Consider the following 141,625-nt stretch of genomic DNA (forward strand, 5'->3'; position numbering starts at 1 on the left):
CACACAAATCCTAAATGACCTTCTGACTCTTGGCTTCTCCTAACCCACCCCGCCAGTCCCTTCACCAACAGGAGTACAAGAGTGTCCTCGCCTAAACTTGTCTGGCGAAGGGCTCCCAGCTGCACGGGAGGGCAGGTCTCGATGCTCCCCCGACTTCCTCTACCCTAAATACCCGCTCAAGTTCCACCCTCCAATCTGCTCCTCTTCCAGCTCATACACTCAGCCTTGCCAAGAGATGCCTGCTGCTTTAAAAACGGCTTTCCCGGAGCAAGGGGTCTAAGCAGTTTCTAAGCAGCTTTGCCACATGGTTCCCCCCTCCCCGCCCCCCCCCCCCCCCCCGCCCCGCTACTATTTCTATCTACGAAATGCCAGGAAAGAAGCTAGTCTTAAAATCACACGAATATGACGATTTGGGGCCTTCTTGGGTGTTTGGCACAGACATACATCTGTACTGACTTAAAAAAAAAAAAACCTGAGGGGAGACTGGTTGGCTCATTTGGCTAAGCGACCATCTTTGGCTCGGGTCAGGAGTGGTGGCTCATGAGTTCAGGCTCGCTTTGGGCTCTCTGCTGTTGGCATAGAGCCCACTTCCGGTCCCCACTTCCGATCCTCAGTCTCCCTCTCTCTGCCCTTCCCATGCTCGCGCGCTCTCTCTCAAAAATAAATATTAAAACTTTGTTAAGTACAGATACTTCATCTGTAACCCACATCCTCAAATAAACCTATTTCTAATTTTAAGGTCCCTTCTAGTTTTTTTTTTTTTTTAATGTTTATTTATTTTTGAGAGAGAGAGACAGACAGAATGTGAGCGGGGGACGGGCAGAGAGCGAGAGCTGAGGCAGGCTACAGGCTCTGAGCTGCCAGCACAGAGCCTGACAGGGGGCTCAAACTCAGGAACCGTGAGATCGTGACCTGAGCCGGTCGCTTAACTGACTGAACCACCCAGGCGCCCCGAGATCCCTTCTAATGTTTATCAATGTTTAATATCTGTGCTTTCACGTATACTCCTGTCACATGTGCATGTTCCCTTAAAAACCCATTCACAGAGCTGTAAGACCACCTCACTTTCTAGTTGGTTCTCTAGGCTTATTTTGCCAGTTCCTGGGAACAGACACTCCTTTTCCGCTGTTAAATCTTGCCCACTTGGCTCAGTATGGGGTCCACTGGAAAGACAGCCTTCACAGGTGAGCTCTGGGACCCTCAAAGGCAGGTAGTGAGTTCTCTGCTTCTAATGCAGCAACTTCCAGGGCAGTGTCTCTCGGGTCACTCTTCATCCGTTCGGGAGGACAGTATTCTTGTGGGGGCCAGAAGCACAGGAAGGGTTCTAACCTGCACCTGCCACCTGCCGGTCCCTGAGGCTACATATGAGCTACATACACACAATTCTGTATTTGCCTGTTTACCAGTCATTGACCTATCTTTCAAAGACATAATGTTTCTAAAGCTATTGGCTGCTTCTCCTAGTACCAGAATGTGTGTGTGTGTGTGTGTGTGTGTGTGTTAAACTCCTTCTTTTTTGATTCTCTGCTTTCAAATTCCCTAGGGTCCTCTTTTCCCCAAATCCATTTGCTTCTTTTCCTAATCTAGTCAGATCATAGATGTGGCACATAACACATAAAAATTTATTAAAATGTGGAAACTCTTTGACTCTTAAGCCACCTCAAATATAATTTGCCTGGATGGTGTGAACCTTAATATCCTTTTTGAGGTTTTCTTTCTTTCTCTTTCTCCCCCTCTCTCTCTCTTTTTGGTAAAACTGCCATAGCTGACTTTTGATATTTAAAGCAAATTCTATCTGCACATTTAAGTATTCCACTGGGAGATTTATGTCACTGACTTCAATCGCAAAGCACACATCCTTTTTGGAATCTCCCTCATGTATATGACCCATCACTGGGGTTTACACTACAAAGGACTCAATTTCTCTGTGAAATTCCGCCTAAACAAATCTAGTGTCCTTGTTAACTCCAAAATGGCTATTGCTCTGGAAATCACTCCTCCCGGATCAAATCCCAGAGAATGGTCTGGATTTTTCCATTGTGCTGTAATGAAATTAGACTGAGGTGAACATAGCTTAATATATGCATTCCGGGCCACATGGACTGTTACTCATATTGTTGGCACGGTATACGCCTGAAGCAGAAATGTGATAATGTGTGGAGGATGCTCTGAAAATTTTAAGGAGCAACATAAATGTAAGGTTGACATTTCCCCCCAAAATGCCAAGAAGCGTTTCCTTACTTAGGCCAGGCCTTGGTGAATACCAGGCACATAGTGATCAGAGAGGAGATCCGGGACAATACTTCCTGGCACTCTCACGTGTCCCTTTATCTTCTGACAAGGCCAGAATAGCCGGGAGGCGCCTGGCCAGTTGCTGGAACCAAGCTGGGGACCCTACCCGGACACCCTACCGCCTCTTGGAGCCTCACAGAGAGGACACTTCCGGATTGTGATAAAGGGTAGAGGAATAGTAAATGCTCAGCAGATGGGAACATAGTAAGTAGGTGCTCAGCACATGGGAACTATTGTTGATTTTGTCATCCTGCTCATCCCCACGGGTCACTACTGCCAAGACGGGATGGGCACCCTCATTCCCAGCTTCTGCCAAGGACCTCCAAGGGCCCCGAAAAGGCAGGCTGCTGCGTGCGGAGACCAGTGCTCACGTCTGGAGAAGCCTTGAAGGGCAAGGCCGACGGGCTCCGCCCAGTCAACTGCTTAAAAACCTTTTGATGGTAGTGGCTTCCGGAGGTGCGCGAAGACCCGTCAAGCGGGGGCGGAGCCGGAGGCGAGGCGCTCCGGAGGCCGGGGTCATGCAAATGAGATATGAATATGCTAATATAGCCGGGCTCCCGGCGAATGGGAGGGCGTCGGCATCGACCGGCAGAGCCCGCGAGGAAACCGGAGAAGAAACGCCCAGGAGGAAGCGGAGGCGCCGCCGGGCTGCTGGACGCCACCGGCCCCAGACCGCCCGGCGCTGGGCATCTCGCTGTCCCCCACGCGCCGCCAGCCGGTCCCTCCGGCTCCTTACCGAGGGTGATGAAGAGGTGGGAGTGTGGGCAGCCGTGAGGGGCTCCCTCCGAATTAAGAAGCCAAAAAGGTTCTCGGCAGCGTAGCACCTTGTTTTACAGATGGGGAAACTGAGTCCAAAACATTAAGCCCCTTCTCCAAGGTCTCAGTGCTAGCGGCGGCAGCGCTCCGTGGACCAGGTTCCTGTCTACTTTTGTTTTCACTCCGGCACGTGGTCACCACTCTGTAGGTGAAAAAGCAGCAGCCCCAAATGCAGCAGAACTTGGTGCATTACCAAGCATGTCCCGGACTGCCCACCAGGCTGGAGGATTTAACATAGAATACTTCCTGGGGAAAGATGAAAGGAGTTGGGGTGGCAGCCAGCAGCAGCAGCAGGCAAGGACCAATTACCATAGGCTGGTCTGGAACGTGTTGCTGTGGGAAAGGTGAGGAAGTGTTCCAGCTTCCCTGAGAACCAGCTCAGAGGAAATGAAAGGGGAACAGAAGGGCTATGGTTAGATTTAAGGCAGCACTTACTCCCAGGGATGATAATGGAGCCCCTTATTCAGTGACAGAGGAAGGCTATGGACCCACCCTCCCCTTCCCTCTCTTTTGAGGGCTTCTGGAACCCAACTCCCGCTAGGCCCCAATGGCCCAGCATGGAAGACAGGAATGAACGACTGACTTTGAAAAGTCCCCGCTATTCAGGTAGGAGATCCTTTCCCCGGATGGGCCCCCTGGGCTCTTTGCTGAGGATGAGGACAGCAGACACGTTGGCTCTGGGGCCCTGAGGGGAAAGCAGCAGTCATGGCATCTCTTGCAGCACGCTCACTGCCAAATTGATTCAAATTGGCTTGGATATGAACATATGATTAAAGGAGCGGCGCGATTCATTTATCAGGAGAGATTAAAGAGCGGCATCTGCGCAGCCTAGCTGGGGGACAATTAAGGAGCAAATCGCTAAGTGTCTGTGCCACCAGGCATGGGGGCGGGGCATGGGGGGGAACAACTGGGATAATCTGCCAAGAGGACACAGGGCAAAAGGAGGTAGTTCAAGAGTCGCTGTAGACCGCTGTTGTCTCTGGGCATTGACTGGGCACCGTGGGGAGCCTCACAGGACTTTGGGCCCTGCCCATGCCTCTTACTAGACAGGTGACTCTATGGAGACAGCTTTGAGCTTGGCAGGGCTCAGATTTGCTGCCTGTTTTTGGAGAATCATTTACATTTTAGGGACCAGAGGTGCCCTGAATGCCCAGGTGAGCCCGGGAGCTTACAGAACTCTGAAGGCACACCCAAAATGAAGGTGGCCTTTGTCGGCCCTACGATCTCCTGGACTCCCCTGGGGAGTTGGTGCTGAAGGAATTGCCTCCTTTTCTTCCTGGAGCCCAGCACCCTGGCCAAGGGGCTTTGCTGCAACTTGAAGGGTTGGTCAGGTGAGGCGATGTCCTGCTTCCTTAGACAGCCTGTGCAGATCCCTTCCACCACCTATCTTTCCCTACCTCAGGGCCTTTGCTTAAGCTCTTTTTTTGTCCAGTACACCTGGAGAAGTGCTAGTCTTTCTTCAAGCCCCAGTTCAAAATACCAGCTCCTTTTAGAGGCCTTCCCATCCTCCACCCTCCACCCCCAACATATTCCCGAAGCAACTTATTTGTCCTTCTGTTATGTCTCATGTAATTACTTCCACACGGGTCTGCCCCAACCCATAAGCCCCTAGACGACAAACACTATAACTTACTCCTCTCTACTCCCCCAAAGCTTGCACATATTAGTAGGTGTAATACCTGTTTTGTACGTCTAACTCCTCCCCTAGATATCTGCCGTATGAAGGAGGAAAACTCATCTGTCCCCAGCACGCAGAACAGTGCCTAGGCCATAGCAGGCAGTTATGAAATATTTGACTTTTGAGAGAATGAATAAATTGATAATAAAAGCTTTCTGACTTGCACAAAGCCCTCTGCCCTAGGTCAGACAACTGGATATTGATGTTGGGCTTTGTAGCTAACCAGAGGCCTGAGTCAGGGTAGGTCAACAGAGTTGGGATCTCGTCTGCAGATGGGAGGCACTTTGTCACTAGTTCCTGGGAGAAACAGAAGATGCACCCATCTATTTGAGAGGATGAGTAAAAGATAAACATGAGGGGCCAGCAGTTTAAAAAAAAAAGTTACTTTTACTACCGTTTCTATTCAAACTTGCAGGGACAGTGGAGAGGCGTAGTCTTTTTCTTTCAGGATGGATCTATATTATACTTCTCTCCCACTCATTCTGGGGGACTTTCTTCCCTCCTTCCCTTTCTTGACAGTTTCTGGGTGGCTGACATCACCAGAGCCCTGGCATGAGGGCTGTCTGACACCCTTTCCTGCCTCCCTGTACAAACCAAGGGAGCCTGATTGACCAGCTGTAAAAGAAACTTTCTGTGTGCAGGGATTATTACTGGTCACATTACAGAAGGTAGAGGAGGAGGAGGAGGAGGAGTTATTTGTTGTTTACTCTTCTGCAAGAGCTGCCTCTTAGTTGTCAGTGAGCAGACCAAACATGGACTGAGGCATGAAGGCAGTGACTGGGCAGGGCAGAGAAGCCAGAACTCCCAGCCTACTCAAGTTGCCCTGTGGCCAGTAGGGTTGGAGGCCAGAGAGAGTTCTGGCAAGTTTTGATCCAAAAGTCATACTTGGAATAACTAAAATTAAACTTAAAATTTTCTTCTAGAAGGACTTAGAGAAAGAGAGAGAGAGAGAGAGAGAGAGAGAGAGAGAGAGAGAGAAGCTAGATCTCTGTAATTGGCGAGATTTAGCAATTGGAGGGCCTCAGCATTTATGAGTGGAGGCCAGTGTAGGATGAGGCATGGATGGCTCTGCCTGATTACAATCCACCAGCTCCTGAAATGAAAGGTGGGGTTTGTCTTCCTTGACCAATTTTCTCATCCTACCTTTGCCTGCCCCCAGGTGACCTGCCAGAGCTTTCTTTGTGGCACTGATCTGGCGTGGGAGTAGGCGAGAGACCCGGACGCTTCCCCGGGTCCTTGCCGAACCCTGACTCTGCTCCCCAGTGACCGTCTAGGACTTTACCTGAGCCTGAAGGAACAGGCAGGGAAGTGGGCGGAGCCAGGAGGAGGATGTTTATTTCCATACATCAGGTAAACAAGGAAGAGCGAGCACAGCCCAGTGAGTACGAACCAATTGCAGAAGAGAAGGGGGTGGGGAGCTGCCCCGGGCACTGCCCTTGGGCCCCCGAGTCTGATATTGTTGGTGGGATGACCTTTAGGGTGGGGCCGGGACTGTCTGGCCACGTGTTGTCTTGTCTAGGGGAAGTGTGTGGGGGCAGGGCAATTGGAAGAAGAAAAATGACTCGGGCTCAGGACACAGGGTGAGGACTCGTGTCTAATACACATCGGTACTGACCCAAACCCCCATCTTCAGTTTTCCTGATCACAAGCCCTCCCTGCAAGGCCTTCCCTCTCCAGGTGGGCCCATGGTCCGGGCAACTTGGACAGAGGGGCGGGGAGGCAGTGCTTGGATAAGCCCCGGACTGGCGTAGGTGAGATGGGTTTAGTCTTAAATAGGTCATTGCACTTAACACACTGATGAGACGAAGGGGGTGGGGGCTGAAAGTGCCGGCTGGTACGTAGGCACCCCTGTCTGTGCAGGCTTGCTCAAGCCAAACCCAGAAGCACCTGAGAGCCCCTCCCCATGCTGACTTAAGAATCCGGACCCAGCTCCGCTCACCGGTCTCTCCAGCTGCACAGAGAAAGGGCTGCTCTCTGAGGAGCTAAGTGGGCGATGAGATTCCCCTAGTCATTCCCGCAAACCCCAGCTGCCACCACAGCCCCCTCCCACTCTCAGGGACGCAGCTGCGATGGAGAGGTTGGGTATTTAAATTAAAAGTAAAAAGACAGCAGGCACTGAGAAGAGAAAGCCCTCACCCCAAGCCTGGGGGCAGGGAAGGAATTGCTGTTCCTGCCCCCAATTCCTCCCCATGGACCCAGCAACCTAGAGTGTCCCAGCAGGCCATCTGTCCACCGTCCCTGAGCAGGGGGCTGAGCTGGAGGTCAGCTTGCTGGCTCCATGCAGTGCCAAGCCACCTGCCACTGCCCACAGTGTGGCCCAAGGTCGAAACCAAAAGCGTGGCATTTTGGAGGCAGAAGGAGCCTTAAGTTCTCTTTTCAGAAACTCCTCTTCCCCCCACCTCTTCCACGTGGAGGCGTCAGACACCCACAGCTTGGAAAGCCCCCCAACCCCCTTGGGTCAGGGGTTTCCCATGCAGATCGGCAGTCAGGTGGGGGAGACCTGCGCCCCGTCATTTCCTGGGAGAGGCGCCGTGGCGGTAGCCTTTGGGTGCCAGAGGTGCAGCCCACTCCCCTGGGCTATGCGTTGGTCTCTGTCGGCTTGGCCTCTGTGTCGCTGTCACTCAGATAGTTATGGGAGTATCTTGGCCTGGAGGTGCTGTCCAGAGAGTCGTGTTCATCATCTGACCGGTCAGGGGCAAGGGACTTCCAGTAACTGGTGGGGCTGCAGGGAGAGAGGGACAAGGTCACAGACGAACAAGGCTCTTAACTTGCAGCACCAAAGCCTTTGGGTCTGGGGGGCGTCCCCAAACCCTGTCACAGCATTCCCCAAAAGCCACAAAGTGAGAAGTAAATTCAGTCCAATCTTGCTGGAGAAGAAATCCAATCTCCCCCAGAAGATCCCATAGTAGTAAGAGAAAGGAGCGCGTTGTTTTGATTCTGAAACCTTTGGAACTCCCTGGAAAGCAAAGCAGTAGGTGTCAAACTCCAGTGCGCAGAAGAACGGGCTACAGACCCCTGCATCCTTCCCTGGAGAAATTGCGCTTTGCCCGCTGTTGGGTGGAACCGGGGAATTCTGTATTTTCCACTCCTTCCCAGAAGGTTCTGATGTAGGTGGTCCACGGACCAGGCTGACTTGGAGAGTGGCAGTCTTGTGATTATATGGCTACCACCTAAGGTAGCCTCATTCCTGAACACGATTCCTTGTAAGGAGGGGCTTTCCCCACGCAATACTACCAGACCTTAACCCTTTCTCCTTAAGGCTTTCCTAAGGCCTGTGAGAATTTCTGCCCTTGACCGTGGCGTCATCTATTCACCACAAGGATAGAAGACTCAGGATGTAGGAACTGGCAAGACCTCTGTCCTAGGGTGGCATAGTTATCCCTTTCCTGGTACCCTAACCCAGCCCTGCAGAGTTTTCAGCAGGCCACTGGGAGCCCCCAGCTTCCTCCCACCAGGATGTGAAGAAACATCATCCCCTGGATAGAGCCAGTCCTGCCATTGAGCAAGGATGGAACCTTCCTGCTCCAGTCACCATTTTTCTCTCTCTTTCCCAGAGCCTCGGAGCCACCTTCCCCTGCCCCTCCCACCTCTGCTGCCTCTGCTGCCTCAAGTGCACCATAGTCTCGACACTCTTGAACAGAATGCAGCGCAGGGAAGTTCCACCCCTCCCAGTGCCCAACACTCAGAGAGCCCCCGTCCTTCCTGTACTCCTGAGGACACAGCTCTGCTTCCGGATCCTAGAGAGCTTCCACTGGGATGAACAGGAATTCGGTGATCCCTCCGCCCACAGTTCTGCTTAGGAATCTGAGTCTGGGAACCTTGCTGACTAGCCCCTTTGACGTTCTTCTACCCCAAACCCAAAGAGGAGGAAATAGGCTTCTGCGGGAAAGAACCACATCCTCCTCTTTTCCAACTGTGTTGTGAAGAAAGGGTTTGGCTATTGAGTACTTCTGTGTGTCAGACACCGTCCTAGGCACTCTGGATATGCATCTTATTCTTCACAAGAACCCTATGAAAGGTCACAAGGAAGCTGGTTCAAAGAGATGAAGCATCTTGCTCAAGGTCATATAGCCAGTATGTAAATTTGAACTTGGACTCTTACACCTCAAAGCTTTTGCTGACTCCACCCTGCCGCCGGATTGGGTGACCCAAAGAGGAAACAAGACCAGACCTGCATGCTCCCCACAGGCCCATGGTGAAAGCCCGGGGAGGGGTGTAAAGACAGGTCTTTCCCTCCTTTTCTCTCTCTCTCTCTCTCTCTCTCTCTCTCTCTCTCTCTCCCCCTCCCTCCCTGGGGAGAAGGAAGAGCCTGATAGAATACGTGTTCAATTATGCAAAATGGTTCAGGAATGGGGCAGTCTGGTTAATAGTTATCATATTTCTCATGAATGAATTACCATTTTTAAAGGAATCAGAATAGCACAAAACACATTTAATACAAACTAGACTGAACATAAATGAGTCTTACTTTGATGGGCCAAAGGCACTTAAGGACTCTAGGGTGTCTCAGGGACAAAATTATAAAGCTCAATGATGACTGTGCACCATAGAAAAAATTGGGGTTATTTTAGCTTTCGGGTTGTTTGAATTCTAAATTAGTGGGAGCCTGGTTTTATTTTCATTTTTGAGACAGAATTTCTGGGCTCCCAGTGCTAAGGTCTGCTATTGGGCAAAGGAAGGACTTTGTGGAAAGACAGTGGGGTGAATTTGGGGGGCAGATGGGGGGCACGGCAGATGCCGGGACCGGGACCCAGACGTTAAACGGGGTGGCCTGAGCTCCTTTTGATTCTCGCGCCTCTTTTTAGAGTAGGGTCGTGGCCCCCATCGCCACGTCCCTGTGCCTGCTAGGTTCCAACACTGCGAAGCGGTGCAGGTAGCCAGGGTCAGCTCCACGGAGCCACGGGACACCCTTGCCGCTGGCTCAGTGTTCTTCAGCCAGTCTCCTTCATGGCTTCTATCGCCACAGCTGTGAGCTAACAGCAGGCAGCTAGCCCCCTCCCCAGGGCAAGCGTCCGGGCTGGCAATTTGAACATCTTAACCAAATTGTTCAAAAAGCTTTCCTCCCTACAAGCCAGTGTCTCCTGCGCAACGCTGTCACAAACAATTTGGTGTGTAAGCGGATTCCTGCTGGGTGAGCCCAGGGTGGCAATCCCCCCCACCACCCCCAGCCTCGCCTCTGCTATGGATGCATTCACGTTCTCAGTTCTCACCGGTCCCCATCACCAGATGGGAGGCTAAGCCATCACTCTGCCCCTGCCCCCGTTCAACCCAAAGCCAGGTCGTGCTGTGTCCAACTAGGTCCTCCCCTCCCTGGCCCTTCTCCTGCTGGCTCTGAGTTGTTCGGCAAGCTTCTGGCTCGGTGCCCACTCTCCCCGCAGTGAATATAGTCCTCCCCCGTGGTGGTGTATAGGCTTTCAGGGTGACTCGTGTCTTCCTGGTGGACAAGGACTGTGCCGGTGGCTGGGGGGGAGAAACAGGCTTTATGTGGTTTTGTTCTTGCTGCTCCTGGGGTCGAGGGTGATGATTGGCTCAAGGCATGGGGTCTGAAGTACATCAGTTGTGGGGCCGTATTGTCACAGTATTGTGACTCCAGTCGTTTCTCACTGTGGGCCTGACAACAGCTCCCTAGTGCAACGGAGAAGCTTCCTGCTCCTCCCAGAGCACCCTGCAACCGCGGGGGGAAGCGGCGGAACAGTGCTGAGCCCAGGGGCTTGGTCTCAGAGCGGCGCAGGGCCCGAGGCTGGGCTTAAATTCCCCCCATCCCCACGGCCCCCCTAATTCCATCCCGTTGCCCATCTCCAAATAGCTGCAGGCAGTTTTCACTTCCACTTGCTCCATTCCTTCAAACGTAACTGGTCCCTTTGGGTATAACCCAGCCAAGTCAGTGCATGTGCTCAGCCACTCCACGGCACAAGAGGCCCACAGACATGCGACAGGTGTGTGTTAGTTCATGCATCAGGGGAAGCAAGGCCCCTGCCCCGGGGGGGCTGCGCTCTGGGGTCACACCTCCTGGGAAGCAACAAGCTTGCCCCGGGAGGGCACCAGGCACCAGGCCGAAAAGAGCTTCACAGAACTAGGGTGATCCAAATGTCACCGCCCACCAGGGAAACCGGGAACAATGGGATTTTAGTGAGTCAGTCTCTGCCTTCTTCGGAGGTGGGGGTGTGGGCATAAAGGGCCTAACTGCTAGATCTCCCTTCCCACCGAGAGAAGGCTGGGGGAGGCAGGAGAGCCAGGAGGGGGCTGTCACTCAGCAGCTGCTAATTTCTATTCATTAGAACTTTTTAAGATGAGCTGAGCTGAGGTGACGCCCATGTGTGGGCTTCAGGTGGGAGGCTTGGGGAGGGAGTCAGGCATCTCCGGGTTTGATGGAGGGTGTGGCGCGGCCCCCGTGAGCCTTGCTGAGGCCTGACGCGTGTGCCAGGGAGGAAGGTGGCATTGCAGGGCAGGGTGGAGAGCCGAGCCAAAGGTCCCGTCAGATATGGCGGCCACTGGCGCACCAGCTCACGCTTGGGGGTGGGGGGCGGCTAGAGCCCTTTCCCAAGTCTGGCCAGCCCGTTGACAAAAGCTCCAGGCACACACGGTAGACACTTCACCAGGGTGCTCTGCCTCCGGCCGTGCGGAGGGAGGGGGGGGCTGCAGAGCAAGCTGAATCGACTCCCTGCAGGTCCCAGCATGTCACTTGCCAACTGTGTGACCCTGGCAGGCGACTTAACTCCCCTGAGCCTCAGCTTCCTCTTCTATAAAATGGGGCTAATCAAGCCTCTGTTATGGAGTTAGTGTGAGGATGAAGGGAACAAAATGTGGCAAATGTCTAGGAGGTCCCCCGGCACAGCGCCCACAGTGAGGACTTAATAAGTGGGAGCTGTGACCGAGCCTCCTCGGCAAGGTCGGCTGACTGGGCTCCGGGCTCCGAAGGACTAACTAGCTTTGCGGGCCCCACTCTCCAAGGTAGCCAGAAAGCTCTGTGAGGCCGGGGCCGCCTCAGGAACGCAGGCGAGACCTGGGTGGTGGCGGGTGGGGTCGGGCGCGTTAGTTCACACCGAGCGGCACACTCCATGCTGCACCCCACGCCGGGGGCCACCTACTGCACTAGTCGCTCTCAGGGCGGTACAGGTACCGCATCATCAGGCTGTCCACCTCCTTCTTGCGTTTCTTCTCCTCCTTCCGAGACCGCCGGTGCTCCTGCCCGGCCTCCTCCCCTTCTGCAGCAGGGCCTTTCTTCACGCTTGAGCGGCTGTGGCCTGACACCGTAGAGCCACTGGATGTGGACTCGGACTCGGACTCTGTCTCTGCTCTCTTTCTTCTCGACTTAGACTTCTTCTTGCTCTTCCGAGAGCGCCCCTTCTTCCGCCGCTTGTGCTCCGAGGAATCCTCGGAGCTGGAGCTGGAGCTGGAGCTGGAGCTGGAGCTGGAGCGGCTCCGTCTCCTGCTCCGGCTCTTCCGGCCGCTGCGGGAGCGGGAGACGTCAGCGGCAGAGGCCGAGCGGCGGATGCTGGTGGCCCGCGCTGGGAGGTCCAGGCGGGCGCTGCGGGCACTTTGGATGCTCTTCCGGTCGTCCTCGTCGGAGTCAGGCTCCAGGCTGCTCCTCTGGAACGGGACGGGTTTGTAGCTCAAGACCTCATTGATGGCGGCTTCCAGGTCTGGGTCCAGGTAGGAGTGACGGCTGACCCGGCGGGCGCCGGAGCCGAGAGGCTCATCCGCGGCGGAGGGCGAGGCGCGGGGCCGCGGCGGCACCGAAAGGCTGCGGGCCAGCGACGGGTGGCTGTACTGGGAGTGGGCCTCGCTCGAGGCCACGCTCGCTCCGTCATCCCACGCATCCAGGCAGCTCTGGCCCAAGGACAGGCGGGTATCAGGGCTGTCCCGGCCCAGGCCCGAGGCCCGGCTCAAGGAAGGACTGAGGGTCCTGGACAGGGTATCAAGGCGGGAGGTGCTGCGCCGGGAACTGGGGGAGCCTGAGAGCGAGAAGCTCATGGAGGAGCGGGCCCGGTCCTCACCGGAGCCGCGCCGTGTGGCCGACGAGGCCCGGCTGGTGGGGGCAGAGACGGTGGAGGCCCGGTCGAAGTCGGAGCCCCACCGCTTCTCCAGCGCCCGGCCCACGCGGGCCTCTGAGAAGGTGGAGCCGCATTCATCTGGCTCTTCCCTGGGGCCCGTGTGGGTCTTCCTGGGGGGCCTTTCTGGGGAGGCTGCCCGCTCACTCAGGGTGGTGAAGAGCGAGTCCTGGTCCCCGGTGCCCCCGATGGAGTCCTTCAGGGTGAGCCGTTTCCGGTAGCTCAGGGAGCTCAGCGCAGAGGCCGGCCTCTCCTCCACCCCCTTGCCCTCCTTCCCAGCAGTATTGAGGGCCATTCTAGGGGAAGGAGAGGAGGTCAGGAAGAGAGAATCGGTAGTGGATTAGAGGCAGCCCAGAGAGAATGGGGGGGGGGGGGGGGGGGGGGGAGGGAGGGGGAGAGAGAGAGAGAGAGAGAGAGAGAGGGAGAGAGGCAGACACCGGCATTAAACGCAGAGAATAAAGACACAGAGGGAGGGAGCAAAAGGAGCCAGCGGCAGCACCCTGGCAAAGTGGCAGCGAGAGCATCGGAGGAAATGAAGCAAAATAATTTGCGTCAGTGAAAATAGCTTCATGGAGAATGTCATGTAAATTAGACCATTGTTCTATTTCATCACTTTTCCCCCTCTAAAACGTTTAGTTCAATTTATTTCATTGTCAACTACCTGGAGCCTTGTGCCATGCCGTGGTGAACGGCGGCGGGGCGGGGAAGGCGGCATTATCTGCAATAACAAAATGTTGTTTGGCTGAATAAATTAAGCCAATTAGAGGGGGCCGCTAGGTGCTCATGGTGAGGGGCTGGACTTGGGAAGGGGCCTCAGGGGAGCTGGAGAAGGAGGGGGATTGCTTTTTTGAAGCAGCCTGCCGCCTGGGTCTGGGAGGGGTTAGAGAAGGGTGTGTGCCCTGGCGGGCATCGGGGTGGCTCTGAGCTGGGGAGAAAGCGGGAGGTGGAGGGAACCAGCGTCAAGGAGGCGTTGGGGCAGAGGACAGAGGCTCTTCCTCCCCGCTGCCACGCTGGCCGGGAAGTGAGGGACGAGGGACGTGGAGCCCTGGATTCCAGGGGTAGCTGTCTGTGTGATCAGAAGACTGTGGACTTGGCTGGACAGCAGGGAATGAGCTCCCCCAGTGGATGGGTGTGAGCAGGAAGCAGGGGGGGAGGTGGTGAGGGGACACAGGGAAAAGATCAGAGGAGGGAAAGAGCGGGCGGGGAGAGACGGAAATGGAGCTCTGATGGGGAGAGTCAGGGCGCCAGCGTCTTTGCTGCTTCCCAGTAAGACGTCAGAGGCCCAAGGCAGCCCTGTCCAGGGCCTTCGGATCGAGGATCTCCTTATGCCACGCTCCAGTCCTGATTCCAGGGCCCAAACTTTCGGGGAGTTCAACCAACATTTGTCAAATGAGTAAGTGGGGATGAAGTTAAACCCACAGCAAACCAAAGCCCCCAGCCTGGTAGGAGAACACCGCTTGGGATAAACAAGGGTGCCACAGACCCTCACTAAGAAGATGCTGAGCATCCTGGCTCGTCGCACACGGTGGGGGCATGCCTGGGCCCCTCAGAGGCACGCCGGGCAAGAGATGCCGGTCGCAGGAGCCCTGGCCTCTTTGGGATCAAGGGTACCGCTCAGCTATCCCTGGGGCACGAGCTGGCTTCTCCCAGCTCAAGGCCGCACGCTCACCTGGAACTTTTCAAGCTGCCGTCGTCGGAAGCTGCCTTGGAAGGCCCCTTGTTTTTCGACAACCATGACTTGACCCCGTCGACCCGGTCCTCCAGCTCGGAGTCCACGTCTGAGTCTCCCTCACTGTGGGATGAGGAGCAAACAGGTAGGCAAGGCCAGGGGGAGGGAGTGATCACCCACTGCCCAGTGGGGAGCACTGGCATGGCGGCGGGTTTGTCTCAGGCAGGGTGGGATGTGGGGTGACATGCACATCAGTGAGTCAGGGAGGGGAATGGGAGAGGTTAGACGGGGCACACCATTCACAAGGACCCTGCCCCACTCAGCAGGCCACACTGTAGGACGGCCACCAGGAAGACCCGAGGGGCACGGAGGCACCTCCTGTTCTACTTTCTGTGACAGGCTGCTATTCAGCCAAATAAATCCAATGGGGATGACAGGGAACCCATCCATTGGTCAGTTACAGCTAAATGGCTCTTGGTTAAGAAGAGAGGATTCATAGGCTCTATGGCCACTCCCGGAGGCCCGTTCTGTTTCTTGTCTGCGCACTCCCATAAATGTGGCTACGGCTGCTGCCCTTTTCTGTGCCTTCGCTCTGAGAGCTGGGCCGCTGGCCGTGGGTCAGAGAAGACAGGGCATTGTTAGGCCTTCGGGTTAGCTTGAACCAGAGGCCCCTCGGCTGATGGCTGCGCTGACTGAGCACCACAGGCCGGATCCCAGCCCCACCCTGTGGCTTCCCTGGCCCTTAAGAAACCAAGGAGGACAAGGAGGGGGCATCAGCACTTCCTGAGGTGCCGGCACAGCTTCGGGATTCAGACTGCATGCTGGAGATCCACTTGAGCCCCAAGAGTCCCAGACAACGGCTCTGTCTCCTCTCCCCTCCTCCCCAGCTCCTGCTCCCTAGTTCTGCTTTCTGGCCAAGCCGGTCTGAGCCTTCTCTACTGGCAGAAAAGTCCAAAGGAGTCAGATTCTGAGGCCGGAGTCATGGTGACTCCTTCCCAAAGCAGTGGGGGCTTAGAGACCGCTTCTGAGTGAGAATGCTTCTAGAATTCTGCAAAATGTCTGCTCACCACCTTCCCCTGCTATGGATATGCTAGGATTTCTCCTTGATATAAATTTCCTTTCATCTGTGTCAACAGGGGCGGCCCCATTCCTGAATTATGTTCTTGAATAAATAGCCACACAGGCGTGTGTGGGCGAGCATGTGTGTACACACACACACACACACACACACACACACCCCAGAAACCACCAGGTTCTGTTCTGGGGACCATGAGAGAGCATGATCCATTGAGAAGGGAACAAAGAGGCATATTTTATGGACTTCCGTCAAATACAGAATTATAACAAAGACGAGGCCGGCTGATGCCCTGGGTAAACAGGAGTTTAGCAGACAGCCCCAAAACCACTAATGCAAGCCTCGTGCCTGTCCGAGCCTGGCAGATTTACTATGGTGCACGGGGCCCACGGAACGCCAATACCACCTGATTTATACACCCGTGCAAAAAACCTCCTTCTCTAGCTTCAGAGCCTGTAATTTATCACCACCGTTCATAACCATATTGATTGCCTTTAGAAAGGAGGCGCTGTATGCATCGCAAAATCTATGTCTACATGTTAAAAGTGTTTCTGTATAAATCTCCCTTAATACCGCACTGTTTACTGCTTTCATTAAGGTTATGGCAATAACAACTGTATCTCTAAGTATATCGAAACATTATTTTTCTGCCCGCCTTAGCACACTCACTCGCTCACCCGCTCGATAACTTGGAGCCGGGGCCCAGAGCTGCCGAGGACGGAGCCACACTGCCTCTGCCATTGGCGAGACTGTGGCTAGGACTGCACACCCCAGTGCGCCTGCGTGAGTGCACACCGGGGCGTGTGCGTGTGTGTGCGCACGCGCGTGCGTGCACACGTGCCCATGCCTGGAAACGGTTTAGAATGTGATCTTAAATGCGCATTTTATCAGCCCTGAAGCCCCTGCAAGCTCAAGGATGGCAGGGCTGGAACACACAGGGGACAGACGGTCGTGGACCCAGAATACGAATTTCCCTCCTCACATTCAGAGCAGCAAACGGGTTGAGAAGCTGGCCCGGCTGCCCTCACCTTCCCCTTTGTCTCAAGCACATAGATGATGCTTAGGTTCTTTTTCTTAAATAATCAGGCCCGTAAACAAACTCCAGGGGCAGGCGGGCTCAGGGGGCAGTTGAAATTTTAAATGGTCGGAATTAAACCTCGAGTCAAATACAATTTATGTCCAGGCTCACGTGCTATTAGTTAACTGGGAGCCGAATCGCGGGGGAACAAACAAACGGAGACAGAACGGCGGGGGATATTAATTGTGTGTGACAACCGGGCTCCAGCGGCCCTCTATCACTGTTACACACTATTACATTTATCATTAGCTCTCACGGAGTCCTTTGCGCTGCCGCCAGCCCATCCTGGCCAGGGGAGGAGGCCTGCCAGGCAAGAGGGAGTAGGGGGAGGAAATCCAATGCCACGCTAAAAAAACAACCTCCAAACAAACAGCCCTGACGAACTTGACCGGGGATCAGTCTGATCCGCCCGAAGGCCTGCGCATCTCACCCCCGCCGTCCAGCTCCCACCCAGAAAGGAGGAATGGAGGACAGGGTGGATATACTGGGCTCCCTGCCACCTCCCAGCGCAAATGCCTGGGGCCTCCCTGTGCCCGAGGCGCCCGCAAGGAGTAAAGTAAACACATCTGGCTGCGTTCCCTCCCCCTGCCACGGCGGAGTGCCCGTGATTAACTGCCTGGATGCCTTCTCCCAAGGAGTAACTGCTAGATGCCCCTGACCTTGTACCTTTGTCTGCCACAAGTAGGTGGTTGGGCCTTTCCAAATGAAACATACCCGCTTCTTTTGGGCAGCTCAGGCTCCAAAGGAGCCCCAGGATATGGAAAAACCCAGCCCAAACAGACTTCTCCCTGGAGAAATAGGCCAGGAGGCTTGGTTTCGGAGGAAGGAGAGGGCTGATGCTCAGGAAGGCAGACTGGGCATCACCGAATGAGGCTGAGCTCTCTTTTCTGACGGGGCCCCCATCCTGCGCACCAAGGGCACGAGGGCCTGCCTGCACCTTCCCGGGGCAGCGTGCCTCATCGCCTGCCCTCCACCTCGGATGCAGGGCCCAGCCCCTCGCCCTGCCTCCCCTTCGGACAGAGTCAGCGGTGTTAGCGTGAGACTAGCTTGGAAAGTGTGCGAGAGGCTGTGTCCGCGTGCTGCATGCAGTGGGGACCCTGGGGGGAAGCCAGTGTTAGGGGCAGTTAGACACCACAGAGGGAGAGGCAGAGAGCGCCTGCGCTCCAGTCCTCACGGTTTATTCTTTCTTTTCTGATACTTTGTCACCATGTCCTGCAAACTAGAAACAGAAAGAAAATGGTGGGCATGGGGGACAGAAGAAGAAGAAGATTGAAAAACCAGTGGGCAAACCAAGGTGGACCTCTCAGCCAAGGGGGACGTCCCTGGCAAGAGATGGCTCTGATTGGCTGAGACCAGCTGGGGGCTGGGTGAGGGACAGCGTGTCCTCAGAGGGAGGTCTAGGCCACTCTGGGGCACTTCTTCTCTGCCCCCAAGGAGCAGGCTCCCCATGTGGGCCCAACCTACTTGCAGGATGGGACAGCAGTGCTCAAGCGGGAAGGGGGCAGGTCTGGGGATGAGGGTGGGGTCTGCCCAAGGCAGCCTTTGGGGCTTCTCCAGGGCCTGACCCTCCCCCCCCCCCCCAATGGCCGGTCTACCTGCCTTGTGACTTCCTCCTCAGCCTAGGACTATAAATCTCTCTCTCCTAAACCATTCCCTGGGTGGGTTTTACGAGAGAAAATCTCTGGCATGGTAACAAGGCACCATGGGCCTTAAATCTCTGCTTTCCCCAGAGTAGGGCAGGCACCATCGGAAATGCAGCTAAACAGGGGAATAACTCATTGTGAACAGGCAGAGCTGCAGAGCCAGGTTCCCGGGAGGCCCAAGGAGGAAGGATAGGGAAGAAGAGGGAGGGCATCTCACCCAGGCAGCACCGGCCCTGCCCTCAATCATGACAGGACAGGGTCCATGCCGGGGTCTGGCGACCGGGGAAAGGGGGGCTGGTGGCTCAGGGGCAGGGAGACAGAGACTGCCGCCGTTCTACCTCATGGCCTGCTCCCGGGGTGGTCAGAGGGCCTCAGCGCGGGCCGCCGCTGCCACGGAGGCCCCCTCACCTGGTGATGAGGTCCTCATTCTCGTCGCTCTCCATCTCATCCTCGATGGCAGCCTGCAGGTCCCCAATGCGCTTGAATGCCAGCTTGAGATCGGCCTGCAGGCTCTGGTTAGCAGCCTCCAGGCTCTCCAGATCCATCTCCTAGGAGGGAGAGTGGGTGGTTGACCTCACAGGAGGGCCAGTCTCTCACTCGGCTGCTCACGAAGCCCGCTCCAATTCCCTCCCAGCGGGGCAGGAGGCCCCTGCGAGCCTTGGCCAGCCTGAGGGAGGCCTGGGCACCACCCCTCGGCCTCTGGCCTGGCTTCCGCACCTGTTCCTCTTCCTTGCGACAATCTACACTTCCGGTTTCTTTGTGGCCGACCCCCACCCCCCGCCTAGGGGAGGTGTGCACCCAGTGGCTACCCAGAGCCCTGCCTGCTCGGGGCCCTGTGGGTTGGGCCACGTTACCAGTTCGTGCTTCTTGCGGCTCGCCTCGGCCTCCTTCCTGGCCAGCTCGCCCATCTCCTCCTTGGTGTCCCGCAGCTGCCGCTGGAGCCTCTTGTTCTGCTCCTTCTCCCGGTTCTCGGCTGCGGCGCGCTGATCCCGCTCCTCGGTCAGCTTTTCCATGTTCTCTTTGAGCCGGCTGGCCAGGCTCTGGACAGGGGGGTGGGGAAGAGAGGCCCACCAGCTAGTCAGAGACAGGGGTGCAGCTTGCACGGGACTCCAGAGTCAGGAGGTCTGGGGTCCGGCTCTGGCACCACCACTCATGGCTAGGTCTGCTAGGTGGGCAAGAATTAAAGCCTTCTGAAGAGGCTTCCTTTATCTTTTTAAAAATTAATTAATTAATTAATTAATTAAGAGAGAAAGTAGGGAAGGAGCCAAAAGAAAGAGAGACAGAATCCCTAGCAGGTTCCGCACTGTCAGCTCAGAGCCCAACATGGGGCTGGATCCCACGAATCGTGAGATAACCTGAGCCGAAGTTGGATGCTTAACTGACTAAGCCACTGAGGTATGCCTCCCGCCCCTCCCCTGCCCCGGGTCTTTTCAAGATTAAATAAGGTAAAGTATGTGAAGGGACTGGGGACGTAAAAGGTGCTATCATCATCATCATCATCATCATGACCAATGTCAGAGGAGCCCTCCGGCTACAGCCTGGGCCTGTCCACACTGACCATGTGTGGGGCCTCCGCAGTCAGCAGGGCTTCCCCTCAGAGACTCTGAACCCAGCAGCTCCAAAAACTAGATCCTGTGCTTGGAGGTAAATGGTTTATCGAGAGTTCCTGGATTAGGAGACTAAAGAGTCATCAGATTCTAAGCACAAAGCCATCCCTCTAAGCCTGATGAATCTCTTCCTCCAGAAACTTGAATACACCGTTCCCTCCCGGGCCATAGGATGTTGCGCAAGGAATGGCCTGGAAGTTGCCGCAGAGTATGAGGGAAGAACCTTCTCCTCCTTCTGGTTCTACTGCTGACTGGCCGTGGGGCCTCCACCTCTGGGCCCCCAGCCTCTGTGTCTCTACAATAACAGCACTAGACTATATGACTTCTAATTTTTTCAAAGTGTTTATTTGTTTTTGAGAGAGGGAGAGAGAGAGAGAGACAGCGTGAGAGCGAGCAGGGGAGGGGCAGAAGAGAGGGAGACACAAAACCGGAAGCTGACTCCAGGCTCTGAGCTGTCAGCACAGAGCCTGACGCAGGGCTCGAACCCATGAACTGTGAGATCATGACCCGAGCCAAAGTCGGACGCTTAACTGACTGAGCCACCCAGGCGCCCCTAGACTATGTGATTCCTAAAGGCCTTTTGTGTTTAACATTCTGTGTGTCTAAACTACAAGACTGCCTTTCTGAGCAGAAGGGAAACAGAGAGAGAGCTGAGGAAAGGGGCTGAGGAGACAAGTACACAGATCTGCCCCAGAGCCACTGGATGGCTTCTTCTGCTCCTTGATAGCTTTGTGGCCTTAGGCAACCTACTTAGCCCTTCCTGTATGCAAAATGGGGGTCAAAATATTACCAACTGTCCTGAGGTTGGGGTGTGTGGAAGAGGGACATTCCTGAGTCTCCCCTAACTCTCCCTAGCTCTCCTGAGGACCGTGACTTTGTCTTGGGAGCTTCGGCCATATTCCCTTCCCGGGTCAAGGGTACTAACGCCCTCTCAGTGCTCACTGCCAGCTCCGGAGTCACCCGTTTCCAGCCCTCCCCCGGTGCCCGCTTCACCGACTGAGGCGGCAGGGACGCTCCGCTGCACACACACCCATGAACACAGTTCTCACGGAGAACGGCGGGTGCTTCAACACGTCTACAAGCTGGAGCGGGAGGAGGAGAACTTAAAAATAGGGCAAGAGGAGTGTTCACCCGGAGACAAGTCTGCCTGATTCTTCCTACCTGCCCTACTGGGGAGGGTGGGGCTGGGCACGCTGGCTTCTGGAGCCCGGAGCAGAGAGGCCTGGATGCGGAGTGTGGAGGCTATTGGGGGGGGGGGGGGGGGGGGGAGTCACAAGGCAGGGCAGGAGAGGGGCGAACAGGAACACGACGGGGGCTGAAGGCAGGGACGAGGAGCAGAGGGACAGGAGGCATGGGATGGGGAGGAGGAGACAAGCAAAGGAAGGGGGCAGACATGGAGAGAAGCAGAGAGAGGAGAGAGAGCAGAGACCGGAAGGGTGGGAAGAAGTGAAGAAAAAAGGCAATAAAAAAAGGGAAGGGGGAGAGAGAGAGAGAGAGAGCAAGAGCGAACGCGGTGAGATGAGAGAACAGACTTCAGCCCTCACAGAAGTGGCGCCGTCCGCTGCATATTTATGACCCTGCCGGAGAGCGAGTGAGGGGACCGGCGGCGGCGGGGGGAGCTCATGGTGGAGGAAAATATGAAGACAAAAAGCTAAGCTGCTCTGGTCCCTTGGCAGAAAGCAAGCACGGAAGCAGAATGTAAAGCAGGCTGGCTCCACGGTGCCCAGAGAGCAGGCGGGGCGGGCGGGGGGGGGGGAAGGCCCCCGCCCCGTCAGCTGGCCTGGCAGCTTGGCAGGGGCCCCTGAGGAGCGTCGGCGGCCTGCCCGGCCTGCTGAGCATGCGTGGCTCCCGCCACGGGGGCAGCTCGGCCCTGCTCTGGCTGCGGACCCGGGCCCAGCGCGCACCCACCTCCAGCCGCTTCACTTGGGTCCTTTCGAACTCCAGGCGGGTCTCCAGCTCCCGGATCTTAGCTTCCTGCCTGCTCACCAGGGACTTGTCCACCATGGACTGCTCCAGGAACTCCACTTGGCTCTGGAGGGCTTGTAGCTGGGGGTGGGGGCAGGAGGAGAAGAGCTGAGCCCAGGAGGGAGGGGCAGAGGCTGGGCAAGATCACCATGGTGACCAGAGGGCAGGGGGAGGGAGGGAAGAAGGGAGGGAGGGATGCACTGGGGAGGTGGGAGGATGGGGCCCGAGCCAGAGGCATCCCCCACCTGGCCCACCGCTGGCACAGCTTTTGCCCTTTGGAGAGAAAGGAGAAAGCCAAGGACCAGAGAGGGAATAGAAATGTGAAATGAGGCAGTAGAAGCCAAAATGTCTACTATGGCGATATGGCTCCAAGCCTAGCCCTTTGCACGCGTCGATGCTGCTTTCTGGATTACTAATGACCTAGAGGAGAGCTTGCTATCCAGAGAGCTCGGGGCTTTGCCCCCACATACAGGGACCCTGCACCCTCTTTCTACCAAGGGAGAAAGCCCCCACCTGCTCCTGGTGCCCACCTTCTCCTGAAGCTCCTGCTTCTCCTTGTTGGCTTCTTCTAGCTGAGCCTGGAGATCATTCATCTGCGCCAAGTCCCGCGAGGCCTGGGAAAGGAGTATCCCCGTGAAGCAGGATCCCCGTGAACCAAGCCCCAGCCCCTAGCTCCGCACACCGGGTGCAGCCCTGCAGTCCCAAAGGGGGTGGCGTGCGGTGGGGGGAGGGAGGGTGGCTATGAAGAGGACCAGAGGGCCAGCGTCGGTCGTGCGGGGTGTGGTGCGGCACCTGAGCCACGGCTGCCTTGTGCTTCTTCATCAGCTCATTCATGTCCTCCTGGTCCTCTTCCAGCCGGCTCTGGATCTCATTCTTCTCACGTTGAAGGCGGCTCAGCTGCTCCTCCAGCTGGACGGAGGCAAGACCGATCAGAGGGCATCAGGCCTTGAGTGCCTGATGGCACCAGGTGGCAAATCTGAACTCCCCCACGCCGCCTCCAACAGGAAGGGGGGTGATGACGGGCCCGGTCCGTGCCCCAGAGCAGGGTCCGGACCCGTGGTGCTCGGGGAGCTGAGTGAAAGGCTGTCTTTGCAGCTTAGACAGACCCTGGGCTAAATGACAGCTGCTTTCTGGCAGCTCTTTGAAGGCTAATGAGAAGGCAGAAAAGGTCTGCCCAGAACAAATGACCCATCATCCTGGCACCAGCAATCCAGGCCCTAACCTGAATGTACTCTGCCCCCTTCAGGCCTCACGCAAGGACCCCTGGAGTCTGTGAGGCTCTCCTGCCTTGGATTCTCATATCCCCTGGGATGGCCTGCTCCCAGGCTATCCAGCCCCTACAGCCGGTCCACTCCTGGGGGTGGGAGGGGAGCAGACAGCCAACAGCAGCTTCAGGAAATGAATGAATCTATTAGCCTGTAATTCCAAACCAAAATGACTGCGTTGGCTCCTTCTCTGCCCCATCCATCTTGTTACCGGGCTGTGGGGAGCTGGGGAAGCCTCCGCCAAGAAATTTATTAACTCGGATTTAAATAAAATGGTAATTTTATAACAGCCTTTTTTAACACAATTAAAGAATTTGAATTACTCACCTGAAAACTGCTGAGGAGCACAAATGTCACAGGGATAAATCAGGCCCGAGAGATTGGCATCTCACGGCACATGGGTGACCAGCTGGGGGGCCGCGGAACCCAGAGCCCAGCCCAGCCTCCCCGCCGCCCCATTCCCTGCCCAAGGAGGTACCGGTGGCCGCATCCCGGTAATGAATTCCCGGCCGATGGATGGGCCGTGGGAGAGGTAGGGAATTAAAAAGGAAGCATTAAATAAGAGCTCTAATTAGCTGCCGCTTGGGCTTGTCAGTGGGCTGGCCAGGGGAAGGGGAGGGAAACGGAGCCATCCCATCCTCTTATCGGTGCTTCCGCTAATCTCGAGGTACCTGTTTACATCCCTCAGCCACATTAGCTGCCTTTATTTATGGTGTCGGGGCCTGCGGCCAAGCTCCCACAGGCAGGTGGTTAAACAAGGAGATGGGCCCTTGCTGGCTCCCTCTTCCCCCTCGTCCCCCTCCCGGGCCTCTGCTCTGAGTGCCGAGAGGCGAAGGAGGGGAGGCCCCCTCTCCCTGCAGAAGGCCCTGGCGTGAAGGGAGTGGGCTGGGGCAGGGCCCCTGTCTGGGGGCGGGAAGGGAGCCACAGTTACAGCTCCCTTCTCCTTCGGTCCCCCCACCCCAGCCTGGCCTGCACACGCCAGTTCCTCACCGCGGTCTTGGCTTTGGCGATGTCATCAATCTGCAGGTGCAGGTCTTCGATCTCCACCTCCATTGCTTTCCGCGCTTTCACGGCCGCCGCACAGGTGAACTCAGACTCCTCCAGCTGGACACAGAGCCGCCCCAGCCCCAGGGAGAGACGTCAGCCACTCCCTGGGAGCAGGAGGGCTGTACAGGGTGCCCATGAGGGAGAAGGAGCCCAGGCGCTCTGTTTGCTTCGGACCCCAGGGCTGTGGCGTGCCGTGGTGCACGCACAGCCATCTCCTGTGGCGGGGGTGGGGGGGGGTGCGGGGCCGTCCTCACCATCCTGGGGCTTGGTGGTCACGCTGTATGGCATACACAGATCCTAGGAGCCTGGCCGCTACCAGTGGCTTCTCCCCATTCCCTGTTACCTTCCTTCTCAAGGACTCAAGAATCCCTGAGAGGAGCAGCAGCGGGAGAAAGAACTCGCCCCTTGGAGCTGCGAACTTCCTCTCTGTAAAGGTACCTGGTTCTTCAGCTGGGCAATCTCCCTCTTGCTGGGTGCGTTGTTCTTCAGGTGGTCCAGCATGATCTGGGCATCCGCCAGCAGGGCCTTGGTGCGCTTCAGGTCTTTCCGGAGCCGCTTCTCTGACTCCAGGTCCCGCTGGTTCACCTGGGTGGACACCGGAAGCCGGGGCTCTGGGCTCCACCTCAGAGCCTCTTCCTGCCTTCCCCAAGCCCCTGGTGCACTCCTGCCCTCATTCTCGGAGTCCCCTTAACAAGCAACAACGGAGGAAGTGCCAGGGCCGTGCCAGCCGGTGAGAAGAGCCTGGGGGTGCAGTGTATGGTGACGACCCCAGTTCTACACGCGATGACGGTGGGCTTCACAGAGCCCGGTCCCCCTCCCCACTCCCGGTTTTGTATCCCTGAGATGGCCTCTCTAAGGCAGGACGGGGCAGGCCGTTGGCCGGGCCGCCAGCAGGCCGCACTTACCTGGTCACTGAGTGTGGCAAGCTTGCTCTCCAGCTCCCGCTTCTCTCGAAGCACCTTCTGCTTGTCCTCATACTCCTCCTCAAGCTGCGCTTCCATTTGTTTCAACTGCAGGGCCGGGGACAGAGGCCCGTCGGGCTCTTCAGTGTCTGCTGCCAGCCAGTCCCCTTCCCCTCTGCATCCCCCCCACCCTTAGGAAAACTGTGGGGTGGGCTGAGCACGGATGACCCCAAGGGGTCAGACCCCGAATTCAAAGTTCGTAGAGTTTCAGAGCAGCCTGGGAGGGAGAGGAGGGATGGAGGGCCATGCACAGCAGCCCCACGCAGAGCGGGAGGCCTCGTTCCGGAGTGGGCAGGCCCTGCTGGGCCAGGCTAGCTGACTGCACAGAGGGGTACAGAGTGGGCTGTTGCTTGGCACAGAAAGCGGGGAACATTTGTTCCTCAAAGGACTGAGGACCATCTATCGACCCTGAGGGCACACATCCCAGCCAATGTCATGGTCTGCAGCAGAGGTTCGGGTCCAGAATGGCAATGGATGACTAAGTGGCTAAGGTATAAAAACAGAAAACCCCTTACATTTTTTAAAATGTTTATTTATTTATTTATTGAGAGAGAGAGAGAGCGAGAGTAAGCCAGAGAGCACACATGCAAGTGAGTGGTGGAGGAGCAGAGACAGAGAGACAGAGAATCGCAATCAGGCTCTGCACTGTTGGTGGAAAGCCCAATTTGGAGCTCGATCCCATGAACCGTGAGACCGTGACCTGAGCCAAAACCAAGAGTTGGATGCTCAACTGACTGAGCTATTCCGATGCCCCAAAAACCCCTTCCTTTAAGGAAGTGGTGGGGGAACCAGGGCTTGTAGCAGACAGGTTACGTGCCCGTTACCTTACCTTCTTCTGACATGACTGCCGGGCCTCCTCCACCTCCTCATCCCGACTTTCCACCTCCTTGGAATGGGTCTGTCTCATCCGCTCCATCTCCATCTCTAGGCGTAGCTTGGCCTGGGGGCGGTTGGGAGTAGGGACCAGGTTCCTTTCCCAGCAGCACCCTGACCCCTGTGATGGGCAGCCCTCTCTGGGTTAGCTGGGGGGATGCCGGCGCCTCCCTCGGCCAAACCCTGCAGCACCTGCTCCAACATCTGGATGGTCCCCGCCTGCTCATCCAGCTCCTCTTCCTGATCCTTGACCTTGGCCTCCAGGTCCCGGAGCTGTTTCTTGACCTTGGCCAGAGAGGCCTCATCCTTAGACTCTTGGGAAGAAATGTCCTGGAGCTCAGCCTCCAGGGAGACGACCTTCTGGGTAAATCCCGCAATGTCCATGTCTTTTTCCTGGAGCAAAAGAGAAGGTGACGCTGGCCCAGGACGGCCGGCGCCTGTGACGTGGGGGTCGGGCGTGGATGGCGGGTGGCCCACGCACCTCCAGTTGCTGCTTCAGGCTGAAAGCTTCGGCGAGGAGCGCATCCTTCTCTCGCTGCAGCTTCTCCCGCTGCAGCTTCTCCCTCTGGGTCTCCTCGTGCGCCTGCGACAGCTCGCTGTCAAACCTGTGAGGGAGCGTGCATGGCCAAGGTGTCTCCACCTGAGCAGGGAAGCATCTAGATCTCCAGCACCCGCCAGAGGCCACCAGGAAGCAGGACCACGATGGGACAGGGTGCAAGCGGAGGTGGACTCGCACAGCCCGAAAGCAGGGGTTGGGACAGGGGTGAAGCAACATCCAGGATACAGGTCAGGCCACCTCGCCCTAATGAGCAGCCTGGTCTGGGATGGGGGCATTTTGCTGAGCCGGTCTAAGGGGCCCTTGTTTTAGGGGGGCCTAGGAAGGACCCACAGACTGTTTCCGGGGAAGAGGTGGACAGACTCTGCTTAGTGGTGGTCTTGACCTTTTCCTTTTCAATAGATCAAAGAATGAGGGGGGCCAGGCGGGCACTGGAATGGGCAGAAATGGACGTCCTGCCTCATCTCACTCGCTTTCCACAGTTCAGCTCGGCAACTCTAGCAACTGGCTCCAGCCCCCACCCGTGGGTGCCAGCCTCTGGCCAGGCCATGTGCTGCAGCAGAACCCGTGTCCCCACCGGGACACCCCGCCCCGGGCTGGAAGCCAGCAGTCCCACTGTGCCCAGCCGGCAGTGTGCCTCGATGGGTGCACAGGCCTCTTTCTCTGCTCCTCTACCTCCTAGCTTCCTATTCCCGCCCAGTGACTCTAAACAAGGAGCAAATTGCTGAAATTCCTCTTAACACCTTCCCTGAATAGCTAATAAGGCTCCTGTTGAAAATGGAATGGCTCCCCCCAACCCAACCCCACATCAGAAAAAAAAAAGGTAAGGAAACTCAGGGCCGCTGAAATGAAATGAAACTCCCCAGCAGGGAGTGCAGCAAGAGAGGTAAGTAGGCCGGGCTGGCACTCGGGGTGCTCGGGGTGCTCGGGAGAGGGGTCCCGCTAAGGGTGCCCGCCTCTATGGGAAAGGGAGGGCGGGGTAAAGAGGAGAACTAGAGAAGCGGAGAGGCGCGGCGCTGGGAGGGAGGGATAAGATCTGCCAGCTCTCCTCTCTCACTCTCCGCAAGCAGCGCCAGCTGGGAGGACGGTAGAGCGCCCAGGAGGCCGAGGGTGACCCGGGGTCACTGGAAGGACTCGCCTCTGCCCTGCTCACCCCCGGCGTCGTGGGTGTGCTGCTGTCCCCTCACGAAGGCACCCGGGGCCTCTGTGGAGAGGCCCTCCCTGCAGAGGGGAACTAGGCGCTGCTGTTCCCGCTCCCCGGGGCACCCTGCTGCTCCCAGGGTGTGTGGTTCCCGGTGTTGCTAATAAAGGCGTCCCATTCCCATCCCCAGCCAGGGAAATTAATTTAGATTGGATTTTATTCTGTGAGGGCTGCCCCCCTCCTCTGTGTCATTACCATAATGAGATGGAAGTGGCACGGGGGTTTAACAACATTAGCCAGGAGAGTGTGTCTGTGTGGCTGAGGCGAGCAAGGGATGGGGAGCGGGGTGGGGGCCGGGGATAGGGCCTCGGGTGCTCTCTGCAGGGGGCCAGGGAAGCTTGTCCTGCCGAGTCCAGGCAGGGTGATGGGCACACACACAGCGAAAGCCCGGGCGGGCCTCTCGCCTGGATGCGGCCTGAGCGCTCCTCAGAGGTCAGGGCTGAGACCTGTTGACGTTCCGACCAGGGACCATGCAAGCAAGGCCCCTGGCCCGATTCAGGCCCGCTTTCCTTCTCTCCTCCCTGGAGGCGGAGGCGGGGAGCCCTGTTGGGGCGGCTCTGTGTCCAGGGCCGGGGAGGCACCCACCTCCTCTGCTTCTTCTCCAGCTCGTGGTTGCGGACCTGCTGGCCCTCCAGGTGCAGCTTGGTGTCCTGCAGCTCAGCTGTCAGCCGCTGGCACTTCTTCTTGAGCTGCTGCAGAGCCCGCTGGCTCTCGTCACTGTCTGCCTGCAGGTCTCCGAGCTAGGGCCGGGGTGGGGCGCGGGGTCAGTGGCCAGCCAGACACCCGGAAGTACGGGCGGAGAAGGGGAGGAGGGTGAGGGGGCTGAGGGAGGGAGGGACCCAGGGATGAAGTTGGGGACGTCCAAGGAACCGAAGACACTCAACTGTTTGCCCTTGGGTGTCCCCAGCCCCAGAGTCCGACGGGTGGCCCCTGGGGGCTCGTCTGGCTCCAAGAAGCCCCAAGCCCCTCCCAGGCGCAGGCCTGCGCTCCCTCCACCGGCCTCACCCGCCTCTCCAGCTGCCTCTTGTTCTGCTGCTCCACCTCCAGCTTGTCCTCAAACTCCTGCTGGAGCCGCTTCTTGGTGAAGTCCACTTCCCGCATGGCTCGCTCGTACTTTAGGCGCCACTCACCACCTGTGGGGTTGGGGGCGGGGGACAGACAAGGGAGGACTGAGCTGCTGAGAGTCCCTGAGAAGGGGCAGAAGGGACCAGACAGGTGGAGTCAGCCAGAGGGACTCAGAGAGATCTCCGGAACGACAGCTTCCTCATAAGCCAGGAAAAGACCAGAGGGTGTGGGGCTATGGGAACTGCCCTCTCCCGAGGGACCCTGACCATGACCCTCAGACGCTGTCACGATCACGGCTGTACAGCTCTGCACGATAATCCCCTGGTTCACTGGCACCTCTACCTTCTCGTCTATTTCTTTCACTGGAGCCTTGCACCCGCCCTAACGGACAGACAGACAGGAGATAGGCCCGGGCCAGGGCCGGGGGCTGCCCAGGGGTGGGTATCAAGCTTGCCCCTCAGGCCGCTGCTGAGCTCCTCTGGCCTCACACCCACCTGCGTCATCATCATCCACCTCCCCGTTGATCTCGGCTGCCCGGATGAGACGGGCCTCCATCACCTCCATTTCCATCACTTCCATTTGCTTCTTCAGCGCATCATACTGGGTCTGTAGAAGGGAGGCTGATGAGGCTGCCGTCCTGTTCCCTCATTCGGTACCAGCCACGGCCCTCAGCCACGCAGACCACGGTCATGTGCTTACCCAGGGCAGACAGGGGTGTCGGGCCACCTGTCCCCGGGGGGGGGGAGCGGATGGACACCAGAGCGTGGTGGTCACTGGCACGGCTGTCTTCACCCCGGCCCTGCCCTCACCTGCAGCTCCTTCATCTCCTTCTCGGCTCGGAGCCTCTCTGCGGTCTCCGCGTCCAGCAGCTGGGAGGCGGACTCTCCTGTGTTTCGTTCATCAGTCAGCTCCGATGTCAGCTCTGAGATCTGGGGTTGGGGGGAGGGCATCGCCGCCAGTTGAAATGCCTGCCTCGCTCAGCTGGAACCCCTGGGGGAGGGGAATCCCCCACCCCCCCCAGCACCCCCCGCCCCACCTGGGCCTGGTGCCCCGGCACAGGTGGGCCAGGCGGCCTGGTGTTGGGAGTCACTCACCCGGGTTTCCAGCCGGTCGCTGTTGAGCCGAAGCTCGTTCCGCTCCTTCTCCACCTTCTCAAGCTTGTTCCGCAGCTGCTGGATCTCCTCCTAGGATGCAGTAAAGAGGGCAAAGAGAGCCAGAGGTGCTGCGGGAGGGCTGAGGCCTGGAATCCGCACCCCTGGGGTGAAGGCAGCTGGGGAAGCTGGACCAGGACACAGGGACTAGGAAGCCACTGCCTCCCAGGGGTTCCTATCCCTATGCCCCTCCCCAGATGCTAAGGATGCCTGAGATTCTATACCAAGAGGCTACCCGGCAGCTTAGCCAACACCCCAGAGGGACACCTTCTGTTTGATGGGTGTAGTTCAAGGACATCGGCTCTCTGGACCAAATAAAGAACACTTGGGAGCCCGAGACAAGCTGGCAAGGCTTTTGCCCACATGGACGAACTTGTCCTTTCCCACTGGCTTGGCCCTTCCGGGGCTGTTACGTACGTCTTTGTTCCGGATCTGCTCCTCGGACAGCTGTACCTCGATGAGGGGCCTCACGGTAGTAAAGAGTTTCCACCAGGGCCAGTCCTTCACCCCTTTGTTTTTCTTGATGTTCTTCTGCACACAGCGGATGGCCAGGTCCTGGATCTGAGTTGGGGTGAAGGTGGCACACAGCAGGGATCTCAGTCCCTGGCGGAGCCAGGATCCTCACCACTGCCACCGCCACCAGCGCGGCGGCCAGGCTGCTCCCTCTTGCCACCTGGTTCAAACACTGCCTCCACCACCCCTGGCTCCCAGCATCTCCCCATCCCTCAGAGAGCAGGCAGCAGAGGGCCTGGCCCTGGGAGCACCACACTGGGCACTAACCGCTCTGGCGTCATTAGGAATAATTTCATCTGCTTTATTTGCTGCCTGATTATTTCCAGCACCCTGGCCTAGATGTGCTATAAAACCTAATCTTGCTGAAACACAAGAGGCGGCGGTGCTGGCTGTTTTATGGACTTGCTAATAAGAAAAGGAGTCGCTGACACAGCTCCTTAATCTTCATGGAGCAGCCTATGATCCAGAGCCCACCTCTGCCCAGGCCCTGCCCCCCACCCCCGCCCCGGGGACCAGGCAGCACGGCCCCGGCCCCAGCGCTGGGAGTACCAGCCTGCTCGCTGCCCCCAGGGAGCTGCCCCTTCCTCGCCCCGGCCCAGGGCATGGTGGCCCTGGGAGGTTCCTGCCTCTTCTCCCCCAGCTCACAGTAACTCACAGTGCTTGCAAGACCAGCCTCCTGCCCCAGCATGCCCCCTTGAACTTCCGCCCCCACCCCAGGAACTCAGCTCTGCCACCTAGGCCGGGGAGTGGGACGGAGATGTCCCCAGAGCAGCACCTTTTTCTTCTTGAAGTGCTGGCGGGCCAGGTAGCCCCTGCAGGCCGCCTGGAACAGGGTTAGGTTCCTGCTGGTTTGCTCGTCCCGCTGTTCCTCCAGCCGAGCCAACGTGCCAGCCCTGAAGAACACCTGCAGGGAAGCGGGCCAGATGAAGGCGGGAGACGGGCTCCAGGCAGCCCTGCGCGGGAGCAGGCAGCTGGCGCAGGAACCCGGCAGGCCTGGGAGGTGGCCCTTGGCCAGGGAAGAACCTGAAAGTCCAAAGGAACGAGACAGGAGGGAAGGAGCAAGGAGAGGCCCCGGGAAGGCTGGAGGGAGGAGGGCCAGGCTGGGGCGGGGTTTTGGAAGGAGAGGAATAGGGTGAGAAATCTAACTTCAAAGAGAGATAAAAGGAGAGGGAAGTCAAAGGGAAGAGATCTGGGACAAGAAGGAAATGAAGCAGCCACTGCCAAATGGGGACAGGACACCCCTCAGTGACATCCATGGTGACTTCTTCCCCCCAGACTGCCAGCGACACTGTCCATGGCCCCTGGACCCACAGCCCAGCGGAGGGCCCACCGCAAGCTCCAGCTGCCTGGGATCAGGTGAAGTGGATGGTGGGGAATGTGTGTGGGAAGAGAAAGGTCCAGAAGCCATGCACAGAGAAAGGGTGGGGCAAGGGGCAGGGGGCGCCCTCCCTGCACCCTCCACGCTCAGTTTCATTGTAGACAGTCTCCTCTTTCATGTGCCAACATCCCACCTACACACACACACACACACACACACACACACACACCCCCAGGTTTCGTCTCATGAAAAAGCCAGTGGAGTGGGCGGGGGTTGGCCCCATCAAGAGACCTGTCATACAGGTTTTGGGGGCTGGAGGGCAGACGTGTGAGGAACCAGCTGGGCGCCCCCACATCCAGCATTTCCTGTCACTGTTTGGTGCTCTGAGCTGGGGCTGGGGAACATTCTCCCTGCTAAGAGGAGAAGAGGGGGAAATACACAGGTGAGAAGACTCTAGGATCCTCACAGAGGGCAAAGGGACATCTGGGTATATGCCCACCTCCACCTTGCCCAGAACACAGAAAATTCCCTCTTGGGGGGCCAAGAGAAGATGTGAACTTCACAGGACACACTCAGAACCAATATGTACGGGATCCCCAGGCCTCCCTTTCAGCGAAGAAGTGGGGAGAGGGCCTACACTTTCTGCTGAGAAAGCTTTGCCTCTGGCGACTCCACAGAAACTCAGTCCCCTGGGGCTGGCCTGGGAGAAAGTCAGCTCAGTCCTCTGCAATGCTTCCCCAAATCCCACTCTGGGGCTGAGTGCCTGGGGTCTCCCATGGGCCTGAAGCCCTACCTGAGCCTTCATTTCCCACCGTGTGTGAGCCTGAGACCCCACCAGGGGGTGGGGAATATCCAAGCCCCCCCAGAGGTGGGCGTAGGTGCTAGTGGTCAGCGCACACATCTGACCAGGGCAGAAGCAGGGAGGTGGTGGGTACAGGATGGAAAGTGGCCCCCGTTTGCAGAGTGTCACAACGAGAAGAGAAAGGCTGATCTAGGCACTGGGGCAGGCAACCTCAGACCTCTCCTGAGTGGCTGTACATTAGTAGGGTTAAGAGTCCTTTTGAGGGGCGCCTGGGTGGCTCAGTCAGTTAAGCGTCCGACTTTGGCTCAGGTCATGATCTCACAGTTTGTGGGTTCGAGCCCCGTGTTGGGATCCGTGCTCACAGCTCAGAGCCTGGAGCCTGCTTTGGATTCTGTATCTCCCTCTCTCTCTGATCCTCCCCTATTCATGCTTCCTCTCTCTCTCTCTCTCAGAAATAAATAAAACATTAAAAAAAATTGGAAAAAAAAAAAAAGAGTCCTTTTGAGTATTAGATGGAAAGCTCAGGGTCCTGTCCCCTCTACACACACCCATCCATAGAAATTTTGCAACTATCAAGAGACTCTCAGATCCCTGCCTGAACCCTCAGGGTCCTGTGGGCTCAGATCGAGACCTCCTCCTCTGAAACAAGGCGACAAACGTGCGGGATCTTTGCTCACCAGCCAGTCCAACCATAGCCTAGAGGCCCTGGAATTTCTCTTCCAGATTAGATGTGAGCAAACACCCAGCCTCGCCCCCAGCTCCTCTCTGAGCAGGAGGGTGCCGTGGAGTGGGCCCCCGCCTCGGCCGGGCACCTGGGATGCAGCAGAGGGTCTGAGAGGGTAGCCGGGAAGAGGACTGGCCTGTACAGGCCCTGTCCTGCCCGAGACGTGCCTTGGAGGAGGTGGCGGCCCAATGCCAGCCAGCAGCAGCGCAGCCTGCCAGAGGGGCCGGGAGCCTGCCCACGAGAGCAAGATGCTGAAGGGAAACCTTGCACTACAGGCTTTCCAGGGAGGAAACTCAGCTGCTAGCCTCTGAGCTCACAGATAGTTGGGGACGGAGAGGGCTTGAGTCAGACACAGGGAGACCTAACCAGAGAAATGACGCAGGAAGAGTGGGACCACAGAAGACCCAGAGAACAAGGAAAGACACAGAAAATGATGAGCCAGAAACCAAGCAATAGAGACCCGCAGGGACCGCCAGGGCCCAAAGGAAAAGGGAAAACCAGCAGAGACAGTTGCCGCCAGGGGACGGGGAAGGGAAGGGCAGGACTGTGACTTGGAACACAGAGCAGAGACAACAGGGCGGACAAGCAACCCCAAGCCTTTTCTGCAGGCACGTCTTCCACCTCACGCTCCCCATGAAACCCTGGGACCCGGAGCTCCTGCCCTCCCTGCTGACGGGTGGAAGGTTCAGAACCCTCTCCGTGGCTCCCAAATGCTTTCCCTCTCACCATAGCCCTCGGGGCACGTACATGGACACCGCCTGTCAAGCCGCCAAGTCTCAGGAGAGAGGGGCGCACGGGGCGCTGCCTGCGGGAGGGACGCTCGCCCGTCCGACCCTGGGGTGTGGAGCGCGATGCGGCGGATGGGTACCCGGGGCCGCGGATGGGTACCCGGGGCCGGGCGTGCCTGCCTGTTTATACGCCACGTTCCATTCAGATGAGGAACCGGGCTTGTGGGCAGGTGGTGCCGGCACAGCCTCACTGTGAGAAAGTGCTTGCTCTTCTGGGGCCCGGGTGGCCCCAGAGGACTCACCAAAGGGGGCCCCTGGAGCCCTCCTGCCTTCCTTTGTCCTGCTTTCCTCCCCTCTGTCTCCCCGACTCCCCACAGCAGGACTCAGGCCAAGTTCAGGGTCACCTTCCAATCTACTCCCTCCTGACATCACAGGGGCGTTCACAGCACCGAACAAGCCAGTTATTCAGAGGGAGGGAAAGTCAAGTTTGCTGCGGAAGGGGAGGGCCAGTTGTCTGGACAGGGCAGCTGGAGCATGAGGGCCCGGCTGGCTTCCCGTACGGACAACTCACCCGGCTCAGGCCCATGCAGCAGCTGCTCTTCTCCAGGTCCAAGGACTCCAGCAGCTCCTCCACCGCCTGTAGAGAGAGACCCCTGTCAGGGAGGCCGGGGGCCACCCCTGTCTCCACGCAGGACCCTTCCCCATCCTCCACTGAGCCAGTCCGTTACTTATTCCACAAGCACCCTCCATGGGCGTCTGCACTGTCAGGCACTGTGTCAGATTCTGGGGACGTAAAGATGACGACGAGAGGGACAAGTTTTCTTGCTGGGGAATGACACCAGTGAATTAGTTAAGTACACTGAGGAGAGGCACCTAAGTCCGATGAGGGAACCACGGAAGGCATCCTGGAGGAGGTGTTGCTTGTGCGGACTCTTTAGATAGGGGAGAGGGCATTCAGGTAGAGGGATGGGCATGAGCAAAGGCATGGGGGCCAAGACTATAGAATGTGCTGAGGAAACCAGGTAGTTCAGTATATCAGGAGTGGAGGGGGTAGGGCAGCTAAGGTGCAACCAGAGAGGTGGGCAGTAGCCAAAGGGTGAGGCGCCTGTCTGCTTTGAGAGCCACTGGAAGGTTCTCTCAAGGAGGGACGTGATCAGATTTGCATTTTACAGCCATCCTGCTGGCGCATGGTGGGAGAATGGACAGAGATTCCTTAGGCAGCTTCTGTAGTAATTCACAGGGGAGGAGGCTAGAGCCTGACTCCCAGCGAAGAAAGAGGTGGAAATGCAGGGGCTGTGAAGAAGACAGAGCCTTGCCACACGGGAGGGGGTGGAGTAGACGATGGAGGTTTCTGACTTCTGTAGCTAAACAGTTAATGGCGCCATTCTCCAAGGTGGGAAACGGAAGAGCAAGAGTAGGTGTGCGAGGGGCTGGGATCAGTTCGGTCTGAACACGCTGAGTTTGAGGTGTCATAAAGCTTGCAGGTAGAGAAGTCCAGAGAGCAGCTAGATAGAAAATGCATGTCTGAAGTTCAGGAGAGAGGCCTGGGCTACAGGTATTGATTTGAGAGTCGTCAATACATAGGCGGTAATTGAAGTGATGGGTGTGAATGAGGTTGCCCAGGAAGAGGCTGTAGGACAGAAAGCACAGACGTCCAATGAGGGAGTCTTAAAGGAAGAGAGAGACCTCTACTGCAGGGGCAGGTAGAAGAAGGGAAGCTCAGGGGGGACAAAGAGAGAAAGAATAGAAAGACTGAAGCGAAGCCAGGAGTGGCAACAAAGATGCAGAGGAGAGAATGTTTCCAACAGAACAGAGATGTCACAAGAGACCCGTGTGCCACGAAGCACAGCGAGGTGCCCGTTAGCGCTGGCAACATGGAGGCCATGGGGTCACAGGAGACCAGTCTCGGGGTGTCAGGGCCGGGACCCCGGTGGCTGAAGGTGGAAGGGTGGATGGTGGCGGGACAGGGGCAGGCCAGTGACAGACGACAAGAGTCTGGTGTGAGAGAGGGTTGATGGAAGACTCTTTTCCGGGCACAGTATCTACAGCAAGTTCCTCTGAGAGAGAAGAGCCAGCAGAGGTGAGGCTGAGGGAATGGGAGAGAGAGAGCAGTTACTTCCAATGGAGCAGGCCTCCGGGGAGCCGCTGGGAATGGATTCCAAAGCTCAGGAGGAAGGGACTGGGAGAGGGGAGGGCCACCTCTCCACCCAGACAGGAGGGCCGAGGAAGAAGGCACCTGAAGAGAGGTGTACAGAAGGCAGAGGTGGAAGTTGGAACCTCAGTTCTCTTAGCGTTTAGAGGCAAGGTCAATTGCTGGGCAGATGGCGTGGGAAGGCGTGGGGCGGGGGGTTGTGAGGAGAAAGACGGAGAATGGAGCAGCGGGGAAGGAGCGTGGAATCGGGGCCAGGGAAGGAGGGGGCATATGAAAAACTCGCTGGGCCGTGTCAAGGGCCCCATTGAGGCTGGAGGCCATGAGGCTGTAGGACTTCAAGTTCAACCCAGTTGTATAATTTTCTCCCACAGCCCTTGGGAGCCCCAAACGGAGGAGCACAGATGCCTGAAGGCTGGCCCTTCAGTGTCGGGGGGCGGGTGGTGGTGGCGGGTGCCGTGGGAGGCTCAGGAGAGCTGCTGGACCGCGGCACTGAGGCTGAGCGGAGAAGGCAGGAAAGTTAGAAGGGAACAGAGTGGGGCCCAGAAACGACAGGTCTCAACAGGGTCAAAGAGCAGGTGGGAGGAGGACAGAAGTGAGGTGCACAGGTAGGGGGCTGTGGTCAGAGAGGGCCACGTTCGGATTTAAGATTGCTGAAGTGAAGCATTTCCAGGCGTGACAAGGGGCTGGCTGCAGCCATGAGGGGGAGGTTGGAGTAAAAAGGTCAGGGGTCAGAGAGAAGGGGGCTGGGTCATCTCCATCCACAGCAAGTTCCCCCAGGACATGGCAGATCCTGATGAAGTTTTAGAGGCCTCTGTGAACATGGGTCTGTGACTCAGGGGGCAAGGGGAGGGGTGCTTTCTGGCCCAGTCTGCCCCATTCTCCCTCTTGGGGAAGCTAAGGTCTGAGATGCCTTCAGAGTCAGGCTGGGAGCCTGAGGCCAGAGCACAGTGAACGAGGGGTCGTCTGCTCAAGGAGCCCTCTGGCTCTCTGCAGGGCTGCCTCTGGGGGTCACAGCCTAGGTGACAGCCCAGAATGGCAGAGAGGGATCCCTTTCTGCAGCCATGAGGTCACCACCCCGTGCTGACAAGGGGCTCAGGAGCCTCTGGCTTACCGTGGCCCAGGAGGCCTTACCATGCCAATCTTCCCCCGGAGAGGGATGCTTGCCCCACCCCTGGACAGCTCCCTGCTGCCGGAACCAGTCCCTGACGTGCAAGTTGAGGCTGAAGGGCCCAGGCGCTCCCGATGGTACACCCAAAACATCAGTTCTAATCTGCCACCGGGGAGGCTCTAGGCGACCGGCTCACCAGAGAGCAGACACCCCCCACTCTGGCCTCCAGAGAGGGTGCTCTTCTCTGATTCCTCCAGCCCATGCCCCAGGCTGCCCTCTCCCCATGGCCACAGCTTGGCGGCCAGGTGCCCCTGTCCCAGGCTCGGTCGGCCCAAACCAGGAGCCTGAGCAAGGCCAGCCTGGCTCTCTCTAGGGCAGGAAAGGGAGCTGCTCAGAGTGGGGTCTGAGTAGGGCTCTGGGGCCCAGACCTACCCGCCTTTCATCCACCACGATGTAGTTGCGCCCGTGTTTCTTGGACAGGTGTGGTGCCAGGACGTCAAAGCGGCGGCGGAACTCGGAAAATACCATGTGGTCAGGGTAACCTAAAGAGAGGGCGGCCCAGAGCCGGGTCTGTCAGCACCTCGCCTGCTCCCGGCACGCCTGATGGCCACGGGTGCCGGGCAGCACGCAGGGACGTCACTGGAAGGTGAAGAAGCTGAAGGGGAGGAGTGCCTGGGCAGCGTAGGCCTGGGGAGGAGGGTGGAGAGGGAAGAGGCGTGGAGAGGGAAGAGGCGTGGAGAGGGAAGAGGCAGGTGTGAGGGACAGGAGGCTGCCCTCGGGCGGGATTTCAAGGTTACAAAGGGAGCAGGCTCCCTTAGAAGGAAGCAAGAGGTGGGCGAACGGGATGGCTGACCACCTGGAAGGGATGGTATGGAGAGGAAAGCTGGGATGACCCCGAAGATGCTTTCTAGGCTCCCAGGCTATGACTCTGGTAGAGCCCAGAGAGAACACGGTCTTCGGGGCCTGGTAAGGAAACAGAAAATAGGGCGGCAGAGAGACGCTGAGGGGAAAAGCGCACAGGCTTGGGGTTGGAATCCCGACCCTGGCTCTTAGCGTCATGTGACCTTGAGTGAGTCATGCAGTATCTCTGACTCTCAGTTTCCTCATCTTTAAATGGTGGACCTACCACTAATCTTGCATGGTAGTCACGGGGCTTGAATGAGGAAATATGTAGAAAGCACAACATGCCTCCCGTGGTGGGTGTTCAATAAAATGCTTCCTTCCTTTCCTCAGTCCCCTGAAGCAGGATACAGAAAGGGCACCCTTCCTGCTCCCATCCTGACCTTGAGCCCTAGGCCGAGTGACCAAAAGACTCATAGATTCTCTTTCCCTGAAGAGTGTTACTTCGAGCAGAGATCTCCCTAGGCTTGAGGTGAGAGCAAGGGTCAGGTGGCTTCTGGCCTGGACCAGGTCTGGACGGTGGCCAGGAAGACGTTACCCTGAGCCACTCAAGGGCACCAGAGCTCATGGCAGAGGACCAAGAGAGCCACTCCTACAGATTCGCAGAATTCAAACTGAAAAGGGATCTTAGACCAGATACAACTCATCTTCCAGGCATGGAAACTGAGGCCGAGGAGGTGGACCAACTGGCTTGCTCAAGGTCACCGAGGCTGCAGCTAGAGGCAGAACTGGACTCCAAACCCGGGCTCTTGACAGCTAGCCGGGGGCTCGCTCCACTACACCGGCCTAGCTAGCTCTGGGAAACCCTCCAACTGGGAGATGAGGCTGATGCATGTGCCCGATAATTGAAACAGGAGGCGGGGGCCGCTGAGGGGCCAAGACAAAGTGAGCTATTGATTGTATCTGAATTGCAATTAAATTGATGGGCCAGGATAGCAGGTCCGGACGCCTGGCATCTTAATTAATCATCAGCGCTATCGATGGTGGCTGGGGGCTGGGCAAGGGGAAGGGGGCCTGCCGCTGCTGGCCTCATCGATCTGCTTGTTTGAGTAAAGCACATTGATTTTGGTTCAGAGCGGTAACAATCTGGTTTTGAAATAATAAACACCAACTCCATATCAAGACGTGGGGACAGATCGATGATTTATTTAGAGCAGGGCAGGGAGCCTGTTCTGTGGCTTTGGCTGCTAAGGAAAAGTGATGATGTCCGTGGGGATGCCTCAAGGGGACCTGGCTATGGGCGCGTGGGACCCTGCCAGTTCTTTGATCAGAAGGAAAAAGGGCAAAAATCTGGCAACCCTTAATTCTCAGGCCCTACTCGAGAGGCATGGACTTGGGAGCTGGTCAGCTGTACCACTCATGAGCTGTGTGACCCTGGGCAAGCTCCTTAAGCTCTCTGAGCCTCTATCTCCTCATCTGGGGATGGTAAGAGGACCTACATTTCATGAGATTGTGAGAATTAGTGAGTTAATGTCTACGACGAGTTTAGAATAGTGCTTGGTGTACCGTAAATACTCTAAAGATGTGAACTACAGTTGGTCCTCGAATAACGTGAGAGTTCAGGGCGCTGACCCCCTGTACAGTCAAAAATCCAAGTATGACTTTTAACTCTCTCCCCCAGGACTTAGCTACTAATAACCTACTATTGACTGGAAGCCTTACCAATAACAGAAACAGTCCATTAGCACATTGTCGTGTGCTATTGTCGTGTGCTATGTGTAGCATATACTGTACTCTTACAATAAAGAAAGCTAGAAGAAAGCAAATGTCGTTAGGGAAGTCACAAGGGAGCGAAAAGACAGGCATAGTACCATACTACAAAAAGTCCGCGTATAAGTGGACCCGCGCAGTTCAAACCCAGTTGGGTCAAGGTCAACTGTGCTATTACTCTCGCCCTTTCCATCCCCTCCTCCAGATGGGTCCATAAAAGGGGTCTGTCTGACCTTTCTTGGGAATTTTAGGTACTTCAGAAAAATTTGGCACCTCATTTCTCATCGGGGGTGCGGCCCGGCCACCGGCCTGCTCTCGGAGGTGGAGGTCGTTAGCACCACTGAGCAGACGGCTTACAATGGCTTACGGCTCTGCTGTGGGCAGCGCAGGAGGGAAGAGGGAGCTATTAACAGGGCATGTGGGGCAGGAGGGGAGGGGGTGAGGAGGACTGGAATATAGAAGCGAGAGGAGGAAGAAGGGGGTCAGTCAGCCAGGTGGAAGGAGAAGAGAAAGGAACAGACTGGGCTGGAGAGACCCCCACCGAGCAGGCACCAGAGCAGAGAAGAGATCTAGGGCCGGGAGGGGGAAGCAACACCCCTCTAGCCCCTTGGGTCCCATGTGGGGGGTGAGGGGGGGCAGGAGCCGGTTCTAGAAAAGAGAAGCAGGAGCCGAGAGGGAAGGAGGCCCCACCTTGGCGGTACATGCGCATGGCGTCGAGCAGGCGGGAGCCGCGGAGCTGGGCACGGAGCAGGGGCACGTCCAGCTGCAGGAGCCCAGCCTCGCAGTGGTCCCCCGAGGGCAGGTCCAGCTCGCTGCTGCTGCTGACGCGGCGGGAGGAGGCGGAGCGGGGCTCCCCGGCCCAGCCCTCTGCCACCGGCAGGAAGCAGTGCACGAAATGTAGCTTTGACTTCTTGATGGTGTCTATGAGGGCGTCCTGCCGAAGGGAAAGGGACAGGCCTCAGAGGGTTCTGATGGCCCGGCCCGTGCCCAGGACAGCCGGGACTGGCATCAGCATCCCCGCTCCCCATGGGATGGCAGGTGTCCCACCAAGGGCCAAGACGTGCCAAGCCTGGGCGGCTCGGCCCTCACTAGGCCTGAGTGGCCACTTGGGCAGCCGTACCGAAAAGAGGACTAGCAAAGGGCACAGTCAAGTCAGAGTGGGACGCTGAGTGGGCACCAGGTAAGCTGAGCGTGCCCAGCATGGCCAGAGAAGCCCCGAGGGGGCCTCGGAGCCGGGGTGGGCACACTCACCACCTGCAGCTTAATCTGGATACACAGAGACTTCTTCTTGACAGCCGCCATGCCCGTGGTGAAGGTCTTCCGCATGCTGGTGGCCCGGCGCAGCGCCAGCTGCGAGCCGCCCTCCAAGCCTGCGATGGAGCCCGACAGCACTGTGGCGCTGCCCGCGCGGCCCAGAAACAGATTGCTGATGATTTTCCTGCCAGGGGTGGAAGGGCGAAGGGGGGAAAGAAGTCACACTGAGCACGTAGGCAAGGCCGTTCCTTCTCCCAGTTCCTAGGACACCCCTAAAACCCCCATATCACTGTGACCAGGGGCCTGGGTTATCTGGCCTAAGGCTGCATGACCCGCACCCTCGAGAGAAATCATAGAGAAATCTCTGAAGAGGAAGAAGAGACAGCTGCCTGGGGGGAGGGGGACAGAACCCAGGAGTGGGCAGGCATTGAGCAGAGTGAAGTGATCTGTTCTCGTCCATCGCCAGGGAGGGCAGAGGTCCAGTGTGGCAGGAAAGATTAGAGCCCGGCACCCTCGCCGTACCATAGAATCTGCATGTGACATTTACGGGTTGTTATCTGAGCCCCACCCTGCCCCCCAACTGGGCAGGGAGTTTTGTGTTATTTATTGCTACCCGCCAGGCTCCCGGAAGAATCTGTCATGGAGCAGATGCCCAATAATTATCTGCTAAATGAACGGATGGAAGACAGGCCTTAAATGACAGGGGTTTCTAAGGCTATTCCTGCCTTCTTCTTTTTTTTTATTAAAAATTTTTTAATATGTTTTATTTATTTTTGAGGAGGGGAGGGGCAGAAAGAGATGGAGACACGGAATCCGAAGCAGGCTCCAGGCACAGAGCCTGACGTGGGGCTTGAACCCACAAACCATGAGCTCATGACCTGAGCTGAAGTCGGACGCCTAACTGACTGAGCCACCCAGGTGCCCCTATTCCTGCCTTCTTTGAAAGGTTTTTTACTCTCAGTTTGTTTTAAATAATCACTACACCCAACGTGGGGCTTGAACTCACAACCCTGAGATCAAGAGGTACATGCTTTTCTGACTAAGCCAGGTGCTCCATTTTAAAGGTCTGTGTGTGTGTGTGCGTGTGTGTGTTTGTTTTTTCCTACTCCTGCCTTCTATGAAGAATGTGGAGGCGCTATCCAAATTTCAAACTATAGGTCCCTCCAACCATGTCGATCCCTCCTCTACTCCAGGAGGCCACCCCCAGGCCTTCAAGACCAATTGGCCTTGGCCATCACCTCTTAGGAAGTAGAGTCTATCAACCCTGCCGGTGAGGCGACCTGCCTTTGAGACCGAGGGGCCCCAAACCAGCCCTGGGGATGGGACGTGGCGGGGTGAGCGGCGTTCTTACTTCTGGGAGTCCTGCAGGAGCCGGGGGGCGTTCTGGGTGGCCGGGTTCTGTTTGGTGTAGCTCAGCCAGCCTGCTACATTGTACTCGACCCAGTTGGTGCCATGACTGTGGCCCAGGAGAAAATGGTGTGGTTTGCTGCTGCGCAGGAGAGGGCTTTGGCCTGTGGACGGGAGAAGGGAGGTTCAGATGATCAGGGCCAGGCCCACAAAAGCCCAGGGACTCGGCGGGCCCTTCTGGACAGTACCACCTAGACCCATAGAATAGTGGGTCCTCCCAAGGGAGAGCCCTCCCTCTAGGGGCACCACCTACCTTTCTTGTCCCCTTCCTGGGGGCCATAGTAGGAGAAAAGGCGCGCCAGGAGGGTGTCCTCAGTGGCCCCTGGCACCAGTGCTTCCTCTTCCAGCAGCCACAGCAGGCCCCTCGCCTCGTCGGTGCGTGCCAGTGAGCGGACCTACGGAGAAGTGAAGAGACACCCGCGTCACACAGAGCCCCTGGCCCGACCGCACGCTATAAACACACTACACACACGCACACACATCGCAGCTCCTGCCACTCATGGCTGACCCCTTGTGGAGCAGCTGTGCAGCAAGGAGGAAGAGGGAGCCGGAGGTTAGAGAGGGAAGCCTGCAGCAAAACACAGTTCCGTGGGGTTGCGTCCAAAGTCACCAAAGTCTGAAAGCTTCTTTTTAAAACAAATTTTTTAAATGTTTATTTATTATTTTGAGAGAGAGAAAAACCGAGTGTGAGTGGGGGAGGGGCAGAGAGAGAGGGAGACACAGAATCAGAAGCAGGTTCCAGGCTCTGAGCTGTCAGCCCAGAGCCCGACGTGGGACTTGAACTCACAGACCGTGAGATCATGACCTGAGCTGAAGTCGGATGTTTAACCGACTGAGCCACCCAGGCGCCCCTAAAAAGTTTTTAAAAAATTTTGTTTTAAATGTTTTATTTATTTCTGAGAGAGAGAGACAGGGTGAGCAGGGGAGGGTCAGAGAGAGAGGGAGACAGAATCCGAAGCAGGCTCCAGGCTCTGAGCTAGCTGTCAGCACAGAGCCCGACGCGGGGCTCAAACCCACGAACCGTGAGATCATGACCTGAGCCGAAGTTGGACGCTTAACCGACTGAGCCACCCAGGCACCCCTAAAAGTTTTTTTTTAATGTTTACTTATTTTTGAGAGAGAGAGACAGAGCACAAGCGGGGAAGGGGCAGAAAGAGGGGGAGACATGGACCTGAAACAGGCTCTGGGCTCCAAGCTGTCAGCACAGAGTCTGTCTGATGTGGGTCTCAAACTCACGAGCTGTGAGATCATGACTGGAACTGAAGTCCCGGATACTTAACTGACTGAGCCCCCCAGGCGCCCCCTTTTATAATTATTATTTTTTTAATGTTTATTTACTGAAGGCTTCTTATTAACCATCCCCACCCTCCTGGAAGTGAGCCGGTGTGGCGCTCGCTTCCTGGGCATCACCTCCAGGGCAGACTAAACAAGATGAAGTCCGGAATGTCCCCTGGCAGAGGGCATGGCCCAAAGGAAGCTGTCACTCGGTGACGGTGGTGGGGTTACCCCGGGCGCGCTGGCAGGGGGGGATTCCTACAGGGTCATAAACTCAAGTGCCCAGATCGTAAGAAAGGGACTCAATAGATACAACACACAAAATTGGGTGGAGTTGGGGTAACCGCCTAGCAGGGGTCCCCGTCTGAGGGAAACAGCCACCAATCAGCTGCAGCCAACTTGTGGCCAGGAGGAACACTGGCCTAGTGCGGGCAAACCCTCCAGCTTTTCAAGAGAAGGTGGAAATACTGAATTCTGGTTCCTAACACCCTACGCAGGCCACACACCTGGTCTGATGGTGTCTTTTCCATGACATTTCCAAGTCTTCCCTGAGCAAGAAGACGGAACCGCCCCCACACCCCATGCTTGCCAGGTCTTTAGGGACTGGGGGACAAGAGAAATACGGAAAGCACCATTTTCCCTTTCTTTGAACCCAGCTGCCCGCATCCCCGCCCCCCCCCCCCCCCCCCCCCCCCCCCCCCCCCCGGCAGCCCAAGGAAGTGCGTGTGATTCCCAAGAGGAAGCAGAATGTGGCCAAGGACCGACAGACAGGCAGCTGAGGTCCCAGCGTGGCTGGAGGACCATGGCAGGGCTGGGCCACGAAGGACAGAGTGCAGCAGGCTCGGCACCGAGGGGCCCCTGTGCCCAGAGGCGCTGCCCAGAGGCGCTGCGGCCCATCAGACAGGGAGAGCAAAGGTGGGAAAGAATCCTAAGTCCCATCCAAACACAGTCTGAACGCTGCCACTGCTAAGCCTCGAGGACTGACTTGCCCACATCTCCTGGGAGTGGCAAAGGCTCTCACGGAGGCCAGCACCGGAACCCAGGTGCCAGGAAAAGAAAAGCCAGCTTTCCCGCGGGAGGCACGGAACTAGGGGACTTTAAGTACTTGCCCCGGGGGGTGGGAGGCACTCACTCTCCCTGGGGCCCCAGCTCCTTGCTAGCACAGCAGGGCCTTCCGAGGAGGAAGAGGGAGAGGGAGGCAGGGCTCAAAGCCTAGGAGGGGAGCAGCAGCCTAGCAAAAATGCCAGTTCTCTAGTCAAGTGCCTTATGAAACTTCTCGAACTAAGACAATCAGCAAATGCCAAGTGTTCATCAGGCCAGCCGGTCCCCCAGGCAGCAAAGTGCCCAAGATACTAGTCCAAAGGGTGACCAAGCCCGTCCCTGAGGTTGAGGGGTGAGGGCTCACATGTACAGCGAGGCACAGACATCCTGTCTGCACGGACTCCTCACCCGTTCTGCTTGGCTGCCCCAGGCTCTTGGGGACAGTGGGGGGGGGGGGTGGTGACGATGTCCTCTGGGTCCAGCCAAGCCCTCACCACCGAGGAGGAGATACCAGGGCGCCTGGCTCAGCCAGTCACAGGACAGGGCCTGAGCCTGAGGTGGTAGGTGAGGGGGTCGTACCTTCCCAGCTGGCTCGGACGCCTGGGGCTAAAAAGGGCTGTCACTGCCCCAGGGCAGAAGGAAGTGCCGCTTCCCGGCCAGACCAGCTGAGCAGCAGCAGGTTGGTTACAAGAGCGAGGGCTCGACAGAGGCTGAGGAACAGACAAGGGGAGAAAAGGCCAGCCCAGGCCCTGGCTGGGGTTCCTACCAGGGACTGACGGGAGGCTTGGTCCACAGCTGCCACAGAATCATCCGTGGCTGGCTCCAGGTCGTCAAATGCCAGCTCAATGTTCTCCTAGGAAGGAAGGGAGAGGGGTTGTGAGCACAGGCCGTGGGAGGGGTGCAGCGCTGCGTGCCGGCCAGGAGGGGGCACTGGGGTCGGCAAGTCTAACTTTCCATCCCTCTCCCGAGCTCCCCTCTAGCAGCCCGGCTGATGAGAGCTACCACCTCCCAAGGCACCACATGGCAGTCGGGAACAGCTAAAATTCTCTTAACCTTCAATGCTGAGCTAAAGTCGCATATTCCTGTTATTGGCACCAGTTGATTAGACTACGCAGAATACGCCTACTCTCGATTTCACACAATCATCCCTGAAACACTTGAAGGCAGCTGCCGTTTGCCTTCTGAATCTTCTCTCATCCAAGATAAATATGCTCCCCAGTTCATTCATCTCACCTCCACACGAGGTGGGATGTCTAGATCATGTCCCATGCGGGGCACCCTTTCGTGAAGGGGGCCCTAAATGATCACCATCTTAACAGACTGGGGGACAGAGAGACAGGGAAGGTCAGACCTGACACACGCGGAGGCAGGAATTCATGGGCCGAGTGGGTGCCTTGAGGGTGGGCAAGGTGGGGGGGGGGGTCTCAGGGACCCCGGATGCATGTGCAGCTTCTTGGAGAGCAAACTCGCCACAAAGTAAGAATGCAGTCTGGGACAGGACAAGTTTGTCACTCCAGAGAGCACAGAGAGACAGAAATGACAGAGCAAAAGCGAGGAAGGGAGCCACCAGTGGGGAAGGTGGTGCCTTCTCTCTCCACGGATGCCCTCCCTGTGGGTGCCAGGGAGGTGAGGCTGGGGGCCGGGGTGGGGACAGGCAGAGGCAAGGTCAAGTGCTACCTCCTTGTATCTTTCTAACTCCTGCACAAAGGTGCGCTCGTGGAAGAGTCTCTGCAGCCGATCCTGGGCGTAGTTGTGGCACAGCTCCTCAAAGGAGGCTCCACGGGCTGACCCACCCTGCTCAGGGTTCTGGAAGCCTGGAGTGTCCACAATCATCATGGAGCAGAGTGAGTGCTGGCTGGACTTGAGAGCCCTTCACAGGGAGAGCCTGGGTCAGAGCTGGCTGGGGCAGTGCCACCGAGCACGCCCCGCTGGTCTGCCTGGGGCGCCCAGGCAGCCCTGTTCTGCCCCAAGCCAGATCTCCAACCCTACCCAGGTGCCCAGGACCCCAGTGGGGAGGATGGGCCTCTCCTTGCCAGCGAGGACAATGAGCCCCCTGGTGGCGGAGAACGGCTCTGCAGGAAGCTGGTCAGCTCATGGGCCCTGCCTGGCACTCACCTGTTCACCAGGGAGACGAGAAGGGTGAAGAGCTCACTGTAGAGGCCAGACGCCATGCCCTCTAAGCACTCCAGTGCACTCAGTTTGGGGCCTGCGGGGCAAGGGCATCAGCTCTACCTCCCGCCCCCTGGGCATCCCCACGGGGTACGCACAGGGTCAAGTCAGCATGGGGCCTCGGGGCTGGGCCTCTCCCTCTGACCGAAGCCTCTATTCACCCCAGCAGCCTCCCCACGCCAGAGACGAGAGCAGTGAGCCCTGCATGAGGCCTCCCAATCATATCCACCAGCCAGGGGGCTCAGGGTACCTGTGCCATCTCCCAGGCTGCTCTCCTCAGGGCCCTGGCGGAAGGAGGTGGAACGCTGCAGGGTGCCACCCTTGAGCTGGTGCTTGAAGATGGCTGAGGAGAGCTCTTCCAGGCTGCAGCCCAACAGGTACGCGGCCTTCTGGGCCCACTCGTGGCGGGCAAACTGCTTGCGCCCAGCTGTGGGGTAGAAAAAAGGATCTGGCCATCTCGGGTCTTTCTCCTTAGTCCACTTGACGACCACCGTGCCCTTTGGCTCACATAGCTAAGAACTGGGGAGTGAACATCTTCTGGAGGAAAAACCAGCCCTGATGACACCAGAAGGGCTTTAGGCAAAACAGGGACGGCCAGCAGCTGCCTGCAAGCACTTCCTGTGTCCCTTGCCCGTAAGGAGAAGGAGCGGGTCCTAAAAGAGGTAACTCCATGCTGCTGCCGCCAGAGGGCGCCATGAAGCTTTGACCATCGCTTTTAGAGGGCTTGGCCTTAGGGGTACGAACTTGCGGTGCGGCAGTCTGAGGATGAGCCAGCCCACCTATAATGAGCACAAGAACTACTTGTGCCTGTGGGGGACACATCATGGGGGAGTACCAGTGCCTTGCCCTTACCTCCAGGGGTCTGCCGGGGGAGACCATAGACACCCACCCGTGCCTACCAGTGGGGAAGTGGAAAGAGCTGCCAAGGAAAGGGAACAGCCCACGCAGACGGACGCGCCTCAGCCTACATGTGTCTAATAACAGCAATTAGGGAAAGCTAACAAGAAACGAGGTTTTACCTTCAGCAGCTTCTGTAAGGGAAAGGACCAGCATGCAGCATGCAAAGAAAAACAGCGTGTTAGCAGTCATCAACTGAGCCCGCCAGGCCCCTGGGAAGGGACCGTGGGGGGCAGGGGGTTGTGAGGATGAGCAGGCGAGAAAACACAACTGCATTCAGCCTCAGAAACACAAAAATACACACATGTGCACGCACACCATCTCAAAGGAGCGTGTTCGTGGATGTAACCACGCTGTCAGAGACACATACAGACACTACACACACACACACACACACACACACACACACACACACACACACACCCCTGGGAAATACTGGGAGCTCTGAGGAGGTAACAGACCCTGCTCAGCAAGGTCCGTGTGCTGACACACCTGGGGCCTTCGGCTTGCAGTCGGTGCCAAGCACAGGGTTATAGGACACCTGGGCTTGTCACCACCTCAGCAAGAAAGAACTTCCACCAGACACAGCCACAGGCCTACCCGCCTGCCCACCTACGCAGTCTGGAGACAACTTCTTTAACTAAGAGCCTGCTTCCTTTTTGGCAGGGATGCCACCTGCTGGGATCATAAGGAACCTAACGCCTAAACACCTGGTCCTCCATGCACCCACCCAGCCACCCTCCTGTGCTCTCTTGCTCCACAGCCTGGGGCTCGTCACATCCCAGAGGAACATGAAGCCAAAGCCCGAGCCGCTGTTCCGAGGCAGCATCCCTCTGAGAAAGGGGAGAAAGGGGCGAAGAGGTGCTCAGAGTGTCCAGCCATCAAGGTAAGCTCAGAAGGAGGCAGTGGAGCGCTTCCAAGCCAGACCAAGCTCTAGCCATTCCCAAGCTCCCAAATTCAAGTGCGGAAGCCACAGCCGACTCATTTCCATGGTGCCTGCTGCCCCCTAGTGGCCCCCACCTGGACATGCAAGAGGAAGAGACGCCTTCCACCAAATCAGTGAAGAAAAGGAAAGACTCAGGGAAAACTGGCCTGGGAAAGCTCCAAGAAGCGAGCCCACCCTACCATATCTAAGCCCAATGGAGGGCAGCCTGAGAGGTCCCAGGGTCTTGAGGCAAAACAAGTAGAAGCAGCTATGCCTGGGACCCTGAGAAGCTTCACAGCCAGCAGGCACCTTCTCCCCTTCAACCTGGGGGTTCTCCCAGGCCAGTCCCCTCCATTGTGACAGAACAAGCCCTGCCACCAGAGAGAGCCCAGGGCAAGCACCAAGACGGGACACGGTGGCCCCTACACCCCAGGGAGGGGCCAAGGTCAGTTACCCTCTTGCTCCTCGGGGGCCTCTGTCAGGAAGGGAACAAGAAGAAGAGTTATTCCAAGGGGACTGCTCGGAGTTAGGGCCCTTCTCGGTCCCCTTGGCCTCCGGATCCCGCCCCCCTCTCCCCCCACCCTTCACACTGCTCTGCATTACTGCCATCCAAGTCCAGGGGCAGAGATCCTTCTCTGGGCATCAGAGCCTCCTGCTCTGACATGGGAGACTGGGAAGAGGCACGTGCAACAGAGGGTGATAGCAGACACGTCTGTGCCGGGTGAGGACAAGCCGCGAGTGGCGGGCCCTCCGCAAGCTCTCCCGGGCAACGAGCCAGGCTGTCGGGACCCACTGCGGGTTACCTTTGGTGGCGCCTGCAGCCCCCAGGTGGTAGATGGCAGCCAGGATGAGCCAGCAGGCTTTCTGCTCATCTGGAGAGATGCCCAGCACCTTCATGGCGGTCTGCAGCTTACTGAACTGCTGAGCCGCCTTCTGCTTCTCCTCAGGCTGCAGGGACAGACGGGCACACTGGCAGGGCACCTCGGAGGGGCCGTCCCTCCCGCCACACCCCACGCTTCTGGACCCCCCAGGGAGGGCAAGGCTGGGGAGAGCCGCCCGGCTGCGGCCAGGCTCCTGCTACTCCCATGGGGTCCTCCAGGCCACTCGAGGCTTCCCCTACTCCCGAGGCCCGGAACTGCCAACCCCGTCCCCGTAGGCCCCTCACCTTGGCCAGTGGCACAATCCCAAACACATTGTTCTCTGCCAAGTGGTTCAAGTGGAGCTCTGTCCTAGGGGTGCAAATGAGGCATCAGCACAGGGCTTGGTCCCCATGCCAAGGCCATCTCCCTCCCAGGGTGGAGACAGACAGATCCAACCTCCAGACTCCCAGTCCGGTCTGCCCGTCACGCCCTATCCTACTGTCAGGCCAGCCCGGTCAGTAATTGGCCTGGATGCCCGGTCAGAGCACTGGCCTCCCTAGGACAGGCCATCAGAGATGCTCTGGTGAGTTGTCCAGACGGACCCCTGAAAGAGAGCAAGGAACCCGCCTGAAGCGCGAGTCCGGCCAGGACAGACACCAGGCTCTCAGGCACAAGAAGAGTTACAGAGGATAATGTCCTGGGGTTGCTTGCTCAGCCTGATCATGTATCCTTTTTGTCAAAGAACAAAGACAGCAAGTCTGAAGGTCTAAAGGGAAGAGCCTGGTTAGAGGAGCCAACGTGGGGCGGCAGGGAGGGCCAGCTTGGAGGGCGCAGGAAAAGGCCCAGGCTTTGGGCTCCAGTATGAACTCAAATAACGGCTCAGCCCCATGCTAGCTGTGTGACTACAGGTAAGGCCCCGACCACCTGCAGCCTGGAGTGCTTTCCTCTGCAGACCTGGGGCGGCAGAGGTCGCAGCTCGACCCGGGGAACACGGGGGCATCAACGGTATGGAATGCAATCAAGAGACAAGGTCCAGGAGCCATCAGGGAGCTAGAATCCAGATTGCCTTTGTCCCATCTCACCTGAGGGTGCCATCCCCACAGGCCAGCAGGTAGTAGAAGACATTGAATGTGGCCTCACCGGCTGGGCGTCGGGCCACACGCAGCTTCTCCAGAAGCATCGTCTATGGCACAGCATGGAGGGTATGGGTGAGGGGGGCGGTGCGAGGCCAAGCTTTTCCCACCCCACACCGGAAAGAGCAAGGCCCATGGGAGCAAGCAGGTGCAGCCTCCTCTCAACCAGAGGCCAGATCACCTCAGGGTCAAACGTGGGGCAGAAACGAGGGAAAGGGGGAAGGAGACAGGCCCAGCTCGTGGAGGGGCCCTGATACCTTGCCCAGCCCCAGGCACAGTCTTCTCAGGAAGCCGGGCACTTTGTGGAGAGATCTTTCATTTAGCACGGGAGGGGGTCCGCTTCGGCTGGAACTTACTTTACTGACGAGCAAGTCTTAATTTAGGGTGAATTAGCCTGAGAGAAGCCCCTGAACGCAGGGCTAGGGCCCCAGAAGTAGGGTACAGCCAACTCCAGGGTTGGGCAGGAAGCGGAGCCATGGCCCACCCGGGGCAAGAGGCATGGGGGGCAGAAGACATGGGGCGCAGAATGGTGAAAGCTCAGGGCGGAGCAAAGCATCCCGGCCGGAGCCAGGGTCCATTCTGTCGAGGTAGAATCCCAGGAAAATGAGGCGCAGGAGAGAGGCTGAAACCAGGCAGCCAGTTTCTTAACGGCCCTGAGTGTCCCCTCACCTGGATTGAGGCTGAGGCCACCTGGCCAGCTTGGTCAAAGTCCAGGGAGAGGATCTGGGAGAAGCGAGTGGCATTGCCGTTCATGACGGTGGGGCTGTTCCCGAAGGCCTCCAGGAGGCTGGATAGAGCCTGCCACTTCTCCACTGTAGAACACAGGCCCAGCGGCCGTCAGGAAAGCTCCAGAGGCCCAGCCCAGGCCTGTTCCCCCAGCGCCCAAAGGCTCAGAATTACTCAGGCCGGGCTGCCCGGGGACAGGGGTTTTGAGGGCACAGAGAAGCCAGGGAGAAAAAAGCTGACACCATGAGGCGCTTCCATCCCCACCTCCCTCGGTGTTTCCAGGTGGCCCGTCTCACCAGAAAACACCTTGTTCCCGCTGATGCCTGCGACGGCGGCCAGGTACTGCACCAGATGCTGGCAGCTGGTGGTCTTCCCACTGCCGCTGCCGCCCAGGAGGAGGATAGACTGGTCCTGGCGGCTCATCAGCATTGCCCTGTACGCAGTCTGGGCCACGGCATAGATGTGGGGCGCCATGTCCTCCCGCCGACACCCTTTGAACATGTGCATCACCTTGGGTGGGAGGGAGGGAAGGGGTAGGCTCTTAGCGGGTCCCACTTGGACGGCCCTCACCCCCAAGGTCCGTATCTTTCTGGGCCTTTCAGTGTAGGGGGGTGTGAGGGATGCGCAGGCTAAAGCCTCACACAGAAATGCAGCTACTAGCCCACTCCAGGCCTCTGTTAGAGCCCTTGAAATGGCTCCAAGTTCAACGGTGAGAGTGGACAAGAGCCCGGGGGATGTCAAAGGGAAGGGGCAAAGCCAGGGGAGGCAGCGTAGGTAGTGCGTGTGTGGGTCCCCAGGGGGCAGCATGGTCGCCTAGTGGGTGCCACACCTTCTCGGAGTACACGGCGGGGGCCCCCCGGGGGCTGAGGACGAGCAGGCTGGGGCCGGCGTACGTGTGCAGCAGACTAGCCCCATAGCGCTGGCGCAGCGTGTGCAGGACGCTGGACTCATTGAGGTACACCAGCGAGGCCAAATCTTCTAGACGGTCGCAGGAGGGAGCATTAGCCTGTGTGACAGGACAGGCAGGCAGGCACTGAAGAAGCAGAACCTGTCTGCGCTGCCAGTGGGCAAGCCTGCCCTGCGCAGCCCACTTCCAGCGCCCTCTGCCTGCAAACCTTCTCCACATCATCCTCGTCCACATCCAAGATGGCGCCATCGTGGTCTAGCTTCACGCGCACCTTGCCTTCCGGCAAGCTGAGCTCCTCAGATTTGAGCTGACTGCCTACAGAGCGGGGACAGACAGTCAGCCACGGGCCCGGGAAGCCTCCGCCACCCTCTCCTGGCCCTTTGTGGTCCTGCTTCTTCCCTACTATATCACTAGCCTCTCCTCACTCACCACCCAGGCCTCGCCAGACCCAGAAGGCACACCCAGCCCTGAAACCTGAGAGGCCCAGGCATCTGCACCCTGGGCCTCCCCAGACTCACCCAGAGAGAAGCCATCCTTATGGACCAGCCACACCTTCTCTGTCTCATACCAGGCCTCCTCGGCTGCAATCTGCTCTTCTGTCTTCACCTATCAGAGGGAGGGGGATAATGAATAGTCAGACCTCGCTCTGGAAAACAGAGTCAGGACAGAAGAGAGGAGACACGTGAGGGGAAGTGCTTCCAGATGAGCCACCTGGGAAGGGGGACAGTTGGGTGGCAGACACAGAACAGGGGACATTGGAGGTGTCAGAAGAAGAAGGTGGGGAAGCCAGGGGATGGTGATGGTACTGAGGACAAGAACATGGATTTAGGGACCACGCCAGCCTTGAGGGTCTGGAAGGATGGGGACACTCAGAACTCGAGCCCTGAGAAGAACAGACCGTAGGAAGGCAAACCACCAGGTTCTACCTTCAGCCACCCTTTTCCCCACCTCCCTGTGAAGCCTGTAGGGTTGGTGTGCTGAGCCCACACGCCTCCCTCTGGGCCAACGCACACTGCTGCCGTGACCTCTCATGCCCAGCTTCTGCCTCCGGCTGGGAAAAGGAGCTTCCTCAAGACCCGAGGAGAGAAGTGTCTACTGCAGACTTCGCACTGCAAAATGATATCGGGGTCCTAAATCCTAGTCTTGGTCTAGCCTTCCCTCCAGAGGACGCTCGACTGGGCAAGGGGCAGTGCACACATGCACACGCCAGCCTTCCCGCTCTCCCTCCATGCCTCCTCAGAAGGACAGGCTAAGGCCTTAAAATAGCATGGCCAGACATGTGAGGGCGGCATGGAAGGGCAGCAGTGTTCTGTCAAACACAGGGAGACACACCATTGGGCCCTGGAGCAGGTATGAGCCACCATCAGGCTCTGAGAGCCCCCCTACTCCCAGACCTGAGACCAAGGTACAGACTCCGCTCTGTGATACTGCCCCCCTGGGTGAGGGATCGGAAAGGTTAAGAAACATAATAAATATTGTCTTTGTCACATTTCTTGGGGCTGAAAGAAAAAGAGATCTGGGTTCTACTCCCAGGTTGAATTCTGGCTTCAGATAACTCCCTCTTCCTCGCTGACTGCCCTTCCCTGTTGGAGAGAGAAGGGTGGACTATATGTGGCCCCCAGGCTCTGGGACTCACGACCAGGGAGATCACCCTTTCAACAGGAGAACCACTATGGGGTTGGCAACATTTAAAATTGTTAAGTGAAGACATTAAAAAAAAAAAAAAAAAAAAGGCTAGTTCTTTATATTTGATGTAACTTTTATAAAAAAAAAATCAATGTTTTATTTTTTCCAAATCACATGATACAGGTGAAACATTCGTCTCGACTGGACACATTCTATGGGTCAGATGCTTGGAACTTGATGAAGAAGGGGACATCAAAGGGTCCTGGCCTAGAACTAATGCTTTAGGGCTAATTCAAATATAGGTTCCCACACTGGCCAGTAGGTGGAGCCAAAGAATGCCACATCTTCTGGTTTGGGAAGGTGGGTGGGAGGTGGGAGGGGCTCAGCCTTTCAGCTTTTCTCTACCCAGAGTAAGCAGAATTGAAACACCCGGAAACTAAAACTTTTGCCAGGCCCTTGGGCGCCAGTGGTTAAAACCCATGTGCCGCGAGGGCAAAGTCAAGTGGTGGCACTCAGGCTAGACACCTCCCAAGGGCCTGACACAGAGCAGCCCCATCTCACACTTCTGGCACCGCCTCCCCCAAGGATTGCCCCCCCAGATACAGGGTGGGAGCTGGACGGGGAAAGAGGCCTTACACTCCAGCACGAGGCCCGAGCACAGACGCCAGCCCAGGTGCAGGCCAGGGGTGGAAGGTGGTCCCTGGAGGAAGCGGAGGGCTCCTGAAGGGGGCAGGAGCACCCTACCTGGCTGTGGGCGGGAGAGGCGGCCTCAGGCTCCAGCTGCCAGCAGCAAGCAAAGAAGAGAGAGAGAGAAAGAGGGGTGAAGATGAGTCTATCACTGGCATGAACCCTTCAGCAAGCACTCTGGGCCAAGCGGGCAGGCACTCTCCGGCTGCCCAAGGTACAGGGTGGAGGCTGGAGGAGCTCAGGGCCAGGATGGGAAGCTGGCCTGGGCGGGCAAACTGTGTCCAGTCAAGGAGAGGCCGGACCAGGGAGGTGGGGCCCAGCTTGGTGAAGAGACACTTGTTATCAGCAGACTTCTCCGAGAAGATGCTCTCACCTCACCCAGGGCCTGGGCCCCTTGGGTGGCTCTGGCTTTTTCTCCAGGGCACTGGCTCCCCTGTAGCCAGCAGACCCCAGAACAGGGGTGTCCCTGGCCTCCAAACACTTCAGAGCTGTCACCCCTGCGCAGAACAGGACCATAGAGCAAGTCTCATGGAACAAGACCACTAGCAGCCCCACGTCTGGGACCCCTTCCTCGTACCCCCACTGCCCCCCTGCGCTGCTCCCAAATGGGCACAGCACAAGCAAAGGCACCACTCCATCTGTCACCTGCCCAAGAACCAAGGGACTGTGGGTAGATCCTGTGGCCAGACTTGGCCTCTCTTTATCTGGCTACTTGATTGACTGATTGCTTGACTGAGCAAGAGAGATAGAATCGAGCTGGGGAGGGGCAGAAAGAGGGAGATACAGAATCCGAAGCAGGCTCCAGGCTCTGAGCGGTCAGCACAGAGCCCAACATGGAGCTCGAACTCACGAACCACGAGATCATGACCTGAGCCAAAGTTGGATGCTTAATGGACTGAGCCACCCAGGTGCCCCCCTGTCTAATTACTTAAAGACCTTTCTGCAGAGGAAGGGGACCCAGCCAAGCCTTGGACCTTGCCTATAAAGAATAAACAAGGTGTTAACAGGCCCCACCCGGGTCTGAAAAGCCAATGCATCAGAAAAGGGGAGAGTCAGCTCCCTGCCTCACTGTCCACCAGGCCCTGGCACCAATGCATGTCCTCCAGGACAAGAGAATGGGGCCTGGGCTGGGGACTGCATCCTCAGCCACGAAGGGCCCCCTCCCCCGGGCACAGGGCCTTGGATCCCCTGGAGGACCAGGCCTCGCTGTGCTCAGAGCCTCTGCAGAGCCCTTCTCTCATTTCTTCAGGTGAGAAGCCCACGTGAGGGCCCCCAGACTGCCATGGAGCCATGTTCCCGTATTCAGGTGCTCCCCCCGTCCCCCCTGGCACCCACAGTCTGGCCACCAGCCTCGGGAAAGAGGAGTAGTGCCAGGGCCTGGGCACCATACACGAGAAGTGGCATTACGGGAGTTGTGAAGATCCTCTCAAGGCGCTGGTGAGCCTCCTCTGCGGGGGTCAGCCGGGCCTCAGGGGCAGCTCCTGCCTAGAGGTTAAACCACCGTTAGTCCTGGCCTGGGGAGGAGTGGGGGGCACAGCATGCCAAGCTTCTAGCCTAGGAAGCCACTCGGACCCAGTGGGAAGGTGGAATAGTGTCAGGGAGGCAAGCCAGGCACCAACTTGAGCTTTTTTTTTTTCTTTTTTTAAGGATCCCAAGCTCAGCACTGTCAGCTTGGAGCCCAATGTGGGGCTCACACTCACAAACTGGGAGATCATGACCTGAGCTGAAATCAAGAATCGGACGCTTAATCAACTGAACCACCCAGGAAGCCCCCAACTTGAGTTTTTAAAGTATCCAATGAGAGAGGGGGGAAAAAAAGAATTTCTGGGGTTATTTCTTCGCACAGTCCTAACTCCTTCAGCACCAGGAGACCCTGTTCTCCCACACACCCTCTGGCCCCTGCCCCAGGCCCAGGTGACAGGTGGCTAAACTTCAGCTCAGTGCACATCTCAGCCCCCAACTCCACCCTGGTGAGAGGGACAGGGAGCCGGAGGGCGGGCAGCCAGGCCGGGGGACAGGCACATGACGCTCTGTGGCTACTTATAGGTTCTATTCAGGGGCCGAGAGCACACCTCACAGCCTGCCCGTGAGGCCAAAACACCCCTGCCAACTCCTGTGTGCCAGGACGTGATTTCCCTGCTTCAGAGCAGGCCGGCAGGGCTGGGGCGGCTGCAGCCTCCTGTTCTGGAAGTTCTGCAAAACCCAGGAAGAATGGAGCGGGGAACACGGCAGGTTCCAGGACCTCAGGAGCCCCAGGAGGCGATGGGCAGGGAGGGCCTCTAGGCTGTGCTCTACCCGCCATTGCGCCCTCCCCTCCAGCCAGAGGCGCTTGTCACAGGTGACAGAAGCAGGGGTGACACTCGGCTCCTCCCTCCTACACCTCGTGAGGCCTCAGAAGGGTCCACAAAATGGGGAGGTTTGAAGAGAACTGTCCCCTGGCCAAAGAACCAGCCACATAGGGATCACCTTCCGAGGTCCTCCCCTCTGCCTCAGCCTCCCGTCCCACTTAGAGGGCACTTTGTGGACACTCGGGTCCGCAGATCCAAAGGGGGCCCATTGTGCCCGTTTGCCGCCCAGGCATAGGGCTCCCTCAAGAATCCTGCCGTCAGAGGGGGCTGCTGGCCGGGCCTGAAGAAGGCAGTGATGGCAATGGTGGCATTAAAACTACTGTTATTGGCATCACTAGCCATGCTGCCATTTATGGAGCACCCACCCCGCCTGGGACTGGGCTCCGAGGAGCACTGTACCATTCCTGATCGTCACAGCCACCCTTCGAAGCTGGGATTATCCCATGTTTGCAATTCCAAAATCCAAAAGCCCCCTCCAAACACCCTCCAACCCCAAACAAAACATTTTTGTCTTAACTATTTTGGTAGCAAAACCTGTTTGTATTCTATCCCCCTGGCTGCGTGAACGGTCACAGATTTTGCTGTGAAAATATTTATGTTTGGTTATAGGTTGCTGCTCATTACGCATGATGTCCTAAAATACAAAAATTACAAACTTGCAAAAGTACTCAGGCCCCAAGGGCTTCAGAGGAGGAATCAGACCTGTCCCAACCCCGCTTGGCAGATGAAGGGTCAGAGATGGGACCGTGCTGAGATCCCCCAGAGGGTGAGTGGCGGGGATGTGAACACGGCTCACCCGACTTCAGAAATTCTCTTTCTGCCCTAGCACTGATCTGTTAGGGCTCGGATCCTTGCTTGGGAATGTGGAGCCTCGGGCCAACACCATGCAGCCTGGGACCCAGCCCCAGTCCCACGCAGGAAGGTGAAGGAATAGCAGCAGCAAGCTCGTTCGCAGGGCCCGGCCCAGAGCAGAGGCCATCACAGACTCTGGTCCTCGGTTAAGGAAAAGCCATGCACCCCCACCAAGGGCACAAGGCCGGGCCCAGCTTCTCGGTCATGCAGGTGTGTGGAGGAAGCCTGGGGAAGCTGGCTGCGAGGGTGCCTGGCCTTCAGATGAGGGTGCTGAGGGGCATATGGGAGGTTAGTGACACACTCGGGTACCTCCTGCTGCGAGTCAGGGGCCGGGGACTTAGACGGCTGCAATCCAGTCAAGTTTGACTTCTTCGGGCCAGCGGAGCCCGGGGCCGCCAGCTCTTCCGGTGGGGTGGGGGAGCACTGCTTCTCTGGGACTCCAGGCTTGGCTGGGGAGCCTGGCTCCTGGCTGGAGGGCTTCTCCCCCTTCCCAGGAGACTGCCTGCCGCGGGGCTTGTGGTCCTTGCCCCTACCCCGCGACATCAGGCTCCGGAGACCCACAGAGAGCTCATCCTTGGCTGCCTCCTTCTTTGCTTCGGGCTTAGGTGGGGGAGGGGGAGGGGGAGGAGGAGGTGGCTTGGGACCTGGGGCCTTTTCTCCCCTCTTGCCTCGGGCTGGGTGCTCAGGGGATCTGAGCCCTCTGCTTGAAGGCTCCTTGGCACTCCCAGGCTCCTCGCCAGGCAGCACCTTGCTCACCACCTTCCTAACAGCGTTTGCCACTCTCTTCCGGGACAGGCCCTGGGCCTCCTCATGTGGGACTTCTGCTGAGGCCGCCCCCAGGCCATTCATGGCGAGTGTGGGTGCCGGGCTCTTGGCTCCCTGGGAAGTCTCTGAAGGTACAGGGCTGGTGGGAGGCTGAGGACTCCTAGACGGATCACTGCTGTCCTTTGAGCTGCCCTCTAGCTGCAGTCACACAGATACAGGTAGACATCAGCATGGGCCCTGGTGTCCCGGGCCACCCCATGCAGAGCAAGTGAGAGGTGTGACCTCACGCCTAGCCCTGGAACAGACCTCCCATTCATCCAGGAACAACACACGGCTCCGAGAGGCTACACCAAGAAGCCTTCATTCTGTCTTCCAGACAGGACAATTGCATCTGAAAGTCTGGCTTCTCTCTCCCGCAAAGCACAAGCAGGTACTGCTGTCATCTGCTGTCTGTCCCCCAGCCTTAGCACAGAGCTGCGAGATGCCAGCATACAGTGCTAAGAGGCCCATAAAGTGTCCCAGAATTACTGGCCAATGTCAGGGCAGCAGCCAAGCCCCCACCCAGGGGAGCCCACTCCCTCGCGGCCCAAACAACAGCACGCATGGAGCACCGGGAGGCCAAACAACCAATTCCTATCATCAGTCCTGGGCCACCCGCTGGGGTTTCCTGCCTTTGTGATCCCTGGTCCTTCTAACCCTGTGCTTTCTGGGCAGTCAGACCCAGAACCTAACAATCCCAGCAGAAATAGAGGGCAGGGAGCAACTCCTGGCCCCGGGACATGCCAAGCTTCCTCCCTCCTGCTGCCCTGGTTTGCAGCCACTGTCTACCCCCCCGCCCCACTCTCGGGCGCTGGCTGGGGAAGCTTCCACCTCACCCTGCTTTCTGTCAGTCTCTACAGCTTTCCTCCTGCAAACTTCCCAAGTGCTGGAAGCCTCCTAGCTCCCGGAGTGTGTGTGCAGAGTAACAAAATAAAGAGGAGACCACTGGGGCCCACAAAGGGTTAAGCACTAAAGTGACCACAGATCCACTCCGGCCTAGAGCTGGGGCCCAGGCTCAGCCAGCCCCCCAGCCTCTGGGCGCCCGGCTGGAGTGTGCTGGCACACTTTGCCTAATGTGCCCACCCTTACCCCAACACTGGTGGGAACTGTCTGCAGTCCCAAGGGACAGCCACCAGGAAAGCCAGGCTGGCTACCCGCAGGGCAGAGTTTCCCCGCAAAGCCAGCCACATAGCCTGGGGGGGCAACGTCAACCGGGGGGCTCCTTGCTGATCTGGCAATGCCCTGCCACTCACTAAGGGGCTATGTTTGAGTCCCCGTTCCCCAAAACAGTGACCTTGGTTCCAGGGTGTGCCCGGGCCCTGGGCTCTACAAGGCTGGCTGCCATCTGTGCTTGGATGCAGGAAGACGCTCAGAGAGGGCGGACCCCCGCCTGCCACCTGGAGAGGCTGCCCTGCGTCCTGAACGCAGCCAAGCCAGGCAGCCTCAGTCCGGGCCGCAGCTGTAGGGTGGCCCTGATGCAGGGGTGGGGAGAGGAGGGCCTCACCCTCTTGGACCAAGAGTGCTCTGTGGCATGCCAGGGCACTGCGGAGCTGGCTAGCGCCCGGCTGGCTCCTGCTCCCTACCCCTCACTCCTCTGGCTCCTCCCCTCCCCCATTGTAATGGTGACCACGATGACAGTAACTGCTAATACGCAGGGTTTACTGTGTGCCAGGAAGTCTTCTAAGCACTTCGCGTGTAATTTTCTGGAGTATCTGCATACTCCGGGGCCCCTCCCCAACATATCTCGAACACACCCCTTTGAAATCACTGGCTAACCCGGCAGGATTAATTACACATCAGGAGGAAGCCACAGAGTCTGGCTAATCAAATCTCCATCCAAGGAAGTGGGGGAGCTGGGACGGGTACCCTCTGGGGTACTGAAGTACAGATCTGCTCTGTGACCCAGCTCTGCCCCAGCACCCCCACCCTGCACACTCCTGCCCCCTGTGCCAACAGCAGCCCTGTCCTGACTACACATCTCTAGACCTGGCTATTCTGGGACTGCGTCCCCTGTCTGGCCTGAGAAGAGTCCAGCTTTATTCAGGGTCTCTATCTCGAGACAGAGCGACCTGGGGGAGAAGCTGGGGCCACCGGGCAGCTGGAGCCTGCCTCCGGGTCACCCGCCCCAAGCAGCTGACGGGGGCTTGGGAAGAGACAGGACAGCTGCAGTGAAATCCCTCCCCGTGCTGGTCTTGTGTCACGCAGAGCAGGACGAAGAGTCCCAGCAGCTGAGCTCTCCTCTGGTGCTCCCCTGTCTAAGAGTTTGTTCGCCTAGGCCTCTCCAGCCCCGGAGGGTTCTAGAAGCCAGAGCTAAAGATAAGGAACTAAACAAGGGGCCCGGGGGACGTCTCCAAAGTGCCTCGGTGTTCCCGTCTCCTTCACACACCCCAGAAGTTGGCATCACACACGCTGCACTTTCTGCCGCCTTAGTGGCACTCCCTCTGGCCACCCCAGAGATGAAGGGGCCCTGGTTGTGCTCCTGCTCCGTGGAACCGCCTCGCGGACTAGGCTAGGGCCGGCAGCCACACCCACCCGGGCACACACATGGGGGGCTCAGAGGAACACTTACAGCCCCTTCCTCCTTGCCAGGAGGGCCAGGCTTCGGCAGAGTTTTGTCCTCCTCTTTAACCTGAGGGAGCAGACAAAGAAGTCACTGGCAGGTCTGGGTGGGAAACAGCATTAAAAGCACAGAAGGAAAACGCCCAAGGGGCCCTCTCTCCCAAGCAGGCAGAGTTTGTGCACCTTCGGGAGTACTGGGGTGAGGGACATGAGCAACGGATTCCCTGTGCTGGGGTCAAAACTGTCCAGTGACAACTTCAAGAATGAGTAGTCTCCATGGGGTCAAGTACCCTTGTCCCCCATCACCAGTCACGTGGCCCACTTGGGCTGTTTGAAGAATGCCATCATGGCCTTGCTTACAGGGTGGACAGAAAGGTCCAGTTAACTCAACGCATGCTCAACTGCAAGAGTCATTCCCAGCTCAGATGAGAAGTGGTCTGAATAAGAGGCTCCTGACCCAGTGACTAAGGAGGGAATAACCCCAGTGTGGGGGCCCTACTGGGCCAACGTAGGTAGAATGGGCGGCCCCTACCAGGCTGGCGCCAGCTTGCTTCTAGGTCCCTGTGACTGCCCCCAGCCCCCAGCCTGAATGCCTTCCCAGCCACCCAGCTGAGCTTGGGCTGGGCGCGGGAAATGGGGCAGAGGCAGGGACTCAGGAAGCCAGATATTTTGCCAACCTCAGACCCACAAAATTGCTAACCGTGCAGCTGAGGGAGGGAATCCCAAGGTTAGGGGCAGAGTTTAGAGGAAGGAGAGATGCCTGAGCTCTGGCCATTCTGGCCAGGGGGGGATGTGCTCAGCCCAGGAGCTAGCTGGCCTGAGTCAGACACCAGGAGCAGAGCTGGAGAAAAGGCAGCCGCCATAATGTATCTGGAAAAAGAACAGACAATGTGGATGCTCTGAAGGGTCCTTCAGTTCTAAGATGGGCTCAGAACAGACCTAGAGGGCCCAGGCCTCCACCTGAATGAGCCCTCCCCCCGCCCCTCATTAGCATCCCCCCAAAAGCTCAGACACTCCCTCCTGGACTCCGTGTCTCTTCTTTTCCCAGTCACTTAGGACTATGGGAAAAAGGCAGGTCTGTGAGCGGCCCTACTGGTCTTCAACATGCCCTTCCTTCCGGGCACAGTGCGGTAAAAGCACTGGAAGGGGTCCTCGATTCCTAATGGAAAAGATCCCTAGAAACACATCCAGAATCATATTAATTATCCCCCTGGGGGGACTCATTTGTAACCAGGGTCCTTGGCTACTTTGGAGCTCTAATTAGCAGAGCCCAGGGCACTGACCAGCATGATGGCCGCTGAAGTTTTAAAGCTGCATCTCGCCTACCGAGCTATTTTCAATGGGCTGAAGCTTCAAAGTTAGTTCACACTGCTATGATCAGAGGGAAAATGGGAATTACTCATCAGAGTGGGCTCTACTACTTTAGAAATTAGGACTGGAGCAGATAAAGAGAAGGGAGGGGCTGGTGGAGAGGGAGTGAGGAGGAGTGGGAGAGTCTAGGTCTCCACCTGCTGCCCCCCACCCATGCCTATCCCTCCCGCCCCCCACCCCCCCCAAGGATCACACCATGCATTAGCTCCTGGACACACAGGTTAGAGGAATAGCAAGTGTCCACAAACCACACAGAGGAGTTCATTACTGCACGCAGTGCTATTAGCTTGGGCTCAGGGATGGCCCAGATTCTGAGTCCACTCCGTGTCCTTCACAGGCTCCAATGCTGTCCTCCCTCCAGTGATGCGAGCTTAGGACCCCAAGCATCTCGCCCAACTGGGGAGGCACTGGCCTCAGTGGAACACTGGCCGCCCCCCGAAAGGTCTGGGACACTAGGCCCAGCTCTGAGCTCAGCTCTAGATTTAGCCTGAGGCTGACTCACCGCCACCCCCTGCCCCCCCAACCAAGGGCTCTATCTGTTATAGGTCATTGCCCAGCTGGGGACTGGGCACAGCACAAAGGCACGCCCAGGTCGGCAGCCTGAATCACCCTCTGGAACCTAGGCAGCCAACTGGCCTGGCTCCCAACTCTTGGCTCCTCTCCTTCTACCCACCACAGTCCCCAGACACGGGGAGACCCAGTTCCAGAAGCCTCGGAGCCAAAGCCATCCCCAGCGGCCCCCCACAGCAGCCCATGTTCCCAGAGGTGAGTCAGAGCGGCGGGGAGGGGGAAGCGGATGGGAAGGGTGTGGAGGGTTAACTTGGAGGGGCATCAGTGGGACAAAAGGCAGCTCAGCTTACCAGAGGTGGAGCTCAGAGAAGGAGCATGACTCAGCACAGAAGCCCATCCAGAGAGCAGAGTGATTCTCCCCCAAATACACACTCACGCCCCAGTCCGTCTCTCGCCCCCAAGCTCCCTTGCCCACGAGCCCGACTCCTGCCTGCACACACCATGCCAAGCACATTGGAAAAGCATAAGGGTTTTGAGACCCAACTTTCCTTTTGCTCCCAGAAGGCGAACCTTGATGAAAAGGCCATGGCGCCGAAGGTAGCCCGCGCCCTGGGTCAGAGAAGACACGGTCAGGGTGGGCCGGGTCTCTCAGGAAACCGGAGTCTTCCTAAAGGCCACGACCTGCCAGGACAAACACTGTGGGCAACAGGGGACAGAGGGGAGAAAACGAAGGGGGAAAGATTACAAAGCTCAAAAGGTCAGAGGAGGACTGGGGAGTAAGGCACAGGGGAAAGAGCCGGCAAGATGGGGTACAGAACACAGAACTTCCCGCCCTGGGGAGCTGTGTGTCCTTGAATCAGCCACCTCTACCTCTCTGGGCCTCTCTACAGAATTAGGGGCTGGGCCAGTCTAGACAATGGCTAATGTCCTTTCCAGGTCTGCACCCTAGGAGTCTGGGTAAAGAGAGGCGCTCAAGCCCTTAACTCAGTGAACTGAAGCTACGGGCCTGTGAAAGCATTAACAAAGCCTCCCCAGGACTGCAGCAACTTGGCCTTCTACCTGCAACACGCCCTCACCTGCGTGGAGGAAGAGGACCTGGAGAATTGTAAAGCCACTGCATCCATGGGTGAGAAATTAGGACTGGTCCTCTTGGGAATCAAAAGGCAGAATCTGCCTCAGCCCAGAGAGAAGCTTTGTCCAAAGAATCTGTTCAATTCAGTGGAGTTTAAGAACTGGTTCATTCTTATTACTGCTTATCATGAATTAACAGTGAAAAATTGGAGAATTTTTTATTTTCAGTTAATTATTTTTATTTTATCTTCTCTATTATTTTTATTTTAAGTTGCTTTATTTTGAGTGAGAGACAGAGACAGAGAGAGGAAGAATGTGAGCGGGGAGGGGCAGAGAGAGAGAGGGAGTGGGAGAATCCCAAGCAGGCTCCTCGCTGTCAGCACAGAGCCAGAAGCAAGGCTCGATCCCACAAACTATGAGATCATGACCTGGGCCAAAAGTTGGATGCTCGAACAACTGGGCCACCCAGGCGCCCCACAATTAATTATTTTCATTAACTTGTTTTGTTGACTTGTCTCTTTTACTATCCAGTTCATATGCTAGACTTTAAGTTTGTTTAATTACTTAACTCGTTTGTTCTTTGCTCTCCTGCTCAAGTTTTTCTGTCTGTGCAGCGAGGAGTCCATCCATCCTGGGCTGTGAGGACACAAGGCCATTCACACCCGGGCCTGCTCCCCTGCACCCGCACCTCCTTAGGAATATCACTCTGGGTGCAAAGATGTGTTTCTCCCCAGAGGAGATTCTATCTGTGGCTTTTGTGAGGAACCACCTGAATATTTCTGCTCTCTTCCTTATCACTGGATTTTAAAGATGTTAAAGATTTGCTTAGAACCTGAAATAAGCTGTCTTTAGCCAATACGGAACACGTAAGGAACTCAACCCCAAAGATGGAGGCAATGTCTCCACGACTCAGGTCAGTACCAGGGCTGGGAGCAAACCCTGACCTGCTCCCTCAAGGGACTTGGGCCATTTCTGACAACATCACTTAATTACTGAGTATGGAACACCTACCCTAATGAGATGGGCCCTGTAAAGTATTTAACACATTTTTAAAAAATGTTTATTTATTTTTGAGAGGGAGTGCACGTGTGGGAGGGCCACAGAAAGAGAGGAAGACAGAGGATTCTAAGCAGGCTCCACCTACCAGCAGAGAGGCCAACCTGGGGCTTGAACCCACCAACCATGAGATCATGACCTGAGCCAAAAGTTGGACGCTCGACCAACTGAGCCACCCGGGGACCCCTTTAACACATATTTTAATATTTGTTTGTTTGTTTATATTTTAAAGTTTATTTATTTTGAGAGAGAGGGAGAGAGCACACAGGAAAAGCAGAGAGAGCGGGAAAGAGAGAATACAAAGCAGGTCCCATACTGTCAGCATAGAGCCCGATGCGGGGCTTGAACCCACGAACCGTGAGCTCGTGACCTGAGCTGAAACCAAGAGTCAGACACTTAACCGATTGAGCCACCCAGGCGCCCAAATGTATTTTTAAATATAAATCTTACAACAGTCTCATAACACAGGAATTATTGTTATTCTTATTTTACTGATGAGGAGGGAGACTCAGAACCAGATGAAGCCACAAAGCTATTAAGTGGTGGTGCTGGGATTTGAGCCCAAGTTGCTCTGAGTGCAAAGCCCATGCTGACCCAAGAGGCCCACCTTTCCCTCTGCCTTGGGCAGGGTCCGAGGGGCTGAGTCGTCCTCGTTAACGGACTGAGTCAGGGTCAGTGTTCAGGAGGTCTGGATCAAGCTAAAGCATGGATAGACAGGGAGGTATTAATAGTGGTCTGTGTGCCCAGAGTTCCTAGACTTGCAAAGGGAGACCCCGACCAGGATCCTGCGCCTCTGAGGCTCTGACTGCCTCCCCGACCAGTCTCTCTGGCACTTCTGGCTTCTCCTGAGGGAAGGGAGGCGAGACCAAGGCTCACCGAACACTTGCTAAGATCCAGGCACAGGGGCAGTCGCTTCCCACTGTCTCCTTATTTAATCCTCTCGACAACTCACTTTCGAGGTAAGAAAATAGAGAGGGTAAGTACCTCGCAGAGGGCCCCAAAACTAGTGAGTGGCAGCCCCGGGATTCACAAGCAGGATGTGAGCTGTGTCTATAACGTTCCCGGGACTGTGGTTTCCTCACGGGCGGGACTCTATTTTACCCATCATATTGTGGGTGCTTGACAAATAAATGTTGGCTGCACGGCAGTGCTGTAGTTGGGGGTTTCTTTGCAAACTTCTTATTCCCGTCTGGTCTCTTCACTCAACTGTAAACTATGGAGAATAATACTTGCTAATCCTGATTCCCAGGGACGAGGGGGAAACAAGGGAGGTAAAATATCTAAACTGAGCAACGATAAATTGATCACATACGCTCAATGCCGTGGGGTGGGAGGGAAGGGCAGGGGTACTCTGAAACTGCTTAGTAGCTCTTTGGCAAGCGACAATGGCCATAAAATACATCATCCTCTGGCCCTAGCCATCCTGTCTTAAGGAAGGTATAAGCGATGAGCTGATTTAAAGAAAGGAAGAGAAAGAAAAAACCCACAAACCCTTGCAGAGACTTTTAAAGAAGCCCTCTATGCACCAACCCCCAGCTGGAGATAACTCAAATGCCTGGAGTTAGGGAAGGATTAGCTCAACTGTGGTACTTTGGTACAATGCGCCGTTGTGTTGCCACTTAAACTAACAAATATATGACCAATGTGACCATAGGGAAAACTCCACCTAAAATAATATCAATCAAAGAAACTAGAACCTAAATGGTATGCAAACAGTGATCATCACAATCTTGTAAATTAGACACAACGGAGACATTTGGTATTTATTTTGTTATGTATTTGTTACTTACTGTTTATTTCTATTGTAAAGATGGCTAAATAGCCAATAAAAAAGAAAAAGCACAGGAGATAATAGCTGAAGGCATTTGTTCTCAAAGAGGAGAAATCCAAGAAATGTGCAGAGGGACCCATCTCTGCTCAGCCTGGGAAGGCTTCCAACACGCAGGGGGCTGGACCAGGCTGCGTTTTGCCCTCTGCATGGACCCGCAAAGGCCATCAGCCCTTAACTTACCATCCTCTGTGCCCCTCACAGGGAGGAATGGGGGCGCAAATGCCCCCAGGACAATCTTTCCACACCCCTCCCCACTGCCAGGCTCCTCACAGGCACGTCAGACCCATGTCTCCTTTCCTACTCTGCGGATCAGAGAGTGGCTCCCAGGAGACCCTCTCCCTCCCAGTCCCATCCTAGTACCTACTTATCTAAGGATGAGGGGGAGGATGGGGGCATGGGCAAGAAAGAACAGTACCAAGAGTCATGGCGGTTAACCTTTACTGAGCATGTACTAGGTGCCAGGTACGGTGCTGAATCCTTTGCGTGCATTATCTCATTTAATCCCCACAGTATTCCCCTGAAGTAGACGGTAGCATGACCCCTCCTTTACAAGTGAGCAAAAGGAAGCTCAGAAATGACGCGGCCAAGGCCTCACGGCAGCAGGTGGCAAATCAGAACTCAATGGGTGGCAAATCAGAACAGAATGGAGGGCCGTCCTCCAGCAAGAACCTCCCAGGCTCACTTTGAGGGATGGAAGCAAGCCCTGCCCCCACCTCCCTTGGATCACCTGCACTGTTGAGCTTCCGTGACATCATCTGCCAGAATAGCAGCCGGGGTAGAAAGTAGGGGTTTCCAGAGATGACCTGCCCTGCCACCATGACCCAAATAAGCTCTGCACAGAGCTGCTTGAGAGGAGCTCCCCTCTGGGGAGTGGCCTGAAGGCCATGCTGCGAGCCAGAGGAGCAGGGGGAGAAGAGCTTGGCAGGGCCACCCTGGCCCCTCTGGTCCAGCCTCCAGGGAGAGCCCTCCCCCACCCCAGGCGGAACAGAAAGCAGCCGAGCGCCTGCAGTCACTGCTGGCCAGCCCGGAGGAAGCAGGTGCACTGGAATGGCTTCCTGCTGCCACTGCAGTTGCAGAAGGGCCAGGGTTTCCTCCTCCAACGGCTGGACCCGCTGGAGGCCTCCCTTCCCCGGGGACACTCGCTGCCCCTCGGCCGGGCATTTGGTCATCTGCCTCGCCATAATCACGCACGGCCCCAAATCTTCGACCTAGCGCTGGTGGCCTGGGGGCCCTGGGTGGGGTGGCACGGGGAGGAAGCTAGAGCAGGAAGCACCCACCTCTCTGGCCCCACCCCCAGCTACCCACACACACCTCGGCGCGCCTGCCAGTTGTGTGGCTGGGGCGGGGCAGTCCTTGGGCACAGGGAGATACCAATGCCCATGGGCACATCTCCGGCTCTGGGTACACCTCCGTGCTGGGCCAGCGCACACACTGCCAACTGCTGACACGACCGAAAACCTGACCCTTGGTGGCCAGGAGGGGCGGTGTTGGGGGAGCGGAACGATGGGGAGGCAGCTATGTCTGCCTCACTTGCTTTTTTAAGGAACTTACTCTCCTGGAGTAATCTCTGCTTGAAAGAGACCTACAGACAGTCAGGGCATCCCCGAGATGCCATCTGTGCCCCTTCCGAGTGTCCGCTCCGCAGAAGTGCGGGGGCCACTCTGGCAACGCGGGACCACTCCAGGAACCACCCCTCTCCAGCGCCTTTCTCCGTCTGTCAGGAGGAAGAAGGGTGGAGGGCGAAGCTGCCAACACAAAGCAGGAAACAAGGCTTCCAGAAGGTCCTGGGGTTCCAGGCCTTGGAAGAAAATAGCGTTCCGAGGAATGAGGGCCTCTAGCACTAATGGTTTGTGGGGAAGGCGTGTCACAGCCTGTGGACAAGCTGATGCAGTCCCAGGACGCTGAGGTTTAGAAAATGGTGCCCCCTCCGAAACTCCCAAAGTCATGAGTCAGACCCAGGAGGGCCTTGTCTCTGAGGTGCTATGAGGCTGCCTGGGCTGGACGATCCCCTCCCCACCAAGAAGCCCCGAGAGGAGCCCCAAGGCAGCGCCCCCTGCCCCACCTCCTTCAGCCACATCTGGGGAAATAACAAAAAGGCTCCTCCTTTCGTAAATGAGGAACAGGCATGAGGAGCCCGGGACGTTTCCGGGGTGGGGGGTCAGAGGGACACTCACCCGCATGGCCTGGCCTGGAGCAACCCGGAGCTAGGAGTCTCCTCTCTGATGCTGCTCCGTTAGCAGCTCAAAATAGCACTGGCCGCAGCCCCGCCCCTGCTCCCCTCCCTCTCCCCTGGCCCCTCCCGCCCGGAGCTGCCCAGCCCTGGCCGGTTGGTGGGTCGGCTGTCTGTCGGCTGGAGGGACTGAGTGGCCTCCAGGACTGCAGGTACCAGGTATGCCGGAATGAAGAGGGTCATACAGTGTGGGGAAGGGGCAGAGGAGACACTTAGAGTGAGGGCATGGGTGGGGGGCAGGCAGTGTTGGAGGGTGAGGGGCAAGGGACAGGGAGGGTGGGACTTTCCTAGGACACACACCCGGGCTCCCTGACAGCTGAGCTGATATGGCCCCTAAAAATAGCAGAGGAATTTGAGACCTGCAGCCCCCGGCCCCACAGGCCAGGAATGAGACAAGCACATTTGCGTTCACACACACACACACACACACACACACACACACACAGACATCATCATGCGTGAACACTCAATCACAGCACAGTGTTCTTGAGAACACACAAATCACAGGCTCACCCCAGCCATCGAATTACTGCGGCAGAGGCCAAGAAAACCACTAACGTCACATCCAAGCCAGTACACAGGGCCTGCCGCACACTGTGCCGGAACAGCAGCAGCCACGGAGCCGGGCTGCAGAGTCCCACAGGAGTGGAGACCCACGCCATCAGTGTGAGGCCCGCTGTCGCTGCCTAGCTGTAAATACACTGGGGACGGAGTGCAGGAATCCACTGCACTCTGTGTGCACATCCCTCACCCCACCCAGCAGGCGCAGGCACCAGGCACGGGGGAGGCTGTGGTGGGTGGGCCTTGGCCCTGCAGACAGAGGAAATCGTGGGTGTCTGGCCAATGAGCAAGGGCTGCCGGTGAAGTCAGTGCTCCTCATGAAGAGCGACTCTGGCCCTGCTCTTTGGTTAGTACCACAGGATGCCCAGAGCAGGGCTGCAAACCTCCAAGAGGCTGAAACGGGAGCTGGGGGCAGGTTGGAAGGAGCCAAAAGACAGCTTCTTTTGAAGCTGTCAGCTTGCAGAGAACAGGAAGCTCGCCTCTCTTTTTTTCTCTCCAGGAAAAAAACGGGGGGGGGGGGGGCGTGTGGTGGGGGTGCTAGGAAGGCCTGGAATAGAGCTGTCACCTAACCAGTGTCCAATCAGAGTGGTTGGAGACCCCAGGCCCACCACCCCGGCCAGTCTCGTGTGCCCAGTGGGTCCTGTAAACAGCACGGCGACCTCTGTGAAAAGGCTGGTGAGCACTGCCCGGGAGGACCGAAGCCCGCTCCGCCTCCTCCCTGTCACACACTGTACAAGCGGAGTCACACGCGGCCATTAGGGCGTGGGGCCGGTGCCTCTGCTTTCTAGGGACTGCTGTGTCTTCCCAGGGAGATTGTCTGGCCCTAGCGGGGCATGTGCTGTGTCAGAGATCTTCACATCCCAGGGCTTTCTTGACATATTGGTGCCAACCGTGGCTGCAGACTGCAATCTGCTGCGGGACTCCAAGAATACTGATGCCTGAATCCCACCCTTTCCTCCTAGTTTCTGATTTAATCGGCCCGGGAGGGAAGCCTGGGCACCAGGAGTTTTAAAAGTTCCCCCAGGTGATTCTTAGATGCAGCTGAGGCTGAGAACTGCTCAGTTTGAAAACAGCATAAGGCCTGGTGCAGAGGTTCCCCTCTGTTCAATCACCAAGTGCAGGCGGACGCCTGGGTGGCTCAGGGGGTTGAGCGTCCGACTGCAGCTTAGGGCATGATCTCTGTTCGCGAGTTCAAGCCCCACATTGGGCTTGCTGCTGTCAGCGCAGAGCCTGCTTCAGATCCTCTGTCCCCCTCTCTCCTTCCCCTTCCCTGCTTGTGGTCTCCCTCAAAAATAAAATGAACATTAAAAAAGTCACTGAGGGTGTGAATAAATGAATGTATGAATGAACAACTTAGCTGTGTGACCACAGGCAGATGACTTACAAGGCCCACATCTGCAAAAGAAAGGTTCTGGCTGCAGTGACTCTTTTACATAGTCAGTTGGAGATTGGGGAAGTCTCAGTGAGTCAAAGGGTTTGTTTCTCAGGGTGCCTGGGTGGCTCAGTTAGTTAAGCATCCGACTTTGTTTGGCTCAGGTCATGATCTCATGGTTCGTGGGCTCGAGCCTTGTATCCAGCTCTGAGCTGACAGCTCAGAGCCTGGAGCCTGCTTCGGATTCTGTGCCTCCCTCTCTCTCTGCCCCACCCCCACTCACATGCTGTCTCTGTCTCTCTCAAAAATAAATAAGCATGAAAAAAAATAATAAAAAAATAAAGGAATTATTCATGGGGTACCGTGGTCAATGGTGAGACTCCCAGAGCCAGCCTGCCTGGTTCAATCCTGGCTTGTCCATCCGGTGAGCTACTCAATTTAACCCTGTGCTTTGATTTTTTCACCTGTACAAGGAGCGAAACTAATAGTACCTACCACACAGGGTTATTGTAGGCACTAAGTGAATTAGTGCAGTGTCTAACACCTAAGTTTTCAATGAACTTACTGAAAAAGAAAAGTTTGCAATAGTTTTAACTATTGTTCTCTACCTGTGATCATTCGCGGGGAGAAAAGAAAAGCATCCCAAGCAAAATCCCCAGGTAACTGAAGACTATTCCCTTTAAGGGACAAAATGTTTTCTATTTTGAGTAGTTTCCTAAATCCGATTGCTATTTATAATCATAAAAATACACATTTTATAGATTCTTAAGTGTAACACTCTGAACCCATCTTAAGCATCTCAAACTCTGAGTGAGCTCCCTCTCTTGAACCCCATCCGTTTCCATCCTGTATGGAAAGGCGCGTCACCTCCACTGCGATGACTCCTGACTTCCCGGCCAGGCTCCTGTCCTACCAATGTCCCTGGCCACTCTCAGGGGGCTTCAGCCCCGTCCTGGGTACGGCAGTCACCCTGCGGCCTCGCTCCACACCTGTGCTAGAAAGGCCAGATGCCCTTTGTGTATCTATATCTGCTTTTGAGTACTTTTGTCCCTTACCCTGTCGGGCCATCAGCTGTCACTCTGCTTGTCAGCATGCCTGTCCCCAACGGTCTCATTTCCTTCTAATAAGCAGTTCCTGCCAAAGGCTAGAAAACCAGATAACCATGCTTGATACAGCAGAGCCCGGCGCAGAGCACATGGAATACCACAGAGCACTCTCCTGTGAGGGAAGGTCCTGAGTTTTCACACGTATTCTGGAGGGCCTTCTAGGCCCACCTTCCACTCAGCAGTGCTCTGGAAGATGACTTCTGGGTGACTGAGGTGTCACCTTACCCTCAGAGTCTTGTTCTGAATTATTAGAAACCACGTGTCGATCCACCCCTCTTTTAGGTTCAGATGACTAGATGCTGTCAGTTCTGTCTGTGAGCTGACTCGTGTTACTGATGGAGATCACCTCAGAGCAGTGACAAGGGCGGACCTCCTCAGAGGGACACCTGAGGCCCTGGCAACCCATTCAGCATCACACACAGCCACAACCAGTCTCTCTGCTGCCCAGAGGTCAGTGCTGCCTCAAGGCCCGGCCCACTCTGCATAAGCCTAACCTCTGAGCCCAGGGGGCCGCACAGTCACTCCCACAGCGAGCCAGCCCCTCACCCCCGACCCCGTGGCCTGCCTCATTCCCCTTTCTCCCTCTGTCTCCCTCTCCCCAGCACACCTTGCTCTCATTCTCTCAGGCAGATCTTCCCAGGGTCCCCTGCCCTCATCACCACCAGAGCGTTTACTTGTAAATGCCTCTCTACCTTGCCCAACCCACCCATCTGCCAAGGTCTGTCTCGAGTCTCACCCCCTTTATAAAGCCCTCCCCAGGCCCCAAGGCCTACGTGGTGACACTGTGCGAGGAGCACACGCTTCTGGCCAGGCACACCCAGAAGTGCTGAATCCCTGCCTGGCCTCTTTTTTGCTGTCTGACCTAAGGGAAAGTGAAACTCAGCTTCTTAGAGGTTCCCCTTTTTTGCCTTATAATAGTGTACCTCCCTTATGGGGTTGTTTTGAGAATTAAAAATAAAAATAGGGGCACCTGGGTGCCTCAGTCAGTTAAGTGTCCGACTTTGGCTCAGGTCATGATCTCATGATTCATGGGTTTGAGCCACGTGTTGGGCTCTGTGCTGACAGCTCAGAGCCTGGAGCCTGCTTCAGATTCTGTGTCTCCCTCTCTGTCTGCTCCTCCCCCACTCATGCTCTGTCTCTCAAAAAATAAATAAACATTTAAAAAATTTTTAAAAATAGTAGGGGGGGCCTGGATGGCTCAGTCAGTTAAGCATCTGACTTCAGCTCAGGCCATGACCTCATCATTCATGAGTTCAAGCCCCGCATCAGGCTCTCTGCTGTCAGCGCGGAGCCTGCTGTGGCTCCTCTGTCCCCCCCTCTCGCTGCCCATCCCCACCCCTCTCAAAAATAAATAAACATTAAAAAAAAAAAGTACATGTAAATTACCTAGCATTAGGCCTGGCAAATTGTAGGCAGTGATTTAATTATTTTCAAAACCACAGTACTCACTGTCTATACCTAAATATCCCCACATACACAGGGTGGTTCTTCAATCTATTCAATATAGTGCTCTGCTAGATACAATGGAACCTACACAGATACTACAGGGGTTAGATTCTAAAGTCAGCCTGCGAGGTAAGCATAGAATACAGTCAAAATTACTTTTGAAAATACCTTAAGTTGTTCACAAAGTATAGCACACATGGTTTTGTATATTCTATGTATCTGCAGGAAAGCACAGGGTATACAGTCATGCACAGCCTATGACAAAAAGAAATACACAAAATCCAATGTTTACATTTTAGATTACAGTCTGCACAGAGCTGAGCTGTCGGCACAGAGCCTGATGCGGGGCTTGAACTCACAAACTGTGAGATCATGACCTGAGCTGAAGTCAGATGCTTGACCAACTGAGCCACCCAGGCGAGCCTGGAATTTACTAAAGTTTAATGTGTATATGTCACAATTACACCACGTAAACTAATGTTTTGAATGGTAATCTATCTGTGGTCATGGTTAGGTCTTCTCTCCCTGGACAGTAGGGACCATCTCCTACTACTTTTTAGATCTCACTCCACTTGCCGGCACTAGACACACAGTAGGTGTTCAATAAGTACCCACTGGATTTAACCAATTGATCTGAATGGTACCAGGTGAGATATACCTGGTGGAACACGATAGGGGAAAAAAGGGACATCCAGATAGAGTAACAACTTCAACGACTCTGCTCTCCACATGGGGTGAGTGAAAGGTCCTTGGCTCTGTTACTGACGCTGGGCCAGAAGCAGAGCAGCGGGGACCGGGGCTTGGGGGTTGGGGAGCAGGCTACCCAGGAGGGTCTGAGGAGTAAAGGATGCCATTCAGGTATTCAGCTAGCAGTACCAGTATGTGTAATACCTCGAGGTGAACACTGTGGGGAAGCATGATGCCTGCTTCTTTTTGTGTCTCTTCACAGCTAGACTACGAGCTTCCTGAGGCAGAGGTTATATATGTGTTGCTCATTGCTAGGTCCCTCGCATCTACCTAGTACTTGGTACATAAGTGAGCGAGTGATTGCAACAAAGGGAAGCAGGCATAGTTCCTGACCTCAACAAACATACAGACCAGAAGAAGAGGCAAGAAACGTACCCAAACAATTCTTATTCAATTTAGAATCTGCTCAACGTTCCAACAGGGGCATAGATAATGTTCTAGGGAAATTCAGAGGCAGAGATCTTTTCCTGTTGGGGGATTAGGCAGACAGCTTGGGGGGAGCTTGGAGCTGGGCAGTGAAAGATAGAAGGAAATCTGTGATGTGGAGGCGAGGGAGGAAGGGCATTCCAGAGTAAAGGAGTGGAATAATAGAAGGCAAGGAGTTGGGAAAACGGGAAGCATGGACAGTGAGTTTGGATGAAGTGTAGGACACAGATAGGTAAACAATGAGAGACAAAGCTGGAAAGGTAGGTGAGGCCAGATCAAGAAGCCCCGTCTGTCATAGTAGACAGGTATTCTTTCTGTCAGCTGCCCACTGTCCGTTCCTCCATCCTCTGAATACAGCACCCTAATTTTCCCCTGGGGACCTACCCCAGCATATTACTTGAGTCTGGCCGATGAGTGTGTCATGTCCCCAGGCTATAGGGATTGGTTCACGGAAGGCACGTGACCCAATCAGTATCAGGGACATATCATGAAAGTTTGGGATTATTGAAAGAGTTGCGCTTTTTTTCCCCACAAGACCTCAACCTGGTGCTGTGCCATTTTGTCACCACTTATCTGAGGACAGAGTCTGTACGGAAGATGAACTGAGAGACAGAAAAAGCCTGGGTCCTGTTTAAGTTTCTAGGTAAGACTGAGCCTATAGCCAGTTCTACCCCCTGCATGTTTCAGACGTTTGAGCCCATGCATTTCTTCTTTTTGAACTAGGTCAGCTGGGCTCTGTCATTTGTAACGCAAAGGGCTGTACCTGAGGACAAAAGTGAGGTAGGCGGCCTGAGAAAAAAGCAGACACATACTGAGCACTAGCCTGAGTCAGGGACAGTGCTAGGGTTTCCTCACAGAACCCTGGGAGGTAAGGGTTGCAAAGGAGGAACTGCAGGCTGGAAGACTGAGGCTTACAGAGGTTAAATAACTTGCCCACCACCACACAGACAGCAATTGTCAAGGCCAGGGTTAGCCGTTCTGACTGCAGAGTGCGTTCCTTCCACTCTGCCTCTTGCCTGGAAAATAATGGGGGTCACAGCAGGCTTCTGGGTAGTGAAGGGGCATGATCAAACTGTGTTTTACAAATGCTCATCTAACAGAAGGCTGCTGGGAGGCAAAGGAGGCTGAAAGCTGAAAAAGACCATTGGAAGTCAAGGTGATGGCCAGAAGAAAGATAGGGGGAGGGGTTGCCCTGTTCCGACAGTGGATGGGGAAGAGAGGGTGATTGAGACACAGACTTGCTGGCTGTGGGGGAGGGTGGGAAATGGGCCTGAAGTTTGGGGGGGGGGGGGGGGTTGGGAAGAAGATCTAAAGCCTTCAAGGTTTCAAGCTGTCAAGATTTCAAAAGAGCACTGTGAAGCCACTGTCCAAAACAGGAATGTCTGATGGAGGCTGATTTAGAGGGAGATAGCTTGAAAAACACTGCGCCTGAGGTTCTATTTAACATCCTAAAATATTACTCCTCTGACCCTATTTGCCTTTCTAGTTCCTCTTTAAATCAAAACTCCTTTAAAAGAAAAAAAGTCTATGAACCCTCTCTCCAGGAGTGGATACTTATCACATAGTGAGTGCTTGTATTGTTCCTAATTTGCAAGGTATAAAATGTCATTAACAGAACTTATTTCGCCCCCTCAGTTAAGGGGCATGCAGCTTTCCGAGCGCTCAGCACTTACGGCCGGCCGAGAGAACTAGCCTCCTGGGGGAGGAGGGCTGCCCATCATTCCAGGGACACCCCAGCGAGCAGCTTCAGAAGTTCCTCAGCACCAGTGCTTTCCTTCTCTTGTAAAGGATGACCCTTTATTTTTAGTGTGTGTGTGTGTGTGTGTAACAAATGTCTTCTCTTTTATGAAATAACAGTGTTAGCAGACAGTGCCTGGTACTCTTTGAGGTACGAATTTTTTTTTTCAAATTTTACCGGACATCAATGATGAGTGGATCCCAAAGTAGAAGAGGACAGACCCCCTTTACGAACAGGGATGGCCACAGGGACGGCAAGGAGCGCTGAAAGGTGCGCGCCCAGGGCTGGGCCCAGACACTGCTGCCCTCCAGGACGTCGGTTGGTCGGTCGGTCGGTCGGTCGGTCGGCACTGGCGGGAGCTGGAACAGCCCCAAGCCCAAGCCAAACCGGGCCGCGCTTCCTGGCCCCGCCCACCAGCCGGCAGACGCAGGGGCGGGGCCAGGCCACGTACAAGTGCACATGCGCACATGCATCCGGAGCCCCGGGACGCACCCGCCCTGCGGCGCCTCCGGAGCCCGGCAGAGGGCAGCCTCCCCCTTCTCGCCAGCCCTTGCCGCCGAAGCCGCGGGATTTCGCCGCCGCAGGGCGGGCGTCCAAGCCACGCCCCCAAGAGGCGTCCCCCGGGAGCTCAAGACAGAGGGGGCTGCCGAGGCAAGATGGCCTCTCGCTTTATCCTGGAGGGATGTGGCAAGAAGGGGCAGTGATGAGCTCAGCGCCGCCTTTGTTTTAATCACCGCTGCATTCCCCAGAACCTAAAACCGCCCCTGCATATAGTAGGCACTCAATAAATGCTTATTGCTGGAACAAAATGGATGACTGGAGGAATACATCAATAAATAGAAGACTTGCAGGGAAGCTTTAAACCTGTGTGCTGGGGAGAGGTCTGGGACTAGCAGTCTAGGAAAATCCGGGGAGGCGGGGGCAGCCCCAGATCACTACCTTCACTATCACGTGGGCTTAGGGCCTTGGCACTCTCCTAGGTCCTGCCTTAGCATACCCAAAGGTTTGTTCAGAGCCTGGTGACAGCACTCGAGGGCACCCATCTCAAAGGCACAGAGCCCAAGTCTGTTAAGACTAGGAGTCTGCCCCTCGGAGTCAGATCCTGGCTGCCTGAAGGGACCACTCCAGTAGGTCTGCTGCCCCGGGAGCACTCTGGCTGCCGGGGCAGCTCCTCACGGCCCCTGGGGATTTCCAAACTGCCTCTGCTTTGGCAAGCTCCCCCAAGGCCCAGAGCCAAGGGAAGCCTTGACGAAATCGTCTATACCCCCGCCCAAATCCCACCCAGACTCGGTTAACTTCTGAGTCGCCCAAATGTACCACATACACAATATACACAGCCCCACCCCCTCTGGCAGACAAGGGAGAATAAGCATAATGAACTATTGTTCTCTTTTTCACATAAATGACAAGTCTTCTCTATTTCCACAGAAGAAAAAAAGGAAAGCCAGTTTAAGGGTCAGCCACACGGATTTAAATAAAAACATCAGTAAGATCTTCCTGGGCGTGAGAGTTGAAAACCTATGGTGCTTATGCTCAAAGTCAGGGAGACTGCTTTCGACAAGCATCTGGTTCCTCCCAACGCCAGACACTCAATGGATGTTTGAGGAGGCCCTTATTGGGCCTGTTTCTAGAACCCTTTAAAGTAAAAATAGGGGCGCCTGGGTGGCTCACTCCGTTAAGTGTCCGACTTTGGCTCAGGTCCTGATCTCACGGTTCGTGGGTTCCAGCCCCGCGTCGGGCTCTGTGCTGACAGCTCAGAGCCTGGAGCCCGCCTCAGATTCTGTGTCTCCCTCTCTCTCTGACCCTCCCCTGCTCACACTGTCTCCCTCTCTCTCAGAAATAAATAAAACAGGGTGTTATATGGAAACCAACTTGACAGTAAACTATTTTTTAAAAAAAGAAATAAATAAAACATTAAAAAAAATAAATAAGGTAAAAATAAAGTTCGAACGCAATCTCCATAGAGGTAGGAAGAAAGAAGCAAAAGCTTCTACTTTTTCCTACCAACCCACCACCTCCACATGAACAGCCTTGGCCAAATCCACTGGGGCATGTGAGCACCTGTGTGCTCAGAGAGCTGGGCCGAAAACATGCTTGGCAAGGCGGGGGAGCACTGCCCTGGTTCTGGTGGCACACGGCCACGGACCTGCTGGCCCTGGGGCATCGGGATTCCAGAGTTGGTGAAGTGTAGAAATTGCCAGAGTGGACAAGCCTTCCTTCCTGAGAGGAGGGGAAAATGCCAGCATCCCCAGCCTCACCGGTGGGGGAAGGGGGGCATAGCAGGAGGAGAGGAGCCTTAGGGAGCACGCCGCCATTTTTTTTTCTGAGAGCTATCTGGAGCTGCCCTATTCAGTGTGGTAGGCGCGAGGCACGTGTGGCTACTTACACTCCAGTTAAATCGAAACAATAATTTTTTTTTAAGGTTCAGCTCCTCAGCCGTGCCAGCCACGTTTCAAGTGCTCAGGAGCCACATATGGCCAATGTCTACAAGTTGGGAAGCACAGACTATTGAACGTTTCCATGTTGGCGGAGTGTCCTATTGGACGGGTCCGATCAAGAGAATCCCCTTTCCGCTCGTGCCGGTCGTCCTTGCCAAAGACCCTTCAGGTGTTGCCCCGGACCGCCTGCTCTTCTCTCCCGCCCCTGCCCCAGAGTCTGCTTAGACTCCTGGCCCCACGTGCCTTGCCTTGACCCCGAAGCTCAGAAAGGGGTGGGGGAGGGGGACACAATTTAGCGGCGATTTAACAACCAGCCAGGGAGCAGAAGCCAGATGCGGAGGGGCTGCAAAGGCAAAGCTGAACGGAAGCCAGCCCCCACTCCGAGGCATCCCAGGCCTGGGAGAAAGCCCCTTAGTGCCACACAATCGTTCCTTGTTTCTGCGGAGTCTGGGGGACCATGCATGGGTAAGACATCTGGAATGTAGTGGCCTGAGGGCTTCCCCACACGACCCGCTGCCGGACTCATCTGCTGTTAGTGCTCCAGAGAGAGATGTCCCAGCAGAACCCTGAACGTCCAAGGGCAAATAAGGCCAACAAAGCCTCGTTCTGAGCAGCACGCCAGGGGTTCTGCCCGTGGGGCAGTGGACAACATAACTGGAAGCTCCCTGCATCACTCGCTGAAAGAACCAAATGAGGAAGAGGGGGAGGAGGACAAGGTGGAGGAAGGCGTTCAGGGCTTGCTGGCCATGCTAGAGAGGCTCCAACAAGCGCCCCCTGCCCCGGATCCATGGAGGAGCAGGGGAACAGGACGCGGATCTGACAGCTATCACCTTCTACCACAGGCACTTCAGAAGAAAGGTTTCGCTACAGTCGTTAGCAAATCCAAGCGCGAGTGTCAGGGCAAACTCAGATGTGTGATGACGGAGCAGAGAACAGACCCGGAACTGGTAGGTTGGGGCGGCCTCTCCATTCTGTCCTCAGTTCCTGCTTCCCCCTAATCCAGAAGCAAGACGGGCATGAAGAAACAAACTAAGGTGTAGGGAGACCACAAAAAAGTAGAGATTGTTGGTTCAACAGGAAAACAAATAGGAGGGAAGAAGCCTCGTATTCCAAAGTTGTTGGCCTCAGCCAAGAATTTGGCTGGAGGCAGTCATGGGGAAAGCGGCACAATTTTAAAGATGCATCAGACTACAGACTAGTTTGGAAGGCCGGGGGAAAAACCTCAGGACAAGCTGTGTGGCTGCCATGCGGCCCCGAGGAAACCGGTGGACAAATCTGGGCCTCATTTCCCTATTTTCACCAGGAGGCCAAAAGCGCCATTCTGGGGCGAAGAGTAGAGCGCCCTGCCCGCCCCTCCCCAGCAGGGCTGAGTCATTAACAGGCGTGTGGCATTCCTGTGGGCACACGGCCCATCAAACTCCCGGGCACCAAGTACCTCCCAGCACTTTAAACACGGATTAATGATGATGACAACACTATTCTAAGTGATTTGCATGTATTGAAGCATTTACTCCTCAAAGCAGTTTTCTAAGGAAAGTACTCATCATTCTTATCTTTCAGATGACAAAAGTGAGGCACAGAGAGATTAAACCATTTTCCAATGGTCACCCAGCTAGTCAGTAGCAGGGTCAGGATTCGAACCCAGGAGTCCAGCTCCAGAGTCCATGTTGTACCCAACATACACCAACGTATTAACGACATATACATAATCATCCGCAACTTTCGATTCGTGGGCTCTTCTGCCTATGCCTCCCGCCGCCTCTTTCTCCTCCCCAAATGAGCCGAAAACAGTTCCTACAGCCAAAACCAGCCCTTCCACCCAACTTCATATTTGCCAAGCATCTGTTTCTATAGCAACAATAAGATCTGCAGTTTGGGGATTTTGAAGAGAATGAGTAGGGAGGGAGCACAGGGGACGCTTGGGAGCATGGGTTCCTCTTTCAGAGGCACAGAAGAAGGTCCTGCAAACCAGTGTGCTAAGAAGTCATGGGGGCTGGGTGGGGAAGCCGGGGCCCTGAAGGAAACCAGGAAACTCTGCCTTCCCCTGTCCCCAGAGACCAGGTCCTCTGGTCTGGACAGAGAAGGTGAAGGCAGGTTAGAAGGTCTGGAAGCCGACGGTAGACATGCTTTGGGAGAGTCTGGAAGAAAAAGGCACCCAGACTGAACTTTACAGTGTGTGTGTGCGTACGTGTGTGTGTCCCCAGCCATTTCCAAGCGGGGTGTTCTGTCACAGAGCCTGGTTCTGCTCCACAGGTCAAGGCCAAGTAGCGATGGGTGGTGGCAGGGAACAATAAAGAAGGGCTGGAAGAGCAATGACAGACTGGCATCCGCGTGCCCGGGTGGGGTGGTTAGCCTCCCACCAGCAGGGGTGAGAGTATTTTGGGTGGGGCGGTCAGGCTGGTGCCCTTCACCTTCACCACGCCTGGGCCGCCTTCCAGCCTGCCACCCCCAACCTCGTCTGAATACGAACACCTGTCATTGTCCAGAAATCCTGAGGCCGGAATCAGGATGACTGCAGGCTGCGTTGCCAGGCGAGGCCAAGCGCTAAGGGGAAAAGGAATGTCGCCGGTCACTTGATTCTAGGAAGACAGCCCACGGCACGGCCACAGGCTTCTCAGGAGGCAGGCCCAGTTTCCCCTTTAGCCTCTACTGAACACGATGCATGGCCAAGTGATTAGGGACTCGACCTTACCCTGTGCTTGTGTCCTTTAGGTAATCTAGGCCACCTGCAGGGGAGGATCCAAGGCTGTGCCAGGCGCAGCCCGAGCTGCATCCCCAGTGCCTGCCATGCCAGGCGCACCGGCTTCCACAGCCTGCATAGCTCCAAGGAGGGCAAGCCGGGAGATGCCAGCCACTCAGGGAGGAAACCTTCCCCTGTTCTGCGGCCGGCTTCCGTGCTTGGCTCCACAACCAGTTCGCAGATGAGGAGGCGGGGCCGGGAGAGGCGGGGGACAGGCTCCCAGCGGGAAGAACCAGCAGGGAGACGGGATCAGATTCTCCTCACCGGGTCCCTGGGAGGCTCCACGGCCATCTCCAGACACTTTCCCCATGATGCGATGGGGCTGGGCATGAAACTGGGTGTCGCAGAGAGTCATGACCGTATCATGCTGCCCAACACTGCTGTCACTGCTTGGCCACCGGCCCATGCCACCCTGGGCTGAGATCTATCTTTTTGCAGATGTCTTCTGTTCTAGAGAAAGCACAGGCTCCCACCAGCCCACGGGGTGACACGGAGCAGGTGTCCTTCAGGGCTTCCTGACGTCCCACCTTGATTGTGTCAAGGCTCCAAGGCCATTTGCATCTGGCCTTCCTACCGCCCGAAGCCATGCACCCTCACCCCCCCAGCCCCTTTCTGCCCAGAGCCAGGGGGCAGCTTCAGTCTTGCTGCCGGGGGGAAAAAGAGCCCGGGAAGTGCCCTGTGAGAAGCCTCCCCTCCCTGTGGGTACCCTGCATGCCGGCTGCCGTAGGGCCTGGTAGTGAGAGACGCTGGGGTGGAGGGGGAGAGGAAGTGAGTCAGCTCCTTGCAGAAAAGGGAGTGGAAGGGAGGGGCCAGGAGAACTGAGATCAGAGGGCAAAGGGCACAGAGGCCGGAAAGGTCACTAAGAGAGGGAACCGGGTCCTGGAGGCATTATGGGGCCCACAGAGAGGGGGACAGATACAGGTGACAAACTCAGCAGTGCCACCTCCCGCCAAGGCTGGTAGGCCCCCACAGGCCAGAGAACCTGGGTTTGGCAGCCACAGCCCCACCTGAGGATGGAATCCAGGCGGCTCGCCTTCCTGACTCACTGGATGGTGGAAGTGAGGCTTGTGGGATGTGGGCAGCCATGGTCTCTCCTCACTGCCGGGGGCGTTTCTGGTCCCCAAGGCCTCCCACCGCTTCCCCTGAGCTCCAGAAGCCCAGAAGCCCGGGTTCCGCCTGACACATGGAGAGACAAGCCTTTGCCTTTCCCATGGAGGGTGGGAATGGCCCAGGCCCCAACAGGGGGCAGCGGGGGGTGCCTTAGCGCGCACCCTGGCCCTCTCTGGCAGCCCCTGGCCATGCAGAGCTGTCCCCAGGCTCCAGCTGGAATCTGTTGCTCTGACTGGGAAAAGTCCTTGCTGTGAAAATTCCCAGCCTGCTGACATTCCAGCACGCAGGCAGCGCCGGGGAAGCCGCAGAAGGGAAGAGGAAGCCCTGAGCCCTGCTGGGCCACATCCTACCCCCTCGGAGACCTGCAGCCAGGAAGGCAAGCACACTTCTCCAAGGTCCCCGGGGCTGGCCACTGTGTGACTCCGTACGTCCCCAGGTCTGGTTCTCACCCAAGCCTGGTGCCTTCCCGAAGACACCAGTGCAGGGCCAGGAGGCAGGCCCTTCCATGACCCTCCTCCCAGAGCCTCTTCCCGAGGCTCCGGCCCCTGGCCGCCTAGAGCCCGTCTCTCCTCCATTCCTGCAGGAGATGCCGAGATGCCCACAGGAAACCGAGTCGGGAGGAAAGGAGGACGTGATGATATACTGCAGACACATCGCCAAGGCTAGTCAGGGGAAGGGCTCTAGAAACCAAAACTGAGGTGAATGAGGAAAGCCCCACCGAGCCAATGGGAAATCAGTTCCTGGCCAGACAACCATCTTCTCTCCTTCAACAGATATCCAGCAAACATCACCGAATAGCCCATCAGCCACAATCTTGGTGGATGTTATGAGGAAGGATGCGGTGGTACCCGGGTGTGGATGTGACATGTGAGAAGGTCAGGGAAGGCTTCCCTGAGGAAGTGATGTTCAAATTGGGGCGATGTGTACGAGGGTGTGAGGGCGGGCGAGGAAAAGCATCACAGACATAAGGAACAGCAAGGACTCAACGGAAGAAGCCAAGTCGCACACCCACCACCTGGGGGGCCTTCTGTCAGGCTGTGCTGGAAGCTTCCCCACACTGCACACCAGGAAGCAGTGTGCAGCCCCGTGTGACAAGAGAGGACCCGTGCTTGGTCAGAGGTGACGCTCCAGGGATCCCGCTAGCCCAGGCAGTGCCGAGGTCGGTACTAGTGTCTGTAAGGGCCAAATAGGCGAGGGGCACCATCCTTGCCCCCAGGGTCTAACAGGGGTGGGCGGGATGTGTAAGGGGCAAAGTGTGTCCCTGCACCGCCCCCAAGGGACCACAGCCAAACACTGCTGGGACCGCTGCAGCCACTCCAGTATCTCTCCCAGCTCCCACCAGATTAATTCCCACCTGCTGCCACTTAGGCTCTCTCCCTCTGGCAAGTCCTCTGCAGAGACAGAGGGACAGCCACCCCATCCTGCAGCTCACCATCCACAGAGCAAGAACAAGAATAGCCAGTCACTCTTCCCTTCTGGAGGAGACGCCCACAGGCGCAGCAGGAATCAGAAGGACGCAGGCCCAGGCTGGGCGGTGGAGTTATAAGGTTATCCAGAAGCTGCACCCCCTGCCCTGTCCGGCACACCAGTGAAGTGCAAGGAGCCGATGTCCGAAGTTCAACTCCCCGCAGGTCACTTAATAGCCTTGAAGCCTTAGGCAACGTACTTATCCTTGACCTCTCTGTAATCTGGTATCCTCGTGTATGAAATAAAGATTTTTCTAATACCTATTTCAAAGGGGTGTTGGGAACATTAAATGAGTTAGTATATGAAAGCAGCTAGCACAGGGCCTGACGCTAGCCACGATTCTCACCCCGGCCATTATCTCCCATGCCTTTCTCTCAAGGCATGTTCTGGTCAGCTGAGCCTTTGCCAGATCGAGACACCACTCGGGGAGCACGTATGCGCAGTGCACCGTCCCGGGTGCCTTGCGGCACACTGGACAAACACCTTCCACTCTTCCGACGCCCAAGTCTGTGCGAAGTGGCCGGGCTGCGAGTGCCAGGGACTCCTGTCACGCCCTGATTCTGAGGAACCTATGGCAGGAGATGAAGGCAGCTAGAGTGGTGACCCGGGTCTGAGGAAATAGTTTCCCAACCAAACCAGAGCCAACAACTGGGGGGTAAAAAAAAAAAAAAAAAAAAAAAAAAGCTTTGCTGACACTGTCCCCTGTATTTAACAGAACAGAAGCTGCTGCCAAACACGGCTCGGGGACTCTGGGCTTGGCTACACCCCCCCCCCCCAAAGTACACAGCGGGAGGTGGGAAGCCTGGAAGACTCCAGTCCTTGGCAGCGCCTGTCTGGCACGGTGGGCGCCCCCAGCGCTGCTGGACGCCTGGGGCGCATCCGTCCCCGCTGCCCCGGGACCGACAATGGAGGCGCCAGGCAGCCCCGGCGGCAGGGAGCCCCCTCCCCGGCTGGGTCACCCCCCCCCACGCTGCTCCCCACCTCGGGCCACAGTGAGGAGAACCCAGCGGCTGAGTGTGGCGGGATGGTGGGGGCGCCGCTGGCAGGCGGGCCGCGTGCTTGTGGTTTCTGGGAAACGCTGCAGAGATCTGCAGCATTTTTAAAATACTTGTGTTCCCACCCGCCACACACCCCCCTTCACCCCACTCCTCACCCACCCCCAGTCTGGGTGTTTGCATATCTGGTATTTCCCAGAACCATTTCAATGTAAATAAGAGATTAGAAGGGAGCTGCGGACAGGGTGGCCAGGGGTACCAGGGTGGGCCGCATGGGCCAGAAGGGGCCAGTGCAGACCACGTCAAGTCAAGGCCCTGCCCCCCCGCCCCCCCGCAACGCCCCAGGGCTCCAAGCCGTGCCTGCGAAAACAACAGATGACCATGACACGTACCCACACCCAGTTCAATGTGGCCTGGGCACTATGCCCACCACCCACGGGCTGGGTGGCCAGGGCACTCTGGGGCTGCAGTTCATCTAGCAGCTCATGGGGAAGAAGGCAGAACGTGCCTCTGAGGACAGAGAGAGGAGACCTAGCTGAACAGAAATGACCTAGTCCACCACTCTATGCTGCCGGTCCCACGCGCCCCACTAATCCAGGGTAGATAAGCCCCCAAATGCTCCCAAAGATGTTTCACCCACCAGTTCGCATGCCCTCGACACCTTCCCACTGGCCACCTCATTATCGAAAGAACTCAGTTTGGGTTCTACCCTGAGGCCTCAAGCCAGAGCTCTCGCACGGTGAGACTCCGATGTCAGAAGTACCGGAAGCTCTGGCACCAAACGAAATGAGAATTTTCTGTTTCAAGCAAACGAAAACCAAAAACCTCTCCAGGGATCATTTGGAGTAACATCAGGGAGAGAGCCGTTCTAGAACACTGAGCCCAGGCAGCCCCCAGCAGCTCCACCACCAGAGGCCCTGTGGGAAAGCCCATCGCTCAGAAGCTGGCCGGGCAGACCTGGAAAAGGACAATTTTTAGTCTCTCCTTGGAATCCTGCAATCCCCGCTCCTGCGGGTGTCCCCCACCCCCTCCTGCCACCAAGGGCCCGGAGACAAGGCTGGTGAGGTTCATATAGCTTTTGCCCAGGGGTCTAGGGCTTCCTGGCAAAGGGGCCCCTGCCCTCCCCCCAGATGCGGGCAACCCCGACCGGCCAGTCTCCTGCCAGGCCACAGATGGGACATCTGCAGGCCTGAGTGCCCGGCACCCCGGCGTCCCAGCTCTTCCTGCCCCTGGCTGCATTTGAGGACAGGGCTACAGGGACAGAGTCCGCACAAAAGCATCGTGAGTTCCCGCTGGAAAGAAAACCTTACCAGGAGCACAGATGGGAAGGCACTGGGATGGGTTAATTAAGGAAACTGCAAAATTACCTTCCCTGGATGGCTTTGGAGCTTGGGCAGAGGCAAAGGCACTAATCTTCCTAAGTGTTTACTATCTGCCGAAGTCCACAAAAGGTGGTTTACACTACTCTGCATAAGCAGGTGGTTCACACAGACATGACAACCTCTTAAGGAACCTCACGGCCTTATAGGCTTTGAGTACAAACCCCACCGTCCAAAGGGAGAAGAAACTGATCACGGATCTCCGGTAAATGCCTGAGAGCCCCATAGAGCCCAGGACGGTAGACCTGCCTGGGAAGGGTGGGTACCTTCTTTTACATCCACACCTCTCCCCTCCCTTCGAAGCTCAGGGAAGCAGTGCTTCCTGGGTAGGGGTCCCCTGCAGGCTAGCTCCTTGGTGGCGGCGGGGTGGGGTGGCAACCACATTAGCCAGGCTTCAGCCAGGTGGAGGTGGGCTTTTCTGAACTTAGCAGAAACACCCTACACTCATAGTCCCTGCGATGGGCCCGTGAGGATACAAACAGAAGGGGCTGGCTCCCCTCTCTCCCAGGCCCTCATCCTTCTCAGCGGGCCCTTGACTTTCCCACTGAGATTCATGGAACAGGAGAAAGGAATGTTGATCCAACTGGGGTTTTACGGTCCTCATTTGTACCAACACCAAACTCAGGGAACGCTTCGTCTTTGGACAATTTAAGAGTAACTGATACGAAACCAGATGCCCCAAAACACTTTCCCCGAGGAGCCAAGGAAAGAACTTAGCATCTTCCTCCAAAGCTGGCATCCCACTTGACCCCTCTTCTCCTCCACCTCCCACACCGGCCGGTCACCAAGACTACACAATCCCTCAGTAGCTCACGTCTGATATCTCTCTCTGTCATCCCTGCTTCTCCCCAACCGCCGGACTCCATTCATTCTACTAAGATGACAACGATCGGGCCTCCGCTATTTTCCCCACAGCTGCCCTTGCTACAGCCAGAAGCATTCTCCGTGAGCAGCCAGGGAGATTTTCTAAAATCTGTTCCTATCATTCCCTGAGTGAGCTGCTTCTTGCCCTTTGGTTGAAGTTCACATTCCTTAGGCTGGCTCACAGGGCCTTCGTGACCTGTCCCCTGTTTGCCTCTTCTGCCGCTCCTCTCAATACTCATTCCCCCACGTGCCGTCCCCCCAGCCTCATCCCCCAAATGCGTCATTCTCTCTCCAGCCTCAAGGTCCTGGCGTGTGTCTCTTACAGCCTTCTGCTTCCTCCTGCCTCTCCTCATCCATCTCCCACCCAGATGTCAGCTTTCCCTGTGATCACTCCCAAGGCTGTACTTAAAGTCCCTCTTCTGTGCAGGGGTCCCTAGGGCCCCGTACTGGCCCCCGTTGGGGAGCTTCTCAAACAATACTGCCATCTGCTATTTGACCATCTCTCCCGCCAGACTATGAGTTCCTTGGGGCTGGGATTATGTGCCGCTCACCGTTGGATCCCGGGATCCGGCCCACAGTTGGTGCTCAAGAAATGTTTATTTAGTAGACAGGTGAGTAGAAGAACGGATGGCAGAAAAGACCTGCTTCTCCCAGGGCTGCTGAGTGATTTCCATCGGCCCCTATGTCTATCCCACTATGGTGCCTCACCCCTACTCCCAGTGGAAACTTGCTCGCAGCTAAGGGGACACACGGAGGTGTGAGCCAAGCACTCTGGACACATATCAAGCGAGAAGGAAACCCGAGGGGCTGCCTCTCCCTGGGGCCTTCTGAAACGGCCATGGAGAGGAGCCATGAGGCCTGGTCTCCATCTGTATAGCAGAAAGAGAACAGATGGCCAGCCCGCTCCCTCGGAGCTCCCCGGGGACAGGCAGTGTGTGGACACAGTTGATGGATGACCTGACGGGCAGGGTGGCTGCCAGAAGCTGTCCCCTCGTGGGGCTAGAGTTGTCAGGATGCCCCGCCCGGGAGCCCAGAGGAAGTGGGAAGACTCTCGTAGGCCTGGAACTGAGCTTAGACCTGCTGCCAAGGAAAGGAGCTGGAGTGGGAGTGGGAGGAAGAGGAGATGGAGGCTGAGAGCTGCAGCCTTGACGGACCCGCTGCAGGCCTGTCCCCGGAAGCCAGGATGCTGGGCTCACCCTGCTCCTCTCTACTGGGGGTAGGGAGCTTCCTCAGCCCTAGGCTTCTCGCTGTTCTCTCAGATGGCTCTTAGAGACTCGTGAAGATGGAGCGTGCTCTGTGGAAGTCCTCTGGGCACCGCTGGGCTTACCCCATGGGGGCCAGAGCAAGCCAGGGTTTCAGGGATGCCAGCCGTAGTGTGGAATCTACTGGGGTCTCCAAAGCTAAACCATCTACTTCCCCAGGGATGGGGGAGCAGCCGCTAGTGGGGAAGGGAGAGTAGACGAGAAATACGAGATGCCAAGAGGATCCCTGAGCCATAAGGAGAAAGCTAAACGGCACCTGGGATGCCAGGCCCAGGGCCCCTCAGAGGCCTGTGCTGTGTGTGGTTCAGCAGGGAGCTGGCAACAGTCCCCCAGGGGATTCATTCTTTAAGAAGAAAATTCCATCTGTTACAAGCAATGTTAGCCTGGGAGGAAGTAGACAGGCATGGCCACATAGTGTGGGCTTTGCTTCTAAGATAAAGACCACTCCCTCTACACTGTGGTTCCCTGAGCTCAGCCTAGCCTGGTGGTCAACACACAGTAGGTGCTCGATGTGAGTTACCGGAATAAACGAGCCCAGGTCCTTCCGCCGATTCCACAACAGGCTCCCTCCCACTCATACCCCTTCCTGACTAGCAAAACTGCCTGACCTCCACTCGGCCCGGGGTAAAGAAAGGTCCGGAACCCAATTCCAGTGCTTCCTGCCAGACTCTGACCCTGCTGCTCCCAGCCGCCTCCCCCACCCCAGCCCCGGCCCTGGCCATCTGAGCAGCCACTTCCCCTCCCTGGAAGAAAGCTAGGACCAGGACTCTGCCTGCTTCCTTAGCATTTCCTCCCACTTCTGACTTGGACACATCTGGCTGGTCACTTAGTGCGGAAAGAGGTCCCCGCCAGCCTGTGCACTGGTCACGCTCCAGGCACCAGAGCTAGGCAGTCCGAAAGCCCCACAGCTGGGAGGCAGGGATGGCCAGAGGCCAGCTTGTCCTCATGTGCGGTTCCACATGAGGTGGAACATTCCAAACTGATACGGAGCCACCCCACACGTGGGGTCAAAAGACCCCTGGGGTTAGGGACCACTGTCCGCCTGGAGACCCGATCATACATATACTCTAAACCTTTTCTGCTTTGAAGTCACCCTTCCCACTGCTGTTTTGAGTGGGGTCTCACGGACAGTCAGATCATACGATTTCTGTAGGCCTGATACCTGTTACATCTCCAGGGTGTTTTCTTCTTCCAGGAGAGGTAGTAAAAACCCTTGGAGCCCAGGTGATCTTTATAAATCAGGTCCATTCACTCGCTCGCTTCAAACCCTACAACGGTCCCATTTCACTGGGATAAAATCTAAACTCCTATCATGACTTACAAGGTCCTCCATGATCTGGCCCCTGCTTATCTCTGCAACCTTACCTCCTGTTCGACTCCTCATCTGAGGGCAAGAGGAGCCCTAAAGTCATCTCACCCAAGAGCTAGCAAAACAGCTGCACATCGCAGAAGTTCTGCGACAGGCCTGATTTGAAATAACCCAATCTTTTTCTTTCCAGTCTAACATCTAAATAACATGGAAATCTTACATTTTACTCCAGATACTGGGCTGGACGAGTAGTCCAGACTGTCTCTCTTCTGAAGTGACACATGTTAGCCCCCTACGCTCCAGTTTAGGGCTCAGGAAGCATGGTGCCCAAACCCCCTACCCCTCGCATCAAGAAGCTTGTAGCACCATGCACCACCCCCTGATAAGGTCGCTCCTGCCTGTGGACCAGGTAAGTTGTCCCTGGGGCCAAGGAGTGGCACCACTTCACAGCTCCTGGGTACCCCAGTCGTCAGCCCAAGCTCAATTCCAAATCCCGGCTCCCCCCATGGCCACCCAGGGGGACACTCACATCGGCCGGCTCCCTGCGGGGTCCCTCGCCACTCCTCAGCCAGCTCCGGCTCAGCTCACAGAGCTCTGGAATGGGCTGAACCTTGAGCCGCACACTGTCCCCGGACTGCCGGATCATCTCCACGATCTCGTCTCTGGACTTGCTCTCCACGTTGTGCCCATTAATCTCCACCAGACGATCACCTGGCACCAACCCCAGCGCCAGGTCCTTAGTGCCCGCTCCGGGCTCGGCAAAGTGAACCACCCTCCGGTAGACCTGGCCCTCGGGGCCCCGATCCAGCATGGTTGTGCGGCGCAAAGAGAAGCCGAAGTCTCCAGTGGGCCTTCGCTGCAGCTCCAGCTGCCGGGGGGCAGGAGGGGGCAGGTGTGTCACAGGGGGCAAGCGCAGGTCAGCCGGGAACCTTTTAGTCACTAGCTCAGGGACTCGGGACCGGGGCCCTGGCCGAGGGATACCCGCACTGGGGTGCTGGGCCAGCTGTCCCTCTAGAGTCCTCGCCTCCACCTGCGGGGATGGGGCGGCAGAGTGCTCGGAAGGGGTGGAGGTTTCTGAGGCGCTCTCATCCCGGCTCCGCTGGGAGAAGGAGAAGCGTTTGACAATCATCTGTGAGTTCTGCTTGGCCAGGGAGCCGAACTTGGCCGCCCGCTGCAGCACAGAGCCGCGGAAGCTGCCTTCCTCACCCTTGAGGTCATCGCTGGAGCTGGCAGTGCTTAGGTGGCCCGAGTCCAGGATAACGCTGCCCCTGTTGCTGTCAGAGTCGATGTCAGTGAGGTGCAGATCGGAGCCACTGGCCACCTTGATGGGGATGGGGTTGGAGATTTCCAAGCGTGTCTTGGACTCACGCTTGGAGGAACGGTTCAGGTTGAAGAAGCCACGACGCAGGCTCATCTCCTCCAGGCTCCGCAGCTCTGCCGCCGACATCCGCTCCTTCTTCTCCTTCTTCTCCTTCTTCTCCTTCCGCCCGCCATCTTTGTCCTTGTCTTTCTTCATTAGGTTAAACATGGTGGGATACTGCTTCTGGGGATGGCACCCCCGGAGGACTACAGGTGCTTAGCACAGGGCCCTTGTACCCCACCTTGCTGCTGCAAACAGAAACAGAGAGAAAGAGGTTATTCGAGCAGAGCCTCCTCCTGTGTCTCCCTCCAGACAAGGCCAACTAATGAGCACAGCTCGCCGTCGCTGAGAGCTAGCTCCCCATGCGTCAGGAGCTCCGTCTTATACAATACCGTCTCTGTTAAGTCAATCGTCATAACGCTGCCCTGGGAAGGTCTATGATTACCCCCATTGCACAAATAAGGAAACCTGAAGTGTAGATAAGGTTGTAAAAGCCCAGACTCCAAAGTCTGTCATTGCCTTTAATCTCTGGTAGGTGTGCACAGAGGTGGCATCTGGGAGATCTGACCTCCTGGCAAGAGGGTGCCACCAAGCCAACCTGGTACCCGACTGAAGAGTCCGATGCAAAGGCCATCCCCTCTCCAGAGCCAATATCCCAGGAAAGCAACAGACATCACAAGCTATTTGGCTCTTTCCTAAGCCTGTGATCCCCACAGAAGCAGCCTTAGCCACCGCCTGACAGAAGACCTCAAAGAACCAACGCCGATTTGATGACTGCCACTTCACGCGCACTCTCATTCGAACCTCACAGCATCCCTGCAAGATAGGGATCATTATCTCTACATTACAAATGAGAAAACAGGGCTCAGAAAATTAACTATATTGTTAGTGGTCACGCAGCCGATAAGTGGCAGTGCTGGGATCCCACGGCAAATATTGTTTTCGTTCTAGGGCCCGGGCACCCAGAGTGAAGCAGAGAGGGTAGGGAAGTTCCACACTGAGCAGAGGACGGACAGCTGAGAGGTGGGGGTGGGTCTGCTGGATAAACAGGATCCTAAAACACTCATATCCTTTTTCCCAGACCAGCAACTAAATATAGCCTGGGGAGGAAAGTTGTGGCAGCCTCTTGAGAGAGAATCCCGGCTCCAGGGCACCTGTACCTACGATGCCAGCCTTCTCCTGCCCCTATGCCCACCCGGCTGGGGCCACGACCGAGCAAAACCTGGTGGGGGTGGAGCTGCAAGCCAGGGAACAAGTTCTAACCAGCAGCGAGCAAGAAGGAAAAATAGGCCATACTGCCTAATTAGAAATTAAACACAATTTTTTTCTCTCTCTCCAGGAAGGCCTCCCCCTCGGAGTTCTAGACACAGGACTGACGAGCTCACTCCCTCCAGCAAGGACCCACTACAAGGCCTTGAGGAGGCCTGTCCTGTCTGTGTACCCCACCGCCACAACCAGGCAAGGCCCTTCAGGCTCCCCATCCCACGGAGAGGGACTTCTCGCCCAGGTACAATGCCAAGGGTGACTTCAGGCCAGGAACTCCCCAGGGTCCTGGTGCACTGGCTAATTGCTTCCCCCCACATCCAGCACCCTGACCCATTTGGTTCCCGAGAGATCAGTGTATCCTTCCCAGAGCAGTGCTCTTCACAGAAATATAATTCAAGTCATACGTGTCATTTAAAACTGTCTCGGGGCGCCTGGGTGGCTCGGTTGGTCAAGCGTCTGATTCTCGGTCTCAGTTCAGGTTATGATCTCGCGGTTCATGAGTTCGAGCCCTGCATTGGGCTCTGCACTGACAGTGTGGAGCCTACTTGGGATTCTCTCTCTCTCCCTCTCTCTCTCTGCCCTTCCCCTGCTGGTGCTCTCTGTCTCACTCTCTCTCTCTCTCTCTCACAATAAATAAATAAAATAACATTGTCTAGCAGCCACATTAAAAAAGGTAAAAAGAAACAGGTGAAATTAACTTTAATGATATACTTTAAAGTAAATATATCCAAAATATTGCCATCTCAACATGTGGTCTTTGTGAAAAATATTGAGTGTGCTCAGTCGGTTAAGTGTCCAACTTCGGCTCAGGTCATGATCTCACAGTTTGTGAGTTCGAGCCCCTTGCCCGGTTCTGTACTGACAGCCCAGAGCCTGGGGCCCGCTTCGGATTCTGTGTCTCCCTTTCTCTGTCCCTCCCATGTTCATGCTCTGTCTCTCTCTCTCTCTAAAATTAAACATTTTTTAAAAATTTAAAAAGAAAAATATTGAGATATTTTACATTCTTTTTTCTATATCAAGTCTTCAAAATCCAGTGAATGTTATACTTAGAGCACATCTCACTTCAGACTAACTACATTTTAAGTATTCAAAGCTAGTGGCTTTTGAACTGGACAGCACAATTCTACAGAAATCTCTAATTGTAGCGCATATCCAAAGAGATGGGGAATCTGGCCCAGTTACTAGCTCCCTGTGGATCTAACAGGCACCCTTTCCCCCTCTGACCTGTTTCTACCTAGTAAGACAAAGCTCCCTCTGAACCTTTTGGTTTGAAATGCTCCACGCACAGTACCTGGGAGTAGGAACACAGGAAATCTAGGGTCCCAGACGTGCAAAGCCAGGGGCAGGCTTATCCTGCTGAGTCTGGTCTGATGTGGGGAGGGGGACTACCTGACAGCAGGCATCCTCTCTTCCGGGCTCTATTTTGACATGGGGAGTCTCTCTCTCCTCCTGAACACTGATGGGGTGTGGTACAGACCTACCATATACCAAGATGTGGCTCTTCAGCTGGTCACTGCCCACCTAACCCCTCACTCATCACTACCTACACTGTCTTAAAAGGTTGATTAAAAAAAATTTTTTTAAATGTGTATTTATTTTTGAGAGGGGAGAGGCAGAGTGCGAGCGGGGCAGGGGCAGAGAGAAAGGGAGACACAGAATCTGAAGCGGGCTCCAGGCTCTGAGCTGTGAGCACAGAGCCCAACGTGGGGCTTGAACTCACAAACCGTGAGATCATAACCGTGAGTTCAAGCCCCGCGTCTGGCTCTTTTGCCTGAAGGCTGCTTCAGATTCTGCGTCTCCCTCTCTCTCTGCCCCTCCCCTGCTCACACTCTGTCTCTGTCTCTCTCAAAACTAAATGAGGAAGATGAGGAGGAGGAGAGGCGGCGGCTCCAGGGGCATCTGTGTGGGAAAGAAAGAAAGAAACCCACTCTGGGGACTGGAAGGAGACAGACGAGTATCTTGGCCTCAGCCTCGGGCCAAGCACGCAGAACCCAAAGCCTGCAATGCTATCTCCCCAAGACCCTTCTTTTGGTCTTCAGTTATTACTCTGCTTTCCTTCTCCAACCCCGGCTCTTTGCTGGGAGCTAGACCACTGAGTGGTACCAACAGAAAACAGGCCTCAGGATTCTAGAATCTTTGGGCTGGAAAGGTCCCTGAGAAGTAATTTCATGTAAATCCCTGTCTTGGCAAAAGCTTGCCCCTCGCTGCCGCTGCGACAGGCAGGAACCACACACAGTCACAGCAGTAGCACAGGCGACGGTGCTGGCCGGGAGCATTAGCGGGCCTGGTATCTAGGCCTGGATCTGCCAACAAACCGCTAGGGGACCTTGAGCCTGTCACTTTGCTCAAGATTGGACTGGATGATCTAGGTCTCTTGTCGCTCAAAAATTCCAAATATCTAAGTGTCTTGTGGACACAGGTTATTTATTAACCTTCTGCCAAAGCTACTCCTCTTATCCCAACCCCGGGGCCTTTGGAGACTGAGTCCATTTCGGCCCTTCCCTCATCAGCCCTGTCTTGCCACCGGTATGCACGCAGCTCACAAGGTACCCCTTCCCCACTGTCACGCCTACAAGCCTGTCTGGGGCTACCTGCGGCCTCCCTGTCTGGGGTCAGATGTACAGTGCAGCCGTTGCTATGCTCCTCAGAGCCCACTTCGCCGGAGACCAGGGCTCCGTCACCTTCCTGTGGACCTTGCACTTTTCACCCTCTCCCATCCTCAGGTTCAAAGTCTCCAGCAGCAGTGACATCAGCATCTCCTCACTCTTCATTCTGGGCTGCAGTCTCTTGGTCTCTTGGCCTCTCCAGGGAAGGTAACCTTAGAGTTTTCTGACCTCCTCCTCTGTCTTTCTCCCCTCATTCTACTCCAGGAGGCCTTTCCTAATTTTAAGTAGAAGAAAGGTATGTATAAAAATTAGGGTATGTTGGGGCACCTGGGTGGCTCGGTTGGTTAAGCGTCCGACTTCAGCTCAGGTCATGATCTCACGGTCCGTGGGTTCGAGCCCCGTGTCGGGCTCTGTACTGACAGTTCGGAGCCTGGAGCCTGCTTCTGATTCTGTGTCTCCCTCTCTCTGCCCCTCCCTTGCTTATGCTCTGTCTCTCACTGTCTCTCAAAAATAAACAAACATTTTTAAAAAATTAGGGTATGTGCCCAAATCATCTTGACCCTACTACTCCCCAAATCAAAGCAAAGTCCAATCGACTTACTCAACTCCGCCGCCTTATCACTTTAAGACAGAAAGCATTTTGAGGGCAAGGACCATTCAATTCAAATGCGCATCTTGTGGTTCAACAACAGGAGACACAATTTATATATTCATACACTGGAATATTACTCAGCAATAAAAAGGAAGCGACTACTGATATAACAGGGATGAAGCCCCAAAATACTATGTCAAGTGACAGTAAAAGAAGGCTTTGACATAAGAGTACATCCAGATAAGACACTAGTTCTATGAAGTTCTGGTACAGATGGTCCCTGGCTTATAATGGTTCGACTTACAAGTTTTCAACTTTACAATATGCACATGTGAAAGCCATTATGTGTTCAGTAAAAATTATCCTTCGAATTTTGAATTTGGGTCTTTTCCTGACCTCGCGATAGGCAGTAGGAAGCTCTCTTGTGATGCCAGGTAGTGGCAGCGAGCTGCAGCTCCCAGCCGGCCACACAACCACAAGAGTAAACAGCTGATATGCTTACAGCTGCTCTGTGCCCACACGACCATTGTGGATGTTTTTTTTTTTTTTTTTTAAGTTTATTTATTTTGAGAGAGAGTCGGTGAGTGTACAAGTGGGGAAGGGGCAGAGAGAGAGGGAGAGGGAGAATCCCTAGCAGGCTCTGTACTGTCAGCACAGAGCCGGATGCAGGGCTCGAACCCACAATCCATGAGATCATGACCTGAGCCAAAATCAAGAGTTGGGCACTTAACTGACTGAGCCACCCAGGAGCCCCAGCCATCCTGTTTTTCACTTTCACTACAGCGTGCAATCAATTACATGAAATATTTAACACTTTATTATAAAATGGGCTTTGTGCTAGATGATTTTGCCCAGCTGTAGGCTAATATTAGTGTTCTGGGCACATGTAAGGTAGGCTAAGCTAACTGATGACGTTTGGCAGGTTAGGTATATTAAATGCATTTTTGACTTATGATATTTTCAATTTACAATGGGTTTAACAGGAGGTAAACCCACAGTCAGCCAAGAAAGATGTGTATAGACAGAACTAACCTGTGGTGAAAGAAAATCAGAACCGTGATTACCTCTGGAACGTGGGGAAGTAGGTAGGGGTGGCCATTGCCTGAGAAAGGGCATGAGGGAACTTTCTGGAGTGATGCTCATGTTACATTATCTTGATAGGGATTTAGGCTGACAGATGTATACATGTGTCAACCGTTATCAAATAGTACACATGAGGTTTGTGCATTTCATTACGTGAAACAGTCACTCAAAAGAAAAAAAAGAGCTGGAAACATACTGAGGTCTAGTCAATGATATGTGTACTCAAGTATTTGGGGCAAGGTATACTGATATCTGCAGTTTTCTTTGAGGTGCATCAAAGATGTGAGATGTTTTGATGGATGGATCAAGGGATAAATATATGATAAAGCAAGGACAGTAAAGTGTAAATTGTGGAATCTAGGAAGTGGGGGGTGTTCATAGTAAAATTCTTTAACTTTTCTAAGTTGTGATAAATGTTGAGGAAAATACATATCTATCAAGTACCTGCTAAATGCAAGATAAATGAAATTAATGAAAGAGCTTAGGCTTCAGATGTCAGTCAGGTAGCAACTGTGGGACCACTTCTGAGGTGATAATTATGCAATCTTGGGAAAGTCACTTAACGCCTCTGTGCCTCTTTTTTCCTATTTGTAAAATGGAGATAATAATAGTACAATAAAAGTACCTTACATACTTATGTATGTACAAAAGTACATAAGGCCTGGGGACTAAAGGAAATTGGTATATAAGGCCTCTATATAACACCTAGCCCAGAGTAAGCCCTCAAGAATGGTACCCGCTACCATTGTGCTCTCTCTCTCAAAAATAGAAAATAAATGTTAAAAAAAAATCTTTTTATTTTTTTAATGTTATATTTATTTCTGAGAGAGAGAGAGAGAGAGAGAGACAGCATGAGTAGGGGAGGGTCAGAGAGAGAGACACACACACAGAATCTGAAGCAGTCTCCAGGCTCTGAGCTAGCTGTCAGCACAGAGCCCAATGCAGGGCTCGAGCCCACGAACCATGCAATCATAACCTGAACCAAAGTCGGACACTTAACCGACTGAGCCACCCAGGCGCCCCCCCAAGAAAAATCTTTTTAAAGAATGAAGATTTACATATACTAACCTAAAAAGATTCTATTCTATATTGTTAAGTGAAAAAATCAAGTTGCCATATAATTTTTACTAAAATTTTTTAAACTATGTATATGTGTGCATATATATATGTGGACATTATGTATGTGCAATATTTACAAATGCATAGAAAAGTGTATGCTCTGGGGAAGAGACAGATTTTAGAAGAGTCAACAGATTTATGTTTCATTGGTATTATTTTAATATTTTTTTACAATGAGAATATTTTGCTGATAGGTATGTGTGCTTCTAGGCCTAGGGGCTTTATTTTATTATTTTTTTTAATGTTTATTTTTTGAGAGAGAGAGAGAGAGAGAGAGAGAGAGAGACTCAGAGCATGAGCGGGGGAGAGGCAGAGAAAGAGGGAGACACAGAATCCAAAGCAGGCTCCAGGCTCTGAGGTGTCAGCACAGAGGGCGTGAACTCATGAACTGTAAGAGCATGCCCTGTGCGGAGGTTGGTCGTTTAACCAACTGAGCCACTCAGGTGCCCCTAGGCCTAGGGGCTTTAGATAGTGGGATTATGTATAATATTTCTTCTACTTTTCTGTATGTTCTTTATTTCCTACAGAAAAAAAGTTTTAATATTTATAGAAAATTGTGTTTATGTAACATGATATTGCATATAAATATAAATAATATATGCATATATAATGTGTATATCTATCTATATCTATATATATAAAACAATCTTTAAAAAAAATGTCTGAAAAGATCCATTACAAGATTTTTGTCTGTGGCTTTCTCCATGGAGTAGAGGCAGACAGGGGTAGTAACACCTTAGCTTTTTAGCTAATAGACTTTCTCAGTGTATGTTACTTTTGTGATTTTAAAAGATTAAAAAGAAAGAAAAAAGGAAAGGCTTGACAATCCATTTAGCATTCAGGCTGTAAACCAAGTTTGCGATGGTAAGTTCAAGGCTTGCCATCTCAGGCCTTAGGAAAGCTTCAGTGACTTGGGGGACTCAGTTAAAATAGATCTCACTAGTGTCTTGTGGCTTTAAGTGGGGACCTATTTAAATGGGTCACCCTGCAGCTGGCAAAATAGAAACCCCAGGAAATGGAAACTATAACGTTAGAATCCCAAGACAAGGCGCCCAGACTTGGCTGCTGTGGGTGGACACTTAAAAGGGTCAGTCCCCCCCACCTCACTCCCAGACCACACTCATAAATAAATACAAAGGAAATAGTTTCCCAAGAGAGCCGGCCTCTCTCCCTTGGCCCCTGACCTCCCTAAGCGGCAGTTTCCTACAGCCCAGAGGCCTTTCTCGGCGCCGCCGAGGTTTGCAAATCGACCAGGCAGGACTCGCACAGCACCTGGCGCTTCCGGGCCCGCGCCCCAGCCGAGCGGCGCAGAGTGACGCCTGTCGCCTTCACCGCCACCGCCACGGCCACGGCCGAGCCTCTCCCAGCCGGTCCAGCTTAGAGCTCCGCAGCGCCCCGTGACTCACGGCCGGGTCACACGGAGCTTATCTGGCTCCAGGTGTGCTCGCCCCAACTGCACGCTTCTCACATGACATCAGCCGGCCGGCTCTGGCTCCCTTGGAACCCACGGCCCTGAGCCCTTCCAGGCAGCCGGCCGGTGCAGCCGCAGCCCCGCGGCAACTGCCGCCAAGATACCGGCTCCCCTGGAACGCAGCGATCCCGCAGGCCCCTGGAGGAACGACGCAGGACAGGTGCCAGGAGCGCGGCCAGGTCCCCAGCTGCTCTTCCAGGCTCACATCCTTGGCCCCATGCGGGGTTTGCCACAGCCCGCTGGGCGCTAAACTCAGCTACCTCTCCCCTCCCCCCCAAACTTCTGTGTGACCTTGAGCAAGTCCTGTCCCCTCTCTAGGCCCAGCTATTTCAACAATAAAATCTCCGTGGACCTGAGAGTTCACACTTGGCCACAAGTCCTTGCCTTTGCCGGAAAGGTATTCTGCTCGACTACAAACTGCAGGTTCAGAATCCCGCTCTGCCTCTGACTTGCTGAGTGACCTTGAGCCGAGCATCCAACATCTCTGAATACCGGAGGATCATAAAAATAATCCCTTGTGAGCGATGGTAAGAGAGAAAGGGCCCTGGGCCCTGTAAAACCCTCAGGCCACAGTTTAAACTGCTGCCTGACTATAAGCTCTTTGAAACATCAAGGGCATATGGTTAATTTACAAGGCACACAGTTTCCACCTCAAGGACAGTGAGGTGGGGAGAGGACTGGAGGCTTTCCAGTTCTGCTCCTCACCCCTCCCAATCCAGCTCCCAGTCCCACTGTCTAATTCAGGCTACCCCAGAAAATGCTAATGGGGGTGGGGTGCAGTGAGCAGATCTTAAAGCACCCAGGGGCCTGACCCAAAGCAGAAGTTCAAGCCCCCAGCCCAAGTCCTGGGGGAACCTGTTAATCACAGCACAGGGTGGGCTGGGCCCTCCCATACCCTTGAAACTTTAAACTACACCAGGCCAGAGCCCCTCACCTTTACGTAACCACCACACCCGGGAGAGGTCTGGGACAAGGCCTGGGGCCCAGAGCCACCAACAGGACCCGGCTCACATGGATGATCTAGTTCCCGTCTGTGGCATCCACTTCAGGTGAAGGGGGGGTGTCTGGCTGGGGACAGACGGCTGGTTTAGAAGGAACCAGAACAGCCGCGCTGCTCTGGAGACCTATGACGCACCAAGTCCGGATCAGGGTTTCCCGAGTTCCAGCAACTCCCTGCTCCACCCAAGTAGGGTGGATTCTCCCTTTCACACTAGCCCCAGTTCTGCCCCACCCAGGCCACCTTCAGGCACCTGCCTCTGGGGGACCCCGGAGATTTCAGGCCCAATTCCTGAAGACACATGCACCCTTTAATGAGCAGCCTCAAGCCGGGCAGGTGAAGAGGGGCTCCAGGCAACAGGCTGGCTACCCAGACTACCAGGGAGTAAGGTTGAGGCACCAGGCAGGAGCCGGGAAGGGCACAATCCACGTGAGGGCTTCTGAGGAGAGCCCGGGGCACAGGAGGAAGCCCTCAGGCACACACCCTGGCACCTGAGCCAGGCCTGCGGAGCGTAAACAAACCAGATACTCAGAGCTGCCAGGCACCAGGTCATCGAGTGTTCAAAGTTCAAAGCCTCCCAAGGAAGCGACCACCAGCACTCATTCTATCCCTCGCACAGGCCCCCTCACCCCCAGCTGTGCCCCTTCTCATTCTCCTGACCCCCCAACACAATAGCTTCCCCCATCGTCTTCCTGGAATCGAGGCCCCAGCTTCAATGTCCCCAACCCCAAATGAACAAGCACACCTCCACCCGAGGCGATTATCTAAAATTAGTCATGTCCAGCAACGAGGAGGATGTTTCCTGGAAAGCCCTCATCACAAAAGGACAGAGGGGAAGCCGAGGAGGTGGCAGGCCATTGGCAAGGAGCCAGTGAGGTCTGTCAGGAAGCCAGAGACCTCAGGAGAGCAACTTTCAGTATCCCCGTATAGAAAGTAGCCTCTGAAAGCAAAAGGGTGGGGAAAGTTAGACAAGGCCTGGCCCGTTGCCATGACAACAGGAAACCAACCTGCCCAAGAGAAGGGCTCCAGACCCGGCAAGAACATGGAGAGGTGATCTTGCTCTTGGCCGGCAGGTTGACCTTCCCTCCCTTCCAACACGCACCCAGTGCATACACACTTCTGACAGTTCACTCTCCTTGGGGGCACTTACAAGGCCTCAGCAACAGACACGCCAGGTACTCCAAAGGACAAATGAGCCCCCACACAACTCAGCCTGAATCACTGGCGAGGCGAAGGGGGAAGGGGACCCAATTCCATAATTTTGGGGGTCCGTCAGAGGGCAGGAAGGCTCCAGGCGGGAGAGCTCCTCCTAAGAAGCATTGTCCCCCAACCTCTCCACGCAAACGCAAACCGAGAGGACACTGCCAAGCACATGCCCCGTTGGCCAAGAGACCCGGCAAAAGCAGTACCGCTTAAAAACCACACCGCTGCTTTCCGCCACCCCCATCCCCCCCCCCCCCCCCCCCCCCCCCCCCCCGTTCATTCTGGCTGGCAGCCTTTCCAACTAATCAGCAGGACACATGTGCCTTGCAACAGGGTGACATCCCCATCCCCCCTCCCTGCCCCCAACAAAGCCCCAAAGTGTGCTATGTCCCTGCAGGCCTTATCTCAGCCAGGAACACGACCCACTCCTCACCATGCTTGGTACCAAGTCGCACCCCCACCCCCCCCAACGCAGGGGTGGGGAACAGCTAACCTTACCACCTCCCATTCCCATTGGCGAGATAACTGGCATGACAGGTTAGCAGGGCGGGGCGTCAGGGCAGTCTCTCGCAGAGGCCTGGGGCAGGCTGTCCGACCTTCCCACACACACCCCACCCCTTTGCAGGGAAAGGTGAGGTGAGCAGCCAGTCACTGGGGACAGTCAGCACTCCCTAATCTCCAAAGCCTAGCATTCACTCACCCTCGTTTTCTGTCCCAAGGGGAGGGGGTCTGGGGAAAGCGGGGTCTCCATTGTTTTGCCAGCTGTCTAGCAGCTGCTCCTTTGCGAGGAGCCCGCTGTCGGCCTGGCAGTGAAAGGGTGAAGGCCGCTGGGAGGGATAAAGGGCTCGGTGGAGGTGCTCGCCTTGCCCGCTGCCTTCCTCGGAGCCTCGCTTGCTCGCTCGCTCGGTCTGGGGGACCTGGGCCTGGCCCCGAGAAGCCCCCTATCCCGGAGGCTGCAGCCTCCACCCCGCAGCCCGGGGCCACCTGGGCTCCCCTCAGCCCTCAATCCCCCTAAACCGAGGGCCACCCTGCCCTGCCTCCGCACGCCCCCGAGATGGCGCAAGGGCCCGGAGCTCCCCTCCCCGCCGCTCCCGGTCGGCCCCCATTCCCGGGCACCGAGCTCCGCGGCGCGGCCGGGGACCGGAGCCGGGAGTCCGGGCCGCCGCTTCCAGGGGACAGTGGGGGAGGAGGGGCCGGCGGGCCCCGCCGCCCGCCCGCCTTCCCGGCCCGAGCCCGGCCCGCCGCCCCACCCGGCCCGGGCCGCCCCCGAGCGGCCGCCCCCGCCGCCCAGCGCTCACCGGCCGCCGGAGCCCGCCCGGCAGGCAGCAGAAGCGGAGACGCGGCATCCAGCGGCCCCGGCCCGGTCCGGGCTGGAGCGCAGCGCGGCGCAGCGCAGCGCCGCCCCCCGCGGCCGCGCGAGCAGAGCCGAAAGGGAGCTCCCTGCTGGCGGCTCCGGGGATAAACGGCCCGCCTTCCTGGCAGCGCCTGGGCGCGCCTCCAGCGCGGGCCATGCGGGCACCGGGCGCCGCTCCGGGAGCCTTTGCCCGGGTCCGAGAGGCCCCGCCCGGAGCCCCGGTCTGCGCTGGGCGCCGGAGGCCGCTGGGCACGCCCAGGGCAGGCGCCGTGCCCGCCGGTATAGGTCAGGTTCCTTCCAAGGCCGGCACTGGACCCCGCGCGCTGCCTGTGTCCAAGAAGGTGCTGCCCGGGGCAGGGCTGTGCAGAGGAAGCCTTCGAGCCTTGCTGGTCACATCTTCCTAGGGCGGCTCTGCAGAGGCAGACATAGGGCGCTGCTCCACGGTGCCAGATGGCTCAGACTAAAGCCGACGCTGCCTGCATGTCCAAGGTGGCCCTCGCAGAATGTACTCCCCAAGGTGGTAGCTTGGTCTCCGAGAGCCCTGCCTCAAGTGCAGCTGCCTGAGGGGTGGACAGGGGCCCAGGAGACACAGCCCTCGGCGGTGCTCACTCACTCCCCAGGGGAGTCTAACCAGACAAAGATGAACACCTATCAGAGGCTTTTTGCTTTACAGATCCCTCACGTCCTGTAAACATCCGGTGAGCTGCTCTACCCGCCAAGAAGGAATTTTAGATGTCCTGGGAGAGGCCAGAGGTGTTTAGAGACCCAGCTTCCAAGGTAGGTGCTGTATCCCGGGTTTGGAGATGGAGAGGTGGATGCTTCTACAGGCGGTGTGCATACTGGAGTGGGGTACTCTGGAATCTAGAAGAAACTGAGTGCACCCTGCAGAAAGAAGGGTGGAGGAGACAAGGGCAGCTGCCTCCATAGTTAGCCCAGCCCAGAATTTCTGCAGACAGGAGTGGCCGAACCTGACAGATCAGGGAAGGTCGGAGCAAGGGGACTCAGGAGCAAAGAGCTGAGTAAGAGCTGGGACATCCTGAGGAATGGACCACACAACCAGGATGTCCATTTTGGGTAAAGGAATAGCATGCCACCCAAACTCGATGAAACAAATTTTTATTGAGAGGCTGCTGAGTGGCAGGTGCAGCGCCAGGCACTCTGGGGGACACTGAGAAATCAGACATAGGGCCTGTTTCCAGGGAACTCCCACAGAAGTGAGCTGTGACTGCAGCAGGGTACACCACACTGTCATTCGTAGGATGAGATAGTACTATGATGGATGGCTGGTTTGGCTGCAGGAGTAAAAGAAAGCTGCTCTGAGGACATGGCATTGAGTGAAACCTTGGAGGCTGGGTTGGACAATGTTCTCATTACTGCTTCCTGAGCACCTACTATGTGATAGACACTATCTCTATCTCACAACAAACCTATGACGAAAAGACTATTATTATAGCTAGGGACTGAGTGCACGGACTCTGGAGGCAGGTTACCTGGGTTCAAATCCCTGTCAGGTACTAGGTGTGTTACCCTGGGTGATTTACAAAACCGTTCTGTGCCTCAGTTTGCTTATCTGAAAAGTGAGGATAAATAACAGTGCCTGCCTCAAAGTTTATTTTGAAAATGAAATGAGTTTAGTCATGAGGTGGCTGGCTGGCTCAGCTGGTGGAGTATGCACATCTTGATCTGGGGGTTGTAAGTTCGAGTCCCACGTTGGATGTAGAGATTGCTTAAAAATAAAATCTTTAGGGGCGCCTGGGTGGCTTAGTCGGTTAAACGTCCGACTTTCGCTTGGGTTATGATCTCATGATTCGTGGGTTTGAGCCCCGCGTCAGACTCTGTGCTGACTGCCAGCTCAGAGCCTGGAGCCTGCTTCGGATTCTGTGTCTCCCTCTCTCTCTGACCCTCCCCTGCTCATGCTGTCTCTCTCTCTCTCTCTCTCTCTCCTAGAAATAAATAAAACATTAAAAAAAATAAAATCTTTAAAAACAAAAACAAAAAACAAAACATGAGCTCAGTCTTTTCAACAAGTGATGCTGGAACAACCGGATATCCACAGGCAAGAAAACGAATTTAGACAAAAACATCACACCTTTTACAAAAATTAAAATGGATCATAGACCTAAATGTAAAACTCAAAACTATAAAACTGATAGACGATAACATAGGTGGAAACCCTTCCGTATGGTAATGAGTTTTTTTTTTTTTTTAACTTTAACCCCAGCATAGTCACCATACACTGTTATATTAGTTTTGGGTAAACAATATAGTGATTCAACATGGTAAGTGTACTTTCAATCCCTGTCACATACTTCCCCCACCCCCCATCCACCTCTCCTCTCGTAACCATCAGTTTGTTCTCTATACTGAAGAGTCTGGGTTTTGGTTTGTCTCTTTTTTGCTTTGTTTGTTTGCTTTGCTCCTTAAATTCTGCTGAGTCACCCATGAGTGACTTCATATGGTATTTGTCTTTCTCTGACTTATTTTACTTATGTTATACCCCCCTAGATCCATCCATGTTGTTGCAGATGGCAACATTTAATTTCTTATGGCTGAGTAATATTCCATTGTATATATATACCACCTCTTCTTTATCCATTCACCTATTGATGGATACTTGGACTGCTTCCATAATTTGGCTACTGTAAATAATGCTGCAATAAACATAGGGGACCATACATCTTTTCAAATTAGTGTTTTCATATTCTTTGGGTAAATACTCAACAGTGGAATTACTGGATTATATGGTAGTTCTATCTTTAATTTTTTGAGGAACCACCATACTGTTTTCCAGAGCAGCTGCACCAGTTTTCATTCCCACCAACAGTGCGTGAAGATTCCTTTTTCTCCACGTCCTTGCCAACACTTGTGTTTCCTTGTGTTTTCTATTTTAGCCATTCTGACACGTGTGAAGTGATATCTCATTGTGGTTTTAATTTGCATTTCCCTGATGATGAGCGATGTTGAGGATCTTTTCATGTGTCTGTTGTCCACCTGTACGTCTTCTTTGGGGAAATGTCTGTTCATGTCTTCTGACCACTTTTGAATTAGATTACTTGGGGTTTTTTGGTGTTGAACTGTATATTCAACTTTATGTATTTTGGATACTAACCCTTTATTGGATATGTCGTTTGTAAATATCTTCTCCCATTTACTAGGCTGTCTTTTAGTGTCACTGATTGTTTCCATTGCTGTGCAAAACTTTTGATGTACTTCCAATAGTTTATTTTTGCTTTTGTTTCCCTTGCCTCAGGAAACACATCGAGAAAAATGTTGCTACAACCAATGTCATGGTGATGATTTTTTATATACAACATCAAAGGCATGATTCATGAAAGAAAAAACTGATAAGCTGGATTTCTTAAAAATTAAAAACATCTGCTCTGCAAAAGACAATACTAAGAGATCACAAGCCACAGACAGGAGAGAAAATTTGCAAAAGGCACAATGATAAAGGACTGTTGTCAGAAATAAATGAAGAACTCTTAAATCCCAACAATAAGAAAGCAAACAATCCTATTTAAAAACGGTCCAAAGACTTGAGCAGACACTTCACCAAAGAAGACATACAGATGGCAAATAAGCATTTGAAAAGATACTCTACGTCATATGTCGTAGGGAAATGCAAATTAAAACAACAGTGAAATATCACTGCACACCTATTAGAATGGCCCAAATCCAGAACATTGACAACGCAAAATGCTCCCAGGGACATGGAGCGACAGGAATGCCCATTCATTGCTGGTAGGAGTGCAAAATGGTACAATCACTGTGGAAGACAGTTTTGCAGTTCCCTACAAAACTAAATATACTCTTACCGTACGATCCAGAGATTTCATTTTTTGTTACTCACCCCAATGACCTGAAAACTTCTATCCACACAAAAACCTGCACACAGATGCTTATAACGGCTTTAATATAATTGTCAGTATATAAGCAACCAAGATGTCCTTCAGTACCTGAATGGATAAACTGTGGTAGATCCAGACAACGGAATAGTATTCAGCACTAAAAAGAAATGAGCTACCAGGCCACGAAAAGGCAAGGGGAACCTTAAATAACTGTGAACTAAGTGAAAGAAACCAATCTGAAAAGGCTACCTACTGTATGATTTCAACTCAATGACAGTCTGGAAAAGACAAAACTATGGAGATAATAAAAAGATCTATGGTTGTCAGGGGCTAGAGGAAGGGAGAGATGAGTAGGCAGTGAAACTATATGATACGGATACATGTCATTACACATTTGTCCAAACCTATAGAATGTGCAACACCAAGGGTGAACCGTAATGTGAACTCTAGACTTTGGGTGATGATGATGTGCCAATATCAGTTCATCAGTTATAACGAATGTACTGCTATGGTGCAGGACATTGATGGCGGGGGCTAAGGGTGCCTGGTGCGTGTGTTAGGGCAGGGGGTATATGGGAACTCTGCACTTTCAGCCCGATTTTGCTATAAACCTAAAATTGCTTTTAAAAAATAGAGTTTCTTGGGGCGCCTGGGTATCTCAGTCGGTTAAGTATCCAACTCTTGATGTTGGCTCAGGTCATAATCCCAGGATCATGGAATGGAGCCCCACACTGGACTCAGGGCTAGGCATGGAGTCTGCTTAGGATTCTCTCTCTCTCTCTCTCTCTCTCTCCCCCCCTCTCTCTCCTCTCTCTCTCTCTCTCCCTGCCCCTCTCCCCACCCTGCTCTCTTTCTCTCTCAAATAAAAAAATAAAAAATTTTAAGTTTGAAATAATTAAATGAGTTAACATATAAGAAGAAGAGTGCTCAGCACATAGTAAGCATTCTATAACCGTTAGCTTTACTATCACATCTGTCCTAACTCACAGCTATGGGAACTGAAGCACAGACAGATTTGTGACTTGCACACAGCCTGCAAGTGGCAGAGTCAGGATTCAAGCTGAGGTCCCCAAGGCTCCAAAGCCCATGCTCTTCCCCTACAGTATGACAGCGAATGAATAGGCATATTAACATATGTCTTTTTGGGCCACCTGGGTGTCTCAGACGGTTGAGCGACTGACTCTTGATTTTGGCTCAGGTCATGATCTCGAGGTTTGTGAGATTAACCCCTGCATTGGGATTCTCTCTTCCTCTCTCTCTGCCCCTCCCCCCGCCAATAAATAAACAAACTTAAAAAAATACAAAAAAATAGGTTTTATTTATGTGTGTCTACATCTAGGCACTTGGGGTGGGTAGCACAGAGTATTATCTTTTTTTTTAATTTTTAGAAATGTTTATTTATTTTTGAGAGACAGGGCAAGAGCAGGGGATGGGGCAGAGAGAAGGAGACACAGAATCCGAAGCAGGCTCCAGGCTCCGAGCTATCAGCACAAAGCCCGACTGGGGACTTGAACCCACAAGCTCTGAGATCATAACCTGAGCTGAAGACAGACACCTGACCTACTGAGCCACCCAGGCGCCCCTAGCATAGAGTATTCTTAAGAGCTCCTCTAGCCTGACCCAGGAAGCAGTTTCAGAGACCAAGTAGGTTTGAAACACCAAGATAACACCCACAATGACTGGTGGGCTCATAGTCACGTGGTTTTTAGTTTTTTACTTCCCACCGGTCAGGCTAATCCCTGCCCGGGTTCTGCATAAAAGTAAAGTACCTTTTACACCGCCCTGTAGAAAAATGTCAGAGTGGTGTCCACATAAAATAGGCCAGATGACCGTGGAAAGGCCAGGTTTGTGTTTTGTTTTTTTTTTCCCCAGAAGATTCCTGAGCTTCTACAGCAATCTGACTTTAATCAAGAATCCCCCTCGGAGAGAAACCTGGTGATGATAACCATCGCTTACATCAGTTAAGCCTTTACTATACAGGCAGGCGCTATGCTAAACCCTTGACGGGCATTGTCGCATTTCGTCCTCATATTCATCCTATTAGGGAGGTGCTGTTATTATCCCCATTTTACAAATTAGAAACCAGGCTTAGGAAGATGAAATAATCTGCCCAAGGCCACGTGACTAACAAATAGCAGAGGCCGGAATGCTTGCTCTGATCCACACTCTGTCCAGGGCTGTGTCCTGGGTGGAGTGGAAAGTGCACAGGCTTTGGGGCCACACAGCCCGAGAGGACACTTGGTCTAGCAGCTGCTAGCAAATTCCTTAGCCTCTGTAAGCCTCGATTTCCTCATCTATAAAAAGGGAATAATAACAGTGCCTACCTCACAAGGGTATGAGCTGATAAAACAAGCAAATTCATTTAAAGCAATTAATCCAGTACTTGATACATGGGAAGTGGTTAACAGATGTTAGCCCTTATTAATCTCTCTGAACCTCTAGTTCCCCATCTGTAAAATGGGGGCTGATCATAGTATGTAGGTCACAGAGTTATTGTGAGGCTTAAGAGAAATGGCAAACGACAAGTAAGATGACACTGTCATGGCGGCAAGCTAGCACACCATGGCCGTCCAAAAAGGGTCTCAGATAAGCAAGCCAGCTTTTTAAGTGCTGTTCAATGACAAAGCACACCTTGAATATTGTTCCTCCAAATGCATTTATTAGCTTACGATCCTTTATTTCTTTGCATAGAAGCTTGGAGTGTGGGTGGACAGTACTCTCCAGGAAACTTAAATCTAAATTCTTTTTTTCTTTTTCTTTCTTTTGACAGAGAGCACAAGTGAGCGAGAGACAGAGAGGGAAATGGGCCTCACCCAAAGCCAGGTTCACCTGAAGTGGGGCTCACCCTAAGCAGGGCTCACCAGAAGGGGGCCTCACCCAAAGTGGAGCTTGAACTCATGAACTGTGAGATCATGACCTGAGCCAAAGTCAGATGCTTAACAACTGAGCCACCCAGGTGCCCCTTAAATCTAAATTTTTAGAAGACAGTGCTTGTCGAAGATCAGTCCAAAATAAAGGAGTGCATCTCTGGTATGACATGAAAAAATTTCATTTGGGGCAAGTTCAAACACATACGAAACTAAGCAAATAATAGCCTCCCTTCCCCCCGTATCCATCACACAACATCAATATCTACCAACCCAAGGAAAATTTGTTTCAGCTATCCTCCCCCTTAGAGATGTTTTTTAATGTTTATTTTACTTTTGAGAGAGAGAGAGAGAGAGAGAGAGTGGGGGGGGGGCAGACAGAGAGGGGGACAGAGGATCTGAAGCAGGCTCTGTGCTTACAGCAGACAGACTGATGTGGGGCTTGAACTCAGGAGCCTCAAGATCAGGACCTTAGCCCAGGCATCCCTACCCCGTAGAGTTTTGAAGCAATTCCCAGATATTATATCACTTCATCTGAAAAGATTTTAGTGTGAATCTCTAAAAGATAGGGATTATTTTAAAAACAAAACTGCAGTACCATTATCACACCTACAATTTTTAAACAATAATTACTTAGAGGGCGCCTGGGTGGCTCAGAGGTTAAGCAACTGACTTCTGCTTAGGTCATGATCTTGCAGTTTGTGAGTTCAAGTCCCACATCGGCTCTCCTGTCAGCGTGGAGCCCACTTAGGAACCTCTGTCTCCCTCCCTCTGCCCCTCCCACGCCTCTTGTGCATGTGCACTCTCTTTCCCTCAAAATAAATAAACGTTAAGTAATTATTTTTAAATTTTTAAATCTCTATTTTTAAAAAATTTAATGTTTATTTATTTTTGAGAGAGAGAGAGAGACAGGCAGATAGAGCATGAGCGGGGAAGGGGCAGGGAGAGAGGGAGACACAGAACCCGAAGCAGGCTCCAGGCTCTGAGGTGTCAGCACAGAGCCCGACGCAGGACTTGAACCCATGAATCGCGAGTTCATGACCTGAGCCAGAGTCAAGCATCAGATGCTCAACCAACTGAGCCACCCAGGGGCCCCCTACAAAAAAATTTTTTGAAATAAAGAAACAATAATTGCTTAGTATCGTCAAATAAACAGTGTTCAAATTTCTAATTATCTCATAAACGTCTTTTTTAAAAAACTGTTTATTTGTTTGAATCAAGATCCACATGTTTCAGTAAGCTAGTAAAACTTTTAAGTATCTTTTAATCTAAACTTTTCTCTTTTCTTTCTTTTTCCTGCTTCAATTTATTTGTTGAAGAAACTAGGTCATTTATCCTACAGATTTTTCACAGTCTGGACTTTGCTGATTGAATCCTCATGACATAGTTTAATATGATGCTCTGATCTCTGTTTTTCCTAGATCTAGAGGCTTGGACAGATTTGAATTTAATTTTTTTGGCAAGAATACTCACAGGTGGTATAATCTTCTTTTCGCAGGAGGCACATAGTGTCCCGTTGTCTCTGAAATGACACTTTAAGTCATCAGAAATATGATTGTCTTTACTAGAAGTATAAGAATATAAAAAGAATCTACTCATCCACAGATGAATGGATAAACAAAATGTGACATTTACATACAATGGGATATTATTCATATATCATATGTAATTGAACATTTGAGGACATTATGCTAATTGAAAGAAATCACACAGAGGACAAATACTGTATCATTCCACTTATATGAGGTACATAGAATATGCAAATTCATAGAGACAGAGAGTAGCATATAGATTACCAGGGACTGAGGGGACGGAGGGGAGGGGGAGTAATTATTTAATGGGTACAGTATTTTGGTTGGGAATGATGAAAAAGTTCTGGAAATGGAGAGTGGTGATGTTTGTACAATATTGTGAATGAACTTAATGCCACTGAATCATACACTTAAAAATGGCTAAAATGGGTGGATGGTGGTGCCTGGTTAGCTCACTCGGTTGAGTGTCCGGCTTCAGCTCAGGTCTTGATCTCACTTGTGAGTTCGAGCCCCACATCTGGCTCTGTGCTGATAGTGCAGAGCCTGGAGCCTACTTCAGAATCTGTCTGTCTGTCTCTCTCTGCCCCTCCCCCACTCGTGCTCTGTCTCTCTGTCTCTCTTTCCAAAATAAACATTAAAGGAAAATATTTTTTAATGGTTAAGATGGTGAATATTATGTCATGCATATTTTACCACAGTAAACACTCCCACGCGAGGAGGATTAGAGGCCTTTCACTCTAGAGGCCAGCCTGGCGCTTTCGCCATCGCGTGCAAATATCTCAAATGAATTGTGGGGCGCCTGGGTGGTTCAGTCGGTTAAGCGTCCGACTTCGACTCAGGTCATGATCTCACGGTTTGTGGGTTCGAGCCCCGTGTCGGGCTTTGTGCTGACAGCTAGCTCAGAGCCTGGAGCCTGCTTCAGATTCTGTGTCTCCCTCTCTCTCTGACCCTCCCCTGCTCGCTCCATCTCTCTCTCTCTCTCTCAGAAGTAAATAAAACGTTTAAAAATTTAAAAAAAAAATTAAAACAAAAAAAAAATCAAATGAATTGTGTCCAGAGCCAGATATACAACCTTCCTCAAAGACTCTTCCCTTTAGCTGATGACCCTAACCCTTGAAGCGGGGGGGGGGGGGGGGGGGGGGGGGGGGGGGGGGGGGGGGGGGGGGGGGGACCAGCAGCGAGCTCCCCTTGCTTCCTCCTCCCTCCGCCCCTATCCACTCAGGCACCCGGATCTATTGATTCTACTGCACAAATATCTCTCCAATCTGCACTATTTGTTTATCTCACTGCCTTCGTCTTAGTTCAGGCCTCGTCAGCTGTCATCTGGACAATTGCAACAGCTTTCTCAGTCCAGCCTGTTTTCCATACGCCTGGCTGCCAGAGGGATCCTTCTAAAATACACAAATGACCCTGTCATCCCCTGACTTGGCTTCAAAGGCTCCCAATAATGGCCTAGCACAGGGACCAGCAGATACCAGAATATTCTGTGAAGTTTCTGATAGCAAATATTATAGGCTTTCCACTCAACTACTCAACTCCACGACTCTAGCACAAAAGTAGCCACAGACGATATATAAACAAATAGGTATGACTGTGTTCAGATACAAAGCCGGAGGGCTATAGTTTGCTGGGCCCTGGCCTACAGAATAGAACCCAGGCTTCTTCGCGTAACCCCAGAGGCAACTGGCTACCTCTCTTCTCGGGACCTAGACATCAATAGCCCGAGGCCCAAGGAGAACAGCTTCCTTTACAGCAAGCAGGACTCTAATCAGACCTTGGGAAGAACTTAGCTATTAAAGGATTGTTAAGATTGGCCCAAGTTGCGGAAGGAGGTGGAGGAAGGTCCATCTCTCCTGGGTTTCTGACACACCCTGTCTGGACCCACTCCTAATTCTGGCCTAAAGATATAAAAAACGAAATTAAATCGGCATATGTGTGTGAACCCCATTCCATACGAAGCACCCCATCGCTATCCTGTCTGCCGCTGAGGTGCAAAGAGCATCAGGAGACACTTGTAAAGCGGCAGCAGGAGGGATTTAAATAACAGCTCCAGGCGGCAGTAAAGGGAAGTCACAAAACAGTGCATGACTAAGAATCAGATGGAATCTTCCTGGAGGCTCAGAGGAGGGGGAAAAAAAAAACCCAAACCCAAACAAAACAGAGGCAGGGGCAGGGTCAAGGAAGGCTTCCTAGAAAGAAGGTAGGGTTTGAGTTCATAATTGTAGAATTTATGATACTCACGGCATGGCATCCGCTGCTTGCTGAAGAACACTGTGTGCCTAGCACTTTGTTTACATTGTCTTGTTGAATCCTTACAACAACCTCATGAAGTAGGTATTATTAGTCCCTTTTGTTTTGAGAAAGAAGGAGAGAGAGCAAGCATGTGAGCAGGGGAGGGGGCAGAGGGAGAGAGAGAGAGAGAGAGAGAGGGAATCTCTCTTAAGCAGGTTCCACACTCAGCAAGGAGCCTGACATGGGGCTCCATCCCTCAGCCCTGGGATCATGACCTGAGCCAAAATCAACCAACTGAACCACCCAGGCGCCTCCTATTCGTCCCTTTTGTTGATACAGAAGCAAATTGAACTTCAAAACACCAAGCAGCTCGCCCAAGGTCACGCAGCTGAGCAGGATTAGTTTGGCTTCGGAGCCTAGCAGGGTGGAGCCCTCCAGGAAGGCCAGATGGTGGGAGGGATCTGGTGCAGGTCTGGGGCACAGGTCCTGGTGTGGCTGATCAGAGAAAGCGCGGATGACCAGGTTGAAAAGGGAGGTCTGGGCCGGCTCATGGAAGGTGCTGGATGCCAAGCCCAGAGCTCCAGGTGGTAATCATGTGTGGGTTGGGATGGAGGGTGGGCACATTCCGTAGTAGCAGACCAGGGCTGTGAGCATGGAAGTCTGTCAGAAGGATGCCGATGGGACTGGCAGGAAGGGACAGGTATAGGAGAGAGACAGAAGGAAGATTCGTGTAGGGACACAGCTACCAACAGCCAAGAGCAGGTGAGGGGGGAGTTGCCAGTTGATCCAGTTCTGGGTGGACCGGGCGGCAAGGCCAAAGCAATGCCCTAGACAGCTAAGGTTAACACGGCGGCTGAGGGCCACTGTGACTCGCTACTACTGGTAAGCACTTTACGTGCATAAATTCATCTCATCCTCACAGCGTTCTCGTGAGGTAAGATCTATTATTATTCCCATTTTCCGGGTAAAGGAACTGAGGCACAGAAGGGTCAAGCAACGCAGCCAAAATTACACAGCTGGCAGATGGCAGAGCTGGGATTTGAACTCGGGCAGTCCGCCTCCAGTCGCCTTGCTCCTGAATCACTTCATTATGCTGTGTCTATTGGGGTAATGCGTTCAGGAGGAGGCAGCATTCCCTACTCCCCTCCACGTTCCCCACCCTCAAGGATCAAGCAGGAGCATGATGTCAATGGCAGGATTTTTCACCAGGTGGCACTTCCCAGTAGGATCTCAGGGCTCTGCTGCTACCTTGAGCCAGCTGTCTCTCACCAGTGGGCAGAGGTCTGTGCGGGGGCCTGAGCCGTCCAGGCATTGACCGGCTGGAGGGAACGTGGAGCCCAGTCCCGTCCTCATCAGAGCAGAGCAGGGGAGGACGGGCAGGCCACCCCCAGGAGTGGCAGCCGCTGGTGCCACAGACACGGGAAAGAGCCCAAGTGGTGCGGCTCCACCAGGTTCAGGCGGAAGTAGCCCACCCCCACCCTGAACTTAAAGTTCAAGCACATCATCTTCTCCTTGGCCCGGGAAACACAAGAGTCAGTACTAGTGTGCGGGGGGTAGGAACGTCAGTGAAACAAACAAGGAACATCAAACCTAAACAGTCTGGACCCGCCAGGAGGGCCAGCCCCATAAAGGTCCTCAGCACACTGTGACAATGGAGATGGAGATAGCCCTGTCTGACCTCAGCGACTGGGGTCTGGGCTGCAGCCCTAAGGCATCTGGGGAGATTCCTCTCTCCCTCCAAGAACTGTCCCTGTAGGAAGAAAGAAGACCCCAGGAGCCCCAGATTGGGTCCCTGTGGACACAACAATCACCCACCTTAAAGAAGTCATTGAAAAGGGGGTAGGAGTAGGGAAAGAAAGGGGTGAAGACCTAAAGCCCCAGCAGCCAGATATTTGGAGGACTAGTTCTCGATCACAGTGGAAAGCTCCAGTTCCATCTGTGCCTGACGCCCAGGCGTGCCACTCGCTGTCTGACAAAGACGAGAAGACGAGCTGGCAGAGAAAAGGACACTGAGAAGAAAGGAAAGAAGCAGCGACTCTCAGAGGGAGCCCTGACGCAACCCCACATTAACCAAGACCGTCTGCTCGCTCAGGCTGCAATCCGGCTTCCGCTGAAATGCTCCCAACTAAATGGGTTTTTGAACCTCTCAGCCATCCAGACCTGCATAGCACAAGGCACGTTTCCCCCAAGACACGACAGCAGACTATTCTTAGGTCTTAGGTTGCTTTCCTCAAGGTTCCAGGGTGACTTCTGTTTGGTCCTGTGACTTTTGGTCCCCATGCCAGCGTTTGGAAGAGAGATCTTACAGCCCCTGGCCTTGCCCAATGGGTGTTCCTTAAAGGCATCGTGTTGCAAAAATCTCATCTCATTTTACATTTCTGTTACTTCCTTTTTTTTTTCTTTTAATTTTTTTAAGTTTCTTTCTTTATTTTGAGGGAGAGAGAGCGAGCGAGCACAAGTGGGGAGGAACAGAGAAAGAAGGAGAGAGCAAGAATCCCAAGCAAGCTCCCCACTGCCAGCACAGAGCTCAAAGTAGGGCTCAAACCTATGCACTGTGAGATCCTGACCTGAGCTGAAATCAAGAGTCGGATGCTTAACCCCGGAACCACCCAGGCACCCCTGTATTTCTGTTGCTTCTCATCTTGAAAATTACTGCAAATATTTAATATTTCCAAGGCATAGTTGGGGGGGCATTTACACCCACTAACTCCATGAGCATTCTCTTTTAGCCTCCCAAATACGTATACAACATAAATACTGCAGTGGCATACTTATGGTATAAACCCAGGGCCAAGACAGGACCCGAGCCTTTGCCACTTACTCCCTAATCTCCTCCTAAACAGATTCCTGGAGCTTCCATGAGAACCCCAACCCCTCCCTTTAACTTTCAAAAACCCGGACTCTCTTGATTCTTATCTCCCTGGCCGGTCAGCTTGTCAGCTCATCAACTCTCCTGGAAATAAATTCAACCTCTTGCTGGGGCGCCTGGGTGGCTTAGTCGGTTAAGCGTCCGACTTTTGCTTAGGTCATGATCTCGCGGTTCGTGGGTTCGAGCCCAGCGTCGGGCTCTGTGCTGACAGCTAGCTCAGAGCCTAGAGCCTGTTTCAGTCTGTGCCTCCCTCTCTCTCTGACCCTCCCCTGCTCACGCTGTCTCTCTCTCTCCCTCTCTCTCTCCTAGAAATAAATAAAACATTAAAAAAAATAATTATAAAAAAATTCAACCTCTTGCTGATCCTGGATGGAGATCGTGGTGTCTTAGAATAGCCACAAGCATTGTCGACCCAGCATGTCTGGATTAAATTTATTCCCTAGGGAAGGAGTGGCATGGTGGATTTAGATGCCCAGAGCTGTGTGAGGTTGGGCAAGTTGCTTCACCTCTCTCTGCTTCTGTTTCTTCATCTGTATAATGGAGAGAGTCACAGTATTTACCTCATAGAGTTGTATAGTTATCTGAGTAAATATATGCAAAGGACTAAGAAAAGTGTTTGGTGCATACTAAGTGTTTCATGAGTATTAGGTGGTTGTGGGTTTTTAAAAAGATTTTATTTTTGAGTAATCTCTACACCCAACGTGAGGTTCAAACGCACACTCTGAGATCAATAAACAGTTGCATGCTCTACCTACTGAGCTGGCCAGGGGCCGAGAATATTAGGTACCTTTATCTTCCCCCAAACCTACTCTTCTTCCTGTCTTGGTGAATAGCACCATCACCCAAGTCAGAATCCTGGTCGTTACCCATAATTCCTCCCTTTTGCTTCCTAGCCACTTAATTTTTTTTCTTTTTTACTTTAGAGAGAGAGCACAAGTTGGGGAGGGGCAGAGGAAGAGGGAGAGAGAATCTCAAGCAGGCCCTGCGCTAAGCGTGGAGCCTTAGGTGGGCTCGATCCCACAACTCTGGGATCGTGACCTGAGCTGAAATCAGGAGTCAAACGCTCAACCAACTGAGCCACCCAGGCACCCCTCCTATCCACTGCTAACTGCTGACTGAATCCCCTAAATGCTACCTCCTTAATATCTCCCATGTCCATTGCCTTCTCATCAGTCCATGTCACAGCCTTAGTCCAAACTTTACCTTCTCTCCCCAGAATCATTACAGTCCCAGGGAGCCATTCTGCCTCCAGTTTTGGCCCTCTGGTCTACCTGCTCAATGGCCGCATTTCTAAATGGTCATTTCCTTGCTGAAAACCCTACAAGCCACCCATTGCCCTCAGGATAGAGCCCATCTCCCCTAGGATGGCATAGACCCTCCCTCAAAAGTTCTTTGCCTGCACCCCCAATCCCATCTGGGCCCTTCCTACCCTTCAGCCCTCAGAATTCCTGGAAGTCTAACACATCCAGGCAGCTTCATGCTTCTGAGCAATTACTCACACTGTTCCTTCTGCCTCTCCAGCCCAACTGGCCTTCCAGCTAATTCTTATCTTCCAACATTCAGCTCCAGCAGTACCTTCACCAAGAAATTTACCGGACCTTATCGCAGGAAGGACTGACTACCCTCCGGTCTCCTGCTCGGTGCAGTGTCTGGTGTACATAATGTCTGTCATTTCCATTCATTTACATACAGTCACATTTATTTACATAAAAACTTGTCTCGATTACTAGATGGGAATCAGCTGATGACAGGGACAATATCTTATTTGTCACTACTCTTAATGCTGAACATGAATTAGGGTGCTTCATATATGTTTATTGGATGAATGAGAGAGAGGCCTGGGTTCAAATCCTGTCTCTGTCAGTTGCTAATTATATGAATGTGGTGAAGATTACTTACTTACCTTCTGGGGTTCTCCTCCCATCTGTGAAGTAGAGATAGTAGAGATTTAATATGGAGTTGCAAAGACATAGTGATGCTTAGTAGATTATGGATTTAATTTTTTTTAATGTTTTATTTATTTCTGAGAGGGGGGCAGTGTGAGCAGGGGAGGGTCAGAGAGAGAGGGAGACACAGAATCTGAAGCAGGCTCCAGGCTCTGAGCTAGCTGTCAGCACAGAGCCTGACGCGGGGCTCGAACCCACGAACCGTGAGATCATGACCTGAGCCGAAGTCGGACGCTTAACCGACTCAGCCACCCAGGCGCCCCTAGATTATGTATTTAAAAAGCTGCATGGGGTGCCTGGGTGGCTCAGTTGGTTAAGCGTCTGACTCTTGGTTTCTGCTGACTCTTGGTTTCTGCTCAGGTCATGATTTCATGGTTCGTGAGTATGGGCCCCGAAGCAGGCTCTCTGCTGACAGCTCAGAGCCTGCTTGGGATTTTTCGTCTCCCTCCCTCTCTGCCCCTCCCCTGCTCATGCTCTCTTTCTCTCCTCTCTCTCAAAATAAATAAGGTAAAGAAAAATTTTCAATACACAAAAATAAAAAGTTGCTTGCCCAAAGCTCATAAAGGCAGAAATCAGAATGGATTCCAGGGCCTAGGGGAGGCATGAATGGGAAATTCTTGTTTAATGGGTACAGAGTTTCTGTTTGGGATCAAAAAAATGTTCTGGAAATGGACAGTGGTGCTGCTTGTACAACACTGTGAATATACTTAATGCCACTGAGAACGTAAACTTCAAAATGGTTAAAATGGTAAGCTGTATGTTATATTTTACCACAAAAATATTTAGATCACCCGGTGCTTGGGTAAGTCAGTTGGTTAAACATCTGACTCTTGGTTTCAGCTCAGGTCATGATCCAGCAGTTCCTGAGTTCGAGCCCCTCATTGGGCTCCAAGCTCTCAATGCAGGGCCTGCTTGGGATTCTCTCTCTCCCTCTATCTTTCTCTGCCCCTCCCCTGCTCATGCTCTCTCTCTCTCTCTCAAATAAATAAATAAACTTTAAAAAATTAGATAAACAAAGGGAGTTAAGAAACCCTTACTTAGTACCTGCCACCTAGTAGGTGCTCAGTATAAATGGAAGAAGATACTGGAAACTCAGCAGTGAGGCTATTCAAACGCCCTCTAGGAAGTAGGTGCTGCCACGCAGCTGGCGAATGTCTGCCTCCTCGCTCAGGAGGAGGCACCTGGGAGATGGAAGTGTCTGGAAATTTCTTCTCCTCTTGACAGCACAGCCAAGATTTGCTAGCTTGGAAGCTAGAGGGGGAAAGTCATTTCCCAATAACAATATGAGTGAATGAAGTGAGATGTTTCTGGTTGCCAGGGCTTTAAGGCAATGGATGAAAACCTAGTCTCTCAGGAGAGCCTGAAAATGGGACAGAGATCTCTCTGTGCAGGCTGGGGTTTCTCAACCTCAACAGTTACATTTTGCACGGGATAATTCTACATTATAGGAGGCAGTGCAGTGCATTGTGGGAGGTTTAGCAACGTCTCTGGCCTCTATTCACTAGATACTGGGAGCACCCAACCCCCCTCGTCATGAGCATCAAAAATGTCTCCCTCTCTCTCAAAATAAATAAATAAACATTAAAAAAATTTTTTTTAAATGTTTTATTTATTTCTAGGAGAGAGAGAGAGAGAGAGACAGTGTGAGCAGGGGAGGGTCAGAGAGAGAGGGAGATACAGACTCTGAAATTGGCTCCAGGCTCTGAGCTGGCTGTCAGCACAGAGCCCGAAGCGGGGCTCGAACCCAAGAACCGCGAGATCATGACCTAAGCGAAAGTCGGACGCTTAACCGACTAAGCCACCCAGGTGACCCAAAATAAACATTTTTTAAAACGGAAGCGGGGGGGCCTTGGTGGCTCAGTCGACTGAGTGTCTGACTCTTGATTTTGGCTCAGGTCCTGATCTCACAGGTTGAGTAGTGAATCCTCAGGTTTTCAGCAGCTATAGGCCTTACACAATCAGCACCACCGGTGGGTCCTGCTCTTCCTCTGAGCTCAGATCTTCTGGGGTTGAGGTAGACCATTAGGGAGACTTCTCTGGACCTTCCTTGAAGCCACACAGATCATAGGAACCTCCGAGAAAAGCCAGGGCCTGGAGATATTTTCAGCTCTGAATCTCAGAGTATCCCCACCCTCCCCAGAACATGGGGCCAGAGAGTGGCACCGATAGAAGCTTCCTTAAGTTCCTCTGGTCCCACATCAATATTATGGACTTTTCCTTTTGTCTTAGGCTCCACTGGGGCCGGCCACTCACGCTGTTACTGACCCTCTCTTTCCAGAAAACATTGTTTTGTTCAACATAGACTTTTTTGGCATTAGTTTTAATTTTAATTTTTTTTTTAATTTTTTAAAAAATGTTTTGTTTATTTCTAGGAGAGAGAGAGAGACAGCGTGAGCAGGGGAGGGTCAGAGAGAGAGGGAGTCACAGACTGAAACAGGCTCCAGGCTCCGAGCTGGCAGTCAGCACAGAGCCCGACGCGGGGCCGGAACCCACGAACCGCGAGATCATGACCTAAGCGAAAGTCGGATGCTTAACCGGCTAAGCCACCCCCGCGCCCCGCATTAGTTTTAATTTTAAAACGTTGTATTTAAATATTCTTTATCTTGATTACTGGCTGTTTCAGCATCCCTTAAATGTTGTGCCTGAGGCTAGTGCCTCCCTCATCTCACTCTCTTCCTCGCGATGCTCACTGGGTCCCCCATAGGACAGCCCGTGAGGCACATTGTGAAGGCACAGGTCACAAACGAAAGCCCATGGGCTGAATTTGTACATAAATGTATTTTGTTTGGCTAGCTTCGCATTTTTTAAGTGTCTTGATTTGTTGCCAATTTTTTAAAGTCAAGAGAATCACAGGGGCGCCTGGGTGTCTCAGTCGGTTAAGGGTCCAACTCCGGCTCAGGTCATGATCTCACGGTTTGTGGGTTCGAGCCCCGCATTGGGCTCTGTGCTGACAGCTAGCTCAGACCCTGGAGCCTGCTTCGGATTCTGTATCTCCCTCTTTCTCTGACCCTCCCCTGCTCATGCTGTCTCTCTCTCTCTCTCAGAAATAAATAAAAACATTAAAAAAAATTTTTTTAAAAAGGAGAGAATCACATAACAGTCCATATTTCTGGCTTCTTTTGAAAAACTGGACGATCTGGCAACACCCCATGCCATGCACAAGAACTGCTGGGATATGGTGAGCGGCTTCCCAATCAGGGAAGGGGTGCTGTCCCTCAGCCACACCTAGTCCACTTCTGCTGCTTACAAGGACCCCCTGATTTCCTGTGCAGCCGGCATGGCTGGTTCTCGCTCTCAAGAGCCGACTATTAAGTTTCCAGAGTGAGTGGTTGAGCGTAACCATTATAAAAAATTAAATTATATAAGCTTAAAATTAAAGCTTATTCAATTTTTAAAATGTTTATTCCCTTTTGAAAGAGACCGAGACATAGAGCACGACCAGGGGGAGGGGAAGAGAGAGGGGGAGATACAGAATCTGAAGCAGGCTCCAGGCTTTGAGCTGTCAGCACAGAGCCCGAGGTGGGGGTGGGGGTGGGGCTCTAACTCACAAACCGTGAGATCATGACCTGAGCCAAAGTTGAACGCTCAACCAACTGAGCCACCCAGGCACCCCCCAATTTCCTAATTATTTTACCACATTTTACTATTATCTTTGCTCTTAAGATTACATACAGTCATTGCAGTGTATGGTGGAAACATGTATATGGATTGGTGTGCTGTGGCATGTCTCATTTCAACTCTGTGTTCAGTTACGTCACACTGGTACCAGTACAGAAATCAGCAAACACAGGGCACCTCAGTGGTTCATCGCTTGAGCGTCAGGCTTCAGCTCAGGTCATGATCTCCCGTTCCATGAGTTCGAGACCCCAGTAGGGTTCTATGCTGACAGCTCTGAGCCTGAAGCCTGTGTTAGATCTGTGTCTCCCTCTCTTCCTCTGCCCCTCCCCTGCTCACGCTCTGTCTCTCTTTGTCTCGCAAATAAATAAATAAATCTTAAAAATTTTTAATAAAATAAAAGAAAAAGAAATTTAACAAAAAAGAAAAAGAAACCAGCAAAACAGGGCTTGCTCTATTGTTTTGTTGATGGTCTAGACAGGCTTGAGCTATCGACGGACAAAATGTTAATAATGCAGATTCAACTCGACAGTGCGTCATGTCTGTAGCAGTTACATTGTGAAAAGCATGACAACTTGAGGAAATAGTCTTCCAGTATTTGACAACTACTACGCAATTCAGCAAAGAAATTGACTAACTGATGAAATCACTGATTAACGACTGAAGTTCAGACAAGAATCTTCATTGTTCCACGTTCACCTTATGCCTTACCTTAAAAACATCAATCGGGGCCACCCGGCTGGCTCAGTCAGTGGAGCATGCGCAATCTTGATCACGGGGCCGTGAGTTTGAGCACCACACTGGGTGTGGAGGCTACTTAAAAATCAAATCTTAAAAAAAAAAAGTAACCAACTTTCATGTCAAAACTATACTTGTTTATCATCTGTGACCTAAGGTTGGTTTCTTTTTTTTTTTTTTTAATTTTTTAAATGTTATTTGTTTTTGAGAGAGAGAGAGACAGAGCACAGAGAGACAGGAGCAGAGAGAGAGGGGGACAAAGAATCTGAAGCAGGCTTCAGGCTCTGAGCTGTCAGCACAGAGCCCGATGCGGGGCTCGAACCCACAGACCATGAGTTCATGATTTGACCTGAAGTTGGATGCTTAACCAACTGACTCACCCAGGTGCCTCTAAAGTTGGTTTCTGATGCATGGGTCCTAAAAAATCAATGCAAGCATTTTATAGACATTAATTGGCTCTATGGAATTTATGTTAAAGATTATTATATTTTTTTTATTAGCTGTAAGTTATGTGCTACACATTCTTTATACAAATAAAAAAGTTTAATAAACTATGTATGTATACGTCTTTCCAGAGAGAGCTAGTTTTCGAACATTTACCAGCACACCACTGCCTGTTTGCATCCATGTTGGCCCTCCTTCTCTAAAGCTCCTGGAATAAAAACGCAGTAACAGCTCAGAGCCTGGAGCCTGTTTCAGATGCTGTGTCTCCCTCTCTCTCTCTCTCTCTCTCTCTGCCCCTACCCCGCTTGTGCTCAATCTCTCATGCTCGCTCAAAAATAAATAATAAAAAGGCAGTGAGTTTCTTTTCTGTGTCTCCCCAAATTCCTGTGCCACATAGTTCCAGGATGGGTCCCCAGGAGTCCCTCAGCCAACAGAAAATCTCTCTGAATCTACCCTCTTTCCTGGGAAGGAGGGGCAGCAACCACCTGCCCCATGCCAGGCTCCTCATGCACATTCATACTGAAGTCCTTCTTCCCAACAGCTCATCGAGGGAGACGTGATAATCCCCATTCTGCAGATGAGAAAACTGAACCGTAGAGCCAGGATGTCAGTCTAGGTCTGCTGCCCCCAAAGCTTGTGCTCTTTTTGCTGTGCTGCCCCGAAGGAGACACGAGCATGATTTAGGGGTGAACAAACACAGAAGAAAAGCCCATACATCTCTCTGATTCCAGGGGAAAAAAATACCATTGAATCAGTCCTATAGAAAAGGCCTGCTCTGTGGGAAAAAGGGGCAGAAGGATTATTTGAACCAATTATAGCTAGAACTTCCCTAATCTGGGGCAGGAAATGCATTCAAGTCCAAGAGGCACCGAGAACTCCCCTTCAAAATCAACAAAAACAGGTTAAAACCATGATATATCATAGTGAAACTTGCAAAATACAAAGATAAAGAAGGAATCTGAAAGCAGCTTGGAACAAAAGGTCCTTAACCTACAGGGGTAGACACTTAAGGTTAGCAGCAGTGACCTGTCCACTGTAAGTTGGCAGGCCAGAAGGGAGTGGCAGGAAATATTCAATGTGCTGAATGGGAAAATATGCTGCCAAGAATTCTTTATCCAGCAAGGCTGTCATTCAGAATAGAAACAGAGATAAAGAATTTCCCAGACAAACAAAAACTAAAAGAGTCTGTGATCAAAACCAGCCTGCAAGAAATTTTAAGGAGGACTCTCTGAGTGGAGGGAAAAAAAAAAAAAAAGATCAAAGCAACGAAGACTACAAAGGACCAGAGAACATCGCCAGAAACATCAACTCTACAGGTAACACAATGGCACTAAATTCATATCTTTCAATAATCACTCTGAATGTAAATGAACTAAGTACTCCAATCAAAAGATATAGGGTATCAAAACTGATTTTAAAAAAAAGATCCATCTGGGGCGCCTGGGTGGCTTAGTCGGTTAAGCGTCCGACTTTCGCTTAGGTCATGATCTCGCGGTTCGTTGGTTCGAGCCCCGCGTCGGGCTCTGTGCTGACTGCCAGCTCAGAGCCTGGAGCCTGTTTCAGTCTGTGACTCCCTCTCTCTCTGACCCTCCCCTGCTCGCGCTGTCTCTCTCTCCCTCTCTCCTAAAAATAAATAAAACATTTAAAAAAAAAAAAAGATCCATCTATATTCTGTCTATACGAGACTTATTTTAGCCTGAAACACACCTGTGGATTAAAAGTGAGGGGATGGAGAACAATCTATCATGCTAATAGATGTCAAAAGAAAGTCAGAGTAGCCATACTTATATCAGACAAACTCAATTAAAAAATTCTTTTAGGGGCGCCTGGGTGGCTTAGTCGGTTAAGCGTCCGACTTTCGCTCAGGTCATGATCTCGCGGTTCGTGGGTTCGGGCCCCACGTCGGGCTCTGTGCTGACTGCCAGCTCAGAGCCTGGAGCCTGTTTCAGATTCTGTGTCTCCCTCTCTCTCTGACCCTCCCCTGCTCATGCTGTCTCTCTCTCTCTCCTAGAAATAAATAAAACATTAAAAAAAAATTTTAAAAAAAATTCTTTTAATGCTTATTCGCTTTTGAGAGAGAGAGCATGAGCAGGGAAGAAGCAGAAAGAAAGGGAGACAGAGAATTTGAAGCAGGCTCAGCACTATCTGTGCAAAGCCCAACACAGGGCTTGAACCCACAAACTGTGAGATCACGACTCGAGCTGAAGCTGGATGCTCAACCAACTGAGCCACCCAGGTGCCCCTGAGACAAACTCGATTTTAAAACAAAAACTGTAGTAAGAGATGAAGAAAGACATTATATCACAATTAAGGTGTCTATCTATTAAGAAGATCTAACAACTATAAACATTTATGCCCCAACTTGAGAGGACCCAAATATATAAATCAATTAATCACAAACATAAAGAAACTCACTGATAATAGTAGGAGACTTTAATACCGCATTTATAGCAATGGACAGATCATCTAAGCTGAAAATCAACATGAAAACAATGGCCTTAAATGACACACTGGACCAGGTGGACTTAACAGATATATTCAGAACATTTCATCCTAAAGCAACAGAATACACATTCTTCCTGAGTACACATGGAACATTCCCCAGAATAGATCGCATACTGGGTCACAAATCAACTCTCAACAGGTACAAAACGATGGAGATCCTATCATGCATATTTTCAGATCACAAAGCTATGAAACTTGAAATCAATCACAAGAGAAATTTGGAAAGCCCTCAAATACACAGAGGTTAAAAAACATCCTACTATGGGGCACCTGGATGGCTCAGTCAGTTAAGCATTTGACTTTGGCTCAGGTCATGATCTCACAGTTCATGAGTTCGAGCCCCATATCGGGCTCTGTGCTGACAGCTCAGAGTCTAGAGCCTGCTTCGGATTCTGTGTCTCCCTCTCTTTCTGCTCCTCCTCTGCTCTCTCTCTCTCTCTCTCTCTCTCAAAATAAAACATTGTAAAAATCCTACTAAAGAATGAATGGGTTAACCAGGAAATTAAAAAAGAAATTAAAAAATACATGGAAGCAAATGAAAATGAAAAGTTGACAGTCCAAACCCTTTGAGATGCAGCAAAGGCAGTCCTGAGAGGAAAGAGCATTGCAATTCAGGCCTATCTCAAGAAGGAAGAAAGGTCCCAAATAAAACACATAGTCCAACCTTATACCTAAAGGAGCTAGCAAAGGAGCAGCAACTAAAGCCTAAGGCCAGCAGAAGAAGAGAAATAATAAAGATTAGAGCAACAATAAATGATATAGAAACAAACAAACAAAAACAATAGAACAGACCAATGAAGTTAAATTCTGGTTCTTTGAAAGAATAAACAAAGTTGATAAACCTCTAGCCAGACTTATCAAAAAGAAAAGAGAGAGGACCCAAATAGATAAAAATCACAAATGAAAGAGGAGAGATCGCAATCAATACCACAGAAATACAAACAATTATAAGAGAGTACTATGAAAAATTATATGCCACCACACTGAGCAATCTGGAAGAAATGGATAAATTCCTAGAAACTCACACACTACCAAAATTGAAATAGGAAAAAATAGAAAATTTGAACAGTCCCATAACCAGCAAAGAAATGGAATCAGTTATCAAAAATCTCCCAACAAACAAGATTCCTGGGCCAGATGGCTTCCCAGGAGAATTCTACCAGACATTTAAAGAAGAATTAATACCTATTCTTCTCAAACTGTTCCAAAAAATAGAAATGGAGGGGCACCTGGGTGACTCAGTCAGTTGAACATCCAACATCAGCTTAGGTCGTGATCTCATGGTTCATGAGTTTGAGCCTCGTATCAGGCTCACTGTTGTCAGTGCAGAGACCGCTTGGGATCCTCCGTCCCCATTTTCTCTCTGTTCTTTTCCCACTCACACACACTCTCTCTCTCTCAAAAATAAATAAACATTTAAAAAATTTTAATATTAAAAATATGTAAATAGAAGGAAAGCTTCCAAACTCATTTTATGAAGCCAGGATTACCTTGATTCCAAAACCAAAGACCCAACTAAAAAGAAGAATTACAGGCCAATATCCCTGATGAAACTGGATGCAAAAATTCTCAACAAGATACTAGCAAATCAAATTCAACAGTACATTAGAAGAATTATTCACCATAATCAAGTGGGATTCATCCCTGGAATGCAGGGCTGGTTCAATATTCACAAATCAATCAATGTGATTCACCACATTAATAAAAGAAAAGATACGAACCATACAATCCTCTGAATAGATGCAGAAAAATCATTTGACAAAATACAGCATCCTTTTTTGATAAAAAACCCTTAAGAAAGTAGGGATAGAAGGATAGAAGGAATTTACTTCAACATCATAGAGGCCATAAATGAAAGATCCACAGATAATATCATCTTCAATGGGGAGAAACTGAGAGCTTTACCCCTAAGGTCAGGAACACAACAGGGATGTCCACTCTCACCACTGATGTTGAACATCAGTGTTCAACTGAGGGAAGTGGAAGATCTAGCCTCAGCAATCAGACAACAAAAAGAAATAAAAGGCATACAAGTCAGCAAGGAGAAAGTCAAACTTTCATTCTTTGCAAATGACATGATACTCTACATGGAAAACCCAAAAGACTCCACCAAAAAAGTGCTAGAACTGGGGTGCCTGGGTGGCTCAGTTGGTTAGGCGTTCGACTTCGGCTCAGGTCATGATCTCACATTCCCGTATCGGGCTCTTTGCTGATAACTAGCTCAGAGCCTGGAGCCTGATTCGGAATATGTGTTTCCCTCTCTCTCTGACCCTCTCCTGCTCATGCTGTCTCTCTCTCTCTCAGAAATAACTAAACACATTAAAAATTTTTTAAAATAAAAATAATAAAAGAAGTGCTAGAACTGATCCATGAATTCAGCAAACTCGTAGATATAAAATCTGTTGCATTTCTATATACCAACAATAAAGCAGCAGAAAGAGAAATCAAGGAATCATTCCCATTTATAATTGCAACAAAACCATAAGATACCTAAAGAATAAACCTAACCAAGGAGGTAAAAGATCTATATGCTGAAAACTATAGAAAGCTTATGAAGAAATTAAAGAAGCCACAAAGAAATGGAAAAACATTCCATGCTTTGGAAGAACAAATATTGGAAGAACAAATTGGAAGAAAAAATTGGAAGAACAAATATTGTTAAAATGTCTATACTACCCAAAGCAATCTACACGTTCAATGCAATCCCTATCAAAATAACACCAGAATTCTTCACAGAAGAGAACAAACAATTCTAAAATTTGTATGGAAGCAGAAAAGACCCTGAATAGCCAAGTAATGTTGAAAAGGAAGACCAAATAAAGGTGGAGGCATCACAATTCTGGACTTTAAGCTGTATCACAAAACTGTAGTCATCAAGACAGTATGGTGCTGGCACAAAAAGCAAAAACAAAAACAGAAACAAAAACCAGACATAGATCAATGGAACAGAATAGAGAACCCAGAAATGGATCCACAAATGTATGGCCAACTAATCTTTGACAAAGCCGTAAAGAATATCCAATGGAAAAGCACCCAAATAGACAAAATTATTAATGAAAATGGACTTATTACAACCAACCCCTCAGAAATACAAGCAATTATCAGGGAATACTATGAAAAATTATATGCCAACAAATTGGACAACTTAGAAGAAATGGACAGATTCCTAAACACACACTCACTACCAAAATTCACACGGGAAGAAATAGAAAACCTGAACAGACCCATAACGAGTGAAGAAATTGAATCAGTGATCAAAAATCTCCCAACAAATAAGAGCCCTGGACCTGATGGTTTCCCTGGGGAATTCTACCAGACATTTAAAACAGAATTAATCCCAATTCTTCTCAAGCTATTCCAAAAAATAGAAGTCGAAGGAAAACTCCCGGACTCATTTTATGAAGCCAGCATCACTCTGATTCCCAAGCCAGACAGAGATCCAACAAAAAAAGAGAACTATAGGCCAATATCCTTGATGAATACGGATGCAAAAATTCTCAACAAGATCCTTGCAAATCGAATCCAGCAGCATATCAAAAGAATCATCCACCAAGATCAAGTGGGATTCATTCCTGGGTTACAGGGCTGGTTCAACATTCGCAAATCAATCAATGTGATCCATCATATCAATAAAAGAAAAGATAAAAACCATATGATCCTGTCAATAGATGCAGAAAAAGCATTTGACAAAATACAGCATCCCTTCTTAATAAAGACTCTCGAGAAAGTTGGGATAGAAGGAACCTACTTAAACATCATCAAAGCCATCTATGAGAAGCCTTCAGCTAACATCATCCTCAACGGGGAAAAACTGAGAGCTTTCCCCCTGAGATCAGGAACACGACAGGGATGTCCACTCTCACCACTGTTGTTTAACATAGTGCTGGAAGTCCTAGCATCAGCCATCAGACAACAAAAGGAAATCAAAGGCATCAGAATTGGCAAAGAGGAAGTCAAACTTTCACTCTTCGCAGATGACATGATACTCTACATAGAAAACCCGACAGACTCCACCAGAAGCCTACTAGAACTGATCCAAGAATTCAGCCAAGTTGCAGGGTACAAAATCAACGTACAGAAATCGGTTGCATTTTTATACACCAATAATGAAGCAACAGAAAGAGAAATCAAGAAACTGATCCCATTCACAATTGCACAAAAAACCATAAAATACCTCGGAATAAACCTAACCAAGGATACAAGAGATCTGTATGATGAAAACTATAGAAAACTTATGAAGGAAATTGAAGAAGACACAAAGAAATGGAAAAACATTCCATGCTCATGGATAGGAAGAATAAATATAGTTAAGATGTCATTACTACCTAAAGCACTCTACACATTCAATGCAATTCCAATCAAAATTGCACCAGCATACTTCTCAAAACTAGAACAAACTATCCAAAAATTTGTATGGAACCACAAAAGACCCCGAATAGCCAAAGTAATACTGAAAAATAAAACCAAAACGGGAGGTATCACCATCCCAGACTTCAGCCTCTACTACAAAGCTGTCATCCTCAAGACAGTATGGTATTGGCACAAAAACAGACCCATAGACCAATGGAACAGAATTGAGAACTCAGAAGTGGACCCAAAAGTATACAGCCAACTGATCTTTGACAAAGCAGGAAAGAATATCCAATGGAAAAAAGACAGCCTTTTTAACAGATGGTGTTGGGAGAACTGGACAGCAACATGCAGAAGAATGAAACTAGATCATTTTCTCACACCATGCACAAAAATCAACTCAAAATGGATAAAGGACCTGAACGTGAGACAGGAAACTATCAACACCCTAGAGGAGAAAGCAGGAAACAACCTCCTTGACCTCCACCGCAGCAACTTCTTACTTGACACATCCCCAAAAGCAAGGGAATCAAGAGCAAAAATAAACTGTTGGGACCTCATCAAGATTAAAAGCTTCTGCACAGCCAAGGAAACAACCCAGAAAATTAATAGGCAACCAACGGAATGGGAAAAGATAGTTGCAAATGACATATCAGATAAAGGGTTAATATCCAGAATCTATAAGGAACTCACCAAACTACACGCCCGAAAAACAAACAACCCAGTGAAGAAATGGGCAGAAGACATGAACAGACACTTCTCCAAAGAGGACATCCAGATGGCCAACAGACACATGAAACGATGCTCAGCATCCCTCCTCATCAGGGAAATACAAATCAAAACCACACTGAGATACCACCTCACGCCAGTCAGAGTGGCTAAAATGAGCAAATCAGAGAACTCTAGATGCTGGCGAGGAGGTGGAGAAACGGGCACCCTCCTACACTGGTGGTGGGAATGTAAACTGGTGCAGCCCCTCTGGAAAACAGTGTGGAGGTTCCTCAAAAAATTAACAACAGAACTCCTCTATGACCCAGCAATAGCACTGCTAGGAATTTACCCAAGGGATACAGAAATGCTGAGGCATAGGAGCACATGGACCCCAATGTTCATAGCAGCACTCTCCACAATAGCTAAAACATGGAAAGAGCCTAAGTGTCCATCAACGGACGAATGGATCAAGAAAATGTGGTTTATCTATACCATGGAATACTACATGGCAATGAGAAACAATGAAATCTGGCCATGTGTAGCAACATGGATGGACCTTGAGGGGGTTATGCTGAGCGAAATAAGTCAGGCAGAGAAGGACAAATATCATATGTTTGCACGTATAGGAGGATTAGGAGGAATGTTACTGAGGAAGAAGGGGGAGAAGAAGGGGGGAAGTAGTGGGGGAAAGGGAGAGAGGCAAACCATGAGAGACTCTTGAATGCTGACAAAAACTGAGGACTGATGGATGTGGGGGGGAGGGGGGTGATGGGCATGGAGGAGGACACTTGTGGGGATGAGCACTGAGTGTTATGTGGAAACTAATTTGACAATAAACTATTTGTAATGTTAAAAAAAAAAAAAAGAATATCCAATGGAAAAAAAGACAATCTCCTCAGCAAATGGTGTTGGAAAGAATGGACAGAGACATTCAGAAGAATGAACCTGGACCACTTTCTTACACCATACACAAAAATAAGTTCAAAATGGAAGAAAGACCTACATGTGAGACAGGAAACCATCAAAATCTTACAAAAAGGCAGCAACCTCTTTGACCTAGGCTGGAGCAACTTCTTACTAGACATGTCTTCAGAGGCAAGGGAAATTAAAGCAAAAAAGAACTATTGGGACTTCATCAAAAAGCTTCTGCAGAGTGAAGAAAACAATGAACAAAACTAAAAGGCAACCAACAGAATGGGAGAAGATATTTGCAAATGACATATCAGATGAAGGGTTAGTATCCAAAATCTATAAAAATCTTTTCAAACATCGTCAACACTCAAATAACCAAATAATCCAGTGAAGAAGTGGGCAGAAGACATAAATAGACACTTTTCCAAAGAAGACATCCAAATGGTTAACAGACACATGAAAAAATGCTCAATATCACTCATCACCAGAGAAATATAAATCAAAACCATGAGATACCAACTCATACCTGTCAGAATAGCTGAAATTAACAACTCAGGAGGGGTGCCTGGGTGGCTCAGTTGGTTGAGCTTCTGACTTTGGCTCAGGGCATGATCTCCAGGTTTGAGAGTTCAAGCACCGTGTCAGCCTCTCTGTTATCAGTGTGGAGCCTGCTTTGGATCTTCTGTTCCCCCCCTCTCCCGTCCCCCTTCCACTTACGCTTTCTGTCTCTCTCTCTCTCTCTCAAAAACAAATTTTTAAAAAAAGTAAAAATTAACAACTCCAGAAACAACAGATGTTGGCAAGGATGCAGAAAAAGGGGAATACTTTTGCACCGTTGGTGAGAATGCATACTGGTGCAGCCACTCTGGAAAACAGTATGGAATTTCTTCAGAAAGTTGGAAAAAAGAGCTACCTTACAACCCAGCAACTGCACTCCTAGGTATTTATGTAAAGGGTACGAAAATGCTGATTCAAAGGGGCACCTGCACCCCAATATTTACAGCAGTGCTACCAACAATAACCAAATTATGGAAAGAGCCCAAATGTCCATCGACTGATAAATGGATAAAGAAGAAATGGTATATATGTATACAATGGAATGTTACTTGGCAATCAAAATGAATGAAATCTTGCCATTTGCACCAATGTGGATGGAACTAGAGTGTATTATGCTAAGCAAAATAAGTAAAAGAAAGACAAATATCATATGATTTCACTCATATTTGGAATTTAAGGAACAAAACAGGTGAACAAAGGGGAAGGAAAGGAAAAATAAGATAAAAATAGAGAAGGAGATGGGGCGCCTGGGTGGCTCAGTTGATTAAGCACCTGACACCAGCTCAGGTCATGATCTCACGGTTCATGGGTTCGAGCGCCGCTTCGGGCTCTGTGCTGACAGCTCAGAGCCTGGAGCCTGCTTCAGATGCTGTGTCTCCCTCTCTCTCTCTGCCCCTCCCCTGCTCATGCTCTGTCTCTCTGTCTCTCAAAACTGAATAAACATTTAGAAAAAGTTTTTTTAAGTAGAGAGGGAGGCAAACCATAAGACACTCTTAAATACAGAGAACAAACAGGGCTGACAGAGGGAGGTGGGTGGGGATGGGCATTAAGGAGGGCACTCGTTGGGATGAGCACTGAGTGTTATATGTAAGTGATGAGTCACTGGGTTCTACTTCTGAAACCAATATTACTTGTATGTTAACTAACTTGAGTTTAAATAAATATATTTTAAAAAGAAAGAAAGAAAGAAAGAAAGAAAGAAAGAAAGAAAGAAAGAAAGAAAACACATGTTCTGGAGCCTTCTCCTCCTCCCTATCAACAAGGGATTCCTTCAGTCTATTTGAAACCCCTCTTATCACGGCTCTGGGCTCTGGAAACCCCCCACCCCCACCCAGAGCCAGGACCACCGCTCATTGATCTGGAAGGGAATAATTGTCGCCGAGATGTAGAGGCAGTGCAGAGCCTGCCTGGGATTCTCTCTCTCACTCCCTCTCTCTCTGCCCCTCTCCCACTTGCTTACTCTATCCCTCACTCTCAAAATAAGTGAACAAACTTTAAAAATAAACAAACTTACCCTACTCAGCTATCACTTATGACATTTTCCTCGAATTGCCAGTCTCTGCTCAAGAGCCCTTTCTATTCTCCTGAAGCCTAGGTTTCTGGAGAGTTAGACCAGAAAGCAACTTGATTCCTGAGGCATCATCCCCTGAGGCAACGAGCACAGGCCACCTAGCTCCTTGAAAAGAGGGCAGTGGAGGGGCGCCTGGGTGGCTTAGTCGGTTAAGCGTCCGACTTTCGCTTAGGTCATGATCTCGCGGTTCGTGGGTTCGGGCCCCGCGTCGGGCTCTGTGCTGACTGCCAGCTCAGAGCCCGGAGCCTGTTTCAGAGTCTGTGACTCCCTCTCTCTCTGACCCTCCCTGCTCACGCTGTCTCTCTCTCTCCTAGAAATAAATAAAAATAAAACATTTAAAAAAGAAAAGAAAAGAGGGTAGTGGTGGGAATGAGGTGTTAGAAGAAAAAAAAATGGTTAAGAGCTTTAAAAAAATTTACATCAAGGGCCACCTGGGTGGCTCACTCGGTTAAGCGTCCAACTTCGGCTCAGGTCATGATCTCGAGGTTCCCGAGTTCAAGCCCCATGTCGTGTTGTCTGCTGTCAGCACAAAGCCTGCTTTGAATCATCTGTCCTCCTCTCCCTGCCCCTACCCCACTGATGCGCGCACGCACACACCCTCTCTCAAATAAATAAAAACTTAAAAAATTTTTACATCAGTAATCATGTACAAACTTATTACTATTCTTTTTCCCAATTCCTCTTTCCTTGGGGGCAGAGGTGTTATACAGCCTTGCAGGGCTTGGTCATAGTAATAGCAAAAAAAAAAGAAAAGAAAAGAAAGAAACTCAAAAAAACAAAACCAGTAACAATAATAGCTACTCTACGTAGAGCGCTTATTATGAGTAATGCACTATGAACAGTGCTATCCTTATTTCACTTAATTATCATAAAAATCCTATGAAGCACTTCTTATTATGCCCATTTTACACACGAGGAAATTGATCCTCAGAGAGCCTTGCCCCCAAGATCACATAACTCATAGGTGTAGAGCCTGATTCTAGCCCAGTTTTCTGACTCCAAAGCCCACGCAGCAATCACTGAGACACATGGTCCAGATGTACCATAAAGATTGGTTAGGAGGCGGCTCAGTATCACCAGGACTGCCCATTCACCAGCACTGAGAAATACTGTATATGAACAAGTCTGACGGGCACCTCCCAGGTGAGGATATGATGGAACATTGGTATAAACGGGTTTCATTAAGCAAAAGCAGGAAGTTGGCTTGGAGGGAGGTTACTCCCAAGCACCAGAAGACCGGACTGTGGGTCTTGGCCCACCTGCCATGGGCTCCCCCAGGCCAGGCTCAGAAGCACTGCCCTGTGAAGCCACCTCCTGCCTGTCTTCCTTCTTGTCTGGAGGATGCTGGGAAATCACTGCCCCATTCAGGGTCCCCTCAGCCACCTATGATTAAAATTAGGTACCAGGAAATAGGTGTTCGGGGAAGTAGGTGCCAGCAGTCTGGGCCTAGAAGGCAACAGGTCAGGTGGGACCGAAGCTGAACATTCCAAGCCCAGCTGTTTCCTGGATATGGGCGTGTGTGTGTGCACGCACACACACAGAATGACAGAGACTGCTAACCTTCTACTATGAGATGCTATTTTTCCTATATCAATAGAAGTTTTTCTTTACAGTTGGGCAACTTCCTCCCAGAATAAAGACCTCTTTCCCAGCCTTCTTTTCAGGAGGTGTAACTACGTTCTGGTTAAAGGATGTATGTGTATGAAGCAACTTCCAAGCAGGGCTCAGGTGGGCAATTTTTTCCCCTTGTGCCATTGACCAAGGTCACCGATGGTTTTCAGCCAGTGCATGGATTGACTTGGAGGGTCTAAGACAGCTCCACTCACATGCCTGGCATTTTGGTAGGAACAGCTGAAAGGCTCATCTGGGACTGTCCAGTGGAGCACTCATGTGGCCAGCCTTGTGGCCTCACCAGCATGATGCTGCAGGAGAGCTGGATTTCTTATGTGACAGCTCAGGGCTCCAAGAACCAGTGTTCCGGTGGTCAAGACAGACACTCTATGGCCTTTTGCATCTGAGCCTCAGAAGTCACTCGACATCGTTTCTGCCTGCCCCATTGGTCAGAGCAGTCACAAGCCCACTCAGACTGAAGGAGATCTTCTCAATGGAAGGAGGGTCGAAGAACCTGCAAACTTGTTTTATAAACACAGCACCAGTCCTGGGCCACTTAGGTCTGGACTTGAAGTCCAAGAAAAAAGAAGCTTCTATCTTATTTAAACCACAGCTATATTGGTTATCTGTCGTTCGCGGCTGCATCCAATCCTAACGGACACACACATGTACAGACACACTCAAGATATGCACATATAGCCCACAAGACACAGAGGGTGGGAAGATATTGAAATCACACAGGATTAGGGGTCCTCCCTCAGATGCACTCATTTAATGCACCAAGTTCATGGCTGTCTTTCCCCGAAGCTCTTGCCTCTCTCCGCTCTTCCCCATTATAGCATTTACCATGATCTATTGTAATTACCCACTTAACTGTCCATATCTCTCTGGCTCTGCTCATCTCTTAGACCACGTCTGTCTAGTTCACCATTATGTACTTACAACTGAGCAGAGGACCTCAGTGAACATTTAACCAGCTTGCATTTTACAGCCCGCAGGTGACGCTTAGGACTGGTGGGGACAAGATTGAGTGGAGAGCAGTGAGGCTGTGAGGCACCTGAACAAGGTGGGTCCCTGGACTGAAGTGTCAGTAATGGGACACGGATGGAATGGAGAGAGAGCAGGAGGTGAGATTGGCATCACCCTTGGTGATGATGGGTGAGAGGGAGGCCAGAGTCAAGATTGGCACCCAGATTTCCAATCTGAGTAATGGAATAATTAATAGCGGCACCAAAAATAATAATTAATTAGTTAATTAATTAAATCAGTACATAGTGGCACCATTTGCTGAGAGAGGCAACAGCAAAGGAAAGCGGACATCCGGGAAGAGGGTAAGGAGCCCAGTGTTGGCTGTCTGCATTCCAAATGCCTGCGGGACATCCAGTTGGGCAGGAGGTAGCTGGACACACAGAGCTGGACAGACCAAAAGACCGGTCACAAGGACACAAGCGCATGTTCAGAAACATTGCCACCTGTGGACATTCATGGTTCTCTTAAAAAATGTTGGAAGAAGCAGGGCCCAAGGTGGTGGCGCCGGGATGGAACCTGGCAGACTGCTCTGCCACCTCTGCTACCACCTGATTGTCATTTTTTTAAAAATTTATCTCTAGGAGAGAGAGAGAGAGAGAGAGAGAGTGTGTGAGCAGGGGAGGGTCAGAGAGAGAGAGGGAGTCACAGACTCTGGAACAGGCTCCAGGCTCCGAGCTGGCAGTCAGCACAGACCCCGACGCGGGGCTCGAACCCACGAACCGCAAGATCATGACCTAAGCGAGAGTCGGATGCTTAACTGACTAAGCCACCCAGGCGCCCCCCACCTGATTGTCATCTTGAGCAAGGGACTCTGCCTTTCCGGCTTATAATTTTCTGCTTTTGTTGTAAAGATGAAAGGGGTGCCTCGGACCTGCTTCCTGCCGGCTCTCACATGCCATGCTTCTTCATTAAATATTTGAAATATTTGAAGGTCTACCCTGGGCACATCACTGTGCTAGACCCTGACCCCATTCCTGCTTCTCATAAAAACAAACAAACAAACAAACAAACAAAAACGAATCAACTACAACAATCAAAAGGAGGTCAGGAGCACCTGGCTGGCTCAGTTGGTAGAGCATGTGACTGTTGATCATGGGTTCGAGTCCTGTGTTGGGTGTGTAGAGATTACTTAAATAAATAAACTGGGGGGAGGAAAAAGGTCAGCTACAGGAGGAGGCTGGTAGGTGCAGCTCACTGTAAGCCCCTCACCTCTGATTCCTGCCTGTTCTTCCTTTTCCTCATTCCCCACACCCACGTCTCTGTCCAGCGGGCCCACCTTTGGTCTCCAGGCTCCTTCAGCCATTCCTCACCTACCGCTGCTCTATCCCCAGCAGCCATTTTCTTAAAGACCAGCCAGGAATAAAAATCATCTTCATTCCTTACATGTAAAGTGTCACACTTTACATTTCTACTTTCTCCAGGATAAACGACATCTATTGCATAGGAACCTTGTGGAGGCCAGTGGTCCAGGCTCTGAAGGCCCGGGGCTGTAGAGGCGGAGTGTGTGTGTGTCTGTGTGACCGTGTGTGTCTGTGTGTTCAGGAGGATCTTCAGACGTTGCAAAGTTTTCGTGAAGCATCAGCCCTGGAAGGAGTCTCACAGGCCAGTGAGCTCCACTCCTTTATAATATCTGCATAGACACGGAGGCCCAGGGAAGTTAAGTGACTTGCCCAACGACACATCGCTGGTGGGAGTAGCAAAGCCTAGCCTGCGATCCTATGCCATACTTCCTCTGGTTCTCATCCATCATGTTCTTGCCACCTCATCATACTCCCTCCTGACGATTCAATAATCATGGTCTATTAAGCTTCACAAATGCCGAGATAGTGGCCGGCGCCATGCTGAGCTCACTATGTGGATTGTCTCATTTATTACTTACAGCCGTTCTGAGAGTGAAGTGTGCTTTTATGATCTCCTATTATGATAATATTGAGTCTTAGATTACCTGACTTGCTCAAGGTCACCCAGATAACATGTGAGAAAGTCAATATTTGAACACAGGTAGTCTGAATAGAGAGCTATGTGCTTGGGGGGAAGAAAGGAAAAGGAAAAGAAATCACCTTGCAACCTTGTTTAACATATAATTCCCAGACTCTGCCCCCAGAAAGCTTCATTCTCCAGGTCTACGGTAAACAACCTCGAGCCTATATTTTAACCACACACGGTAGGGGATTTTGTTATGGTGGTCGTCGGACTACATCCCCCAAAACCCAATTCTCTTGCATCTTTTTTCTAAATTCAAAGGTTTCTGGCAGAGCCCATCCCTTCCCTGGGACCCTAGGAACTGTCCCCCAGGAACCGGCTTTGGGAGACTAGGAGTGAGGGTGCTCTAGGGACAGGCATGTGCCCCCTGGTGGTCAGACATTAGAGGCCCGGAGTCGCACTCCAGACGCCCCTGGTCAAAAAGCACAGATGTGAATTTTTCTACAATTCTGTTGAGCCTGGTGTTACGGGGGCCCCGCTACGCACCAGCACTGAGCCAGTGGAGCACAGGGAGGACTGGAAAGAAACAGGACTTTCTGGAGCAGAATTCTTCAAGGTGACTGATACAAAGGCATTCCTTTCAAGCTACAGTTGGACGAGTTGTATCTGGTCCGAGTGGTCATATTTGACGATACACGGCTCTGTGGTTTAGGTCTTTAGAAAGGGTGCAAAAGAGTTTTTGGAAAAAGGCTGAGCCCACACTGTGGATCGAGAACACAGGCATGTATTTGCAGCGCAGCGTGGAGAGCCCAGGCTTTCTAGTCGGGCTGCTGGAGCTCTGGCTTCAGGCTCTGGGGCCCGGGGACAGTTATTTCGCCTTTCGGAGCAGCAGGTGCCTCACCTGAAGCCTGAAACAATGCTAATACCTCCCTCATAGGCTTGTAATGAGGATGAAATGGCCTCTGAGAACAGTGCCTGGCACGTGGCAAAAGCTCACACACAAAAAATGTAAACCAACTTGACAATAAACTATTAAAAAACCCACAAAAATTGAAGCATGTTTGATATACTTAGCAGTTATAGATCACGAAGTATAAAAGATACAAACCAGGAGTCTTGATATCAACCTTGCTTTATTCTTTGAAAGGAAACAGTGATAATTCTCAATCCTGTATAGTTGAGGGACAAGATCTCTCGTTCTGAATTCTCTACTGTGTGTGTAGACGTGAAGGCATAAAGGTCACTCCAGACCTGGTGGGAGTATAAATTAGGACGACAACTTTGGGAAACTGTTTGATGGTGACTGCCAGCACTGAGCATAGTATGACACAGCACTTCCACCCCTGAGTCAATTTCCCCAAAGAAATGCACATATACCTTGGAGCGCCTGCGTGGCTCTGTCGGTTAAGCGTCAGCTCTTGATGTCGGTTCAGGTTGTGATTTCCTGGTTCAGTTTGTGTTGGACTCTGTGCTGAGCATGGAGCCTGCTTGAGATCTTCTCTCTCCCCTTCTCTCTCTGCTTCTCCCCCACTCAGGCTTTCTCTCTCTCTTGAAATAAATAAATAAACTTTAAAAAAGAGGAGCTCAGTAGGTTAAGCACCTGACTCTGGATCTCACTTGGGTCCTGATCTCATGGTTTGGGAGATCAAGTCCTGCATCAGGCTCTGCACTGACAGCATGGAGTCTGTTTGGGATTCTCTCTTTCTCTCTCTCTCCCCCCACCCCTCTCAAAACTAAATAAATAAATTTCAAAAACTAAAATTAAAAATAAAATTTTTAAAATAAAAAAATAAAGAAATGAGTATATACCTTAACCAAACACCTATGTAAGAATGGCCATAGCAATCCTATTTATAATAACCCTAAAGTGGAAACTACATAAGTGTCTATTAATACTAGAATGAATTAGGGGCGCCTGGGTGGCTCAGTCGGTTAAGCCCAACTTTGGCTCAGGTCATGATGTCACGGATCGCTGTGTTGATTGCTCAGAGGCTGGAGCCTGTTTGGAATTCTGCCTCCTTCTCTCTATGCCCCTCCCTCACTCGGGTTCTGTCTCTATCTCTGTCTCTCTCTCTCTCTCTTTCAAAAATAATAAACATTAAAAAAATTTTAATACTAGAATGAATTTTATTTTTTTTAATGTTTTATTTATTGCTGAGAGAGAGAGAGAGAGAGAGAGGCGGCATGAGCAGGGGAGGGTCAGAGAGAGAGGGAGACACAGAATCTGAAGCAGGCTCTGGGCTCTGAGCTGTCAGCACAGAGCCCAACAAGGGGCTTGAACCCATGAACCATGAAATCATGACCTGAGCGGAAGTCGGATGCTCAACCGACGGAGCCACCCAGGTGCCCCAATACTAGAATGAATTTTAAAAACGTGATATTTTCATAGAATAGACTGTCATACAACAACGAGAACTACAAATACATGCAATGACATAGGAGAATCTCAAACATAATGATGAGAGACAAAGCCAGACACGAGGAATACATACCATAAGATTCCGTGTATATGGAGTACAAAGTGGTCAGAATGAACCTAATGCTGTTAGAAATTGGAATTGTAGTCACCTTTCAGAGGCAAGTAGTGTTGTGCCCAGAGTGGTTATGATGAGGCTTTGGTGGGGTCTTCCAGTACGTTCTATATCTTGATCTGTGTGGCAATCAGACATGTGTGCACAGTCTATAAAGACTCATTAGGCAGTTCACTCATGATTTGTGTACTTTTCTATAAGTATGTGAGACTTCAACGAAAGTTTACCTGAAAAACACTTGATGGTCCCTCATGACCTGTCGCAGAATACACGCAGCCCTCCCTTATCACGATTTGAAGCCCAGTGTTCTACAGGGTATCAGAATCAGGAATAGA

At 53.1% G+C, this 141,625-nt stretch overlaps 1 protein-coding gene across 2 annotated transcripts; it reads right to left on the reverse strand.

The window, feature by feature from the left end:
• Nucleotides 1-6,101: 6,101 nt before the first annotated feature.
• MYO18A (myosin XVIIIA) lies at nt 6,102-103,496 on the reverse strand. 2 transcript variants are annotated; one of them, XM_039251612.1, is made up of 43 exons: nt 103,444-103,496; nt 90,978-92,056; nt 54,914-54,949; nt 53,062-53,149; nt 52,752-52,858; nt 52,466-52,642; nt 51,933-52,146; nt 51,580-51,722; nt 50,860-50,960; nt 50,083-50,146; nt 49,721-49,865; nt 48,115-48,126; nt 47,346-47,522; nt 47,042-47,132; nt 46,604-46,796; nt 45,693-45,779; nt 42,864-43,005; nt 42,555-42,714; nt 41,201-41,387; nt 40,640-40,883; nt 37,772-37,881; nt 34,651-34,716; nt 31,283-31,411; nt 30,412-30,555; nt 29,938-30,027; nt 29,653-29,772; nt 29,338-29,449; nt 28,784-28,911; nt 28,364-28,518; nt 26,503-26,626; nt 26,214-26,414; nt 25,978-26,088; nt 25,092-25,196; nt 24,625-24,771; nt 24,130-24,243; nt 22,667-22,783; nt 22,405-22,488; nt 21,818-21,955; nt 19,157-19,342; nt 18,711-18,850; nt 17,834-17,878; nt 14,507-14,629; nt 6,102-7,508 (listed from the first exon to the last, which is right to left on the reverse strand). In XM_039251612.1, exons 2-43 carry the CDS (start codon nt 91,974-91,976, stop codon nt 7,364-7,366), a joined length of 6,201 nt encoding a protein of 2,066 aa, XP_039107543.1. In that variant the 5' UTR covers nt 91,977-92,056; nt 103,444-103,496; the 3' UTR covers nt 6,102-7,363. The 2 variants fall into 2 exon arrangements, with proteins under 2 accessions (XP_039107543.1, XP_039107551.1); XM_039251620.1 differs by lacking the exons at nt 17,834-17,878; nt 54,914-54,949 and having other exon boundaries at nt 103,444-103,495.
• Between the last annotated feature and the right edge of the window lie 38,129 nt (nt 103,497-141,625).

This window comes from Hyaena hyaena, unplaced genomic scaffold (genome assembly GCF_003009895.1).
Source record: "Hyaena hyaena isolate Hyena2069 unplaced genomic scaffold, ASM300989v1 scaffold_10, whole genome shotgun sequence".
Classification (NCBI taxonomy): domain Eukaryota; kingdom Metazoa; phylum Chordata; class Mammalia; order Carnivora; family Hyaenidae; genus Hyaena; species Hyaena hyaena.

What these genes read in the sequence shown, in the direction of transcription:
- MYO18A (XM_039251612.1), bottom strand. Translation starts at nt 91,976, where the DNA reads ATGTTTAACCTAATGAAGAAAGACAAGGACAAAGATGGCGGGCGGAAG. An exon ending in AGCAGGAGCTTCAGGAGAAG is followed by an intron (nt 21,956 to 22,404) that starts GTGGGCACCAGG and finishes CCCCACCCCCAG; the next exon opens with CTACAAGCCCTCCAGAGCCA. An exon ending in CCCAAGTGAAGCGGCTGGAG is followed by an intron (nt 19,343 to 21,817) that starts GTGGGTGCGCGC and finishes CCCCCTGTCCAG; the next exon opens with AGCCTGGCCAGCCGGCTCAA.